This window comes from Corvus hawaiiensis, chromosome 7, assembly GCF_020740725.1.
Source record: "Corvus hawaiiensis isolate bCorHaw1 chromosome 7, bCorHaw1.pri.cur, whole genome shotgun sequence".
Lineage (NCBI taxonomy): Eukaryota > Metazoa > Chordata > Aves > Passeriformes > Corvidae > Corvus > Corvus hawaiiensis.
Window position 1 is genome coordinate 1,217,270 of NC_063219.1, and position 110,926 is coordinate 1,328,195.

Genomic DNA, 110,926 nt, shown 5'->3' on the forward strand with positions numbered 1-110,926 from the left:
AAGGCCCCTTCCAACCCAAACCATTTTGGGATTCTACAAGGTAATGCAGCAGGCACGGTCCTCCAGGGCTGGATGCATTCTCAGAGGTGCCACCCGCATGTCCCACGTGTCCCATCTGCGGCAGAGAAGGGCTGGAGCAGGGAGCTCCAAGCAGAGCTTGGCTGGATGATGCTGGGTGGGAACCCTGTGACTTCCATGTCCCTGCAGCCACACCCTTCCCATTCCCACTGCCTGATGCTCCTTGCCAGCCGAAAGATGCCCAAAAGGGGAAAACAGGGAGGGAAAACCCCACCCGGCACTTTCCCCACAGACCTGAACACACGCAGCCAGGAGCCCCAGTGACCCAGCCGGCACCTGAGCACAAAAGTGCCCTGCAAAGAGCAGCCAAACCCAGCCATTCCCAGCCCATTCCCGGGCACACAACAAAGCCGAGCCTGTGGGAGCCAGCAGGGCATAAAACAAGGCTGACCCCAGCAACCTCGGCCTCACAAGTCGTAAATCTGGGGGGAATTCCTCTCCCTGTGCTCCTGGGCAGCGTTTCCCTCCCGTGGCTCGCGGCTGCCATCGTCTCATGGACTTGGGTGGGAGGGGGCGGGAGTTAATCCTTTTTTCATCACGTTAAATTAAACTATAAACCATACCTCTTAATTCCTTTTAATTAAATTTCTCCCTGGAAAACGGAAATGTTACTTTGCCGTGTTTTTTCACAAAACAGGGCAGGGAGAAGACGGGCCTTGGTGTTGCAGGGAGTTTTCCAGGGAGTTGTGGGGGGTGCCTGGGGCTCTCCAAGAGCTGAAGGGGACTCCGTGGCTGGCAGATCCCAAACCCATCCCTTGTGCTAGACTGGCTCACCTCCACTAGGGTAAATCTGGGAGGAGGGAAGAGCACAAATTTATCTGAGGCAGAGTCCAGCCATTTGAGATAAGTAAAATCTTAGTGCCAACCCATCCCTTTGGATCCTCCTGCTGGAGAAGGACACATTCCCAAAAATCCTTCTAACAACTTCACACAGCCATGGTCCTGCCCTCTCCTTCTGCAACATCAGGCTGGGGTGGTTCCTTCCCCAGAGGATGGATCCAAGGTGCTTTGGGGAAAAAAATATTAAAAAAAAACCTCAAAATCACTGGAATATTTCATATTTCAAGCAAAACTGTTGGAGCAAGGCCAGCGAGAGCAGGCACCAGCTCAAGGGAGTGAGAAACCCAGACTGGACTTGAGGACATCACGGCTGAGTGGGAGATGGGATGTTCTGGGATACACACATCGGAAATTCCTGATTTCAAGGCAAAACCAGCAACACTGGTGAGGATAATGAGATGTGAGCAGAGGTAGAACTCTTTTTCCAGGTCAGCAGACAGCCTGGAGCCACGGCCTGGGCAGACACAAAGCCCTCGGAGTTCACCTCTGAGGCCAAAGCACAAACATTCCACACCATTCCACATCCACACACTTCCCAGTGGGACTGTGTCCCAGCAGGGCCACAACGAGAGTGAGCTCTGCCCTGGGCAAGCTGGGGACACTGCAGGGAAGTGGGAATTTGGGGTAAGGGTATCCAGAGCTGAAAGGACCCACAAGGATCATGGAATCCAACCCCTGGCCCTGCACAGACCCCCCACCAGTCCCAGCCTGGGCATCCCTGGCAGCGCTGCCCAAACGCTCCTGGAGCTCTGGCAGCCTCGGGGCCGTGCCCATTCCCTGGGGAGCCTGGGCAGTGCCCAGCACCCTCTGGGGGAAGAACCTTTCCCTGCTCTCCAGCCTGATCCTGCCCTGGCACAGCTCCAGCCGCTCCCTCAGGTCCTAAAGCTCAAGAAATCAGCTGGATGTGGAAGCAGCTTGGATGACCAGTGTAGCTGGACTCAGGACACCAGGCATTGGTGTCTCTGGTGAGGTCCCAGGTGAGCACAGGGGCCCTCACAACCCCAGCTGGACCCTCTGGTACCTAAATTCCATCCAAATCCCATGTCACACACCTCAGCCCTCCAGGCTTGTCTTCCTTTGTCCTGATGAACACAAAACGAAACCTCTGCCATTCCCACCCTCGGGAACATCCTCCAACTCCCAGAGCACTCTCGGATGTCCAAGCTCCAGTGGAGACCTCCGAGCTCACCCCCCTGTCCCCTTCCTTCCAGCCTCCTCTGTCCCTGAGTCCTCCTGGCCTGGGGAGCTCCTGTCACCCCAGTGTCCCTCACTTCCCCACATCCCACTTTGGCATCCTGCCACCAGCCCCACCTTTGCAGCTGAGAACCATTCCCGGCCCCAAGGCAGCGGGGCTGGCAGCCCCCTCCCGAGCAGCACGGGGAGGAATGTCAGGCACGTGGTGAAACACAAATCCTGCTTCCCAGAACTGCCAGGCCCCATTAGCGCCGCCGGGGCTGACAATGAGAAGGGCTTTCAATCCCAAACCATCGCTCCAGCGGAGTTTCCTTTGCTAATGAACCACCCACGGGCTGAAACCCAACCTCCAGGCCCAAGCTGTGCACACACACACACTCCCTTTCCCCTTCTCCAGGCACAGCTGCTCCATTTGCTTTCTCTGTGCTGCATCCTCAACCTGCCTCAGCTCCGAGGCCTTGTTCCATCCCTGGAAAACAGAACAAATCCAGAGAGAGTTAAGGCCGTGAGATGTTAAAATGTTATTAAACCTTAATACCAAGCAGATCTGGCTTGAAGGGATATTTGGTCAGCAAGCACAAGAAAATGGGCACGTAAAGGTGCAAAAAGTCATCCCTGAGTTCTCCCGGGAACCAAATCGGCCTCCAAGCCCAAGCTTCCCACCCTGAGAAGGGACAAGGACACACGAGGACACATGGACACGTGGGCCACGTCACCAGGCAAAGGCCACTCAGAGCCACCAGCAGCGACAGGACGAGGCGAGGCTGAGGGGAACTTCATGGAGCAGCTGAGGGAAAGGAAAAGTCCTGGATCAAACCCTGTTTAACCCACAAATCCCTGCATGTCTCTGGAGAACACCTGCTGGTGCTCCCAGCCCGCTTTCCTGCCAGTTCTGTGCTCCAGCAGCACCACGCTGGATTTAGTGCATGCAGGGGGGCGTGGGAGGGGACCAAGGGGTGACAAAGGCTGGGGGACAGGTGACAAATCTCTCTGGGCCCTTGTAGCAGTGGGAAGCTCACGGGGACAAACACCAGCTCAGCAGGAGTGTGAGCAATCCCACCAAAGCCCGTACTGTACAATCCAAGAATTTAAAGGGAAAAGTGACCCCACAAGCTTTCACCAACCCTTCTGGGCTCTGGGGGTGCTGCTGGACATCCTGAACCCCTTTTCCTTCGTGTGCTGAGACCCAGGATGCAGTTCAGGTATTGAAAAAAGGCCATGCAAGCACAAAGAGCTCAGAGTCGCAGGCTGTTGTTACAAGAGATCAAAAAATTTCTCCTCTTCCTTCCCAAGCCCCCAAATGTTTCTCCACGCCCCCCCAAAACTCCCCACAGCAAAGCCTACCAGCCTTCCTGACTGTATTTAACACCCTAAATACTCACGTGATGATGATGATCTTTTGGTGGGTTTTTAGGTCCAGACACCAGATAAAGAAACCACGAAGGAAAAAAAGAAAACCCAACCCGAAAAACCCCAGATACACCAATGAAAGAAGGAAAAACAAGGCCACTAACACTTCATCCATGATCCAAACAACATCATAAAGTCCCTGGAAACAGCCTTGCTGGGGGCTGCACCCAGCACAGAGTCCCACAGTTGTGTCTGCACTAATACTCCTTGCAGGTTTAGGAATCACTAAAGCTGGACTCTCATGGGCAGAACACTCCAGAGGTCGTTAGGAGAATGCCACGGACATCTGCAGCTCACTAAACAAAAATCAGCGGGATTATTCCCGTAGCAAAAGCTACGAGGACATGCATTGGGGAGGAAACAGGTACTTAAATTAATCCTTTCCAAATGAACATATGCAATAAAAATGGAATTAACACCTGTGCAGATAAAACACTTCAGCTCCCTTACGTGGTGATGCTCGAACTGCGTTTTCACTTGGTCCTAATCAGATTCTTCATAGCTCTGAACAGGGTTCAGGAACCTTCTGACCTGCAGGAGTTTGGAACATTTAAGGGGGAAAAAGAATTCTTCAATACCCATTTATCAGGACAGTGTGTTCAGAGGGAATTTCAGGGGAGAAAAGGAGAAGGAGATGAAGGGAGAAGTGGCCAGGGAGGGAAAGGGGGCTCTGGAAGTGAGAAATAGCAGCTCACAGTTAAACAAACAAGTTCTTTTAATAGCTCTGCAACCTGAGCATTCATTTTATCCTGCATAATATCAACATCTAAAAATCAATGCAATACTGGGGTTTTTAATAGAATTTTTAGGGTTCTGGTCCCTAAACATTTTACATCTGAACAAGGCATATCTGCTATTTGGGTTTTGGTTTTTTGGTAGCAATGTCAGTGAGTCCCAAGGCTCTTTGAATTCTCTCTTTTCCCTCTTCTTCACCTTCTTGAAGACAAGTTTATGCTCAGAACCATCCTCTGGATTTTTTCTTCGTTCCTTAAAATATTTGCTTTTACAGCACAGATCTTGTCCTGCTGGTCTTTGATCAGCTGCTCCAGCTCAGCCAGGTCAGCTTTCAGCGGTTCCACAGCGCTGTCTGTGATGCTGGAAGAGACACGAGGAGCAGGATGTTGTTGGGAACTTTCTGCTGCTTCAGGTTATTTAATCCTCCAAGGAAGTACATTTCAGTACCTGAAAGGCTGCAAAGTATGCCATGGAATCTCAGAATCCCAGGATGGTTTGGGTTGGAGGGGACTTTAAAGCCCATCCAGCCCCACTCCCTGCCATGGCCAGGGACACTTTCCACTATCCCAGGCTGCTCCAAACCCCATCCAACCTGGCCTTTAAGTTGTTCCCACCCTTCCTGAAAGAAAGTTTGGAATAAGAAGCACAAAGACAAAGCTAATAACATGGATAGAGGGGAATATTGTTCAGGGGAGATCACCCATAATTCGACAGCAAAAATCACATCTTGGCTCATCAGGTTTTTCTGCTACAACTCTGAAGTTGTGGCTGCCCCTGGGTTCCTGGAGTGTCCAAGGCCAGCTTGGATGGGGCTTGGAGCAGCCTGGGACAGTGGAAGGTGTCCCTGCCCATGGCAGGGGGGGAATGGGATGAGCTTCAGGGTCCCTTCCAACCCAAACCCTGCCATGATTCCATGATGTGAAAACAGAGCCATCAGGAGCTGCTGACAAGGACAGGCAATGCCACGCTAACGGGGAATTTCATAAATCCTACCCTAATGAACCACAAGCTGCAACTTAAATGAATGAGGAAATGGTTTTCAAACAGATGTGCCCCCTTCATAATTTTTCAGTAATTTTTCCAATCTTCAGGAACACTGGACAGCCAGGAAACGGCAGCCTGCAGGAGCCTGCTGTCATTCTGAATTATCCAGTCACTCAAGGGCTCACCAGCTAAACTCCACATCTCCAAATCCTTTGGTTTTCCTCTCATTTCCACCACAAAAACCACCAAAGGCATGGCTAGGAATTGCAGGGACATTCCCCCACTGGGATCCTGCAGTTGTCTGTCACAGAAGCAAAGCAAACAAGGCCAAGCTTCCCACTCCCAGGACACATGGGAAGCACTGTCTTCTCCATGGCTGCTGCTCTGTAATCCTGTCCTGAAGGATTGGAAGTGCCTCACTGCTCTGATTTGGGGCTCACGTTTAACACATTGCTGTGTACCAGGAGAGGCCTCAGCTAAGAATCCCCCTTCTGCAGAGATGAAGCACATGGATTCAGGGAGCAGCAAATCTATCTGGGCCAAACATGGCTCCAAAAACATTGATCTCTGCTTCATGTTTAGGATCACACAACTGGAAGGGATGCTCTGTTTTCAAGGAGTGTACAGACACAGAATTGAGAATCTGTCACTCACACCAGAACACGCTGAATCCACGGCACAAAGAGCAGGCTGGCATTTAGGAACCCACTCCTGCTCTGGGTTCAATATTTACGTTGTTTGCAAGTTTTAAGAGCCCCTAAACTCCATCTCAAGAGACGCCCCCAGCTGTAGGTTCTGGGTGTGGGTTCGGCAATCACGTTGGGCGCCAGACTGTAAGGAGCTTGGGGGTTCAGTCTGGACCGGGCGTAGACGGGGACGGTGACGAGATCTCTATAAGCAGATCTTGGAACATGCGGTTTATTGCAAAGGGCGTGGGTATAGGGGCACTGCTTAGAGCTGCAGCTGGCAGCTCTGAGCAGGCCCAAGAGAGCAAGAGAGTAAGCGGGTAAGAGAGAGAGAGAGCGAGTGTAAGAGTGTGCGAAGAGTAAGAGAGGAATGGGCGTGAAGAAGAAGTAGTAAGAGTGTGTAAGAGTGGAATGGAATCGTGAAGTCCTGGTTACAATACAATAAATCATCTTCTGTACTGAATATTCTAATTGTCACTAACCAATCTAATACAAGATACAAATCCTATAGCATTTACATACAGCCTATAAGAGTTCTTATATTACCATAGAGTGTTACATCTTAACTTCTAAAAACTACTCTTTGAACCCCTTCTGCTGAGCTAGTAGGGTCTGCTCTGACCCTTGGACCTGCCTGCAAGCAGAGGGTATTGTTCAATCAAGAGGGGATTACTTCAGTCGGCCATACCATTGTTTTCCAGTTGTTCAGTAACTAAGACTTGGTATTTCGAAAGTGGCTTTCATTTCGATGTTGCCTGTAGTTTTCATATTCCCAAAATCTTTTGTCAGGCAATCATATTTATAAGGCTTTCCTGTTTCATCTTCCCCAACACCCAGCCCCCCTGGCCACGCTCACCTCTGCTCCCTCTGCAGAGCCTCCGCGTGCTCCCTGTTCTCCTGCCGCCACGCATGCAGCTCGTTCCTCATGGCATCCATGTCCTCCTGGACGTAATCCACGATCCTGCCCAGCCTGAAGGCATTCTGGCACACGGTCTGAATGGACACCTGGAACCTCTCGATTTCTTTGGCTACCAAGTCTCTCTCCCTCTTCCTGGAGGCTTCCGAGACAAGTGGCTTCTCCTAGCAGAAGGGACAGATAGGGAAAGCATCAGAATTAGGGGAAACTGTTGCTGCAGGCTGAATGAAGGATGTTTTAGAGACTGGGAACTGGATGGAAAAGTGTTTATGACAATCTGAAATGGATGAGTTGTGGAATCACAGAATGGTTTGGGTTGGGAGGGACCTTAGAGCTCATCCCATTCCATGGGCAGGGACACCTTCTACTATCCCAGGTTGCTCCAAGCCCCGTCCAAGCTGGCCTTGGACACTGCCAGGGATCCAGGGGCAGCCACAGCTTTCTGGGCAAGCTTTGAAAGCAGCAGCAGGTTTTGTAGCTGTGTGGGAGCTCCAGGACACAGCCTCCTCTGAGTTCTCTGCATCAGCCCCTTCGAGACGCTTCTCTCCCTCCACTGTGCATATCTGGATTTCCTAATAACAGCACTTCAGAGCTAAAACAGCCCCTGGTTATTCCCTGCCTTGCACTCCTGTTCACGGCTGTAAAACCATGCAGGCTGCAGGTGTGGCCTCCATAAACTCCACTACTCCAAAGGAATTTGGGCTTGTGCTACTTCCCTCATGTGCAGCCAGCAGAGTCTCTGCGGTGCAGCTCCTGAGGCCTCTCAGCTCACTGCAACTCAAATACGGAGTTTGCTCCAGTGGCAAAGCCAGGAGGAGCAGAAGGATGCTGGAAAAAGAGCAAAGTGATGCCACACTACTAATACACTGGAATAATCTTATTCCAGCAAAGCCATTAAGGAAAAGCCCATGGGGATTTTCTCCCCCATGAAGAAAAAACAACCTCGTTTTTCTTTCCTTCCAGCACTCCTGCAGGTCAAATTCCCAAACCCAGACACACAGAGCTTGATATTTAAAGTCATTTTGGTGGTTTACTATATGCCAGGAAACTAGAAAGGCCTTTCCCTGCCACCCCAAGCAGAGGGTGAGCCAATCCCTAGGCACAATTCCTGGTGCACACAGAGGTGGCAGCGCACTCCTCCATCGTGCTGGGACAGGATGGGACAGGGAATCCATCCCTCTGTCCCCTCCTGCCCTCCTCCCAACTGCCTGGCTTCCTGTGCGAGCCAGGCCTGTTTGCTCAGCTGGCTTTTGGAGGCTGCAGGGCCTCCTGCCAAGCACATTTCAGCAGCCCTGGGCTGGCTGCAGGACGCGGCGACACAGAGGAGATGTGTTTGAGGAGAACACTTCGCTGAAGATCCCGAGGCTGAGCCTCGCTCGGGGCTGCTGCCCGTGCTCCGCCACACACGTGGAGCAGGAGAACACTGGGATTTCTGACCTTACTGGGAGTTTATGTTCCAGTGGTTTCATTAGGAACTGGGCTGAGGTGACAAACGCTGCTGAACCTGTGCCCTTCGCTTCCCAAGTCACTTCAGGAGTGCCGGCTGAGCTGTTAAACACAACGTGGCCCCGAATTCCCTCACGTTCAGCCCTCACAGCAGCAGCTGTTCCAATACCCCACACCACACCAACCACGGCATCCAGAGCTTTTCTGGAGCCATCCATGCCTTTGCTGTCCTTTAGGATGGAAGGGCTGTGTTCTCACAGCGTTTCAAACCCTTCTCTCTCTATCCCGACTCTGCTCTCCTACTCCTTTTCCTACTCTGTGCTCCACCAAAGCCAGAGGGAAGGCTTAATCCACAGCACTGCACTTTCCACACGGGACTGGGAAGTGAAGACACCTCCAGTCCATCAGCAGAGTTGTATCAGATCCAACAGCTTCCCAGGAAGACATCCCATTGCCTTGTTTTTCGTCTCCTAAGTGCTCCAAACCCTCACCACTCTCCTCCCCACCATCCATTATCCATGGCCTCAGCCAAGAAATAAGGAATTTATTTCACATACGGCTCTCTCAGAAGGGAGAAGACTCAGCCAGGCCATTACCTGAGGGTTGGTGTGTGAAAACCTGCTTCATTTCTATTTTCCAAATGCCAAGTTTTGCAATGTTTCCCAAGGCATTCTCCTGGAAACGCTGGCAGCCCATGGCTTGGATAAGTGCAGTTTTTATGGGATAAGAACTGGCTGATGGCCTGGCCCAGAGAGGGGTGGGGAATGGGGCCACATCCTGCTGGGACTGGTCACCAGTGCTGTTCCCCAGGGCTCAGTACTGGGCCCAGTCCTGTTCCATATTTTATCTTTATCAGTGATGTGGGTGAGGGGATCGAGGGCACCCTGGGGAAGCTGCAGGCCCCAAGCTGCTGGGCTGTGGATCTGCTGCAGGGATCTGCACAGCCGGGATCCGTGGGCTCAGCAAGGCCAAGGGCCCGCTCCTGTCCTTGGGGCACAACAACCCCGTGCAACACTCCAGGCTAGGGCAAGAGCAGCTGGAAAAGGCCCTGGGAGTGCTGGGGACAGGGCTGAACACGAGCCCAGGTGGGCGAGAGGCCGATGGCCGCTGGGCTGTGCCAGCCACGGTGTGGCCACAGCCCCAGGGCAGGGCCCGTCCCCTGCCCGGCCCTGCTGAGGCCCCTCGGGGCCGTGTCCAGCTCGGGGCCCTCCGGCCAGAGGGACCCTGAGGGGCTGGAGCGGGGCCAGGGCAGGGAACGGAGCTGGGGAGGGGCTGGAGCCCCAGGAGCGGCTGAGGGAGCTGGAAAGGGGCTCAGCCTGGAGCAAAGGAGGCTCAGGGGGGACCTTGTGGCTCTGCACAAGTCCCTGACAGGAGGGGGCAGCCGGGGGGGAAATCGGGCTCTGCTGCCAGGGAACAGGGACAGGAGGAGAGGGAACGGCCTCAGGCTGGGCCAGGGGAGGCTCCGGGTGGACAGCAGCAGGAATTTCTGCATGGAAAGGGTGCTCAGGCCTTGGAGTGGAGTCCCCATCCCTGGAGGTGTCCCAGGAAGGCCTGGAGCTGGCACTGGGTGCTCTGGGCTGGTGACAAGGTGGGGACCAGGCACAGCTTGGAGTCGATGGCCTGGGAGGTCTTTCCCAACCAAAATTCCATTTCTCACCCTAGTAATGCTGACATGACCTCTTCAATACCTAGACAGACCAAGCAGCCACACTTCCCTCCACAGGGAAGTATAGGATCAAAATTAAAATAGAAATGAAAATGCCACGATTCAGTAAAGGAACAAACCAGAATGATATACTTTACCTACAGAATGTATCTATACACAGATCTATAAATACACAGGTCTATAAACACAGATCCAGCTCACAATTTGAAATATTCCAGGCTAAAATACACAACTGCTTGAAAAGCTCAAGTGAAAACAAAAAAACCCTTGGAATATTTTTGACGGATCAGCCCTGAAAGTGTATTAGTAAATACTGAAAATTAATTCTAGTGTCTCTGTAATTCCAGCATGTTCTTTGTGCAGTTGAATACTTCAAAAGTGAGACTGAAAGGAGAAAATATTATCCCATCCAAAGTCAGTCATGGAATTACAGGATTGTCTGGGTTGGAGAAGCCCTTTAGGATCACCAAGACCAACTGGTATTGCAAGAACTGAAACACACCACCACTAAAAACCTTTTCAACACTATTTGGAAAGAAATCTAGTAAGTACTACACAGACAGGTGCATAAATAGGTTTGCTTAAAAATAAAACCAAAAAAATTTCAACAATTAATAAGTGTCTTTGAAACACTTACTATATGATACTGAAGTGGTGTCAGAATGCCCAAGTTTCCAGAAAAACCCAAGAAACATTTCCTCCCAAGAAAGACTTCCCAGGCTGAAGGCACAGGAGCTCAACTGGCACACTGTGCCCCTCATCCCACAAGGTAGAAAATCACCATCCACTATTTCTTTGTCTCATTAACGCCTGTGCTACCAAGATCCCAGAATCCCAGAGAGGTTTGGCTGGGAAGGAACCTCAGAGATCATCCAGTTCCAAGCCGTGCCACAGGCAAGGACACCTTTCACTATCCCAGGTTGCTCCAAGCCCATCCAAGCTGTCCTTGGACAATCCAGCCATGATTCCACGTCCTGCGGCTCAGGGCTCAGAGTTATCACCACGACACTCTCCAGCTTCGCCAACTAACGCTGATTTGAAATAATTAAGGGGAGAGAAACCCATGAGTGCCTGTTCCCAGCCCAAGAGTCCCAGTTATGGGTTAAAACCTCTGGAATTCCCTGGAGTTATGGCAGATGGTTTCCTGCACGCGGCGACGTGGGCGGTACGAGGCCTGAATGCCACCTCTGCTCACTCTGCACGAACGCGTAACAGGAGATTTCCAGGCGGGAGAAAAAGGCCAGGATCCACATTGTTCCAGGCTTTTTCATTAGGCCCTACACCTCAACCAACTCCCCTTTCACTGCAGCCCCAGAATCAATAAATTATCCCCATAGAAAAGGCTGGATCGCTTCTGTAGGCCCAACACGTTTCCTTGCCTTCGTGTTTTTCATAAGGCACCAAGATAAATGTTTACCTTGGATTCCTGGGAAAAAAGGCTGCTTTTCCCATTACCTCAACGTGAGCAGAACACAATGTGGACTCGGGTGCAGGGAGCTGAGAAATCTGAAAGGAGGGATTTTCGTTTTTAATCAGTAAGGGGGAAATTATCAACAAGGCTCCAGAAACCAGCAGAATTTCGAGAAACAGCATTTGCTTCTTTTTATACACCTTCTTCTTTGGCTTTTTTTTTTTAATTAACAGTTTTTAAAATATGAATCGAATTAGTACAAACATCCATCAAACATTTTAATAGTTTCTACAGCCCCTTTTAACTCTGTTATTATGTCCCACTAGGAAAACAGACCCAAGTAATCACAGTTTTATTGAGCTCCACCGTTTCCCCCCCACCTCTTTCTACAGGACAGGGCAGAAACTTCATTTTGGACAAGGAACTGGGATATATTCAGTGCAAAACCAACAAGGTGGGGCGCTTTTTTTATTGTATAAAATGTATTTTTTGATCATAAAGGCTGTTTTCTTTTCCTGGTTTTTACAGAGTCTGCGTTTTAAGTGGATTGTAACTATCCACCAGGGATCCCTGTAAGAAACTCTTTCACAGAACCAGGGGGGAAACAGTAAATGTTAAAGCATTTCAAATGAACAGGATGCTTTTTCTGCTGATGCCAGCTTTGGGGTTCAGGCACAGGCCAAGGAGTTGGAGACACAATGTTCTTTACCAGAGTCAGTCTGACCTGCTCCTGAGCTGGAAGGCTCCACAAGGAAATAAAAGAATGGCTCTTTCAATAAGGCTGTTAAAACCTCCTTCCTTTTTTTTTTTTGGAGGGTGGTGGTTTTCCCCCCATCTCATATTTGATCCTTCTAAAAAAGAGCTGGACTGAACACCCACCCCAGCCCACACACCCACCCTGCTTTCCTTCACGTTCAGCCTGTCCTGGGAAGAAGTCAGCTCCCAAAATCTCCTGTATTTGGGGCAGTATTCAGCACACAAAGCAAAATCATGGAATCATGGAATGGTCTGGCTTGGAAGGGACCTCAAAGCCCATCCCATTCCACCCCCTGCCATGGGCAGGGACACCTCCCACCATCCCAGGCTGCTCCCAGCCCCAGTGTCCAGCCTGGCCTTGGACATTGCCAGGGATCCAGGGGCAGCCCCAGCTGCTCTGGGCACCCTGTGCCAGGGCCTGCCCACCCTCCCAGCCAGGAATTCCTTCCCAATATTCCATCCATCCCTGCCCTCTGGCACTGGGAAGCCATTCCTTGTGTCCTGTCCCTCCATGCCTTGTCCCCAGTCCCTCTGCAGCTCTCCTGGAGCCCCTTTAGGCCCTGCCAGGGGCTCTGAGCTCTCCCTGGAGCCTTCCCTTCTCCAGGTGAGCACCCCCAGCTCTCCCAGGCTGGCTCCAGAGCAGAGGGACTCCAGCCCTGTGAATCCTGAGCCTGAGGAGACAAGCCAGGAGACGATTCCAGTTGGAATTAGCGACAGCAGATCCCATTAATTCACCCACGACGCCACGACGCCAGTCCTGCCCAGCCTTCCCTTTGTCCTCACACTGCTGAGCTCACACACCCTGTGTCCAGACTCTCTTCCTCTTGAAAAAGCAGCCTTTCCTGGTGAAAAAGAACTGGGAATAAACCTGCTCCTTGTGTTAAACAACTTCTCTCCCTGCAGGCCGTGCCCCAGCTCCTTGAAAGCCGTGACAGGCCCTGTGCTGTGTCCTTTACACACTGCACCCTCTCCTGGGGGCGAACCACAGCTGCCCCACCACTTTTACACACCCTCTGTGTTCACAGATCCATCTGCTGTCTCACCTGGATTTATACCGCACCCACAGGACAGGAATTCCGTGGTTTGGGGCACAAAGGAGCCCTGGCACCAGGATTATCCCAAGAGTGGCCAGAGCCCTGCTCCTGTGTTCACAGCTTGACACAACGACTGCTTGGGGAGCACATTTTTGGTCCCTGAGAGCTGGGAGCACTGTAAGGACCCTGGAGCACACACTGCCTCCATCTGAGCTCCTGTGGTGCTCGGCTGCTGGGTTAAAAATCCTATTTTTGAGGAATTGTGAGAGAGACTTCTCATTGGATTCACGCCACGCCATCATCACCAGAGATGTCACAGAGGTGAAAACCCTTCCACAGGTGATTCCTCCGTTTCCCTGTCAGCATTCCTGAGGACACACCAAGCTGTGGTGGGAATCAGTCAGATAAATAATGGGATTTCTGGCTGCAGCTGGTTAACACAGCACATGAAGTGCACGGCCTGGGAGGGCACACCCAGAGCTGTGCAGCTGAGGGATTAATGCAAAAATCAATGACCTGCAGCACTTCAAACAAACAGAATCAGCACTGATTAGATTTGTCCCAAGCTCTGAAGTGCAGCGTGGATCACACTGGTAATTCAAGTTAATATTGCCCAGGTGCTGAGCTATTCAATACCACTTGTTCCTCCCAGAAGCCTCCAGGCTGCTGCTTTTCTGAAGCCCTTTTGGTAGTGCAAAGATGGGAATTCTGTTATCCCACTTGCTTCAGCTATTTAATAACCTGCCTATGTTTTTCCACACATCAAATAAATGAAGTGGAATACAAAATGGAACATCTGTTTCTTACTCTGGTTAACATTAGAGGCTTAGATTCCAAACAAATACATTTAGGGAGGTTTTTTTTTTTAGGAATTTGTTAGGCTGAACACAGCTAATCAAGGCAGCAAAAATCTTGTGTATTTCCAGAATGACCTCTTTGTTTGACCTCAAAATTGTGTATATTATTGTAAGTTTCTGCACATGCAAAACCTAGACGATGAAAGTCCCAGTTTTCTTTGCTTCTTCCTTCTTTGCCTTTAGTAAAACTCCTCAAAAATCAAATGCATGTTTGGGCAACACAGCACAGAAAGGGCTTTGGAGGAATGTTTTTAACATAAATAAATGTTCCTCAGCCATCAGCAGCTGGAAGGTGTGAAACATCCCTGAGAGGGCACCACTGTTACATTTGGATTAAGTATTAACCCACCAACTTCACCTCGTTTCTAGCTGATTAACCCCCAATAAATCAGGCAGATGCATTGATCATTTTTTGCTGAGTACTGGAGTTGATAATGGATTAACCAAAAGTTCCAGCACTCAGGCTCCTATTTTTTCCCCTCTTCGTTTTCCCAACTGGCAGAAGATCAAGGCTTCAAAGACTAATGAATAGAAGCAGGAAAATATTTCATTTCTTTTGGATGTATTGAATAATTCAATAAAATGAGGGAAGATGAACATTCTAGTGACAGATAGACCATGGTTTCAGCAGATGGCATTTCCCAAAGTTTTCTTTCAAGTATTCCCTGGATTTTTGGATACCTTACTCCAAAAATGCAGCAGTACCCTTCATTTTACTCTGTGATGCACGCCACAGTTTGGGATACAGCTGCATCCTGATGCAGAAGACATTTCTCCTGGAGAGTCTGATGGAAAACAAATTAAATAGACAGGGAAACATTCCCAGAGGCAAGGCCACGTTGGAAATTTGGTTTTTTTTACTTTTACTGCTGTGTCACAGCAACTCCATCCTCTAAAATCAATTCCCCAGATTCAGTCATGTCTTCAGCTCTTGTTTTCTGAACTGGCAAGTGCCTGTCACACACTCCGAGCATTTTTAATCATCTTCTCCATTCAACTCTGCTGTCAGGAAAACTGCACTCCTCTCTGGATCACAAGGATTTCAGGAAAACTACGATCACAATTTCAGGGAAACCACACTCCTCTCTGGATCACAGCTTCAGGATCACAATTTCAGGAGAACCACACTCCTCTCTGGATCACAACTGGAGAACTAGACTCTTTTCTGGATCACACTTTCAGGATCTGGATCACAGCTTCAGGATCACAATTTCAGGAGAACCACACTTCCCTCTGGATCACAATTTCAGGAAAACTACACTCCTGTCTGGATCCCAACCACTTCCACCCCATAATCTGAAAAGCAGTAGCAGCAAGGAAACCTCCTGCAGTAGCAGCCAGCTGCTTGGATAGGCAATCCCATGGAATTCCAGGAGCTTGGGCAAGTTTCCACGTGATGGACTAGGAAGTCAGCAGGTTTTTTTCCAGAATTAGTTGTCTATTCTGGGCACTGCTAACACAGAGCAGGACTTCAAAAGTGCAACAAAAGACAAACAAGCACTGAATGGATGTTTTAGGGGCTGAAAACCAGCAGTGGGACTCAATGGTTATTGTAGAGGGTCACAATTGGCCATTTAAAAATATTTAAGGGGTTAAAAAGGGACTGGTTTAGTTAGAAAGAAAAAAAGCCAACCAGAAAATTTAGCACAGACACCAGAGGAAGCTTCCTGAGCTTGAAATCCATGTGATTGTGTAAATCCTCCCTCTATTATCCTGTTCCATGCTCAGCGCTGGACAGGAGACACCAGCAAACAGGAGAGCCCACGGTGAGGGAGTGCTGAGAGCCAGCACTAATGAATTCCTAATGCTCTTCCCACACCGAGCCTGGGAACCGATGATCCAACAGCACCATCTAGTTATAAACCTGGGAACAGGGACAGCTGCAGGGCCTGGTCTCAGGTGCCAGCTCGGGAATGAGCTTTGGAGCTGCTGCATCAACAGCAGAATCAGCCTGGAGCCCTTCTTTGTCTCCAAACCATTCTCTAAAGGCAGATTTTCTCCAAGCAGGCAAATGTCCCCAGTGGCAGAGGTGTTTCAGTGATCACAGGGACCACAAGAAGCACATTTATAACAACTGGATGTCATACAGCAAGTTGGGTAAAGCTAAAACTGCTCCTCACAGATTCCGGACACCAATCTACAGGTGTTTTCCTCTTTTTAGAAGGATTTGGTTCTTTATTTATAGAATCATCCCAGAGGAATTTGGGCTGGAAGGGACCTCAAAGCCCATCCCATTCCAACCTCTGCCACAGGCAAGGACACCTCCCACTGCCAGGCTGCTCCAAGCCCCAGTGTCCAACCTGGCCTTGGGCACTGCCAGGGATCCAGGGACAGCCCCAGCTGCTCTGGGCACCCTGTGCCAGGGCCTGCCCACCCTCCCAGGGAACAATTCCTGCCCAATATCCCACCTAACCCTACCTGGGCTCGCCAACCACAGCCCTTTGCAATACACGGAAGGAATTCATGGATCTCAGCCAATCCCAAACCCCAGAAAGGAGGATACTCCCCCAAGAGTCAGATCTGCCATCCCAACTTCCTCAACGTGCTGGGAAAGACAGGAGAGCAAAAACAGGCAGACAAGAGGTCCAGGCTTCAAGAGTCACCACTGATTTCATAGAGCTCTGTGAACAGCTGGACTCAAACACTACAGACCATTCCTGAAAAGCATACAGGTAGGAAAACCCTACAGTACTGAATTAAGATGAAAAGAAATGTGATTGGAAGATGTAGGAGTTCATGAAATGCATTCACCTCCCCAAAACATGACACACTTGTCTAATTTAATGAGACTTTTATCCCTGCACTGCCTCAGTGCCTCTCACCAGCATATCCAAATGGATTTAGAAACTTTCCACGGGGTCAAGGGATCAGGAAAGTCCATCCCAATGTTCTGCCTTTTGCTGCCTCTCACACCAGGAGCTTTGCAAAGCCAGAGCTCTCTGTTGTAACAGGAAGACACTTAAATGAGGGGTCCAACCTTTTCCTTCTGGTTTCTGATCACTGCTAGATCCTCCCCACACACTTCAAAAGTGATCAAAACAACAACAACAACAACAAAAACCCTAAAAAAACAGCAAAAACAAAACCTACCTTCCCTTTCTCAACTGTGGAAAAAAATCCCATAAGCAAGACAAGACATGACAGAGAAAAGCTTGATCATAAATGGAATAAAACACATTTGAAGTGAAGAAAAAGGTCACAATTGCAACATTTAATCTCCCAGTTCTTTGAAGGCCATTGCCACCTCACCCTGTCTGTGGTCTGTGATGATTTCTGGGACGCCTCATAATCCTTCTTTGTTTCTAGGATCCTTTTCACCAGCCCACCTGTTGAAAAATCAGGATTTTTCTAAGCACTGATGGCCACAGAACAGTTTTAAACATTCAGAGAATAAAACAAAACCCAACTGCTGTGTTTTTTTAATGCAGACTTAACTAATTTTTAATGCAATTTTTTTTTTCATTTTTAGAGCAACATGAACAGCATTTTATTTGGTATTTTAAACACTGACACCTAAGGTGTTTGTTATTTGACCTTTTTTCTCCCAAGCTTTTCTAGAACTAGTCTTTAAAGCCAACCTCGTATCTCAGAGCTGACAAGCTGTACCTGACACTTGAAGAAACATTAATTTCTGAGCTTTAGGCAGAATTTTAAATCCTGCTGACATTGAGGATGCATAGAAAACGTGTCCTTAACACAGTTGTAAATGCAGCTGCACAGGAAAACAAGCCTGGGTAAATAAGTTGTTTTTCCTGCAAACGCTGCAAACCCCTTCCCTCAGGAGGGATTTTACTGCTTTGTTCAGCATTTTAAGGGCTCAGCACTTGGTTTAAACCCAGTGCTCCATTCTAGATCTGTATAAATGCAGAGAAAAGCAAACGTACCATGCTTCTGGTCCTCAAGCAGCTCCACTTCTGGCTCCTACGCATGCAGGAAGAGAGCTTTAGTTGCAAAAAGCTGGCATTGCTGGAATGTGGAACTATTCAAAAATACTCAGCTGGAGGATACTTCAACAAGCCATGGAATCATGGAATGGTTTGGGTGGGAAGGGACCTTAAGGACCATCCCAATTCCAGCTCCTGCCATGGCCAGGGACACCTTCCACTGTCCCAGGCTGCTCCAAGTCCCGTCCAGCCTGGCCTTGGACATTGCCAGGGATCCAGGGGCAGCCCCAGCTGCTCTGGGAAATCCATTCCAGGCCCTCCCCACCCTCCCAGAGAACAATTCCTTCCCAAGATCCCATCCAGCCCTGCCCTCTGGCACTGGGAAGCCATTCCCTGTGTCCTGTCCCTCCATGCCTTGTCCCCAGTCCCTCTGCAGCTCTCCTGGAGCCCCTTTAGGCCCTGCCAGGGGCTCTGAGCTCTCCCTGGATTGTTCTCTTCTCCAGGCTGGACATTCCAAACAAAACATGGAAAAAGGTTGAGTAAGTTGCAACAGGAGCAGACCTTTGGCATCTCTGGCAGGGGCCCTGCTGCCTCCACCACGAACTGCTCGTCCTCCTCATCAGACACCTGCTGCTCCCTGATCACATGTGGGGCAGTTTTAGCGCTCCCGCTCCTGTCAGGGACACAAGGAAAAATGGGAATGAATGGAGTTACTGAGATCTCTCCAGATCTAAAAGCCATCCAAAGATCACAGAATCTCGAATCACTGAGGCTGGAAAAGCTCTCCAAGTCCAGCCTGTGAGCAATCCCCACCCCGAGCACTGAGTGCCACGTCCAGGTGTTCCTTGGACACTCCAGGGATGGGGACTCCACGTGTCCCCAGCACGAGGTGACCACCCCAAGCTGGTGATGCCCAGAGGAGCTGGGAGGGGTGTGCTCTGAGGAACACCCACTCTGCATCTCCCACATCCCTCACCTTTCTGGGATTAGGAGCTCCGTGCTCTCCTGACGTTTCACTCGAGGAGGAGCCGGCCTCGCGCTGCTGGGACGGGGAATCCGTCTGGAATAACAGTGGGAATAGGGAAAAGTGACTTTAACGAGTGACACAACACCACAAACCTTGGCTGAGCACCCAGAAAATCCAGCTGGGGTTTAAAAAACGAGGTCCCCTTATCCGTAACGCCATCCTTATGGAGTGCACGGAGGAAATGCAATGTTCTCCTCCAACAGCCCTCTTTTTAATAACATGACAGGGAAGCAGTTTATGGATTAAGAAAAGAAAGGATAAAAACACACCTTTGGGCAGGCTGAGGAGGGGGGTCAGGAAGTACTTCCCCATTTTCAGGCTTTTCAGGAGCCACGTTCTCTGTTTCTCCTTCTATTAAACAAAACAACATAAAATCGGGGCTTAGCTGGTGAGGAAAAGCTCATTTTTTTATGACAGTATTCTGAATCTTAGCACTGCACTGAATAGAACAGCTAAATTGCTTTATTTTTATAAGTTTCTTACCGCTGTGAATTTCCCTCCTCTGTGAAAATGACATCATCTCACTCAATTCCTTTGTTTCCCTTAACCTCTTATTTTTCCCTGCTGGGATTCTTGGTTGAGGTGGTGGCTACTCCTTGAGTAAAGTCTACTCAAAGCATCTAAACTCAGCCCAATTATGTTTAAAAATTCTATAATACATCACATAAAGGGCAAAAAAGCATTAGAGAAGGGCTTGATTTATTAAAAAGCACTTTTTTCTGTTAGAAGTTTTTAACTATGTTTGATGCTGGTCTTTCGTCATTGTCTGGCAAATTAATTTGGAAATAACAAATACACTGATTTTTCAGAAAAGTTCTACTTATTCTACAATCTGATTGAGTTAGGCATGAAGCACACAACAGGAATTACATCCAGAACCCGGGAACTTCTCCCAGGGTCAGGAAAATTGGGATACAGAGCCTCAGTGCTCTGCAACGAAATATAAGTGAAGCAGGCAGAAATAATGCTCAAAAAGATTCAGGAAAATCAGTTTATTTCAGCTAATAACCAATGTTTTATAATCCTGGGCTCATGGAATGGCTCGGGTTGGAAGGGACCTTAAAGGTCCTGAACCTAAAAAATGAAGGGTTTACAGTGCCTCGGTGAGCAAAGCTGAAAATCAAGATCAGTCAATAAAATAAAGGTTGAACTCGATGATAAAGGTCGGACTTGAGGATTCTGGAGGTCTTTTCCAACCTTCATTATTCTTCTGATTCGCAATATTTGGTTCTTACACCCCCAGGGGATCCAACCCAAATCAGTACTGAACCTGGGGGTGTTTCTCTTACACCCATCCCAATGACAACATCAATTTCTGTTCCATCCCAGATACATTCCGCAGGACAAGACAGCTCCAGGAGATGAAAGGGAATTAGCATGGAAGTTCTCCCAGCTGGGGAAGGTCACACAAATGTCTTGGCCATCCATCCATCTTTCATCTGGCTGCCACAGCCACGAGGCCCTGGGGGCCAGAGGTGGGCTGGGAACACTTCCCACATCCATGGGATCCATCCTCCCAACCAGCTCAAGCATCTGCAGCTGCAGAGAAGCAAAGTGCAGCTTTTTGCTGCAATTCCAGCTCCTCCTCCTGCATTTTGCTTCCATGGCTCCAGGGATGCTGGAGCTGGATAAAAATCCATGTCTTGGGAGCCATATCCAGCTTGGGGGGCAGAATGGAGAAGTAAGAAGGCAGGGGTGGAACTTTCCTCTGGAATCCTATAAAATGCAAACACTGAGACTCCCAAATAGCTGCACAAAAAGGCAACGTGCAGAGATTCACCTCTTACAGAGAACAAGTCACCAAGGGATTCAGGTGCAGCATTTCCCTTGGGACACTGCCTCTGAGAAAACAGAAGAACAGGAGAAAGAAAACAGAAGGAATTGCTTTATGAGGGGAGGGACATTTTTCAAAGCAGAATACGAATCAGGCGTGATTAAAACACACGGCAGCAGTTGGATTAAGCATAAATCACCCTCCTTACATCATTTAGCTGCATGGATTTGGCCCCAAACACTCCAGTTGGACTTTCCACAGCAGTCACATTTTAACTTTCCCTACCTTTCTGTCTTTCTGCAAGGCCTGGTTCATTTTTCTCCTGCACTTCAGCAGCACCATCCTCTGAAATCCCATCTGCCACACTCCTCGCGTCCACAGCTCCTGTAACAAACCAGTTTATAGGCAAATGAAACCCAAGAGCCAATAAAAATTCAAAATAAAAAGCCAGGCTAAATACCTGCTAGGATTTCTTTCTAGTTTAATAAACCCTCTTCAGTGTCAATAAATCACATTCAAGGTGCACAAAGACTTTTTAAATGAGTGCTGACTGAACTCCTGAAAGCTGAAATACTCAGCATAAATCTCTAATTTATCTGCCCATCGAGAAGAGACATTCCCTCCTGTTGTACACTGATTAATTCCCAATTAATATTAGCTAAAACAGAAAGCTCTCATCATCACCACTGTGCAAAATAGATCAGGATAGCTCCAGAAAGTTTTCCTGCCCTCTGCATTATTCACCTGTGGCAGCTCCATGGTGCCAGAACAAAAAGAGGGGTAATGCCTCAAAATATTCCTGGCTCTGGTAAACTAAAATTTCAGTGCTGCTTCAGGAAAAGAGGAGTATTTCAGTACAGAAACATTTAAATATATAAAAACATATTATCATTTATAATTATTAAATTTATTAATAATTACAATATTTATAATAATAAATATATAAATATTGTAACGATCTAATGGTATATTATTATCATATAACAAGATAATGATGTATTATAAGAGTACCGTAATAAATATATTAATATATAAAAATAAATTTTTAAAATACAAAAATCTATAAATACATTAATATTTTAGAAATATCCACCCTAAAGCCAGAGCATGGGGGAATTCATCCATTGTATTCCATTTATCAGGAAAGCTGGATCCTGGTTTTGAAGGGACATCCCCCTAAATGGGGTGTGTCTGGACAGTGCAGTTTAGTGCCATATAAAACAAATACTGAAATCTTGGGAAATAAAAGAAGTTCTAGGATCAGCTAAGGATCACTAAGCAGTAAAATAAGGCTGCATTTAATGGAATCCAGACAGGGTTTTTCGGCTGCCAAACAATTCCAACTTCACAGCACAGGAGATGTGACATAAAAATTTCAATTTTCTAGCACCGTCTTGAATGAAGCTCCTAAATGAACACACATTCAGATCCCAAGTGCCAGGCTTTTTCCAAGGTATTTAAGGTGCCCAAACAGGGGCTACTCATTATCCTGGAAGCAGGACTGATGTAACTCCAGTATTTTGCCTCAGACACATGGAAACCTAAACCAGGAATCCAAAGAAACCGTGGGTGCTTGGGAAGACACTCAGCACCACATGATCCCTTCACAGAAATTAGTAATAGTGAGATTGGCAAATTAAGTGTATGAAGATCTTCATTAGTCTAAACAGCACCAATTTGTAACCAGAACTGGCTGTTTTTAACAGGTATCAATTGACAGGTGTCACTGAATCTTCTGAACAGAGACATTAAAGTGGTTTATGTACAGTGACTTCTTCTTCAGAATTAAAATAGCAGGGGTACGAAGCACTGAAAGGAAATGAGGATCGATCACTGAACTCAGAGGAGGGGGGAAAGGCACTGAAATACAGCCAGAAATTGCAGTTCCACTGCTGCTGTCTGAGCTCTGGGTACCAGCCACTTTTATTCCTTATCCAGGAATTTCTCCAGCTTCCTCCTCTTCGTTTCCTACACAAAGGGATGGCAGTGCTCAGCTAAGATTCCTTTCTTCCTGATGTCTGGGATATATTTGGGGTATTCTGAAGATAATCTACTTTCCAGTCAGTGTGTAAGTACAATATTTAATAGGTTTAACTACAGAAGTTGGTGACATGATTGCAAGGAAGCACCCTTCTCCACAGAGAAATAATTTCTTTATTTGGAAAGCCTGGCCCAACTGTTTGTTGAACCCAATTAAAACCATTTCAAGGCTCAAACCTTCACTTTGCTCTGCTGTCAACATTTACCAAATGTTAAATGTCAGAAATAGTTGCAGACAAGTCCAAAAGCTCATTTAGAGAGTAATTACACAGAAATTACCAAAAGCAGGCTGAATTTATATCTGCAGCATGCACGGGGAACGAGAGCAAACTGAACTGAATCTCACTTCCTATATCCCAAATCCAGGCAGGAAAATTTCCTTGGATTCACAAATGCAGGCTGGGAGTACAACCCAAACCCTGACAATAACAAACAGGGATATTTCAGTATTTCTGCTATTCCTACTCAATAAGCCTGCAGCATATTTGATAGAAATAATAATATCCTCCTCGTGGTTACCTTCTCCTCCGGGCTTGGAGCGATGCCTTGATCCTTTTGCTGAAGGCTGCCTCGATATCCTTGCAGGACTTTCATTCTGGAAAAAAAAACAAACAAAAAAAAGCCCAGAAATTTATATAACAGTAGATTTAAAAATTATGTCATTATATCTAAAATTTCCTTCCTTGTGTTGCTTTCCTAAGTATGCTACAGGACAAATATTGACCTAAGAATTGATCCACACGTTTATGTTGGGTTTACTTCCCTCCAAGTCTGTGGGGAATTTTTTCCTGGATCTATGCCAGCTATTTTCTTTCTTATTTGATGGAAAAACAACTCCCAACTGGGAACTAAGAGTATCCAACCTTGTGGAAATCATAGAGCACCTGTGCTGGGCTTGGAATATGATGAGTAAGATTCCTACAATCACCTCTGAGCTTCAGCTGCATCAGACACACAGCTCCTCTTCAACCTGCCACAAAATCTTTCTAGATTCCATTCCAAAACAGAAGCAAGGATTTCCAAGTTGTGCTACCAGGCTTGCACAGTCCATTACTCAAATGGCAACTTCCCTGGATAAAAACCCTGGATAATAAGCCTCCTATCCAGCATCCTGAAATATGTTTAGCACCTCCTGGGATTTCCTTATTTCCTTCCTTATGTGCTTTTTTTTTTTTTTCAGTTTTCATCCCAGATTCTTTGTCAGCCCTGGTGGTTGGAAAAGACCTCCAAGATCAGCAAATCCAGCCTCCAATGTCCACCTTGATAACCAGAGAATCACAAATTCTGCCATTTTTATGCCATCAAAGAATGGTCTGAGGAAAAGAGACCTTAAAGCTCATCCCCTTCCACCCCCTGCCCTGGGCAGGGACACCTTCCAGCAGAAGGAAGAGTTCCTCCTCTTCAGGAAACTCTGGCACGTTCTAAGGAAAACCAGACAGAATTCCAATCTTGAAGTGGTTCATCTTAATTTGAATTGTTCATAATTACCTGCACAAGCCCAACACTACGGAAGGAGGGAAAGGAAAGCTCCTACACCAGCAGGAGCACATCTGGCACGCTTCAGCCCCAGCAGCTCTTTGGGTGAGGTCATTATTAGCACAGGTGGGGAGGGAGCTGGGAATAGGTGCTGAGGCTGCTGCAAGAGGGGATTTGGTCATTTATTTATGTGAGGTAGTGGCTACAAACAGTTTTTTGTGGAGCCACATGTGCAGCCTGGCAGCAGGTGCAGGGTGAAAGCTGACGTTTACTCACTATGGCAGCACACACAACCAGAAATCCCTCAATATTTATGATTGGGGGCTTTCCAAAGGGAGATAAAAGAGGCTATTCCCCTTCAAGACTTTGAAAAGCAGCCACTGGAGCCATTAAAGGGAAATCTTGCACTTCATCTCACACCATCCTGGAAAAAACACATTACAGTGGAACCCTTGATGGATGCGTGCACGCTTCCCAGACCTGAGTAATTATGTTTCCACGTGGAGAGGATCCAGAGCCTTCTGCAAACCATCCAGGCTGCAGCTTTGCCCTCATTATTAACCTTCAAACAGGCTGAATTTCACTTCAAGACACAAGAAATCAATGTTCACTGCCGTTTCAGGGCTCATTATAAAATCAGCCACTGTGATTTTCCCCTCTGATTCATCAGCTCTACTGATGGTTCTCTAATAACAAATAAGAATTAAGCCTGTGAAAGCAATTTTAATTCCATCAACTCTCCTCAGTGTTTTTCTTCTGCCTAAATCCACAGTGCCAGGAGGTATCTTTCCACCTTTACAGTATAAAGTGTGCAGGTATAGTTTTATGTCAATAAAACCACATACAAGGAAAGATCTCCACTTGCTAAGGCCAATTTAAGGTTGTGCTGGTAAGACTTATTAGGAAAATATCCATCAATTATCTTTGCCTCGCCTAAAGTCTCACAAAATGATGTTCAATTGGTGTTAGATTCTGCAAACTAAAACTTCTCAAACGCAAAGAGATGAGGAAAATCGCTGTTTTTAAAGCCTAAGTTTAAATGATGGATTTCTGGTGTAGTGACACCAGAGAGAGGGGGACATTCCCACCTCCAGAACAGAAATACTTCAGCCATGTCCTGCAGATTTCCATGGAATGATTCTCTCTGCTGTCTTTTTCCATTTCACAGCTTCATTATATAACCTAAATAAGCTCCAAGGGGAACAGGAGTTCATTAGGCAGGGCTTAGAGGCTGCTCCAAGTGACCAGTTCCAGAGTTTGCAGGGCAAAAATCAAACCCATTCTGCAAGAGGCCAGAAGTGACAGGATATTACAGAAAGCCTCAGCCAAGAGTTCCAGCTGCCACGGGAAACGTGGAAGAGACTTTTCCAAGGTGTTTGGCCTCGGGGGGGAAGTGATTTACCTGTTCTGAAGCCACCTGCAGCACCAGATGCTCTGTGACCTCCCCCACCTCTTGTCAAGTCTAAATAATGACGATCTTCATTATTTAGAAGGTCCAAGAGGCCACTTCAAATCTGATTTTTCCCTGAGATGGACTGAGAGCGAACAGAACACGACTCAACCCTAATCCCAAAGCGTGGGATGCAGGAGCCAGCCTTGAGGCAGCTTCTGATTGCCATGTGGTAGCCAAATGTCTCTTAATTCCTACTTATCCCTGCTTTCTTCTAGCTCCAGAAAATTATGGATACCCATGTGATGACTCCTGCACGCCGGGTAACACACAGAGTTGCTTTAGCAAGAGAAAAATACATTTCAGCTACCAAAAAAAAGGTCAGCCTTAAGTAGATTTGAAAGCCAGCCTCTGATAATTAGCAGCAAGAAAAACTAAGATTTGCATGAATAGAGAAAATCTCATTAAGGCTCCTAAGAGCATTGAGGCAAAGCCAGGGACTAAACTTTAAGTGACAGCTTTGCTGTACATGCAGAATATATTTTTTTAAAGCCTAAATTGATCTGTTTTCTAAAGCAAATGCAGAGAGAAAAGGTAAAGAGGTTAATCCTGAGGGGAAAAAACAGGGGCTGACTTGTTGGGTACTGCCTCAAACTGTTTCACTTCTGTAATAGTGAATATATATAGATATATACATTCTATAACTATCTATAGAAAAAATACATATAAAAAGCAAAAGAGAGATGCTGAAGATTTCTTAGTTCTGCAGCAGAGACCACAAAATGTCACTGAATATCCTTCATGTGCACAGAAAAGTTGCTTGCCTTCTTTTTAAAGCATTTGTTTCCCTGCCACGTGACTTGAGCGGAGCCACGGTGCCTAAATCAGGGTAAATCCCTGGAAATCAAGGCTGGGAAACTCCTGTGAGGACCAGCAGATCAACCCTAGTCCAGGAGATGCAATTTCCAATGATTTCCCTGCTGGAATTTCCTCCAAATCAGGGTAAATCCCTGCAAATCAAGGCTGGGAAACTCCTGTGAGGACCAGCAGATCAACCCTAGTCCAGGAGATGCAATTTCCAACGATTTCCTGCTGGAATTTCCTCCAAATCAGGGTAAATCCCTGCAAATCAAGGCTGGGAAACTCCTGTGAGGACCAGGAGATGCAATTTCCAATGATTTCCCTGCTGGAATTTCCTCCAAATCAGGGTAAATCCCTACAAATCAAGGCTGAGAAACTCCTGTGAGGACCAGGAGATCAACCCTAGTCCAGGAGATGCCATTTCCAATGATTTCCCTGCTGGAATTTCCTCCAAATCAGGGTAAATCCTTGGAAATCAAGGCTGGGAAACTCCTGTGAGGACCAGGAGATGCAATTTCCAATGATTTCCCTGCTGGAATTTCCTCCAAATCAGGGTAAATCCTTGGAAATCAAGGCTGGGAAACTCCTGTGAGGACCAGGAGATGCCATTTCCAACGATTTCCTGCTGGAATTTCCTCCAAATCAGGGTAAATCCCTGCAAATCAAGGCTGGGAAACTCCTGTGAGGACCAGGAGATGCAATTTCCAATGATTTCCCTGCTGGAATTTCCTCCAAATCAGGGTAAATCCCTACAAATCAAGGCTGAGAAACTCCTGTGAGGACCAGGAGATCAACCCTAGTCCAGGAGATGCCATTTCCAATGATTTCCCTGCTGGAATTTCCTCCAAATCAGGGTAAATCCTTGGAAATCAAGGCTGGGAAACTCCTGTGAGGACCAGCAGATCAACCCTAGTCCAGGAGATGCCATTTCCAATGATTTCCCTGCTGGAATTTCCTCCAAATCAGGGTAAATCCTTGGAAATCAAGGCTGGGAAACTCCTGTGAGGACCAGGAGATGCAATTTCCAATGATTTCCCTGCTGGAATTTCCTCCAAATCAGGGTAAATCCCTGCAAATCAAGGCTGGGAAACTCCTGTGAGGACCAGGAGATCAACCCTAGTCCAGGAGATGCCATTTCCAATGATTTCCCTGCTGGAATTTCCTCTAAATCACCTTGTGCAGCTACCTCAGCTCCCAAAATTCCCTGGGCACATTTTCATCTCATCTCTCTCTTCCACAGGTTTAAGATGATGACCCTTGCCACGCTCTGCTCTGAAGTTTGTGTTCTCATCACCTCAAAAACGAGCAGCCTCTGCTGTTACACAAGCAGGCAGAGGCAAGAATGCCATTTGGACTTCAGGTAACAATTCCAAAGCCTTGGAATGCCTCCCAAAAGCACTTAGGACGGGAAATGAAACTTTACTGCCCCGCTGCATTGTCGTGGTGCCCAAGAGCACGACCAGAGTTTGGGATGAGGCTCAGAATTTCCATTAGAGACCCAATTTGCAGGAAGTTTGACTTGGCCATGAATATTTGCTGGAGGCTAAAAAAAAAAAAGCCCTCTTTTATAAGCTCTCCCTCCCAGTGCCAGTAACTTAAAGAGTTGGGTTGGATTTGAGCCAAGGAAGAGCTATAAATTTGTCATCTCCCAGGGAAGACAACGATGATGTCAGTGGGCCCAGAGACTCCTGCTAGACTTGGGACCCTGCCTGGTTTTCCCTCAGCCTGTGCTGCTTTAGGTTCATTTACTGAAGTCTCCCTCTTTAAACATTTGGCCATATGGCTCCATAATTCCCCCAAATTGCCTCAGGCCACGGGGAAGCAGCAGATGGAGGCACAGTGGTATCACAAGCAGCAGCTTCTGTGCAGAGCTGCTCTTCCAGCTGCAAAACGTGGACCCTGAAACATCAGTGGACTCATTTTCCTTCCAAAACAGTAACTTCTGCTAAAATCCAAAAATAAATACAAAGCCCTATCGGCTTTCCAGGAAAGATTCTGAGGAGCAGAGAAAACCCACAGCAGGGGGTTGGAAGAGATGAGCTCTAAGGTTCCTCCCAACCCAAACTAGTCTGTGATCCTAAGAAGTGTCCAAAATATCAACAGACAGAAATAAAATCTAGAAAATTAAATAACTGGAGTAGATTTTTTTCTTTTGGTTCAAACTCAGAGAAATTTTTAATAAATAAATAAAAAACCAAACCCCCAGGGAAGCATCTATTTCATGTATTTTCCAGCCCTAAAACTTGCCATCTACCTACCTTTCAACCCCATGTTGTTTTCAAGCAGATTCCCAAGTGAAAATGCAATACTTTGAATATTCCTACCTTCTCCATCACTCACCTCGGTGTCTGGCTGGCACTTGCTGTCTTTGGTTGGCCTCTGTGGTTTTCTAAGCGTGGATTCTTCAGAATCTGTGGGCTGGAAAGAAATGAAACTGGTTTAGATCCAAGCTCCCTCCTAAGAGAAGCATTTTGGTGCCCATCAATCCTGAATTTCTACCAAGAGAATAGAAAGGTAAATTAGGAAATATTTAGAGGAAGGGAAGATAGAAAAACAACAAAATGAAAGGCAATGGAGAGGTGGCTGTCGAGGTAGTTTAGGACTTTGAATCCTTGAATCCCAGACTGGTTTGGGTTGGAAGGGACCTTAAACATCATCCAGTTCCAACTCTGAAAGGCCCTCCAGCACCTGAAGGGAGCCAACAAGGAAGACAGAGAAGGACTTGGATAAGGGATGGAGGGACAGGACACAGGGAATGGCTTCCCAGTGCCAGAGGGCAGGGCTGGATGGGATCTTGGGCAGGAATTGTTCCCTGGGAGGGTGGGCAGGCCCTGGCACAGGGTGCCCAGAGCAGCTGGGGCTGCCCCTGGATCCCTGGCAGTGCCCAAGGCCAGGCTGGACACTGGGGCTTGGAGCAGCCTGGGACAGTGGGAGGTGTCCCTGCCCGTGACAGGGGTTTGGAACAAGGCCCCTTCCTGCTAAATGAGCAGGAATACAAACATGGAAGGCCACTGGAACAAGCACAGTCCCAACCACGGTGTGGGGAAAGTTCTTCCCCAAAATAACCTTTCAATTACCTTTTTCTCTGCTTTCTCCTTTCCATGGTCCCTTAAAAGCTCCCCATCTTTTGTTTCTCTGTCCCTTTGTCTGTCCCGATCTCTTCCCCTCTCTCTGTCTTTCTCTCCTTCTCTGTCCCTGCCCTTATCTTTGTCTCTTCCTTTCAGTCTGTCCTTTTCTCTTCCTCCTTCATGTCTTTTCTCTCTTTCCTGTCCTTTCTCATGCCCGAGATCATCTCCTCGCTCTGTGTCTCCTTTTCCTTTGGTTTTCTCTGCTTCTCTTCCTTGCTTGGTCACTCTGCTCTTGCTTCTTTCCCTCTCTTGTTTTTCTCCTTCCTTTGAGGTGTCTCTTTCATGTTCTTTGTGCCTCTCTTCATTATTCTTCTGTTTATCCCTCTCCTTTTCTCTTTCTCTGCTCTCTTTCGACTCTCCTTTGGGTTTTCTGTCTCTGCTTGGGCTTCTGTCTTTAATTTCAGTGTCTCTCCTGCTCTAAAAAGAAAGCAAACACTAAAAGTTAATTCCAACACACAGCAACTCAATCACATAGGGACTTTACGAACACAAAAATTCTAAAAAAACCCCAAGCAAATAAACCATGGTACCCCTGTACCCCCCAAAAAATGCAAATTCTACCTCTTTATCCCTATGACTTTTTTGTTCTTCTGCTTTGGGCTCTCTGCTTTCTTTATCTCGAGGTTTGGAGGGTGGAGGCTTCCCTTTAGCATCAGCTTTTTCCCCTGCCAAGACCCTTTTTACAGCAGCATCACTGGACAGCTGCAAGGAACAGAAAGACACCACTGAGAGGAGTAAATTATTTCATTAAATAATTAATGTAGTAATTATTATTTTAAGAATGTAACAATTCAGTGTAAGAACATAATAATTCCATGTAAGAGTGCAATAATTCTGTGTAAGAACAGCCCCTGCAGTTGTTTTCAACCAGTTAGCAGATTTCTCCATTATTGTATTTCCATAGTCAAAAAAAGCACAGTGGAAAAACGACTTTCATTCCACAATTAAGAGATTTGACTGACAGGAGATAAAGGTGAGCAACTGGTTGCATAATTAATGTGTCTGTACCCCAAAATTTTAAAGGTTCTGAAGCTTCATTTTGTGCTTCAAACGTAATAAATGTTGTTAAATGACGAACAAATAAAGTGAACAACAGTGAACATTGAAAGCCTTAATATTCAGAATGCATTTGTGTGGGGAGCTCTGCTAAACATCATCAACTCTCTGTCTGCTGTTATTGTTATTAAGGAGTGACCAAATGTTTCCAATGTGCACTTAATAACAGCAGAGTGGTAATTAAGGCACAGAATCATTTGGGTTGGACAAGATCTCCCAGGCCATCGACTCCAAGCTGTGCCTGGTCCCCACCTTGTCACCAGCCCAGAGCACCCAGTGCCACCTCCAGGCCTTCCTGGGACACCTCCAGGGATGGAGACTCCACTCCAAGGCCTGAGCACCCTTTCCATGCAGAAATTCCTGCTGCTGTCCACCCGGAGCCTCCCCTGGCCCAGCCTGAGGCCGTTCCCTCTCCTCCTGTCCCTGTTCCCTGGCAGCAGAGCCCGATTTCCCCCCCGGCTGCCCCCTCCTGTCAGGGACTCGTGCAGAGCCACAAGGTCCCCCCGGAGCCTCCTTTGCTCCAGGCTGAGCCCCTTTCCAGCTCCCTCAGCCGCTCCTGGGGCTCCAGCCCCTCCCCAGCTCCGTTCCCTGCCCTGGCCCCGCTCCAGCCCCTCAGGGTCCCTCTGGCTGGAGGGCCCCGAGCTGGACACGGCCCCGAGGGGCCTCAGCAGGGCCGGGCAGGGGACGGGCCCTGCCCTGGGGCTGTGGCCACACCGTGGCTGGCACAGCCCAGCGGCCATCGGCCTCTCGCCCACCTGGGCTCGTGTTCAGCCCTGTCCCCAGCACTCCCAGGGCCTTTTCCAGCTGCTCTTGCCCCAGCCTGGAGTGTTGCACGGGGTTGTTGTGCCCCAAGGACAGGAGCGGGCCCTTGGCCTTGCTGAGCCCACGGATCCCGGCTGTGCAGATCCCTGCAGCAGATCCACAGCCCAGCAGCTTGGGGCCTGCAGCTTCCCCAGGGTGCCCTCGATCCCCTCACCCACATCATCACAAATAAGCTCTGGAAATAATTCCCTGTGTGCATAAAATCTATATAGTTCTGTCCTACCTTATTTAAGCAACACTTCCCAATCGCCTGAAGGAATTCATTGGTTTTTTCAGGCTCGTGCCCAGCCACAACTCGTGCTGGTTTCACTGACAGTGGCTCTCCTGTCACCATCACCACAGCATCGATGGCCTTCTGAAGGAAGTTGATTTTGGAATCCTTATCCTGGTAAAAAAAAAAAAAAACAAAACAATTAAGAGATATTTTTCTATCTTCACAATTACCAGACTTCTTTCAGTTTTATAAAGTAAAACCAAGTGAAATCTTACTGGAGGGTTTCTGGCCCAGAGAATGAAATCCTGCTGTGAAGTAGAACACTCAGTGGGAAAAAAACAGGACTTTTTTAATAAAATGTTATAAAATTCAAGGAGTATTAGCCAGCCCAGCACTATTTACCAGCCTGTTAAAAAGGAAAGCCATGTAAGGAAAATTTTGTGTGGCAATGGAGCTTAACAGAGCTGTTCCAGTGGCATCCCAAAATCCAGGGCCACTCTCCCAAAAACAGCTGGGTTCTGCTGCAAGCTCGTGCACAGACAAGTGGGAAGAGCCTCCAGAGTCAGGGCACTTCCCATCTCTGCCCCTTCCAAATGGATTAAAACAAACAACTGCCACGAAGCTGGGATTTTTACTGAGTAGATTTAAAAGAAAAAAAAGGTTATTTCCCTAATTTCAAGTGAAGATGTGATGGATACAAATACAAATGAATATAAAACTTCTCATGTGTGTATACATATATATATATAAAGCTGATATGAAAACTTTTAAGATCAAGCCTGAGATCTAATTTTCCATTTATATGGGAACAAAGTTTAATTAGACTTAACAAGATGAACTCCTCTGATAAACACCCAGACAGTGATGTCCAAAGCAGCTGGTACAGGAGGTGAATTTCTTTCACAGGAAGTCCCCACAGTTAAGGAATCCTCATGATTTCAATCCTCCTTACTGCTCTCTCCTATTGATTACTCAGATAAAAATTATTCTCCTGATCTTCTACAACTCCAAGAGAAATCACAGATAAGCAAGCAGCTGACTCTTCCTCCTGACCAGTGTTTTGGGAAGAGGAACTCAGGGTTGAGACATTTTCTCCCACACTCCAGGATTCTGATCTTCTCTGCCTGAGCTCTCTGGAAAACCCCTTGGACTCATAAGCTGTGAAAGGAATTTGTGAGAGAAATTCTCAAGAGAGGCAGCAGCACGTAGATGCAACAAACACCTGCTCAGGAGCTGCTGGGAAATCTGCTTCTTGGGTCAACAAGGACAGTACCAACAAAAAGCAACAATTCAGATAGAAATAACTTCGTTTTAGTTATCCTGACAGTGGTAGGAGCAGTCACAGAAGTAAATACACACATTAATCAGTGACTAAAACATGCAGGAACTGGCTGGAGGGATGAGAAGTCAGGCTCCCAGAGCTCACTCTTCAGTTGCTACGTTAAACAAACACCAAGGGATGTGGCAACACACAAACACTGCCTTGTTTGCCAGGAATCAGCAACCAAAGCTCCCAAATCAGGCTGGGAGTTGGAGAACTTGGCATCAGCCCAGCCAAAATTCAAGGGAAAGCAGCAAACAGAGAGTAAAGTCATCCTTGGACTTGAGAAAAAGAGTTTTCAGTAATAATAATAACCTCCTCTTTCAGTAATTAGCCAGTTTTACACTGCAATAAAGCTACTGGGGAATGCACATCCTAACAGGTGAGTCCTGGGATATTAACAAGGATATTTAATGTATATATTTATATACCATATGTATATATGTGTGTGTGTATTTCTACAAAAACAAATATATAAAGTAATAAATTTAGGGCCATGGATTCTCTTGAGAGACCATAAGACTCTTTAAAACCTATCTGTGCACAAGTTTATAGGTGTTCACCCCATGAACGCATACCATCACCTACAGGCAGCAACTTTTACAGCCTCTTCACAAAAAGAGCAACAGGTCCTTGATACTGAACACAGGAAAGACCAGAAGAACCTTGTGGCAAAGTTGCAAAGAACACTCAGAGCTCGATAAATAAGGAAGTCTCATGCCCACCTTGACGTTATCTGACTTCAACTCGAAATCTGTGTAAAGTCCTTTCAGAAAACCTGTCACTCTGATCACCTAAAAAACAGAAGGAATGGGATAAATTAAGAACATGTAAAGCCTCTGCTCAATAAATCTCGTGTGGCAGCAGGAAATCTGTTGGCCTTGGTGATGGCACCTTGTTTAGAATTATTTCTACAGCAAGTTCAGAGATCTGAATGTTCTCTGGAATGAGACTCAATCCTTGCTTATAGCTCAGGCCTCCTTCCTGTTTAATTCCATATTTAACCTTGATGCTGGGGAGGGGCTGGAGCCCCAGGAGCAGCTGAGGGAGCTGGGAAAGGGGCTCAGCCTGGAGCAAAGGAGGCTCAGGGGGGACCTTGTGGCTCTGCACAAGTCCCTGACAGGAGGGGGCAGCCGGGGGGGAAATCGGGCTCTGCTGCCAGGGAACAGGGACAGGAGGAGAGGGAACGGCCTCAGGCTGGGCCAGGGGAGGGGCAGGGTGGACAGCAGCAGGAATTTCTGCATGGAAAGGGTGCTCAGGCCTTGGAGTGGAGTCCCCATCCCTGGAGGTGTCCCAGGAAGGCCTGGAGGTGGCACTGGGTGCTCTGGGCTGGTGACAAGGTGGGGACCAGGCACAGGTTGGACTCACAAGTTGGAGGGCTTGTCCAGCCTCAGTGATTCTGGGATTCTGCGATGTTTCACCATCCCAGGCTGCTCCAAGCCCCAATGTCCAGCCTGGCCTTGGACACTGCCAGGGGCAGCCACAGCTTCTCTGGGCACCCTGTGCCAGGGCCTGCCCACCCTCCCAGGGAACAATTCCTTCCCAGAACCCCACCTAACCCCGCCTCTGCCAGCGTGAACCCCTTTTCCTACCACTACACATGCCTTTCGCACCCCCAAGCCCCCCAAATTCACTCAGCGCCCCAAAACCCCCGTGCTTTACCCAGCGCTCCGGGCATCCCCCGCAGCAGCCACCTGCGAGTGCCCCCCAGCCCGGGGAGGTGCCGGGGGAGCGCCGAGGGTCCCGCGGGTGTCCCCCCCTCGCACACCCACGCACCCACCTCGGAGATGAGGTCGTGCAGGTAGCGGAAGGGCGGCTTGTTCAGCAGCGCGTCCGTGAGCGGCGGCTTGCGGATCACCTGCCCCAGGGTCTCCCGCGTCCGCCGCGACACCGCCTCGTTCATGACCGGGCCGGGCGGGGGCTCGAACCGGGATCCCGGCGGGGCCGGGCCGGGCGCGGGCTCGAACCGGGATCGCGGCGGGGCCCGCCCGGCCCCGGCCCGGCGCTCCCGGCGTGCCCCGCGCGGCGCGTGCGCGCGGCCCGTTGCTAAGGGTCACCGCGGCCATAGCAACCGGCCCGCCCCGCTCCGCCGTGAGGGGATTAAAAAAACAAATCCTGGAAACTGCCCCAAAACAGCTCCTCCCGCCGCTCCCAGCGAAGAAAAAGTGCTAGGGAGAAATGCTCTGTCGCGGCGTGGGGAAGCGTGTCGGGAAAAGTTGTTCTTTGTTTTTTTGCTTTATCACGAAACTGTGACTCCGTGGGACCCAACACAAGAAAAACGGGGATCTCTTGGAGCAAATCCAGAGGACAGCAGGGAGATGCTCCAAGGGTGGAGCCAGGCTGGGAGAGCTGGGGGTGCTCACCTGGAGAAGGGAAGGCTCCAGGGAGAGCTCAGAGCCCCTGGCAGGGCCTAAAGGGGCTCCAGGAGAGCTGCAGAGGGACTGGGGACAATGGATGGGGAGACAGGACACAGGGAATGGCTTTAAGCTGAAAGAGGGCAGGGCTGGATGGGATATTGGGAAGGAATTGTTCCCTGGGAGGGTGGGCAGGCCCTGGCACAGGGTGCCCAGAGCAGCTGGGGCTGCCCCTGGATCCCTGGCACTGCCCAAGGCCAGGCTGGACACTGGGGCTTGGAGCAGCCTGGGACAGTGGGAGGTGTCCAGGCCCGTAGCAGGGGGTGGCACTGGATCACCCATTCCTTTCCAGCCCACATCCTTCTGTTAAATAAGAATCAGATTTGAGAATAAAAAGAGACATTACAAAGCAAATCTGTCTGGTCTTAGTACAGGCAAGGCCATCTTTCCAGCAGAAGGGAAGCAGCCACTTCCATGCCCACTGGGTAATTACACCTGGGCTCCTGCCAGCAGGTGCTCGAGGGAAGTGAGTTTTACCTCTCCCCCAGCCCACTGCTGATGAGGTTCCCAGACAGGCTCTGACTCCAGGATCTGGTGATCCTGGGAAGAAGAGGAGGTGTTGACAGCTTCCACATCCGAGGGCATCGGAAGAAGTCTCAGAGGAAGCACAAAGACTGGGAAGAAGCTGCTCTGGGGAAGAGGGATGTTTATTTTGGATTTGTGTGGTTTATCTGGGTTTTTCCACTGACTCTCTACAAAGTATCTGAGATGCCTCAGGAGGAATCTCAGGGGGGACTTTAAATTTGGCCTCTGCTGTGCTCATGGTTCTTGCAGAGGCACCCCGAGGAAGCACAGCTCCATTTAACTGAAGAACCAGAAGCTAGGAGCACATCAAATCTCCATCAATCCCTGTGGATCTGAAGGGAGGCACAGAAACCTGCTTGGAGTATTTCAGCACCACTACAAGCAGGAATAGACATCAGCTGCCTTTTGCTCCAAGCTTTGCTTCCTCCTCAAGGGTGGGATTCAGAACTTTCCAGCCATTAGTTTGATTTAATTCATCAGAAATAAACTGGGCAGCAGCAAGAGCAATTTGGACTTGATGATCCTCGTGAGTCTCTTCCAACTCTGGCTGCTGTGTGATCCTGTTAAAGCCATGGAATAAACCATTCCTGGAGTTTTAGCGTGGATCTATCCCCTCTGCCCCGCCAAAACTGAAAAGGGAACTTTCATGAGGGCTGGATCTCTACAAAGAGCAGCTTATACCCCAGATTTTGCCCTTGCCAGGGCTTCACCACCCTCACAGGGAAGAATTCCTTCCCACTATCCCATCTAATCCCTAAGGAACCTGCATAAAGCCCGGACAGATTGCTTCATAAATCAATGCACCTTCTTTAAACCAAGGTTTAAACACCTGTAGTCCATGAGAACGGGGATAATTCCTAAGGGCTGCTGGCTCTCCACTCCCATCTCCTGGCTGCCCACTTTTATAACATTTAGAGGACTGCAAGTTCCTCTGAAGTTTTTTTTCCAAGGTCTGAGCAAGCTGAGATGAACCAGATGACCAAGGAGAAAAAAAAAAACCCACACCCTAAAAATAATTAATTTCCCAGAAAGTGGCTTAATATTTTCTAGAAGCTAATTGCCAGTTTCACTCAAAATCTGTTGCTCAGAATAACCAGTCAAAATTACTCATTAAAACTGGGATAAAAAAATTCCCAAGACTTTTTATGAGTCTGAGGCTCCAGAGTGGCTTTAATTTGATTAATTTAATTTGATTCTTCCCGATGGGGGAATCTTCCCAGCCATCCTCAGTGGCTCCAGTGCTTTCTCCACAGTGACTGGAAACGTGAGACAAAGCAAAGCTGCTCCTGCACTCAGAGCCCTGAGCCAGGAGCCTCAGGAAAAGACAAGAGCCACAAGGGATGGGGAAACCTCACCCAGAGATGGGAATGTTGGTTCAGGAACACTGGAAAATTAAAGCTAATTAATAATGATGTCAGAAACCAGTTTGTGCCATGCCCAACCAGTGAGACATCCACAGACAAACCAACTAGGCAGATAGAAATGACATTTTATTTTGTGAAGATCACTTGAAAAATAAAGATGAAAGCTTTTCCACGCTTTGCAAATAACCATCAGAACCCATGGAGTCACAACAACTCCATTTTCCAAAGGTGTTTCCTCCCCCCAGCCCCGTTTTCCACGAAGTCTTTCACTGTGGAATGGCCCACACGAGTTTTAAGGAAAAAAAAAAAAAATGCATTTTGAGCCAACATTAGAAATAATCCAAGATTGGTTCAGTGCAGGTGCTGCTACATTACACTTGAACAAAGGCACAAAATTCCCACTTGGAATTTGCATTTCAGTTTCTCCAAACTTGTTGTTCTCAGGGAGAAACCAGAGGGAAGGCTGAGCTCAGTCCGGCTCTCCAGCAAGAACCAGAGGAACTGAAGTGACAGCAAATAAATCCACTGGGTTGGAACCATCCAGTGACACAAACCTTTGGAACCAGCACCTCTGATCCCTGCTGTAAACCCAGGCGACACAAATGGAGAAGGGAAAACATCAGCTGCCCTCCCATGGGGCAGAAAATGTGTCCATGAAACTGGGATTTTTCAGGATTCAAGCGAGTGAGGACATTGAACAGCCCCGTCAGCAGAGAATCAGCTCCAAAAAGCACAGGAGCACCTGCTGAATATTAAAGATACGCACAGAAATAAATAATAATCGTGTGTTTCGTAGTGCTTTTCACCTTCTTGCTGATGGCTGAGTGTCAGTTTTGATCTTTCTGTTGTCTGAAACACCAGAATATTGTTAACCTACAAAAGGTACACGAAAAATCTCACCTTTGCCGAAATCTGAGGAATCTGCTGAAGTGGCAGCTCCTACTACAAAATCTACACCAAATAGGTCAAATATTTCCTGCAGCCCCCAAAAGCAGCTTGTGTTTTGTCCTCTCATTATGACAGATTTAATTAAGGATAATCAGGCTCACTTAGGAGTTAATACTTCAGAACCTTTGAGCTGCTCACACCCCCTGCTCCCACAGAGGCTGGAGATCAGCTCAGGACACCAAGAGAAACCTGTTCTCCAATGTAACAGTATCAGAACAGCTGGAAGGAGGAGAAATGAGGGAAATTCCTCTGAAGAGGAGCACTGACAATAAATACAGGCCTTCTTCCTGAGTACAGTAAAACCCACTGAAGATCAAACATCAGATCTGTCCATTTTTCCAACCGTTTTTGTCTGTTAATGAAGTTTAGGGCCAACAAAAACGCCCTAGAAACTGCAAAATGAAGTTTATGGGAACAAAACAAGCCCTGGAAACTTCAAAAATGTAAGATTCAAAACTGTTGTTCCGTATCACAAAAGGTTTCCAGGTTCTACATCTTGACAGATCCTGGATTTGCTCTTTTTTGAGCCAATTTCCTTCACTTTGTTCAGAGATTTCCACATTTCCCTCATTCTCAGGTCTCACCAGCTCCGACAGACTTAGGTTTGGAGGTGAAGAGAGAAAAGCAATTTCTGGTATCAGCAGTAACTTCAGGGATCAGAGCTGGGAGAAAACTCTAAAAAGAGATGACTATGACTGCATTAAATCTCAGTAGTGGTGGTGCAAGGGGTCAGACCTGACCCAACAAAGCATTTAGGGTGATGACAAAGGAGTCACCGAGGGGTTATACAATGTATTAATCCTTTTCCTCCTACATAAAGTGCATTTACTCAGCCTGAGAGTAAGTACCACACTGAGAAAGGGACCTTAAAGCACTTCCCCAAGAGAGAGCAGAAGAAAATCAGAGTTATCCCAAATCCTACACCCAGTTTTTCCTCAGGGATTCTTGAAGACACTTTGGGAAAGCCCCTCTTGCTGCTGGAGCTGAGGTCCTGCAGGCCAGGTTAGTACAGGGTGGTGTGGGCACAGCAGCTCCTGGTGCTATCTGAACACACCCACATTGATGGAAAGAGCCACTTCTGGTTTCCGGGGCTTCGTGGGGAGCCTCTCCTCGGGGAAAAAGGGATCCTGGACCCGCTCCTGGCGGCTGGAAAACAGAAATGACGGGGTTAATGTTTAGTGCTGAGCCTCAGCAGGGTGAGCCTGGCCTGAGCCCTGAGTTCCAGGGAGCTGTAAAACAACCTGTGCCAAGGAGCTCATTTTCATCTCCATGGTGTGCTCCAGGAGAAAAAGCCACGAGACTCAGCGTAAGAACACTGAGAGCCAGGAGTTTGAATTATCCAAGTGCTCCCTTCAGGATTACTGAAGTTGTGTGCTCTGACAGCACCCAGCCACCGCTGACCTCAAAAATTATCCCATTAGTCTGAGCCATGGAATGGTTTGGGTGGGAAGGGACCTTAAGGACCATCCCATTCCACTCCCCACCATGGGCAGGGACACCTTCCACTGTCCCAGGCTGCTCCAAGCCCCAATGTCCAGCCTGGCCTTGGACACTGCCAGGGATCCAGGGGCAGCCCCAGCTGCTCTGAAAAGCAGCAAACACTTTGCATGTTTCTAAAGTGTAGGAACCCAGAGTGCCGAGAATATTTCTCTGTCTGTTTTTAAGGGTTCTTACCCCCCTGGAACAACACTGTTTTAGCTTCAAACCTTGGAAAAAATTGCCAACAGTCAGACAAGAACTAGAAAATACAGTGGTGTGAATTAGGTGATAGACTACGATGTAAGATTGTCACAGGGTGAAAAATTTAGAGGTTTTGGGCTTCTCTTTGTAGTAAATAGATAAGAGTAAAAAAGATCAAAATGGAGGATTGTTGCTGTTCTCTAAACCTTCTTCTCCTTCTTCTACTACTCCACATTCTGCAGTAAAAGTAGTTTGGATTGATTGGATAGAGAACTCCGCAGTTCCTGCCCGTGTTACTGAACAATTGGTAGGAAAGTGAAAATAATGCACGTTTTTAGTAACTATTGGTTAAAATATCTTTAAAAGGCTGTGTAAATCTTGATAGAGAGGCTTCACTCCTGCTTTCTGTGCTCTGTGCTGTACCTGGGTCACGCTAGTGGCTCTGTTCATCTGATAAGACTTAATAAACAACTATCTGGAAGCACTGAAACTCCAGGAAAAGTCTCTGTTTATTCTTTGGAACTCCTTGCAAGGACTTTTAGAAAATTCTCTCCCATCCGGAGGGACTTGATTTGTGGCACGGTTCAGTGTCACTAAAGAAAATGAACTAAACACTCACTACCTTTTCTTCTTCTCCAGTGCCAGCTGCCTTTGTTTCTCTTTCCCAATGTCGTCCCTCACGGTGCTGAAGTCCTTGGTGTCATCAAGGAGAAGGTTCTGTTGTGAAAAAGGATTTGAGAGATCAAAGTCAGAAGGTCAAACTATTTCCTAGCTGTTCCTCAACGGACACAATAAATTTTCAGATTGTTTCTTTTGACTAGTTTTGCACCAATTAATTTCAAGTTAATTAGAATTGCAATGGTTTGAGTTGGAAGGGATATTAAAGATGATCCAGTGCCACCCCTGCCATGGGCAGGGAACCCTTCCACTATCCCAGCTTTCTCCAAGCCCCGTCCAGCCTGGCCTTGGACACTTCCAGGGATGAATTTTTTCCCTAAGCAGCAGGACAGGACATCACATTTTTCTCCTACTGCTCTAAAACCCAGCCAGAATATTCTTTCCTTCTAACTAAGCCTTACTGCTAGCTCAGAGCTGGGTGATTCCTTTTTACAGCATAAACCAGAACTGTCATAGTTCAGTAATCCATCATATGTAACAGGTTTGTATCTATAATGGGATTTTTAAAGGGCATTTCCTTGGGTTTTACTCAGAACTTCAAAGAAAAAACAACAACAAAAAAAGTCAACAAAATGAGGGCAAGAAAAAAGATCCAGGAGAAAAACAAAAAGCAGCAACAGCAGCAAGAAACGTCCTATCAACACAATGCAATGTCCAAAGCCACATCCCAGTACCCTCAGAAACGCAGCAGCATGAGAGAAAACCAGGAAGAAATGAAGATACTGCAAGGGGGACAGTGTCTGAACCTAATCCTCGTGAACAATTAAATCCAAGGTAATTTACCTTCACCCCAATGATGTCTCCATCCTTGAGGTGATAAGGTGCTGACTGCAAACTCTCCTGCTTTTTCCTCCTTTTCCTCTTGGAGATTTGCTGTGTCTGAATAAAACCAAAGCAGAAGAGTTTGGAATTCTCCTTCAATACAATCCCTAAGGAACTGCAGCCCAAACCAACATGTGCTCCTCTCCAACAACTGTTGGGTTCTGTCATTCCAGATCTTACCCAGCTAGATATTGGCAGCCACTCAAATCTCTCAGGGAAGTATTTGGCTATTTCAATTTTATCTACAGGGAGACAATAGTGAGAAGCCACTCTTTGCCTCAGAGCCCAGGTCGTGCATTCCTTGGAGATATCCCACACCAAATCCCGGGAGTCGGAGTAGTCCCTCTCTCCTGGTATTCCCATCTGGACTCGCAGCAGCAGCTCGTGGGGGCTGGCAGCAGGATGAGAGAACAGACATTTTTTGAGCCATGCTTTCAGAATTCCCAGCTTTCACTCCCTCCTGCCCTCCCCTCACTTTGTTTGTGGAAAACAATAAACAACTTCCAAGGTTTTCCCACATCCTGAGAGCCCTGAAGTTCAAAGCTGCTCAGTCAAGGCTCCCCTCAAACACAGAGCTGTAAGAAATAAGAGAAACAAGGATCTTGAGCTCTTACCCCAAATTCTCTTCTTCTTGCAAGGGTTCTATGCAGATTTCCACTCTGGCACCCAGCCTGTAGTCACTGCCAACAGAACAGAGATTGTCTGTGTGGCTCTGGAGCCAGGCTGGGAGAGCTGGGGATGCTCACCTGGAGAAGGGAAGGCTCCAGGGAGAGCTCAGAGCCCCTGGCAGGGCCTAAAGGGGCTCCAGGAGAGCTGCAGAGGGACTGGGGACAAGGCATGGAGGGACAGGACACGGGGAATGGCTTTAAGCTGAAAGAGGGTAGGTTTAGATGGGATATTGGGCAGGAATTGTTCCCTGGGAGGGTGGGCAGGCCCTGGCACAGGGTGCCCAGAGCAGCTGGGGCTGCCCCTGGATCCCTGGCAGTGCCCAAGGCCAGGTTGTGCACTGGGGCTTGGAGCAGCCTGGGACAGTGGGAGGTGTCCCTGCCATGGCAGGGGGTGGAATGGGATGGGCTTTGAGGTCCCTTCCAACCCAAACTGAGCTGATGAATCTCCCCACAATAGATCCCACATCCAGCCTGCTGCACATTCCCCAGGAATCCCACCTGAGTCTCTGCTTGTTGTCCCGGAGGAGCTTCCCGGGGCGTCTGCTGTCCACTGTCCAAGCTCTGAGGAATGAGGGCAGGGGCACAACCTGCTCCTGGCAGCAGGGCAAGGTCAGAGCCTGAAAACCAGAAATACTTTGTCAATGATTTTAGCAGCCAAGTCTCCTTGGGAAAACAGAAAACCACTGGACTAACTCTCAAAAAAGAGGGCAAGGTATTGAGATTTATTCCACACCAGCTGTTGCTTGTGGCTATGACCAAAATACTCACTTTTCAACCTCCGAGGGAGTTGGATTTCCCTCCCTCTCAACAATTCTCAACACAACTTCCATTTCCAAAGGACCAAATTTCTTTTTTTTAACCAAACTTTGAACAACTGGGAGGGAATGAGGCTGTTGGAATCGTTGCCCCAGTCTCTGGCCAAGTGCTGAGCTCCTCTAAGCCCTTCCCAAGGACACAACACTTCCCATGCTCAGCCAGTTCTCCTTGCTCAAGCTGCAAACAGTTTTCCACAGCAGTAGCCTGGCAGAGCGCCCAAAACCGAAGTCCCACCCAAAAAATGAGTGTTGGTATGGAGCAGAACCAGGTGAGAGATCCTTCCCCATGCAGTTCGAGTAGAACAATCAACTGGTTATACCACACAGAGCCCTTTGACAGGACTGGGTTATGTATTTTTGTGTGTTTGGGGCGGTTTTGGGGTTTAGTTCTTTCATTTGGGGTGTTTTACTGGGTTTTTTTGTTTGTTTGTTTGTTTTGGTTTGGTTTTCAGTGTATTAAAACCATACAAAGATATTTTTGTTTCTGGCCAAAGAAACTTGAGCCAGACCTTCCTGGCTGACAAACCTGTGCACCCCAAAGCAATTTTTTATTCATCAGGTTCCACATACAGAAATAAAAATTAAAAAAAAAAAAAAGATGCAGAAAACTGATACAAGAACAATGTGGAAATGGCAAAGTGGCTTTTGAGGAGGTGCTTGTTATGTGTGTGCTTCCCATGGACAGCTTTGACACTGTGAAAGAAAGAGAAAGGCTGCAAGGCAGAGTTTCAGCTGAGTGCAACGAGGCTCCCGCAGGCCAGGCCACAGGACAGGGAGGATGGGGACTGCAGGGACACTAAGGAAGTGTCTGAGCTACATGCTCCAGCTGCTCTTGGTACTTACCAGTGGCCATGGCATAAGTGCCATGGCACAACAGACTGGAGACAAGGGAAAAGGAAATAAAGAATAGCTGTTAATAGAGCTCAAGTGATCACAGCGCTGCTGCACAGTCCAACACAGGAGAGCATCTAACCTGCATCTTCAGATCTTCCAGAGAGGCTTCTCCTGCTATCTCTATCCTGCCAGCATAACAAAGATCCAGGCCTGTGTGGGTGGGTTCTGGTGGAGCTTTGAAGGGGGGGGAGAGGGAGGAGGAAGAAACAAATAACAGAAGAATCAACACGATTTGTATAGTCCTGAGAGGTAACAGTCACTTCATGCTCACATTTCACTTAGGGAAGGGGCCTGACCTCCAACTTTTTGGAATCCACTTAAAAAACCACAATATCAAGGAATCCCACACTGGTTTGGGTCGTAAAGGACCTTAAAGGTCACCTCATTCCAACCTCCTGCCGTGGGCATATACAGCAGGTGAAACACACCCTGACAGTTTCCAAACAGTTCCTATACAGATCCTATACTGCAAATTTCAGAGCTAGGAGCAGTTATTCCCGTTGATAAATCCTGTTAGTTATCAGTTAAAACTGCTGCAAGCAAAGTTAAACTGCTCTTAGCTCCACTACTGAAATCATCAGGGGAGAAAGTGAAACTCAGAAAAGCTTTGAGACAGAAGGAGAAAAATGCAAAGAAAACTTCTGCAAGGAGAGGGGTCCTGCCCTGCAGCACAACTCAGCACCAAAGGAATATTACTTTTAATACAAAATGAAAAATCAATTTGTTCTCCATTTTCCAATTCTGTTATTTCCACTTCATTTTCTTCTCCCTTCTCAACCCTCACTTGATTTTCCTGCCCTGCCTGGTTTTTGATCTGCATTTGACCTTTAGGAGAGCAAACAGTTAAAACACTGCATTTAAGGTCTTTTATTCTATGCAGGCTTTACCCATCCCTCCTTTTACAGCTTCCCAAAAAGCAGCACAGCCTGAAGGGAATTAAATGTGCTCTCGGCAGTCTGGCACTTGAAGCCAATCACCTCTGTGCTCATGAAGGAGATGCTTTCCAGTGCTGCCACTGCCTTCAGTACAGAGACTGAAAAATAAAAAACCCCTGCTACCAAATTTAGTGGGGTTTTGAGCAAATCCAGCTGAGGAACACCCCTACATCAGGATTATCCAGCATTTATGTCCAAAACTGCATCTGGCTCCTTTCACCATAACCTTGATGCAACTCATGCAGCTCCTCCTAGGTTTCAGAAGGATCTGAAGGCTTTGGATTAAAATGTGGGTTTGACTCCAAGAGCAAGCACAGATGATTCCTTTCAAAGCCTGGCCAAGCTCACCTGCTGCAGCAGACACCTGCAAAGCATCCATCTTCCAGGTCACCCCATTCACCTGGTCCTGTGCATTCTCTCCATGCTTCTTATGGCTTGAAGGCTTCAGCCACCAGATGGGGATCTTCAGGAAACCCTGCAACAGAAAATACCAGGTGGCTCAAGTGTTCTGCGCAGACAAGGAGGAGTTGCACCTTCAGCACAGGAAGAGAGGAAAGATTTGTTTAAACCTAAGCTCTGGGAACAGGCTGCCTGTTTTAGAAATGCCCAGGGAAGTGGAGGAGTCACCATCCCTGGAAGTGTCCAAAGAATGTGTGGATGTGGCACCTGGGGATGGGATTTAGTGGGGAGCACGGTGGTGGTGCAAAAATAACGATGCTACAATTCTGCAAGGGAGAAGCTGTCCCAGGCCAGGCTGGACATTGGGGCTTGGAGCAGCCTGGGACAGTGGGAGGTGTCCCTGCCCATGGCAGGGGTGGCACAGGATGGGCTTTGAGGTCTCTCCCAACCAAACTGATCTGGGATTCCAAGCATCCAGCCACTGCCCGCTCTCCTTTTACCTTTTCTGGAAGCTTTCCTTCAGTTACAACCAAAGTGTCTCCTCTGCAAACGTTGAGTTCCTTCAGGGTGGCATTCTGCAGGAAGACAAAGCACAGGGCCCGTGTCAGTCCACACCTGCCTTTCTCCTCAGGGAAAGTCTCCACGGGACATGGAGCAAAGAACCTATGGACTGAAACAGGATCCTCTTACTTCCTGACTTAATGCTTCCCCTGCTTCGTAGCACCAGTCAAGCCTTCTCAAATGCCAATTGTCACCTACCAAAACCCAAAAAGACACACACAGAAAATTAATTAGTCACTAATGCCAGTTTGGGAAAATATTACAGAACTCTTATGAAGTGTTAAGGGTCCTTTTCCTTTTTTTTTTTTTAATCTGCTTTTTAAACACAGCTCTGACTAAATGAATTATCACTTTCACCTCTTTCCCCAGATCTTTTGCTATATGAAAATAATCTTTTATTTGCATCGATTTTTCTTCCTCACCTACCTAATTCTTTTGCCTGGTTTCAGAGGAAAAAGAAGCAATTCCCATGTGTCAAATTATCATTCGAATTTACAACAAGCTCTTTAAAATAAAAACCGTATTATAAAGATCTCATGTTTAGAATTTTTTCCCCTCCTCACATTACAACAACACACAGACCATTGAAAAAATTACAAAGGTCTAGAGGTAGGAAGAGCTGTCCTAAAAATGATAAAATTTCCTTTTAAAAATATGTAAATAACAACACAACCAACCTGATAATCCAGATTTCTCCAGCATTAAATTGAGACACTGAAAAAATAAACATGGAGGAGAGTTGTGTCAGCGCTGAGGCTGGGAAATAAACCTTTTAGCAAATCTATGTTAGAATTTTCTGACATAAAGAGCGATGGTCAATTCTTAAAACAATACAATGAGATAGACAAGATGTATTTGGGCCATATATTAAACCCTTCATGGAAGAGATGGTTTTCAGGCAAGAAATTCACCACATCAGCTGAGGCAGCTTTCCCAAACTGGTAAAAAATTAAACCTGTGCTGTCAAGTTTGTTCCTTTACCTGAACAAATTCTGCCCCAGAGTTTGCAGATGCACCTTTAAAAAAAAAACCAAAGCTGCAAATTCAACATTTTCCAGCTATTATTGGCCAACACTGCTGGGCTGGCTGCAGCCAGAGCTTCCTTCACTCCGTGCATGGCTCTTCCCAACTCCTCTGCCTCCAGTTCTGTGCAAGGCAAAGGGTGTAAGGAATGTTGTCCAGGTGCTTGGGAGCAGCCAGCCTTACCTCTCTGACAGAGGCAGTCTCCTCCACAACTATCTCCATCTCAGGGCTGCAGTTTTGGTCACTCCCAACCATGAAGTACAGGAAGAGCTGAAAATCCAAATGCAAACTGTCAGAATAAATATGGGAGTGTAGAAGTACAGTGCAAAAACAATTCCTGTGGCAAGAATGTCATTAAGCAGCATTAAAATGGCACAAAAAGCCAAGAGAGTTGAGTTATGGCCATCAGCAGATCCTCATTAGCCACCCCTGGTCTCTAGAAATGCACAACTACTCCTTCTCCTGCACATCAAGGCCAGGCTGGACGGGGCTGGGAGCAGCCTGGGATAGTGGAAGGCGTCCCTGCCCGTGGCAGGGGTGGGATGAATGAGCTTTAAGGTCCCTTTCCACCCAAACCATTCTGGGATTCTGGGGTATTTACAACTTGCACATTCCACGAGCAATATCCCCCTTTTTCCCCTTATTCTCTTTAGGAAAGCCCCTGCACCAGGCTCCTCCCATCCCACACTGCTGTACCTGAGTGGAAGCTGGAGCTTTCCCACGGCACAGCCCGAGCAAGCTTCCCATCTTCAGCTCTGCCTCCTTGACTGTGTAATCCTCAGGCACTTCGGGGAGGACAAAACCAGGGAGAACATCAGCAGCTGCTGCTTATAAAAACATCCATTTTATCATCTTTAGAACAAGCTGAAACCCTTCGGTGGCCTTTGGAGAGCTTCACTTGCACAACTCTGAGAGCAGATCAGTGAGTGTCCCATGAGGAGAGCAAAGGCATGGACATCTCTCCAGGGCTCCCTGTCCATGGTTTCACCATTCCCACCGTGAATCCCCTTCCCCACCACAAGACCAGCTGGAATTTCCCTCGCTGGAACTCATGTCTGATCCCTTCCTCTGGGAAGGATCTGTCCCTGCCTTCTCTACGATTCCATGCTAAGGAGTTCAAGACTGCAATCACCCCTCCTCCCTCCAAGCCTTTTCCTCTTCAGGAAGCTGGAAGAACCCAGCTTCCCTCCTCTTTCACACATTCCAGCTCCCAAACTATCCTGGGTGCTCTCCTCTGGAGAGGCCTTAATTTATAAGGAACAAAGCTGGGGGTCCTTTCCCAGTGAGCTCTGCCCATCAGGAGCACAGGTGGATTAGGGATGTAAGGAATAAAACCAAGCTCAACATTTAAGTTTAATCTCTACCTTTGTATTGGCACTGTTAATTAACCTTAAAACTGGAAAAACCCCACACACAACTGGTTCAGTTAAGACTAGAAATCAGCAGAGTTAAGTGTGGGTACTTCTCTCCCAGGAAAGGACAAACAGAGGCTTAAAATCTCCCCAGTGAATTTCTTACAGAACAGTGATGAGACAAATCAATTTACCTGGAGACAGAAGTTTCCCATTGCCATTAACAGGTCTAAGACAGCTCTCGTTTGCTGCAGCAAAAAGGGCAGGAAAGACAGAAGTATTAAGAAATTCAAATAGGAAAAAATTTGGCTCAGAATTTCAAGAGGTAAAACCTTTCAGATTAATTACAGCAGGTTTATCTCAGAGGCCACTGTGACATCCCCTGGAGCCTCCATCAACAGTCTCAGCGTTTATTCTTTCGCTGAAAGGAAAACTCTACCACTAAACCCACTAAAAAGCCAGTACATTGTAGCATTACCAGAGTGATAAAGCAGCTGAACACTTACCCAGCTCCTCCTCCAGCTGAAGCTCCCGGATCGCTTTCATTTTGATATCTGACATCACCTAAAGACAGGGACATTAAAAGGGACATTAACACCTCCAGCCAGGAATGCCACCAACACCCCTGCCTGTCCAAGTGCCAGTGCACAAAGAGCACCAAATCATCCTTCCCTCCTCTTTTAGCTTTGGTTAGTGACACCACCTCAAACTTCCACTCACAGGGTGGTCCAAAGATCATTCCGTGTTTTAGTGTTTGACACTAGAACACTACCCTGGTTCAAGCTACCTGCACACAGCCCAGGGACTGTAGCTCTGAGCTCAGCACTATTTTCAGCAGGGAAAAACTTAATCCCTGGGCCAAGCTGTCCAGGAAAGCAGAGTCCTTACTGTTTCAATAGTGGCAGTGATTTTAACGAGTTTCTCCTCCTCTTCCACCCCACAGAAGTTTTTCACTTGGAGCCAGCTGATGTCATAGGTGAAGGCAGTCAAATTCCCACTTGCCACGTTGACAAAGCTGTGGGAATCAGCGGTGCAAGGACAGTCAGAGACAGGGAAACTGCACACTGGCAGGGCTGCACCACTCACCAGCACAGCTCCCACCTAAGTGGATGGTGTTAAAGTTGATGGCATCACACAGAGCAGAGGCCTCAGGGAGCACAGAGTGTCATGAGACCACAAATTTGCCCCTGGCAGCTTTGGATTCACTGAGTGTGAGTTGCTGTCACGGTGTTTTTCCCCTCTACAAGTGTAAATCAAAGAATGTGACTGTTGCTGCACTTTGAGGGCAAGAAAAATCTACTAGCTGATAAATACCTGGTCTCCAAATCTTAAGATGAAAACACTCGTATTTGTAAGCTCCAAGGGATAATTAGTTACAAGGATCTATCCTGTTAGCATGATTTGAACTAAAAGGTTTTGTCAAAATTGCTTTTTTTGTTTAATTACAATCGGAAAAGGTTACCTCTGGTCATGGCTGTCTAAGATCAGCACTGAGCACCCATCCCTGAGGCCAACACTTCGGACTGTTTCCTTCATGTCTTCCTCACGGAAAACTTCCCAGTTCTTGGCTTCTCCCTCTGCTCCCGAGCCATTCTTGAGGATGATGCCTCCGGCTGGAGCCAAGGCTGAGTGCAGCTGGCCCAGGCTGGTGCTGCAGGAGAACACGTGCTGGGCCTCGCTGAAGTGCTGCCCCTTCCCGCCCTCGTTGTGCTCGGCCAAGCGAAGGACGTTGAGCACCACGGGCTCGTGGTCAGGGCCCGTCAGCACCTTTGTGCCTCCAACCTGAGGGAGGGAAGGAAAGAAGGAAGGAAGGAATGCCAGCTTTGTGTGGGGCTGGCCCATAAAATACAGGGGAGACTGGGCAGCGAGAAAACTGGGGCAAGAAATGGACGCTCTCCCCTCACAAACAAACAACCTCTGACCAAAGCCTTACTGAACAACCAACCAGAGTAACCCACAGGCGCTGGGAAGAGAAAGCACAAAGCTATCCAGAGAAGCTGGGGCTGCCCCTGGATCCCTGGAAGTGTCCAAGGCCAGGCTTGGACAGGGCTTGGAGCAACCTGGGATAGTGGAAGGGGTCCCTGCCCATGGAAGGGGGTGAAATGAGATCCTTAAGTCCCTTCCCAAACCACTCCATGGTGACAGCAGCTGGAAAACCAGTGGACACTTGGCAAAATCAAAACCACAAGAATTTAGCCCCTCAGGACATTGAAGAATTACCCAAATGTGACTGAACATGGTGACTTTACATTTTAAAACTTGGTCTTTCTGATATTCAACCTAAGCAATAAATACAGTTCCTTGCTGAAGGAAATTTAATGACACCAAAGCTGGAATAGAAAAAACTGTATCAAAAACCAAACAAAGACAAAAACAACTGTTACTACATGTTTGGCTGGTTTTGTTTGGTTTGGGGTCTTTTTGTTTTTGAGAAAGCTGAAACAAAAGGGATATTTTTACAGTAAAAAATGTTTAAATGTAGCATTTTATTCCATTACAGAGACAGAATAAAATGCTGTTTCATAACCACTTCCAGGGTAAGCAAAAGCCTTAATATTAAAAGGAAGACGGGAAACTACAAGAGGAGCACAGAATTTCAAGAGCACGCACAGTCCTTTCTCTTCAGAGCTGACAAGGAAGGAGTTGTTTGGTTCCTTTACCTCTTTGCCATTCCACACGAAGATGTCTGCTCCATCAGCCAGCCCAATGCCATCCAGGGTCAGCTCATCTCCTAAAGAACAGGAGCAAATCCTCAAGTTCTTGCTCCCCACAAAACACACAGACAGGGTCAGCAAGTTTTCAAAAGTCACTACACTTAAAGAACTGCACAAGCATGGGGAGAAATGTCTGGAGCAGCTCTGAGTGTCTCTATATTTTGATGTCAGCTTCATGGAGAGTTGGGTTATGTTCTGGTTCAACACTCATTTTCTGAAGCTGACCACAGAGAACATAAAATTTTAAAGTTACTGAATAGGTTTTTAAAGACTGACACTTAGAATTGCCTAACAAAGCAAAGCTGGAGACAAAAATGATTATTTAAAAATCTGATGTACCCTTAATAAATTAATGAACTCTCTATGCAAGCATTTCCCTTTACAAAATTCCTACTTCACTGAAGTCTAACCTACATTTTCCTTTGATGTCACCCTGGCTCCTCTCTTCTATCCTCTCCTCCAATCCTATGAAAGCAAACATCCACAAGCCAATCAAGGGCAAATTACAGACTGAAACGTTCTTGTCAGCAAATGTGCTTAACTTGCTTAAGATCTGCAGTCTTACTGCATTTCACACCAAAGACTTCACAGCAAAGTCTCAAAATCATTCATTTCCACTAATAAGAGTGAAATCAATAATTTAAATAACTCAACATGAGTCTGATCTAGAAGAGTGTTCAGTACTACGCATCTCCAAGATGGTTTACAGATGAGATCTTTGATGTCTGCAGGAATTAAAATACAGCAATAGCATGGAAGCCTTGCATGCAGTGCTCTTACCATCAAGCACCTGGTACAGATGTAATCCTGCTGGTAAAGGCTTGGCCATACTGAGAACCATGTCCCCTTCCCAAGATTCCAACATCTAGTTGGGAAAAGTAACCAGAAAGATTATATAAAATAACAGTGAGCAGTAATTCAGCATTCCAAATGACAATCTGCTGAAAGCTGTCACAGCCTGCCTCCCAAGCTCACTTGGTGACAACTTAAATTGGTGACTCCTTGAAAAGACAAAGACAAATCTGCCACAAAATGAAATATCAAGAGTAAGCCTGGAGTTCTGCAAAGTGTCAATCCATGGCCATGCACACGCTGCCCAAATTAATTCATTAGCTCGTGTGAATTTTGAAGTCTCCGTAGTCAAAATTCCGGCAATTTCATGGCTTCAAAACCAGACCCCACACCACTCTTTCCTCCTGGGTAAGCCCATATTAAATATTTAGCTTCCTAAACCCCATTTACTGTTGAAAATACCTCCTTGACACAAAGACTGCAGCATAAACACACTTGTAAATGTTGCAATGGCTCAATTAAAATGAAGCCTGAGTTTACGTAGTGCAGGTACCTGGAACACTGCCCGTCGAAGGTCTCCCAGTGTTCTCCTCCTGTCAATAGTCAAATCCACCACGCTCTCTTTCCAAGAAAGTGAAGGATGCAAAGCCCCGTTGTGGAATTTATAGCAGGAGCTCAGGTGGAGATGTAGATCAATGCCATTGCTTGCTGAGTCACATTCAGCTCTTCGGGAGAACAACACAACAAACTGGTGAACTTAACACCAAACAGATGTCTCTGTGTAGCTGTCCTGGAGCTGATCCCCCCAGGGCTAAATTCCCTGTCACATTCCCTCCCCTCCTTTATACCATACCTGGTTCTACCAGCTCAGTGTAGCAGCAAACATTTAAAAAAACAAAGCAGTGGAATTCACTCAGACAGAACCCCCAGATGGTTTGGGTTGGAAGGGCTTGAAAGCTCATCCAGTTCCCCCCTGCCATGGGCAGGGACACCTTCCACTATCCCAGGTTGCTCCAAGCCCTGTGCAGCCTGGCCTGGGACACTGCCAGGGATGGGACAGCTACAGTCTCGTGTGAAACACTCCATAAAACCTGTCACTCTTGTGTCTGTAGTTTGGTATCTTAACTGTGATTCAGGAGTTATCAGCACTTGTGTCCCTCAGCACAAGGGACAGTTTTGTCCAACCTGAATACCACAAGCTCTTCCCTCCACTTTTCTGGCAAAGAACAAAATTTATCTGTTCATTCACAGTAAACCAAGTCCTTCCCCCTTCTCCCAGTGGAGAACTCCCTCTATAAACACAAGTAAGATAATGCATTCCACTCTCTCCCCAGAACTGCAGTGATTTGCACCAGAAAATGGTACAATTTGAAACTGTAAGTATGTTTCCCTTGAAATTCTGTGGGATGCTTGCTAACAGGGAAACCAGCAGAAGGTGGATATAGAAATTCTGTTCTTCAATTAACCCCTATGACTCTGCTCAATGAGTTTCTTTCCTTTTGAATCCCTTGGGAGTCCTGCAGATAAAAGCTGCTTCAGATGGGTACAGTGACACCAAAATACCTCTTTTTTTGCAGCTCTGTATTAGCAGCATTCATTTCATTCAGCAGGTGCTCAGGAATTTGGTACCTTGGATTTCCTCGCGCTGCAACAAAAAAAATACAGGCTCAAAATGTGGTTTGGCAAACAAGAAAAGTGATCAAGATGAGACATTACAGTACAATAATCACTGGAAACCCAGAGAAATTATGTTCATAATAGAGAAAACTCAACTGCAAGGTGGTATAAAGAACAAACAAATGCTTTTACTCCTTCCAATCAATCTTTCTTTAAGGGAAATTAACACATAAATGCCATTACCAGCAACTTGTATTTGTTTCAGCTGATGCTCTGCTGTTATTTCTGGAGCATACTAAAATAAATTAGTCAACTGAAGCCAATTAACAGGTCACCACCTCCTTGTATCTTCATTTAAATCTTTTTTCAAATGATCATTACAAGGAAAACTGGTGGAAAAAAGCTTGGAAAGGACAAAAAAGCCCAAGAGCCCCCCCCAGAATGTCCAGATGAGCTTTGTGTACCTTCAGGAGGCCTTTTCAGCTGAGCTTTTCTGTAGAACAGCATGTAGGCACTCTCTTTACCCTGGAATTGTTTCTCAAGATCCTTCTCCTTGATGGGCTGGACTTTGGAATCATTCAGGTCAAACCAGTGGCACCCAGCAGAAGTGGCCCTTGGCCTTGGGGGGGTTTTCTCACAGTTCCACTGGACATCATTCTTCTGGGGAGGGCTCTGGAGATCTCGTCCACGAGAATCCAGCTTGAACAGGAGCTTGTGGGTTTCCTTCAGGCCTACCCTATTTCCATCAGGGCTCAGCTGGAATATCTGAGGATGATTCTGCAAATACTGAAAAGAAATAAAGGACAGGATGAAGAAGATGCCAAGTTTTAAATGCAGCAGCCTGCATTAGGCTGCTTCACCTGATTCTCCTCAAAGTGAAACACACACCCCATTATTACTTCAACCCTCATTTTATGGTGCTTCCTCGTGTATTTTCTCAGTTTATCTCTGCAAAAGCCTCACATCCACACTTCACACCTACATTTAAATAGTTGTTGTGGAAACTGCAGGTAGCTCCCTTCAAAAAACAGGCAAACATCAGTTTTCCACCTACCTACAACACAAATGCCGAAGTATTTTTCTTAAAACATCATAAAATACGGTTGGAAAAACAAGGATTTACTGGAGTATTAATTTCATGGACATACTCTAACCAACCAAAAAGTGGGATACATTTTCAAATCCTCATTTCTGTAGCTCAGATTAATTTTTTTATAGGCAAATCATGGAGTTGGAAAAAAAAATACACAAACTCTCAGGCAGACAATTCCTTGGGAATCTTGTGTTTCCCAGCCTGCTAGTTCACCTCACAAACCTCTCCCTGCACATGCTAATCCAAGGACCCGTATTCTCAATTGTCATCCTACTGACTATTCAACAGGAATAGAAACGATTATAAAAGTTACCTAAAACCAAAACCAACAAACCTGTGATTACCTTTCGTAATGCTCCGTATTGTTTTCTGTATTTCTTATTCCAGGACACCCCTTTCTTCTCCAGTAATTTCTGCCCTAACTGATCCACGGGGATTTGTTTAGCTTCTTCCTACAGAGAAATGAAAAACTGAGGTAGCAAAGGCTACAGAAGTCAAGGGATCAACACAAAGAAGCCAGTTTTAAAGTGCTTTAATCATTCCTGGTTTTTAATAAGCTGCTGTAGCATCATCTGGAGCTGTGTCAGGGCAGGGTTAGGTTGGATATCAGGGAAAGACTCTTCTTCCAGAGGGTGCTGGGCACTGCCCAGGCTCCCCAGGGAATGGGCACGGCCCCGAGGCTGCCAGAGCTCCAGGAATTCCGGGACAACATTCTCAGGGATGCACAGGGTGGGATTGTTGGGGTGTCTGTGCAGGGCCAGGGGTTGGATCAGTGATCCTTGTGGGTCCCTTCCTGCTCAGGATATTCTGGGATTCCTTTTGCAACAGCTTTGGTGAGCAACTTTAGAAATATTCCAAAAGGAGCTTTTTCTCCATGAAGAGCCACTATTAAAGTCAAGTTTTAAATGCTTCACAGCAGGTTCAGAAGAGCTCTGGACACTTAAACCTGCCCACTCTCACCAACAGCAACCCCTCGAAGGTTCCCTAGTTCCACAGCCAAAGCAATGAACTCCTTACATACCATACCTCTGATAAAATCCCTTTTAAGACTGCCAATGGATTTTCTGTTTCTTTGCCGTTCTCAGTGTCTCTTAAAGCCTTATCTTCAATCAGCCCATCCTCTTCTTCCTGGGGAAGAAAGACACTCACAAATATTGTTGTTTCACACACAATTAGAGGGTTGGATTATTCCGTGCTGACATCATCATGCACAACTGAGGAGTGTGAAGGACATTCTGATAAACTGCCCTTCTCCATGAGGCAGGACACACAAAGCCTCATTAAAATATTAGTTAAGTTTGGATGCACATTCATCCACTAGCTCTTAACATTTTTCTGCAAAATACGACCTCTAAAGCAAGGAAGAAAATCCTTCAGGACTTACTTGGAGTTGCCAGTTTCCTAACTGATCCACATCTCTGATATAAACATGATAGTGTCCTCCATAGCAGCCACCTTTGTGTATAATAACAGAGAAGAGCTCATACATGCACTCTGAATCATCCATTTCAGTCTTTAAAAAGAAAAACAATAATTGTCACAATAGCAGAGGTCAGTCTCTCACTCAAGGACAGCTTTACACCTTCAGCATCACTTCAGACATTTCTCAGTGTGTGTTTTGCATGTGCAGAGATTGATGAGGCTTCTCAGGGCTGGGGACGCAAGGAAGGACTGACACAAGCCATGGAGCAAGGCACAGGCTGACAAATCATAAAATCAAGGAATGGTTTGGGTTGGAAGGGACCTTAAAACGCATCTGGTTCCCTGCCCTGGGCAAGGACAACTTCCACTGGACCAGGGTGCTCCAAGCCCCGTCCAAGCTGGCCTTGGACACTTTCAGGGATGAGGCAGCCACAGCTGCTCTGGGCAGCCTGTGTTATTAAACAAGCAGGATGCTGAACAACACTGGAAATCCAAAATATTTTCAATTTCAATGTTTGTTCACAACCAGGCTTGTTTTGCTTAAAAGAGAAGAGCAAAAAGAAGCAACACTTAGAAACACGAAAACTGAGGGGGGAAAAAAAGCTTCCTCAAATGCAAACACTGAGAAATTTCCAAGCTTGCATTGCAACACTTCAAGAAGAAAAATGTCTGTTCCATAACAGTGCCTCTGTTATGTTGTTTATGGGCCAAAATTTGTCATCAAGCAATGGCACAGCTCAGTTTATAACCAGAATCATATTTAGGAATGCAAACAGAGATTCCTGAGAAAAATGGAATAACCACAGGCACATAAAGCACATATAGCTCAATTTATACAGGATGTTATCAGAGAATAACAACACAAAAATACATTTCAATTTCCATTTCCAGATAATAATCTTCCTGTCAAGAAAAGGTTTGATAACTTCTGGGTTTTTATTATACCCTCCCCCCCTGTAGCTATAAGGTACTTCCCACTCAGCTCAAAAGTGGAGGAGGACACCACGAAGTTCCACAAACACCTTGCCCTGACAAAATGCAAAATAAAAGACAACCTCTCCTTGAGATGTGGGCTCTCTGCTGAGCATACAGCAACTTTTAACCAATGTAAACAGTACCCACCTGCTCACAGAAAGGCCTCAGGTTGATCTGGATGGGGAATGTGTAGCAGCTCGTTTCCTTGTACCTCTCACACTTCTCAAAGTCAAAGTTGAACCTCAGCAGGGAAATGGTGAGGAAGGGAGGCAGCTTGCGTAGCTTAGCAGACTGGGAAGGGATTTAAAAGACATTTGAAGCACAGGGTTAGAACAGAACTGTGCTTCCACGCTGCTGTGGACAAATCCTTTTCCAAAAAGCTTTGTAATCACCAGGCAGACAAGATCAGTGCCCTCATCTTTAAAATGTCTTCATTAATTTTCAATTTCTCTTCCAACCACACAACCTAAAAGCAATCCAGATCTTTCCCCCTGCTAAGCCCCACATCCTCCTTGACTGGTGATCACCAGCCCCATACTTGGTCCTGCCACAGCAAATAAAGGACATTGGTGACATTCTAGTCAGTTATGACATTTCCATAGCCCACATTTCTACACAGGCAGTCACAGAACAACCAGGAACTGAAGTCTCCCTCATTGGTACAGGGGAGCACCTTCGAGGCAGGAGAGCCAGGATAATCCATTTCAGTGAGGAAGGGTATCAATCCAGATCCAACCACTTGATGTGTGAGCACAGAGAGAACCCCTGGGAGAAGTAAAACCAGCCATGCTGTAGCACCTCTGACTGCAGGTGTGGATTCCACGGCCACGTTTCTGAGCCTTTCCAATGTCTCCACCCTCTCCTTCACCAGCAGAGCCTTAACAGGGAGGCCCCAGGAACACACACAGCGTTTAAAGAAACCTCCTGAACCAGAGATTCCATCTGCACCCACAGCCTGGCAACCCCCAGCTACGTGATTTCCTATCAGAATTCAGAGTTCCCACTCTCCTCCTGCATGGATGAACACTTCTGATACACAACTTACCCTGGCCTGTCCTTGGCTTCCCTTTGGACTACTCCCTCCACACCCTTAGGGCTGCAGGGTTTGGCCTTCACTCCTCCTGCAGGAGGCCAAGGAGCTCTGCTGCTGGGACGAGGGCAGAGTGCACCAACAGCCTGAGTCTGCTTCCCTCCCCAAAAACAGAGCAACAGCTGCTCATTGTTTTTTCTCTCTCATTTGGGTTCTCCAGAAGTCAGTTCCCATGATTTTTCTCTCATTGCATGGATCTGTTTGTTTTTATTTTATGCTCTAACTTATCTTTTAGCCAATCCTCCACAATGCCCAGAGCCAGGGTGCAGCAGACATAAAAACCTGCAGCAATAGCTGGAAAATAAGCCACAGGAGCCTTTCCTGACATCTCTGCTGAGGTTTCACAGAATCCCAACATGGTTTGGGGTGGAAGGGACCTTAAAGCCCATCCCATTCCACCTCCTGCCATGGGCAGGGACACCTTCCACTATCCCAGGTTGCTCCAACCCGGCTTTGGACACTGCCAGGGATCCAGGGGCAGCCACAGCTGCTCTGGGCACCCTGTGCCAGGGCCTGCCCACCCTCCCAGGGAGGAATTTTTTCCTAATATCCCATCTAACCCTGCATCATCACACCCCAAGGTGTTACCTTTGAAGCTTCAACAAGTTTATCACAGGCTCCACATCGATACAAGTTGTCCTTCTCAAAGTATTCTTCTTCCACGTACATGTTCCACAGGGCCTCCTCCAAGCCAGCCACACCTTTCACTGCCACGGTGAGGTCTAAGAAATCTTCCTGTGCAGAAAGGACAACAAGAAATGAGGTTCTGAGGGCTGTAAGTTTGTGGTGATTAGAAAGATACTCATCCTATTCATCACAGCTGATGGGGGAAAACCCCTCATACATTCACAGAAGAGAAATTGATTTTAAAAACTGGGGGGTTTTTAACTACAAAGAGCATTAAAGAGCAAAGATATGTTTTGCTGTTGTTACCTCAGCTCTCTGCTAACTACAACCACCAAAGGCACTGCTTGTGAACTCAGAAGATGCAAAGCATTTGGGTTTTTACCCCAGATGGAGATGGTTTAGAAAATGCAGACAAAACTTAAAAGTCCAACACTCACTACCGAGATCCAACAAAGATGACATTATTTCTGGACTTTAAAAACAAGAACATTTGAAGTCAACAGACTGAAGAGAAGCCACCATGGAAGATCCCTGGCTCTACCTGTCTCTCACTGACATTCTTGCACTCCTTACAGACAATCTGGTTGACAACAATGCCATGGTACAGGCGGTTGATGAGGTCGTGGCCCGACGTCCCCACGAGGGAAGTCTCCAGAGCACTGAACAGGATCCTGTTCAGCTCCTGCACATCGTGCTGCCTCATCTCCTGCAGGAGGAAAACCCAACAGGAAGGAATCAAACAGGGCTGCGCTTGGCTTAGGGCTGAAAACCAACATATACGGAGTGTCACAGAGTCTCACTGACTACTCATACATTTCCTCCTTGAGTAATCAACTACTGCCTTTATTATTGTTATTTTTAATCTGGTTATGCTACAACCCACCTAAGACACTTTCACTTGGGTACAACCACAGAATTCCAGAGTGGTTAGGTTGGAAAGGACTTTAAAGTTCATTTTGCTTTCATCCCCTGCCATGGGCAGGGACACCTTCCACTGTCCCAGGCTGCTCCAAGCCCCAATGTCCAACCTGGCCTTGGACACTGCCAGGGATCCAGGGGCAGCCACAGCTGCTTTGGGCACCCTGTGCCACAGCCTGCCCACCCTCACAGGGAGGAATTCCTTCAAAAAATTCCATTTAAACTGACTTGCTCTCCATTTGAAGCCATTCCCTAGATTTAGATTAATCTCTGACTAACACAGTTCAACTTGGGTAAGAATCTAAGTATCTAAGGACAAGAAGCCTGTTGGAAAAACACTCCTGCAAAAACAAAGGAAAAGCAACTGGGATTGTATCTAAGAGAACAATCATCTTCTGCTCCTTCCTGTGAACAACTGCCACGGACTCCATGTGGAGATCCAACAGGATACAGCAAGAGCTGACCCAATCCAAGTCATCTCCACAGCTTGAAGGATTTTAAGGTATTTCCTAAACGCCAGACTTCCAAAACCCATCTCCATTTAGGGAGAAGCGTGTTGGGACAGAGATTGGCACCTCATGGCTGCTCCAGCCGAAGCTCTCGGTGAGGTCTGTGGTGGATGCAGCCTGCTGGTCCAGGAGCAGGAGCTGAGCAAACAAGCGCTGCAGCTGCAGCGGGATTATCCGAACCTGGAAACAGCAAGGAGAGGACACAGCCAGCACATCAGACACAGCCTTCCAACCAGGCATTTCAACAAAACCAGAAGCAATTTACTACAAAGCTGGTGATAAACTACCCCTGTCTATCACTTGCAGACCTCAGGCTACTCAATTCACACCAAGTCAGACTTTGCTCCCAAAAACCTGCAGTGCCACACCTTACACAGCCAAGCAGAATCTTGGAATGGTTTGGGTTGGGAGGGACCATAAAGCTCATCCCATTCCACCCCTGCCACGGGCAGGGACACCTCCCACTGCCCCAGGCTGCTCCAAGCCCCAATGTCCAGCCTGGCCTGGGACACTGCCAGGGATCCAGGGGCAGCCCCAGCTGCTCTGGGCACCCTGTGCCAGGGCCTGCCCACCCTCCCAGGGAACAACTCCTTCCCAATATCCCATCTAAAACTACCCTCTTTCAGCTTAAAGCCATTCCCTGTGTCCTGTCCCTCCAGCCCCTGTCCCAAGTCCCTCTCCAGCTCTCCTGAAGGGCTTGGTGGTGGGGTGGAATGAGACAGGAAGGAGAACATCTCAGCAGCAACAGATTCAATATCTGATTGCTGAAGCAAAACCTCATGGCAATGAAAGCTTAGAACTGTGTGAAAATCCAGTATCAGCCAGCCCAAACTGCCTCTCAGTATCAAATTCAGGTTTTCACCCATTTTCATAACTTTCACACCAATTGGAACCATATTCCTCCACATCAACATCGGACAGTGGCAGACAAGGAAATTCCCAACACCTTTGCATCCGGTTTCCTGCTGTCATCCAGAGTCCCGAGTTCTTCAGGTCCCAGGGAGAACAGAGCCTCTGCAATTGGGAAAAAAAAAAATCATTATTTAAAAAGAAAACATCCCCTCTTTAAAAATTAAATGTATTTCAACGTGAGGCATTATGATGTTTTTCTGCAATAATTTATTTGAAGTGAAATGTACCCCAAAATTACCTGAGTTCATTATGTTTCTTTAACAAATCACCAGAAATGCGACTCTCACTAAAATATCAACCCCAACGTTATCTTAAGAAGGTTTTGAGCCCCTCACCTCGAAATTCAGGTGTGAAAAGCAGAGTCTGCAGAAGGGAATTGAGGTAGCAGGTCCCACCCTGGTTTTTGATGCCACTGAGGTTGGTGGAATCCCTGGGAGCTGGAGGCTCAGACTCTCTGGGCTTTGATTTCTTCCCTTTCCCACAATGATTGTTCGAAATAAAGGAAAAATCCTCTTCAAATAAGTCCCCAAACATCGTGAAGGCAGAAGAGTCCTTTAAAAAGATAAAACAAGCATTTACCACCAAAAAAATGCAGCTGAACCTGCCCACCTCAAATCCTCCAAGGTGAACCTGGGAGCCCTGACTGAAGAAATTGTTTATTTTTTTTCCCCCCTCTTTTCCTGGTTATTTTAAAAATTAGTGCCAGCTCCACGTAGAAGTGTAAATTAATGTAATAAAAAAAGGTTGATTCAAAAGCATTTCTGTTACCACAGGTCTGAACAAACCAGAACCAAACCCACCACAGTTCCATTTTGCACAAAGTTCTTATTTATTCCTACACATGAACTGGCCCCTTCCTTGGATTATCCTTATCCACCTCCTCCAAACCCCTGGAACTTCTTCACCTGAGACATTAAAGCAGAAAGACTTTAAAGTTTCGCTTTCCCAGTGAACATGAATAGGAAATAAATCACTTTGCATTGGCTTTTCCTCCTCTGAATGCAGCTCTTACCCCTCGACTGCCTTAAAAACTCTGTACAGGCCCCTCCTCCCAAGCTGCTGGATGTCATTCCTGGCCTTGGCACTCATTCCAAGCTGTCTCCCAGCCTTCATTCCTGGTTCCAGTCAGGCCTGTTGCACTTCAGCATTCAGATTATTCTCCTCCCTGAATGCCCAGCAGCTCCTGAGTGGATTGTTTATCCCAAAAAAGGGCCATATATCCAGGAGACACCACCCACCCACCGCTCCAGAGAGGCACTTGAGTGCCAAATCCTCCCTCGCTCCTTATTTCTGGATCCTCCGAGCGCTGCTTCCCTTAAAAACCACACAGGAATGTCGCCTGCAAGGAATTCTGGATGGCCCAGTGCTTTCACAGAGCAGGGACATCTCAGAGCACAGGGCCTCAGCCTGCCAAGGCTGGAATAAATCCACGGCAGGAGATCCCCAAATCTTTCCAATAAACCCACAGCCAGAGATCCCAACCCCCCCCTCTAACAAAGCCATGGCAGGAGAAACCAAAACCCTCTACTAAACACATGGCAAGACATCCCAAATCCCGCAGCAAATCCACGGCAAGAGATGCAAAATCCTGTAGTAAATCCATGACAGCAGACCCCAAAACCCACCCAATAAATGCAGGCAGAAATCTCCAAACCCCTCTAATAAACCCACGGAAGAGGTCCCAAAGTGGTCTAGTAAAGCCAGAAGATTCCCAAACCCCTCTAGTAAATCCATGGCAAGAGATCCCCAAATCCCTCTAATAAACCCATGACAGGAGACCCAAAAATCCTCTAATAAATAAATCCATGGCAGGAGACCCAAAAATCCTCTAATAAATCCGTGACAGGAGACCCAAAAATCCTCTAATAAATCCATGGCAGGAGATCCCCATACCCCTCTAAGTTATCAATGACAAACGATCCCAAAAGCCCTCTAATAAACCCATGACAGGAGACCCAAAACCCCCCTAATAAACCCATGGCAGGAGACCCAAAACCCCCCTAATAAACCCATGGCAGGAGACCCAAAACCCCCCTAATAAACCCATGGCAGGAGATCTCCAAACCCCTCTAAGAAATACATGCCAAGAGACCCCAGAACCCGCTAATAAATCCAGGCAGAGACCTCCAAACCTCTCTTAACAAACCCATGACAGGAGACTCCCAAGCCCCTCTAACAAACCTATGCCAGGAGCCCCCCAAGCCCGGCAGTCTCCCCCGGGCCGGCGATCCCCAGCCCCTCCGAGCCCCTCACTCACCGGGCCCGGCCCGGCCCTACGGCCACGGCCCCGCGGCCGCCGCCATGTTTGTTGTGTGGCGCCACGCAAAGCACGCCGGGACCGGCGGCCCGCGGGGAGGGCGGGAAGCGCGGGGCATGCTGGGAGTTGTAGTTTCCCCTGCTTGAGGGCAGGGGGCGTCCTGGAAAGCTGTGGGCCCTCCAGCCCTGGAAGTGCTCCAGGACACGCTGGATGAGGGCTTGGAGCGATCTGGGATAGTGGAAAGTGTCCCTGCCTATGGCATGGGGTGGAACAGCATGAGCTTTAGGGTCCCTTCCAGCCCAAATCATCCTGGGATTCTATAAAGAGCAGCTCCTTCTTTCAAACAAACAGTTGTTTTGTGGCGTGGATTTATTACAGTCATTTGGGATCTCCTCTCATAAATTTATTACAGGGGTTTTGGGACGTCCTGCCATGGTTTATTAAAGCATTTCGGGATCTCCTCTTGTGGATTCATTGGAGGGTCTTGGGGATCACCTTTCATGGATTTATTAGAGGAGCTTGGGGATTCTATTGTCATAGATTTATTAGAGGGATTTGGGGATCTCCTGCCATGGATTTATTAGAGGGATTTGAGGCTCTCTTTTCATGGATTTATTAGAGGTGTTTGGGACCTCCCGCCATGGGTTTATTAGAGAGGTTTGGGATCTCCTGCCATGGATTTATTAGAGGGATTTGGGGATCTCCTGCCATGGGTTTATTAGAGGGATTTGAGGCTCTCTTTTCATGGATTTATTAGAGGTGTTTGGGACCTCCCGCCATGGGTTTATTAGAGAGGTTTGGGATCTCCTGCCATGGATTTATTAGAGAGGTTTGGGATCTCCTGCCATGGGTTTATTAGAGGGATTTGGGGATCTCCTGCCATGGATTTATTAGAGGGATTTGGGGATCTCCTGCCATGGATTTATTAAAGAGGTTTGGGATCTCCTGCCATGGATTTATTAGAGGGATTTGGGGATCTCCTGCCATGGGTTTATTAGAGGGATTTGGGGATCTCCTGCCATGGATTTATTAGAGAGGTTTAGGATCTCCTGCCATGGATTTATTAGAGGGACTTGGGGATCTCCTGCCATGGGTTTATTAGAGGGGTTTGAGGCTTTCTTTTCATGGATTTATTAGACGGGTTTGGGACCTCCCACCATGGGTTTATTAGAGGGGTTTGGGATCTCCTGCCATGGATTTATTAGAGGGATTTGGGGATCTCCTGCCATGGATTTATTAGAGGGATTTGGGGATCTCCTGCCATGGATTTATTAGAGAGGTTTGGGATCTCCCGCCATGGGTTTATTAGAGGGATTTGGGGATCTCCTGCCATGGATTTATTAGAGAAGTTTGAGGCTTTCTTTTCATGGATTTATTAGACGGGTTTGGGACCTCCTGCCATGGATTTATTCCAGCCTTGGCAAGTGTGTTGTAGCTACCCTAACAACTCCCTCCTGAGCCTGGAATGGCCCACCCTGCACCTGACAGGATCATCAAGCTTGGAAAAGACCTCCAGGATCACCCAGTCCCTCCCTCACCCCAGCACTGCCATCATCACCCCCAAACCACGTCCCCAAGTGCCACATCCAGGCTCCTCATGGACACTTCCAGAGACGGCGACTCCGCCACCACCCTGAGCAAATTCTTCCAGTGCTTAACCACTCTTCCAGGGAATTCTTTTTTCTAATACCCACTCCAGTGCACCTTGAAACCATTTCCTCTCGTCTTTTCCCTTGGGACATGGCAGAAGAGCCCAATCCCAACCTGCCTCCTGTCAAGAGAATTGTAGAGAGCGACAAGGTCCCCCCTGAGCCTCCTTTTCTCCATGAACACCCCCAGTTCCCTCAGCTCAGGAGATTTTTTAGCCCCTTCCCCAGCTCTGTTGCCCCTCCCGGGACAGGGCTGCCCCCAAATTTGTGACTTTTGCCCCAAATCCAGCGTTCCCACTGTCCCCTTGCTCACATGTAAGCAGGGAGTGACTTTTACCTCGCCCTGCCTTGAACCCAGCAAAGTCCAGCTCATCCAGAATTCCTGGCTGAGATAACCTGGGATAATCAGGCCCACTGAGGGAGCCTTTGGCAAGTTCACAAACAAACTGAGGTACTGATTAACTTCACCCATCCCAGGATTGCCTTTGCACCCACTCCTCAGGCTGAAGCTTTGGATGGAAAATTCATCCTGCATCAGGAGAGAGGGGAGGGCGGGACATTTCCCCGCCAGCCCTCTCCTCACCCCACTTCAGCAAACAGCTGGGGTACCATCACAGAACACATAAATTAACCTTTTTCTGTGAGAAAATGCTGCTTGCTAAACCGGGCTGCTCCCCAACAACCAGCTCTAAGTGTGCTTTATAAAAATCTCAATATATTTAGTAGCTATCATTATTATTATTATTATTATTATGCTTTTTCTTTACAGTTTATAATGAAAGGTTCAGAGAGAATTTTAGTCACTTTTACCTCAGAGCTTCTCCCCCCTACTCTAAAGCGCAAATATTTTATTTTCTGAAAGAAAGCTGCTCTCTGCCACTTTTCCAGTAGTTTCTCCACATGAAGAAATAATTAAAGACATTGGTAAAATGAGAAAAAGAAATAAGGCTGATATGAGGAAAACAATGCAGTTCATTTTGGTGCACAGACTGTGGCACGAAGGGAGATAAGTCGTGTGCCTGAGGGATGGAAGCTGCATGGCTCTGAATATCCTGGGGTGCATTATTTTTAGTTTTGGCATCAATGGCAATGCTGTGAGGCAGATGGATCTTGGGAAATCTCATCTGTGCTGAACCTGCTCCTTTGCTGAGTCAGATCTCAAACCTGAGGCTCCTCTGGTTGCTAAAACACATTTAGTGCTTGTCTTAGTTCTGTGGGGAGGAGTTTTCAGCTACCTGAGGGCCACCTCCCAGGCTGGGAAACAGCTCTGTAAAGGGAGAACCTGGGCTTCAGCTGCCAGGCCAGCCTCTCTCAGCACCTCTTCGTGGTGTCCCTGGCACCGAGGAGATTCCTGCCGGCTCACAAGAGCCTTAAGGGTCTCCTGCTCCATCCCTCCTCCCATTCCCTGGAGGAATCATCTGAGGATCTGTGTCTCCAGCACAGAGAGGCTGTATTCATTTGCTACTGCTGTGCTGAGAGTTGTTCACACCCAGTTTGCCTCCCTGGGTCCTGGCCAAGGTGAAACACGAGACACAACAAAGACAAGGAGTCCTGAGGGATCCAAGTAGCAGGTGGAGGAGCTCATCGAACACCAGTGACTCAGCACTGAGAGGGTCACCCAATCTGGCTTTCCAAGGAAGGAGGGAGAAGGCAAAACAGCAAACCACCCACAATTCAAAGCAGTGAATCATTAACTACAGGATTATCACAGAGCACAACTCAAAGAATCCACCCATCAGTTGCTTTCCAAAGTATCTTCAGGCTACAACCTGCAGGACTCTCTTCCACAGCCCCTACTGTGGCCACAGCAGCATGGCTTTGAGGCTTTGCTGTGCCTGGATTTCCATCCTCCTCCTCCTGCCCGGCCTCTCGGACGGAGGGAAGCTCCTGGTGGTGCCCATGGTGGGAAGCCACTGGCTGAGCATGCAGGAAGTGGTGGAGAAGCTGAGTGAGAGAGGACACGAGGTGGTGGTGGTGGTTCCCGAGGTGAGCTGGCAGATAGAGACGACGCAGGCCTACAAGGTGGTCACGTTCCCGGTGACACAGACCCTGGAAGAGCTGGATAACTCCTTTCAGGATTACGTCGCCACGCACCTGACAGAGAAGCCTTTCCCCCTGAACGCCCTGGCCATGTACAAGGCCTCGGTGCACGTTTTCAGCACCTTCTTTGGGCAGTGCAAGGACATGTTCCGCAGCCAGGAGACCCTGAGGTTCCTCAACCAAAGCAGCTTTGACGCCATCCTGACAGACCCGGCCTTCATGTGCGGGCCCATCTTGGCCCATCATCTCTCCCTGCCCTTTGTGTTCTTCATGAGGGGATTCCCGTGCAACCTGCACTTTGCAGCCCCGCAGTGCCCGAGCCCTCTGTCCTACGTCCCGAGACTGTTCACCTTCAACTCGGACCGCATGACTTTTTTCCAGAGGGTGGAAAACGCCCTGATTTCCCTCCTAGAGCTTGACTACTGCAATGGTTTCTATGGAGAAGCACTCAAGCTTTCCTCAGAAGTTCTTCAGAGGGACATGTCCCTCATGGACATCGTGAACTCCGCTGCCATTTGGCTCCTGAGGTTTGACTTTGTGTTCGATTACGTCAGGCCAGTGATGCCCAACATGGTCTTTGTTGGGGGGATCAACTGTGCCAAGAAGAAGCCACTGCCTCAGGTAATGTTCCTTCTCCTCCAAACTGTACATTTTCCAGTGAAAAGCCACTGTGTTGTTTCAGGAAGTTTATCGCTATTGATTTATTTTTTAAATTTCTGGTAATGATTTAATTCAGCCAGGTTTGGGTAGTTGTTTTCCACAGGCTGAAATCAAAGTACCTCGATAGAGATTTATTTGACTTAATGAGGGTTTTCTAACAAAACCAACAAAAAGGGATTTCATCTACCAGATGGAAATTACTGTCCTCAGTGAGTGTGTGTTATCCACCAACCAGATCCAGTTTTGATTTCATTTTAATGGAACCTGACATCTATTTCTTTCATCTGACCAAAAACCCAAGAGTCATCTTTTGTTTTTAACTCCAGGCTCATCAGCGTCAGTTTATTCACTTTAGTTGTATTTTCATGACAGATTCTTTCCAAACAGGCTGTCTGTGCTAAGTTACTCCTGTTTGTGGGGGCGAAACATAAATGTCATGCTGAAATCGCAACAAATAACCTTACAGTCGTGGATTTGGTGAAAGACACTTGAATGCAGAACTCAGATAAATTTTCATATCTATTCCTTGACATTTGCTTTTACCAGAATTCTTTTGCAGGGTTTTTAAAGCTAATCTAGAAATCTCAATCTATTTGGATAGTCACCATGTAATCTCTAAAATGATAACACCGGGCATTTCTCTCCAGGCACAAAGCAGGACACAAATCTCTTTCCTAGGAAATTGCTCCCTTGCTTCTGAATTGTGGCCACACAATATCTCTGCACTATATCTTTGAGCTGAAGGGGTGGGCTTTTTCTTTCTTGTTTCAGATTTCTTTTATGCTCTTTGACAGCCTTATGAAGAGCCCTCTGAACCTGATAAATAAGGCAAAGAATAATATTATAAAGTAGAATATTAGAATGATATTATATCTAAGGCATCCTCTCATGTCAGGCTCTTGAGAGTGGCACTCGTTTGAGATTTAAGATGCAAATTCCTGCTGGTTGCACAATGTAGCTCTTTGCTTTTATATCCTGAAGATCTCAAAGCTGCAAAGAGTTTGTAACTTCACCACAAGGGCAGAGACATCTTGCCCTTGTTTTATCCCTGCTGGCTCCTGTCTTCACACTCCCATTAGATGAAAATCACATGTTCCACACCTGGAAAAATCTTCTGCATTTCTCCTTTCTTCGGTCTCCTTTCCTAGCTACGCTTTCTACAGACAGCAGGAGAATTTCTCCTATTTTACTTTGAATAGTGCCCAGCAGCAGAGTGCAAACAAGAGTAAAGTGAGTCAAAGGGAGAAATGAAATCTGCCTATTCACACACACTGGTAAAGCCCTGGGTTGCTCATTACTGTTCAGAAACATAATCCTGGGAGAACAAATAGTTCCCCAAAGCCTATTGAACCCGTTGCTCAACTGGTAAGAAAAGAAAAAGGATTACTGGGAGAGGGAGAGAGAAGAAGAGATTCAAAATGCAGATTCTTTATCAGACAAGGAATCCACACTCCTTTCTGTTACACCACTTCCAGAGTTTTCCACAGGCAGGGGAATGGAGCACTGTGGTCTCATTCCAGGTAAGAGCTCCTCTCCACTGTATCAGTGTGCTCCTGTGGAGGAGCTGCTCTGAGCTGAAGGAGCTCAGGCTTGTGCAGAAGTGGCCCTACGTGTCTTATCCAGCTGGGAATTCAATCCTAAATTCTGTAAGGATCATTGCAGAGGTTGTGGGGGAACAGGAGACCACAGGGCTGGGCCTGGGGGAACACAAACTGCATTTACACCTTGGCTAAGCTGCCTCAGGCTGATTTCCTCCTGTCCTGCACTTTGCATGGGCATCTGTCTTGGCAGCAATTACACCTTCGTTAACAGGGAGAGAAATCCCAAGTTGCCAACTCTTCAAGTGAACCAAGTTTAACACAAGGTTGGCAGGAATCAGAGCCAATATCTTGACTCCAGAAGTACCTGAAGGCTGGTGGTGACATTGCAAATAAACTCAAACTGTGAGCCCTGAGACACGCTGGTGACAATCTCATCTTTAGCCAGGGTCAATGCAAAGTTGCTTTCTTGGCCAGCTCAGCAAAGCAAAGTTAGCATGATTCGATCAAAGCAAAGTTCAGTTCCGGAATTTAAGCTGCAGCCACCTTCCAAAGTTCTCCCTGGTTCTTTCTAACCCAAACCTCCCAATACTTACTGAAACAACTGCTGAACTGAAAACATTGAACTAACCCCAGGTTTAAGTAGGTAGCTCCTCAAGTAATGAAAAGTGCTACTGAATAAACAACTTTTTCTCTCCAGCACAAGGGTTAAGAGTACAGGTCCTGTTTTAAAATCCTCCAGCCAGAGCCAGCGGCACCTGGGAAGCTCTGATAAGGAGACATTTCTACCTGGTCTTTCCAAAGATGCAATTAAACTGAATCAGCCTGAAAGTGCTGCTCTATCCAAGCAGTTCGTCCCACTGTCGCCTCCAGTTTGCTCTCGTTCCCTGCATCTCCCATGTTTTACAGAAGAGATATTGAAGGAAGCTGTAAAACACAGTTCTTTCAACAAAAATCCCCTCCTATCAGAGGGAGCTGCTGCCTCAGTTTCCCTTTCTGCAAGAACTCTCTCTTCTGGTTGAATTAGAACACCTCCTCCAAGGTGTGTACAATATTTGAGAGAGGTCTGTGCACAAAAACCTAGAAAGGTTGTCAGAGTATCAGATTTACAAATATCAAATAAATTGGTATTTTCCCTACAGAAGTCAGGGCTAGGAAATGCTCCAATGAAAGTTACCTGAGCAGCCTTCAGCGTCACCCTTCCGTGAGGATACAGCCATTAATTTCAGGATCACATCCTCTCTTTTTCACAAGGTTTCTATTTATGGCTTAGGAAACAGCTGCCCTGGAAATGATCTGTGTTCTGTGATTTGCTTATTGCTCTCACAAAAATTTCGATTCCTTTCCAACTCCTATAATTGCTTTTACAGTTTGCTTTTGCCCTGAAGTTAGTGCATCTCCACACTGCAAAAAACCTGAGGGGGGATCAGGCAGGTTCCCGTCAGCAGCCACCGACCTGCATTTGCCACACACTGCTTAGCACCAAGAAAAGGGTCTGGGGTCAATTACACGAGGATTCCTCCATGGATAAGCCTGGAGAGGCTACTCCATCCCTCCCTGCGAGCTCCAAGAGGCTCCCTGGAATAACCCTCACAAGCTTTATCACTTCTGAGAGGAAAGCAAACCTGCAGTGCCGGCCCACCCAAGCCTTGGTGTCCTTTAGTATCCAGTGGGGAAAGCTTTCCTCCATGCAGACACCTGGCCTTCACCTTCAGAGTCCTCAGTTCCTCAGCTCCTTGTTTACACATAAACCGGGAGCTGTTAACGAGCACCACACCCTTCCGAGCTGAGAGGGGTCCAGGTGCCCTTTGCTACTCATAATGAAAAGCAAACACGTATAAACTTATCTGTTGCCTTGAAAAAAATGAGCCTGGCTGTTAATTTTCTCAATAATAATTACCCAGCTTAGATCTGACCTCAGCTGATCCTGAGCTAATAGAAGAACTTCCTCCTTTCTTTATCTGTCCTCCCTTCATCTCTAATTTCTCTTGCCCTTTCTTTTGCTGCCTCACTTTTCCAACGGTTTTTGCTCTGATGGTCTGGTACAAAAAGTAGGGAGTCTGTGGAGTCCGTAAGAAAGTGTGGCCATCCTATCACGAGACTGTTTCTGTTATAGTCAAGGGGAATTAACTTGTTTCGGCTGTTTTCAGCCAACTGGTTTTGCTACCGAAAATCAGATTGAGTCCAGAGTAAAAAATGCACCAAGCAGCAGCTTCCAAGTTCATTTGGTCAGCTCTTGTCACAGCAGTTGCAATAAACCCTTTGCATCCAGATTTCCTGCATTTATTGAGGAAATTTTTGTAAATCTTTTCAGTCTCCTGCTTTCATTCTGTGCCCTCTCCCACCTCTCCTGTGTTGGGCCTCTCCAGAAATTGGTTTTCCCTGTCCAGTGTGACAGAGTGGAGCTACTCAGGGCAGTCCCAGCACCCTCTGGGTGTCATGAGAAAAATCCCTTTGCCTAAGGCTGTAAGGATTTGTTTCTCCAGACTGAGGATGCTGGGAATTCCACCACCACTTACAAAAAGAACAGGAAAAACTTTGTGCTGATGATAGTTTTTCACCACAAGGACTTCTTCCTTGGCACCACCCAAAAGACTTCGCTCTGGCATTGCTTTTACTCGCTCAAAGACAAAATATTCCTGCAGCAAAGCCCTGAGGGCCTCGGTTCACTGCAGGGTTCCAGGGAATTGCAGCGAATGGCAGCAAGCAAGGGGTCACACCACCCTAATCAAACCCAAGCAGGGCTGTTAGCACCTAATTTTATTCTTAACACCTCAGCAATCAGTTCCTCCCTCAGGAAATGTGAACTTCAGGGACTGTTTGTGCCTCCTTGTGAGTGGATTCAAACCCACAGGTCCAACAGACTTGCTGGCTAATTTAATCTGGAAAGGATCTCTCCTCATCAAAGTTGGGCTGCTCGGAAGGAAATGTGGGAGAGGGAAGGAGCTCCTGGCTGAAGAGGTCCCGGAGGCACCTGGATGTGGTTGTTTGCTTCACCTGTGTCTGCGAGAGGAGGAGAGCTCAGCAGCCTGGTTTGCGTGTGGGGGATTTCCGTGTGTGTGTGTGCTACCAGTGGGATTAGTATAAAGTATCACACCTCCTCCTGGATTTTGTCTTGCTCACAATACATGAAAAGGGTTTTCAAAAGACCAAGACTCCTTCTTTGTGTCCATGTGCCGGCCTCCTTTCCCTTTGTTCGCCCTGAATCCGTCAATTAGTTCATTGTTTTGGTGTGGTACCAGGAGGAAGAAAGCCAATCAGGAATGTTCTCCTCGGATTTAGGATTGCGTGGTGCATCCTGGTGGCTGTGACATATTCGTAAGAGGTGCAGGTTTGGCTGCTTCCAGTGAGTGGGAATTTAACATCAGCCTCGTGTCCTCAGGAATGGAGTTGCAGCCATTCTGCTGGGTGTGTTTTTATTATTTTCTCGCCCACTATTTACCAGGTCAATGGTTTTAACCACAATTATTTTTACAACATGACACCCCTGCTCTTAGTGTCATGTACTGACAGACTTCCAAGCTTACACACTAACAGAAAGTACAAATGTTTTACTAAGGACGTGGCTTCCTTTCCCTTCCACAAACATCTGCAATGTCACAGGCTAACCACAACTGTACTGGGAAGTTAAATATTAATTTCTGTGGCAAATAAATTCCCTGCTTAGTTGCATGGACTGTCATATAAAGGACTGCGTGGATCCGTCTGGAGCAGAGCTCTCTGATTCACTGCCACCGAAATGGCTCTTTGTTACCGTGGTACATGGATATTTCTCCTCCTGACATCGTCTTTAATCCTGGCTGAAGGTGGAAAGATCCTGGTGGTACCTCAGGATGGGAGTCACTGGCTCAGCATGCACCCAGTAGTGGAGAAACTGCAGCAAAAGGGGCACGAAGTGGTTGTGCTTGTACCCTCAACCAGTCTGTACATGAAGTCAAAGGAGCCTCAGAACTACACAGTGAAAGTGTATCCAATACCTTACACAGACGAGTACTTGGGTGAAGTGCTCAAGACCTATGTTAATGCTCATTTTATTGAACAATCTGTTCTGAATGTTGTTCTCACCTCGTATCAAAGCACAATAGAAATCTCCTCGGTCTTTTTCACCAACTGTAAGAGCCTTCTGCAGAACGAGGAGCTGATGCAGTACTTGAAAGAGGGCAAATTTGACGTGATTTTCACGGATCCCATCCTGATGTGTGGGCCCTTGGTGGCTGAGTATCTTTCCATTCCTTCCATCTACTTCCTGCGGGGCTTTCCCTGTGGGATGGATTCTGCTGCTACCCAGTGTCCAAGCCCTCCTTCCTATGTCCCCAGATTATTCCTGGATAATTCAGACAGCATGACGTTTTCCCAAAGGGTGAAGAACATGCTGGTCCATCTGCTGGAGCTCTTTTACTGTAAGCCTCTCTATGTTAACTTTGAAGAACTTGCATATGAGGTTTTCAAAAAGAAAGTGACAGCGACGGAACTCCTGAGCCGTGGATCTTTCTGGCTGATGAGATACGATTTTGTGTTTGAGTTCCCGAGACCAGTGATGCCAAACATGGCATTTATCGGAGGGATTAACTGTGCTCAGAAGAAAAAACTGTCTCAGGTACAAACTTTAATTCCGTTTTTATACTGAAAGGGCAAAAATGTAAATGTATCATAGAATGGCAGAATGGTTTGGGTTGGAAGGGACCTTCAGGATTATCTCATTCTAACCCCCTGCCATCCTGGGCAGGGGATGTCACTCACATCCTTACATCAAATCCTGACTGACAACAGCTTGGTGCTTAAAGAGAGAAATCCTGCATGATGCAGAAATGTTATTTCCTAGTATCCAGCATTCAGATTATATCACATCCTGGCAAACCTAAAGCCTTATCAGGCTTAATTAGGACAATTTAGGTGACGTGTAGCTTTTATGGAAATGATAAGATCCTTTGTTGAACCGAAGAATTTTGGTGTCCTCCTTTCCCAGCTGTCTCATGGACTGTCTGTCCATACTTCCATATATCTCTTCTCCTTTCATCCACAGTGGAGGTTATAGGACTGAAGATTTTACCCATTTCCTATCACAGCCATCAACCAGATCGATTCCTTTCCATCTGCCTTTATCGTCAAGGTGTCAGTATCTAATCCCAAAAAGAAATTATCTTCAGTTCTATCCTCCCCTACTTTTGTAGGCTATTGAATTGGGTTTTAAGCTTTTTAGGGTATGGATATCTTCTCTAAATTTCTCTTTGGGTTTTTGTGTACCAACATTCCAGTGTTCATTTGGCAGCCTTGTCTGAGGTCGTGACCGATCTTCTGTGCATCTCCTTCCTCTGAGCTGCTTGAAAATTCCCATTAAGTTAATCCATGTTGGGATCAGTGTGGGTGATGGAGCTGCTGTTCCTTTTGGAGGGCAGCCTCTCAGCAAAGTCCAAGGTTTCCCACTAGGCTTGGGAAGGAACATGCAGAAACTGCATGGGAAAGAAAGCTCCAGCAAGGATGAAGAGCCTGGAATACCCTGGAGAAGGAAATTGTTTCCCATATTGACCTGCTTATAAACTTTTATGAGTGGTAATCACCAGCATTAAACCCCCAGCAATTTATAACCAAGAAGGATCTGGACACACAGGGTTGGGATCATGAACTGACCTCAGCACTGGTCATGAACTGACCCTTCATTGGCCATGAACGACTCATGCCTTTGTGGAAGGTGGTGTTGGTTTTTGTTATCTGGGGTACAAGGGTGAACTGCTCTTTTGCAACTTCATTTTATACCTGATAGGATAAGGGGTTAGGTGAAAGGTATATCGGGAGATGAGGAAAGATTTTCTGTTGGCTGCTTATCTTCGAAAAAATGCAAGTTTGCATAAAGAAAAACTAATTTCTCTCAAGGGTGCCAACTGGTTTTGGCTACTGAAAAAAAACCCAAACAAAACCAAAATCCAGGTATTGCAACACTGATTTCTCATATTTATCTTTACTATAAGTTATGCTTCACTGTACAACTTTCATCAATTTCATTAGAAAAGAAAATGCTTTCAAAAATGCTAAATTACCTCAGTCTGTGACAACTCTGTCAGCCTTCAGTGGCACTGATGGAAAAGGGTAATTTCAGGGCTCTCTTTATAGGCTCAATCCTCCCATGTGTGGTCAGCAGTGTTTCTGCCCACCCACTCCGTGGGTGCATTTTTTTCCATGGATTTTCCCTGCATTTTGTTGTCAGACCTTGGGGGTGATGGGCTGGTGGTGATGCCTTGAGAGAAACAGAGACTGGACAGGAGTAAGGGAATAAAAGAGGTATTTATTTCAAAGGCCTTCAAAGGTACCCCCTGGGGAGCCAGAGGCTACTGCCAAGAGGGACCCCAAGATGGACAACAGGTCACAAGCTTTTCACACTTTTTAAGTTTGGTTCATTTGCATAGCAGGGTTAATTCTCCAATTAAAGCTTCAGTTTAATAATTTAATCTTCCCTCCGCTTGCCCCCCTTAGAAGCTTTTGGTTTATACTTTTGGGTCTAGGACAGTCTGAGTGTCCTTGGAGAGGCTTTGTTATGTCTGCCTGGCATGAGAGAGCAGAAGTCAACAGGCTATGAGAAACTTCAGAGTCACACACCAGGCAGTGCAGGATGTGAAAAATGGAAAAGTTAAAACCTAAGGCATCAGTGGCAAGAAGTGCCACAAACCTTCTTCCCTTCCTGCTGAGGGAAGAAGGTGGCATTGACCCAATAACCTTAGCCTGGCGTGTGTGAAGGTGACACACCTTTCCTGGCTCACACAAAGCCACCTTTGAAGTCCAAACGTGCTCTGAACCTTTCATAATCATTTATTACTTGCCGCGACCTTGTTGCGTGCAAAGGTGTGCGGACCTGAAATGGGAGGTGAGTCAAAAGGGCAGAGGTGGAGGACGGCTACAAAAGCCGGCAAAGCACCCCGGCCTCTCCTGTGCCAGGGTTCCTCTCTGCACAGTCCACACCATGCTGGTGGCACTGCTTCTCCCCTTCCTGTGCCTCCTGAGCCCAGCCGGCGCCGGGAAGCTGCTGGTGATCCCCATGGAGGGCAGCCACTGGCTCAGCATGAGGAAAGTGCTGGTCGAGCTGAGCAAGAGAGGGCATGAAATCGTGGTTGTGGCACCGGACAGCACGCTCCTGATTGATTCCTCGGATTTCTACAAGACGAAAACCTACCCTGTGCCGTTCAAGAAGGAGGATATGGAAGAACACATACACGCCAGTGCTGCAAGATGTTTCAGCCAAGAGCCTTTCCTGGTGAGATTCTGGAAGGTTTTGGGAGATTACCGGAAGAGCGGGGCCATGTTTCAAGCTTCCTGCAAGTCCTTGCTGTACAACCAGGAGCTGATGAAGTACATTGGAGACAGTCACTTCGATGTCATATTCACGGATCCCGTGTCACCTTGTGGGCAGATCATTGCCCTGCACTTCTCCATCCCCAGTGTTTTCTTCCTGCGGATGGTTCCGTGTGCCATAGACGTTCATGCGGCTCAGAGCCCGGACCCGCCCTCCTACATCCCACGCATGTTCTCGGTCTACACGGACCGCATGACGTTCTCCGAGAGGGTGAAGAACTTCCTGATTGCCCTTTCCGAGTCCTTCAGCTGCAGTATTGCCTATGCTCCGTTCGAAGAGCTGGCCTCGGAGTTCCTCCAAAAGCCGGTGACAATGACGGAGCTTTTAAGTCATGGATCCGTCTGGCTGAAGAGAATCGACTTTGTCTTTGAGTATCCCATGCCTGTCATGCCCAACATGGTTTTCATTGGAGGCATCCACTGTGGACAGAAGAAGCCCTTATCTCAGGTCAGTGGCTGGCTGGGAAGGGTTGTGGCAGTCACACACCTGCACGATCCAATGAGGTATTTGATAGGGATGTATCTCACCTCTCTCTTGGAGAGAGACTATTTATAAGAGCCTGGAGTGATGGGACAAGGGGAATAGATTCCCACTGCCAGAGGACAGGATTGGATGGGATATTGGGAAAAAATTCTTCCCTGTGAGGGCGGCGAGGCCCTGGCACAGGGTGCCCAGAGCAGCTGTGGCTGCCCCTGGATCCCTGGCAGTGTCCAAGGCCAGGCTGGACATTGGGGCTTGGAGCAGCCTGGGATAGTGGGAGGTGTCCCTGCCCATGGCAGGGGGTAGAAAGGGATGGTTTTTAAGGTCTCTTCCAACCCAAACCATTCTGAGATTCTACCTAAGGACATAATTTAGCTTAAGACTTTCTGTACAGCCAGTCCACATAAAAACCAGGCCAGGAGCACAAGATGTCATTCCACCTCCTTACTCTGGGTTTGCTCAACATGGGGATTTTGTTTGGTGAGGCCATCATGTGCTGTGTTGTGTTTAATTCCAGCTGAAATCAGGCACACAAATCCTCAGGCAAGAAAAAAGTGAGTTATAACAGCTCTTCCAATAATTCTTTGCCTCACGTAAAAGGCAGGAGAATATTTCTTCAAGACCATTAGCTGCTTATCTAGTCAGAAAAGTAACTCACTGGGTGATGTGCAAGAGCATCACATTCTCTTTTATGCACCAGCAGCTTTGGAGTCAAAGGCTCATATTTCGTGTGAAGGTTTTGGTGTAACAGCTTTCCATGACAAAGAGCTGAAGTCTCAGCTGCAATTTTAGGAGGCATCCAGTTTGGATGGGGAAACGTTGATGGGTGGTTGCTGGGGAATCCGTGGTATAAAAAGCCCCTGAGTAGCTCAGTGGTGCTCAAGATGTACATTAGCTGCGTGCAACGTGTATTTGTGCTTGCTTGTGCTGTCAGCCAGGGATTAGGTGGAAGAGGAGATAAAGGAGTAGGGAACTCTCCTCAGCAATGATGGATCTGTAGTTAGTGTCATATTTAGTTAGTGTCAAATATTGCTGATTTATTGTCTCAGCAATAAATCACTTGGTTTCCTAAAAAGGATGAAGTTTTATCTTTGTGAACATTACTTGAAAATCAACAAACTCTCCTCTCATCTTCCCTCGAACTTTTTTCACTTGCCAGCCTTCCCAGAGCCCTCGGGAATGGATTCCTCCTGCTATCACCACTCTTCTCTTACTCTTCCCTCAGATTCTTAGGCTTTTGTGAACATGAAGGAGAGAAGCTTCACAAGAAAAGAGATTTGCTTTCTCCACCCTCCCCAGAGCCAACCTGCCCTACCCTCGGGCTTTGCTTCACTCCTGCACGTCCCTGATGCCAGCACTGAGTTGTTTGTTTCTGTTGCTCTGCTTTCTCACAGAAGTCTCTTGCAAGTTGTTCCCGAGCCCCTCTTATCAGGGCAGTGCTTTTCCCAGTCTGTTCTGTCCATCAGAGCGGCTTAACAGCTCCTCAGGGACAATGTCAGGCAGATCCTCTGGGAAAGCAGCAGGACGTCCTGCCTGTGGGCAAAGCCACGGAGCAGCTCCAGCTTGGAACCAAACTCTTCTCCACAGGCAAGGCTCTCTCTCTCTTTTTTTTTTTTTTTTCCCCCCAGGGGGTAAAGATCATAGTCCAGCAGCAATATTTATTGCGAAAATACTGATTGTTCACCCCTGATTTCTTCCTATTGCTCCTGGAAGGAGAAAATGATGGAGAGAGATAGGTCAGGGTGAGAACAAGGAGTGTTGTGCGTGACAGCATCAGCTCAGTGGTTTTCCTTCACTGATGCAAACCCGTCTGCTCCTCCAGTGGATTCAGTTCGTACCTGGTGGTGTTCCTGGCTCCAGTGCTGAGCCGTGTGTAAATCCCAGAGCCTCCTCCTGAGGGTTTACACAGATACTGTGCTGTAGAGTGGCACAATTGTATAATTTTAAACATAAACTCGCCAAGCATTTCAGAGCAGCTGTAAAATGCTTCTCAAAAAGAAGGAAAGAAATAAACCATTTTATACCTGCTTTCAGCAAGCCTGGTTACTTTCAAGTGCCAGCACTATTCTTGGGGTTTTATTTTGGCAAAGCCAAAATTTTATTTTACTTTCAATCTAACATCAATCAGCACAGGTTGAAGCGGAAGGAAGCCTCACATACCCAGCCCAGTTCTGCCCAACCCAAATTCATTTATCACTTCAATGGTTCATCAATGCCTTGAATGGTTACCAGTGAATGGTTCTGCTGGAGCAGCCGGGTCGTTAAGGGGGAATGTGGGAATCTGGCAGGGAGCTGTGGCTGTATTTAAAAGCTGCTAGGTCGGGGCGGATGCAGTTTGGATTTCTAGGCACATGGCTCCTGTGGGTAAATACAGCTCCTCAGCCTCCGTTCTGCTTTTCCTGTCCCTGCTGTGCTCGGCCGGCGGTGGGAGGCTGCTGGTGGTGCCCATGGATGAGAGTCACTGGCTCAGCCTGCGCTCGCTGCTGGTGGCCCTCAGCCAGAAAGGCCACCAAATTGTCACCGTGGCACCAGAAGTGAACTCAAGCGTGGAGGCATCCGAATATCACACCCTCAAAAGGTACCCAGTGCCCTTAGGCAGGGAAGAGATGAGAGCACGCGTGCACTCCCGCGGGAATGATCTGTTTGAGAGAAAACCTTTTTGTGAAAGAATTACTGCTCTCCTTGAGAAAGTCCCGCTCATCTCCAATGTCTACACCTCCTCCTGCGGCAGTTTGCTGCACAACAGGGATCTGATGCAGTATCTCCAAAGCAGTGAATTCGACGCTGTTCTCACGGATCCTCTTGTACCATGCGGACAAATCCTGGCTCTGCATCTCTCTGTCCCGTCTGTTTTCTCTCTGCAGGGATTTCCGTGCAGTTCAGATTTGCAGGTTGCTCAGTGCCCAGACCTGCCTTCCTACGTCCCAAGAACGTTTACGGACAGCTCAGACCACATGACGTTTGTCCAGCATGTGGAAAACTCAGTTCTCAAGTCCATAGATTCCTTTCTTTGCAGTTTTGCCTATTTGCCATTTGAACTTCTGGCCTCTAGTGTTCTTCACAAACAAGTAACACTGAAGGAGGTCTTATGCCATGGATCCATTTGGCTTGGAAGAATGGATTTTGTGTTTGAGTATCCCGTGCCATTGATGCCCAGCGTAGTTTTTACTGAAGGTCTAAACTGCGGAGAGAAAAAGCCATTATCTCAGGTCAGTGATTGCCGTGGTAAACTACATGAATGTTTAATGCTTTGTGCGTCTGTAATTCTGTACATGAATTGGTTTTGCTTTCACAATTGATTTTTAAAAGCAGGGAATCTCTTTGCTTAATAGACCCACCCGTTCATAATTTAGAAATGAAGCACCATAATGCACCAAGTGGTAGATAATGCTCTGGTTGCTCTGGCAGCAGCTGCATCTGCAACAGCTTTATGCTGCCTTCCCAAATGTTTCCCTACAAAGGGTGTGCCTAGAGCTGCAGTAGTTTGATAAATGTCCTTAAAAATATTCTGGTGTAGGCTATTGATCTCCGTACTAAATGATTCTATTGTCAAAATTGCTTCTGTGCAATAATTTCCATTATTAGGGCTTGTCTGCAAATCCTGCCTGTTCATTAAAGTTGTTTGCTTTCATGGCTCAGGGGCAAACTCTTCCCAGACTCATCTCAAATGGTATTTCTGAGTTGCTAATTCAGTTTTAGCGACAGCTGGCCAAAGCCATGCCCGTGTCCTTCCTCCTTCCAGCCCCTACTTCATCCTTCCAAAAAGAGGCCTTACAGGGAAATGAACTTTAATAGCCAATTTTTCATTTTCCTCAGTGTCATGATATAAAACAGATGAAGAATCCAGACTGTTTCCCATGTGAAGCTTTATTATTTTTTCTAATCTTTTGCAAATAGAAAATTATATGGACTGGCAGGAGGGGAGGGATTATTTTATACTGAAAATTCTTGTTTGGAAAATTAATGATCTGTTAATTAGCTCTTTTGAGCAGACAATTTGTTGAAGGATCCCTCATTTCCTTAGAAGCTTCTAGGAGGGTCTGTTCCATGATCTTCCCAGGCAAAAAGTTGAGGCTGACCGGTTGGTAGTTCCCAGGGGATTCCTTTCTGACCTTTTTAAAGGTGGGTGCAATGTTTCCCTTTTCCCAGTTACCCAGGACTTCACCTGACTGCCAGGACTTCTCAAATACCATGGAGAGTGCCTTGCAATTCCATCAACCCATTCCCTCAGGACTCTGGGATGCATCTCATGGGGTCCCATGTGTTTGGGTCATCAGGTGCCCTTATGTTTGGGTTCCTCAAGTGGTCACCAATGTGATCTTCTCTTACAGTGAGGGGAATTTTGCTCCCCCAGCCCCATCTTGCTGTCTGTCCACTTGAGAGGTGTGGGAAGAGAGGTTGCCAGTGAAAATAGAGGGAAGAAAGTTCTTGAGTCCCTCTGCCTTCACCTTGTCCATTGTTACCAGTTTCCCAGTCTTGCTTTTCAGGGGGGATACACTTCTTTTGACCTTCCTGTTCTGGCTGACAGACCCGTAGCAGCCCTTCTTGTTGTTGTTTTCACCCCTTGCAATGTTCAGCTCCAGCTGCACCTTGGACTTCCTGACCTCCTCCCGATGTAACCAGGCAGTGTTCCTCCTAACCTGGTGTTCCTCCAATACAAAGAGGAGGGTGTTTCCCAGGGCAGATCCTGCCCTGATTTGTGTCTGAACTTTAAAAGATTTTCTGCCATCTTTGCCGTGTCCGTGATTATACATTTACCAAATGCAAATAAGTCTAAAGATCATCCATAAAAACCAGCGACCAGATCGCTTAAAATCACTAAGCTGGGGATCTTCCTCTGTGGTGGCACTCGCCCGATCCCTGCAGGAATGGCCCCGGGGCTCAGAGCTTCTCCACGAGCTGTGGTCCTGCTCCTGTCCCTGCTGGGTCTGGCTGCTGCTGGGAAGCTCCTGGTGGTGCCAGTGGATGGGAGCCACTGGCTCAGCATGAGGGAAGTGCTGGACATTCTCGGGCAGAAGGGACACGAGGTGGTGGTGGTGGCACCTGAAGTCACTATGCGCATCAAACCATCGGAGAACTTTCTGATGAAAAGGTACTCGGTCCCCTACACACAGGAAGACTTGAAGCAAGAATTCCAGGCTTTTTTTCATTTTTCATTTGAAGAAGGATCTTTTCTGGAAAGATTTGTTAAAGCGTACAAAGGTATTAAAAGAATCACTAACTTTGGGGTCACCAGCTGTCAACATCTTCTGCAAAACAAGGAGCTCATCAGGTACCTTGAGGAGAGCAAGTTCGATGCCCTCCTTACAGACCCTGTCGTACTCTGTGGGGCAATCCTGGCGCAGCATCTTTCACTTCCTGCCGTGTATTTCCTCCGAGGAGTCCCGTGTGGTTTGGATTTTGAAGCCACTCAGTGTCCCAGACCCCCTTCCTATGTCCCCAGGGGATTTACGCAACTTACAGACCACATGAGCTTTCTCCAGCGGGCGAAGAATCTGCTCCATGACATCCCAGATCTTTTTCTCTGTGATTTTGCCTTTGAACCCTACTCAAAACTGGCTTCGGAGTTCCTGCAGCGGGAGGTGACTGTGCTGGATCTCTTACGCCAGGCTTCAGTTTGGCTCCTGAGGTCAGAATTTGTCTTAGAGTATCCAAGGCCTTTGATGCCCAACATCATTCCAATTGGAGGACTAAACTGTGCTCACAAGGAGCTGCCTCAGGTGGGTGTGTTTTTCATTTGTGCCTTGATCGGTTTCTGTGTTCAGGAGGGTGGAATTTTTTGATGCGATAGGAAGTGAGTTCCCATTTTAGATGAGTGAGGTGAATCCTCATGAAAGGAACAGTTTTTCTCTCACTTGCTTCCTGACTTTCCACCTCCTTTGTAGGCAGCTGTTCCTTCTGGCCTTTAAAGGGCGCTCAGTTGAAGGGAATCACCAGGGTCAACTGGTGAAAGTCTGTGGCAGGACGTTGATTCCACCAGCAATGTGACCAGCTCCTGCCTGGAGCAGGACTGATTTGACACATTCAGCACAGCCTGACTGGCACTGAGGGTTTGGGTGCAGCCTTGGTGATGATGCTGAGCTTTGGGTCCCACTGATGCTGAAACAGCCATTTGCACAGTTCCTCCTGGAGAGCCTCCTCTGCTGCTCCAGTGGTGATCCTGGAGAGCTGTGTGAGTTCTTTTGCTGCCCTGGCTTTCTCTTCACTCCTGTTCCTTAGGATTGGTGTGCTGCAGGCTGGGATCACAAGGCTGCTGTGTCAATTCCACCAATCCCCGAGTGCAGAGGCAGCTGTGACATCTGACAGACATCCTCCTGTACACTCTGGCACTGGCCACCTGAGCATTCCCACAACTCCAGCACTGCTGGACACCACTGGCGCTTCGTCAGTGACAAAAACAAAGCCAGAATTAGGCCCTGAATTGTTGTGTGGAAAGTCCCCCTCAAAGAGTGCTCATAAACCTCTGCTCAGAAACCTGGCGTCATCCTCCAATCTCTTCTGTCTTCCCAGTCTAGAAACCCTCTTAAAGAGCTGTCCCACAGCTGCCGTGGGGTCTGGGTCTCCTGGACTGGAGTTTTCCAAGGGACAGGGAGAGGGGACAGGCCTTGCCTGGCGTGATGGAGAAGTCTCTGCTGGGCTGAATGGTGATGTCCATGTGTCATCTCCTGCGTGTGACACGTGCAGAAGGTCCAGCCAGGGGGAAGGAATCCGAAGTGCAGTCCCAGAGCCACCTCTGTCTCCTTTTTAGGGCTCTCTGGACTGATCCCCTGATAGAGACAGATGAGAGTTACCTGGTGATTCTGTGGACTTGGCAGGAGTTCCATGTTTGTTCTGCAGCCTTTTATCATATCAGGGATTAAACATTTACCACCCAGCACATTAAATAAGGATCCACAGCTGGGCTGTGGCACAGATTGCTTGAAAGTGCCGAGTGGGCAGAGGTGCTTTGGTCCTGCTGGGGTTTCCTTCCTTGGAGGCCCTCACCTGATCCCTGCAGGAATGGCCCCGGGGCTCAGAGCATCTCCTCGAGCTGTGGTTCTGCTCCTGTCCCTGCTGGGTCTGGCTGCTGCTGGGAAGCTCCTGGTGGTGCCAGTGGATGGGAGCCACTGGCTCAGCATGTGGGAAGTGCTGGACCTCCTGAGGCAGAAAGGACATGAAGTGGTGGTGGTGGCACCTGAAGTCACTATGCACATCAAACCATCGGAGAACTTTGTGATGAAAAGGTACTCGGTCCCCTATACACAGGAAGAGATGGAGAAAGATTTCAAGGTGTTTTTACAGACTTCATTTGAAGAAGGATCTTTTCTGGAAAGATTTCTTAAAGTGTACGAACATATGAAAAGGCTCAGTAATATGGCAGCTGCCAGCTGTCAACATCTCCTGCAAAACAAGGAGCTCATGAGGTACCTTGAGGAGAGCAAGTTCGATGCCCTCCTTACAGACCCTGTAATACCTTGTGGGTTGATCCTGGCAGAGCATCTTTCACTTCCCTCCGTGTATTTCCTCCGAGGAGTCCCGTGTGGTTTGGATTTTGAAGCCACTCAGTGTCCCAATCCGCCGTCCTATGTGCCCAGGGCATTTTCACAACTTACAGACCACATGAGCTTTCTCCAGCGGGTGAAGAATCTGCTCTTTGACACCCAAAACCTTTTTCTCTGTGATTTTGCCTTTGAACCATTCTCGAAATTGGCTTCGGAGTTCCTCAAGAGAGATGTGACTGTGCTGGATCTCTTACGGAAGGGCTCTGTTTGGCTCCTGAGGTTGGATTTGTGTTAGACTATCCTAGACCCTTGATGCCCAACATCATTCCAATTGGAGGAGTAAACTGTGCTCACAAGGAGCTGCCTCAGGTGGGTGTGTTTTTAATATGTGCCTTGATTGGTTTCTGTGTTCAGGAGGCTCGAATTTTGTCTTGCAATAGGAATTGGGTTCCTGTTTTGGGTGCGTGAGGTGAATCCTCATGAAAGGAACTGTTGTTCACTCTCTTTCTTCCTGACTTTCCCCTTCCTGTGTAGGCAGCTGTTCCTTCTGGCTTTTAAAGGGTGTTCAGTTGGAGGGAAACACCAGGGTTGTCTGTGATGGGACATTGATTCCACCAGGAAAAGGGATCGTCTGAATTTGTGGACAGTAGGACAAAGTTTTGGATTGATGTAATGAGCAGTTCCAATGGGATGTCCCTGAAAAACATTTTGCTGGCCCCAAAGCCCAGCCCTGATGCCTGGAGCAGGTCTGGTATGGTACATCCAGCTCTGCTCGTCTGGCACTGAGGGTTTGAGTGCAGCCTTGGTGATGATGCTGAGCTTTGGGTCCCACTGATGCTGAAACAGCCATTTGCACAGTTCCTCCTGGAGAGCCTCCTCTGCTGCTCCAGTGGTGATCCTGGAGAGCTGTGTGAGTTCTTTTGCTGCCCTGGCTTTCTCTTCACTCCTGTTCCTTAGGATTGGTGTGCTGCAGGCTGGGATCACAAGGCTGCTGTGTCAATTCCACCAATCCCCGAGTGCAGAGGCAGCTGTGACATCTGACAGACATCCTCCTGTACACTCTGGCACTGGCCACCTGAGCATTCCCACAACTCCAGCACTGCTGGACACCACTGGCGCTTCGTCAGTGACAAAAACAAAGCCAGAATTAGGCCCTGAATTGTTGTGTGGAAAGTCCCCCTCAAAGAGTGCTCATAAACCTCCGCTCAGAAACCTGGCGTCATCCTCCAATCTCTTCTGTCTTCCCAGTCTAGAAACCCTCTTAAAGAGCTGTCCCACAGCTGCCGTGGGGTCTGGGTCTCCTGGACTGGAGTTTTCCAAGGGACAGGGAGAGGGGACAGGCCTTGCCTGGCGTGATGGAGAAGTCTCTGCTGGGCTGAATGGTGATGTCCATGTGTCATCTCCTGCGTGTGACACGTGCAGAAGGTCCAGCCAGGGGGAAGGAATCCGAAGTGCAGTCCCAGAGCCACCTCTGTCTCCTTTTTAGGGCTCTCTGGACTGATCCCCTGATAGAGACAGATGAGAGTTACCTGGTGATTCTGTGGACTTGGCAGGAGTTCCATGTTTGTTCTGCAGCCTTTTATCATATCAGGGATTAAACATTTACCACCCAGCACATTAAATAAGGATCCACAGCTGGGCTGTGGCACAGATTGCTTGAAAGTGCCGAGTGGGCAGAGGTGCTTTGGTCCTGCTGGGGTTTCCTTCCTTGGAGGCCCTCACCTGATCCCTGCAGGAATGGCCCCGGGGCTCAGAGCATCTCCTCGAGCTGTGGTTCTGCTCCTGTCCCTGCTGGGTCTGGCTGCTGCTGGGAAGCTCCTGGTGGTGCCAGTGGATGGGAGCCACTGGCTCAGCATGCGGGAAGTGCTGGACCTCCTGAGGCAGAAAGGACATGAAGTGGTGGTGGTGGCACCTGAAGTCACTATGCACATCAAACCATCGGAGAACTTTGTGATGAAAATGTACTCGGTCCCCTATACACAGGAAGAGATGGAGAAAGATTTCAAGGTGTTTTTACAGACTTCATTTGAAGAAGGATCTTTTCTGGAAAGATTTCTTAAAGTGTACGAACATATGAAAAGGCTCAGTAATATGGCAGCTGCCAGCTGTCAACATCTCCTGCAAAACAAGGAGCTCATGAGGTACCTTGAGGAGAGCAAGTTCGATGCCCTCCTTACAGACCCTGTAATACCTTGTGGGTTGATCCTGGCAGAGCATCTTTCACTTCCCTCCGTGTATTTCCTCCGAGGAGTCCCGTGTGGTTTGGATTTTGAAGCCACTCAGTGTCCCAATCCGCCGTCCTATGTGCCCAGGGCATTTTCACAACTTACAGACCACATGAGCTTTCTCCAGCGGGTGAAGAATCTGCTCTTTGACACCCAAAACCTTTTTCTCTGTGATTTTGCCTTTGAACCATTCTCGAAATTGGCTTCGGAGTTCCTCAAGAGAGATGTGACTGTGCTGGATCTCTTACGGAAGGGCTCTGTTTGGCTCCTGAGGTTGGAATTTGTGTTAGACTATCCTAGACCCTTGATGCCCAACATCATTCCAATTGGAGGAGTAAACTGTGCTCACAAGGAGCTGCCTCAGGTGGGTGTGTTTTTAATATGTGCCTTGATCGGTTTCTGTGTTCAGGAGGCTCGAATTTTGTCTTGCAATAGGAATTGGGTTCCTGTTTTGGGTGCGTGAGGTGAATCCTCATGAAAGGAACTGTTGTTCACTCCCTTTCTTCCTGACTTTCCCCTTCCTGTGTAGGCAGCTGTTCCTTCTGGCTTTTAAAGGGTGTTCAGTTGGAGGGAAACACCAGGGTTGTCTGTGATGGGACATTGATTCCACCAGGAAAAGGGATCGTCTGAATTTGTGGACAGTAGGACAAAGTTTTGGATTGATGTAATGAGCAGTTCCAATGGGATGTCCCTGAAAAACATTTTGCTGGCCCCAAAGCCCAGCCCTGATGCCTGGAGCAGGTCTGGTATGGTACATCCAGCTCTGCTCGTCTGGCACTGAGGGTTTGAGTGCAGCCTTGGTGATGATGCTGAGCTTTGGGTCCCACTGATGCTGAAACAGCCATTTGCACAGTTCCTCCTGGAGAGCCTCCTCTGCTGCTCCAGTGGTGATCCTGGAGAGCTGTGTGAGTTCTTTTGCTGCCCTGGCTTTCTCTTCACTCCTGTTCCTTAGGATTGGTGTGCTGCAGGCTGGGATCACAAGGCTGCTGTGTCAATTCCACCAATCCCCGAGTGCAGAGGCAGCTGTGACATCTGACAGACATCCTCCTGTACACTCTGGCACTGGCCACCTGAGCATTCCCACAACTCCAGCACTGCTGGACACCACTGGCGCTTCGTCAGTGACAAAAACAAAGCCAGAATTAGGCCCTGAATTGTTGTGTGGAAAGTCCCCCTCAAAGAGTGCTCATAAACCTCCGCTCAGAAACCTGGCGTCATCCTCCAATCTCTTCTGTCTTCCCAGTCTAGAAACCCTCTTAAAGAGCTGTCCCACAGCTGCCGTGGGGTCTGGGTCTCCTGGACTGGAGTTTTCCAAGGGACAGGGAGAGGGGACAGGCCTTGCCTGGCGTGATGGAGAAGTCTCTGCTGGGCTGAATGGTGATGTCCATGTGTCATCTCCTGCATGTGACACGTGCAGAAGGTCCAGCCAGGGAGAAGGAACCTGAAGTGCAGTCCCAGAGCCACCTCTGCCTCCTTCTTAGGGCCCTCTGGACTGATCCCCTGATAGAGACAGATGAGAGTTACCTGGTGATTCTGTGGACTTGGCAGGAGTTCCATGTTTGTTCTGCAGCCTTTTATCATATCAGGGATTAAACATTTACCACCCAGCACATTAAATAAGGATCCACAGCTGGGCTGTGGCACAGATTGCTTGAAAGTGCCGAGTGGGCAGAGGTGCTTTGGTCCTGCTGGGGTTTCCTTCCTTGGAGGCCCTCACCTGATCCCTGCAGGAATGGCCCCGGGGCTCAGAGCATCTCCTCGAGCTGTGGTTCTGCTCCTGTCCCTGCTGGGTCTGGCTGCTGCTGGGAAGCTCCTGGTGGTGCCAGTGGATGGGAGCCCCTGGCTCAGCATGCGGGAAGTGCTGGAAATGCTCCAGCAGAAGGGACACGAGGTGGTGGTGGTGGCACCTGAAGTCACTATGCACATCAAACCATCGGAGAACTTTGTGATGAAAATGTACTCGGTCCCCTACACACAGGAAGAGATGGAGAAAGATTTCAAGGTGTTTTTACAGACTTCATTTGAAGAAGGATCTTTTCTGGAACGATTTCTTAAAGTGTATGAAAGTATGAAAAGGGTCAGTAATATGGCAGCTGCCAGCTGTCAACATCTCCTGCAAAACAAGGAGCTCATGAGGTACCTTGAGGAGAGCAAGTTTGATGCCCTCCTTACAGACCCTGTAATACCTTGTGGGTTGATCCTGGCAGAGCATCTTTCACTTCCCTCCGTGTATTTCCTCCGAGGAGTCCCGTGTGGTTTGGATTTTGAAGCCACTCAGTGTCCCAATCCGCCGTCCTATGTGCCCAGGGCATTTTCACAACTTACAGACCGCATGAGCTTTCTCCAGCGGGTGAAGAATCTGCTCTTTGACACCCAAAACCTTTTTCTCTGTGATTTTGCCATTGAACCATTCTCGAAATTGGCTTCGGAGTTCCTCAAGAGAGATGTGACTGTGCTGGATCTCTTACGGAAGGGCTCTGTTTGGCTCCTGAGGTTGGAATTTGTGTTAGACTATCCTAGACCCTTGATGCCCAACATCATTCCAGTTGGAGGAGTAAACTGTGCTCACAAGGAGCTGCCTCAGGTTGGGTCTGTTTTTAATATGTGCCTTGATCGGTTTCTGTGTTCAGGAGGCTCGCATTTTGTCTTGCAATAGGAATTGGGCTCCTGTTTTGGGTGGGTTGAGTGAATGCTCATGAATTTTTCTCTCCCTTTCTATTTACAGGCAGCTGTGCTGCACCTCTTCACCTCTAAAGAGGGCTCTGTTTATGCCACTTTCACTACACGTGTAAAGAGCCATTTTGTGTAAGTTTGTCTAGCTTGGTACTCTCTTAGGGAGTGACGAACGAGTCTGTGGGGCTGTCAAAGCCTTGCAGTCAGGTGTAATCCCTAATTAGCGAATTGTTGTAGTCAGCTCTGGTGTTTACTGAGAAATGCACCTCAGGCTTCCGTCCTTGTTGCCTCGCCACTTCTTTCTTTGCCGGTGACTGTTTCCACTTCCTCACACGGGTATTTCCAAAGCTGGAATCCTGAGGAATGTGGCAGGTTGGGGGCTCTCAGGCTGAGAAGCAGTGTCTCCGTTTGCAGGCAAGTCTAGGAAATTTTGGCTGGGTGATGGCTGAGTGAGGACTAACAGCAAATTCCAGGAGTCTCAAGGGGCTAAGTTGGCTTGACAAGTCCTGCCCAAAGGTGACAGAAGTGCCAAAGGCTTTATTAGAGAAACACTGGGCGTATCTGGTGCAACCCCCACATTTATCAGCTACCTGAACTCTGCTGCTTGTTCTGCAGCCTTTTATCATACCAGTGATTACACATTCACCACACAGCAAATAAAACAAGGATCAGAAGTTAATCGGTAGCAGAGATTCCTTAAAAGCGCGGAGCAGTCTCGGGTGCTCCAGTGCTGCCGCAGATTTCCTTCCTTGGAGGCACTCGCCCATTCCCTGCAGGAATGGCCCCGGGGCTCAGAGCTTCTCCTCGAGCTGTGGTTCTGCTCCTGTCCCTGCTGGGTCTGGCTGCTGCTGGGAAGCTCCTGGTGGTGCCGGTGGATGGGAGCCACTGGCTCAGCATGCGGGAAGTGCTGGAAATGCTCCAGCAGAAGGGACACGAGGTGGTGGTGGTGGCACCTGAAGTCACTATGCACATCAAGCCATCGAAGAACTTTGTGATGAAAACGTACCCAGTGCCCTTCACACAGGAAGAGTTGGATGAAGCTCCCCACGGATTAATAAAGGAGGTATTTGAAGGAGGATCTTTTCTGGAAAGAGTTGTTAGACTTTATCAACAGGCAAAAAAAAACTCTGTTCTGTTCCTGGCCACGTGCTCGCACTTACTCCACAACAAGGAGCTCATCAGATACCTTGAGGAGAGCAAGTTTGATGCTGTCTTCACAGATCCCTTTCTCCCCTGTGGGCAGATAGTGGCGGAGCACCTTTCCCTGCCATCCGTGTATTTCCTGCATCAAATTCCATGTGGTTTGGAATATCCAGCCACCCAGTGCCCCAACCCCCCTTCCTATATCCCCAGAGTATTTACAGGCCTTACAGACCGCATGACCTTCCTCCAGCGCGTGAAGAATCTGCTCTACGACATCCCAAACCTTTTCCTCTGCGATGTTGTCTTCCAACCTTACGCAGAACTGGCTTCAGAATTCCTCAAGCGGGAGGTGACCGTGCCGGATCTCCTCCGCCAGGCTTCAGTTTGGCTCCTGAAGCTGGACTTTGTCTTGCACTTCCCAAAACCCTTGATGCCCAACATGGTTTTGATTAGCGGAGTAAATTGTGCTTACAAGAAGCTGAATCAGGTGGGTCACGCTCTGTTTTTTCCTGTTGTTCTTGCAGGCTTTGAAATCCTCTGGGAAGTTGAAACACGGATTTTGTGAGGAAGGTGGATTTCAAACTTCTCTTGCTTTGCACAGAGGGGCTGGTTCTGGTATCCATGAAGGATTATCAGAGTCTAAAGGTGGAGAAAGTGTTGTATATGGAATTAGCTCTGGGAGATTCCCCATTGGTCCTGTGCCTCTGCTCCAAGCCAGTTTTGGATTGGAGTAGGCTGTCGGTGACACACTTTGATTTGAGGAGGTCTTCCTTTACCCTCTGGCTGATTTCCTCTACCATTCTGTCTTTGTTTTTTTTTCCTTAAAGAAGGATTCTCTGTGCTTTAGACTTGTCATAGACTGATCACACATTGTCATCTGGAAGGTCATTAGAGGTCTGTCTGAGAACCTCCCGTCAGAACATGTCCAGGTCAGGTTGTTCCTTTCTCTGTCTTGTCAAATTTTAAGTATCTCCCATAGTGAACATACCTTATTATATCCAAAAATTCCTGCATTCAGTCCAAATTTTCCATGTTGCAGCTTGTGTTTGTTGTCTCTTGTCCTGCCACTGTCAATCTCATATTTTTGTTCCAACTTTTCATCATCTCCTGCAGTCCAGCTGTAGTGCAGCCTGTCCTGTGGCATGGGATTATCCCACTCCAGAGGCAGAACTTTGCCTTTGCTGGCCTTCATGATGCTGCCATTGGCTCATTTTTCCAGCTTGTATATCCCAGGCTAGTGATGCTCCTGAGTTAAAGTTTCATCCAGCACTGAAAAACAAAGTGCAAGTTACTTTATTCTTCTAAAATGAATGCTGGATTCATGTCAGCCTTTTTTTAATGTGTTTTCAAATAGATTTTTGCAGAGTATCATCATAGATTCTACTTTTAATAATAACTATTCCTGTTGGGTTTTTCAGCTATTTGCTTTGCAAAATGGTGAGATAAGGCTGATTTCTCAGAAAAAGCCCAATCTCACACAGTAAAAACAGAGCGTTTTTAAGAGGATTCAAACTTGGCACTCAGGCTAGAAAAGCAGAGATGGAATAAAATGCAGCTAAACCTATGAAAAGAATTATGACAGAGGTCTATAAAATCTGGAAAATCAGAGCTAAAGGTGCAAGGGGAACTGATATTTTCTCCCAGTATTCGTCCTGTGACTAACACTGAAATGCAGCAAGCTTACAGCAAACAAAGGGGAGTATTTTTTCACACCGTGCCCAAAAAAACCCCAAATCAGCCTCTCAAGAGCCGCAGATTTTCTTTTTTGTAGACAAACCCTTGGAATTCAGAAGGGATATAGGGGGTCAATAAGAGGTACAGGCTGCCTGCCAGGATTTGTAGGCTTAGAGGAGAGATAATCATGGATTCCCTTAGCTCGGATATTTGCTGTACCGTTTCCAGCTTACAACCTTGGCACTCAGCTCTGTACTTTAGCTTGACTTTCTCCTGCAATCTCACCTTTGGAATGGGCTGGACTTGTGGACTTCAGTCTCTGCCCTCATAAACACATGCAAAGGGTGTTCGTGTGCTGCTCAAAATCCAGTGTCACAACTTTTATGAACTTCTGCTGAACTTTCCTGAACCTTTTTTTTTTTTTTTTTTAAACTCTTCTGAACTTGGCCTCGAGAGTTTGGCTTGAGGGGTTTTTTTACCTCTTTAGTGTCGTTTTATAAGGTTTTGCCGTAGTGTCTCACACATGATACACGTTTGGCTGAAATGTTAGCAGAACTTAGTGATTATGTATCAAATAGGAGATTTGAGAGGCCTTTATGCAGGCTAAGAGTGTGTTTGCAACTCTGACTTTACTACCTGAGTGTGTACTGCCACCTTATGGCTTGTTTAATGCTGCTTCACCTTCCCTCTCACTACCTGAGATCTTTTTACCACACGAATGTGGAAATGGAGTCCTGGCAGGTAAGAATCCCTTCCCTCCACGTCCTGTAGTTTTTGGTCTTTCAGTGCTACCCCACTGCCAGCTACAGGCAGAGTTTTGCTTCACCAGCTGCAGAATGGGACTGCATCAAATCATGGAATTGTTAAGGCTGGAAAAGCCCTCTAAGATCAGTGTCCAACCATTCCCCCAGCACTGACAGGTCCACCACTAAACCGTGTCCCCAAGTGCCACATCCACACATTTTATGAACGCTTCCAGGGATGGTGACTCCAGCACTACGCTGGACAGCCCCTTCCAGTGCTTGACAACCCTTTCCATGAAGAAATTTTTCCTAATATCCAATCTAAACCTCCCCACTGATGTCTGAAATTCCTTCCTATTTAGTGCATTTTCTGTAAACATTACAGTCCTTCTTGCTGGCTTATAAGAATCCCTTTTCTTTGATAGGCCCCGTGGAGAACCTCCTCTCCATTTTAGGACACATTTAGTCTTAATCTTGGAATAACACTTAGGATTAGCCTTGGAGTATCCTTACCACACTCAGGTGCCTTGGGCAAAGGTAGCCATTTCATGGATCAGCTCTCCCATCATTCCTACCTGCTCCAAGAGAAGTCTTCCAAGCCTGGAGAAACTGCTCAGAGTTCACTCTGTTAAGGCATGCTTGCTTGGGGGGTCTAAAAGAATCTCTCTTCTCCAGCCAGCTCCTGTTCAGGTACCGTTCTTGTGTCTTGTATTGCTTTTGTAAACTTGCAAACATTTGGCATCCGGTTTTTCCATATCCATGTGGAATATGCCTTCATATCAGGTGAGATCTGCTTGGCCAGGCCCTTCTCTTAGGTACAAATTACAGATATCAGCTTTTCTGGGTTTATCTTGAAAGTTGTCCCATGCCTTTGCCCGTGCTCCCTATCCCAGAACTTCGCGCTGTTACAGGGACCCTTTGTCTAAACCTTGGGTTCCCATTGCATCCCTTGCTGCAGCTTCAACCCAGGCTCTCAGGAATAACTGGGCACTTAAATGCCATTCCAATCAACCTGATTTGGATATCTAAAGAAGTCCTTGGAGTGGGACTGTCTTCCACATCAGATCGACCGTGTCAGACAGGCAAACCTGCAAAACTTCAGGGGTAAAAGGCTTTTTCCAAATTTTCAGTCCAGGTCTCTCAAACTGCTGTTTGTTGCCCTGATTTATTTAGTGCTACCCAGAAGAGCTTGGCTCAGTCATCGGGAGGAATTTCCTCACAGGGTTGTGAGGCCTTGGAACGGGCTGCCCAGGGCAGTTTGGAGTCCCCATCCCTGGAGATGTCCAAAGGACGTGGACGCGGCACTCAGTGCTCTGGGCTGGGTGATAAGGTGGGGTTGGTCCCAAGTTGGACTTGATGGTCTTGGAGGGCTTTTCCAGCCTCAATGTTCTGTGGTTCTGTGATCAAGATCAGGACTCTAATGTGGGTTTGGTGGGTTTTTGGCTTAAAAATCTCATAGCACTGGCAGAAGCACCTCAGGAACTGTTCTCCCCTTCTTCTGGTGAGCACAGGAGATGAGCTTGGACTTTCCTTGGCTCATACCACAGCCAAACCTTCCGAACTTTGGGAAAGGGACTGTAATTAAGAACTTTGAAACCCATTTCAGTCCTGTAGCCTCTCACCCCTGAACTCCCATGGCCCCTCTTGAACAAGAACCACATCCTCTGCTGCATCATTGCTTTTCAGAAAGATGTTTGGCCTCGAGCCACTCACCTATGAAGTCTGGTGGCCCCTCTTGAGCACAAACTGTTTTCTGCTATATCACTGTTTTGCTAAAAAAGGTGAAAGGTGGTTGGTTAATGTGTTACCCGAACTTTGGTGACTCCGCTGCTCCACATGCCAGCTCCTGCTTGCTGTGGAGAGCATTCTCTGTGAACCTTCCTGAGCAAAGGTTGGAGGTTTAGGTCTTCCATGTCAACAGTGCAACACAATTCTTGTAGCATAAGCTCTGTGGAGAAGTTCAGTGGCCATAAATTTTGATTCCTGACTTCAATCTTGCCTGGGACAATCAAGTGCACAGCGAGCCACTTGAAGCAACCCTGACACAGCAAAACCTCTCCACAAACAGCTGCTACCTCTGCTAATCAATGGCCCTGCTGGTTGTTCTGAATCATTCAAGATAACATAAATGCATGGAAAAGCTTCTTTAGGTGGCTTGGTAGCACTTTAATCAAGTCTTTTATCAGCAACGTGGTTTTCGAACTCCAATAACCTGTCTCAGTAAACATTTTGTAGAGATAAACATTAAAGTCCAGCACGATATAAGTGAGGTGCAAGGAGACTTTGCTTCATCTGCTGCTGAATAAAGCAAGGAGGAACAGCTCCTTTCTCTTCCTGCCCCACGACAGTTATGTGGAGGCACCAGGTGCATGCTGGGCTTGTGCTCTTCCTTGCTTTCTGGAGTCTGGCAGACGGTGGGAAGGTCTTGGTGGTGCCTCAGGATGGAAGTCACTGGCTGAGCATGCGCATGGTCCTGGAGAAACTGTGGGAGAAGGGGCACGAAATCGTGGCCGTGGTTCCTGACGCTGCCTTGCTCTTGAAAAGCCCCCAATCCTTCACCATCAAAACATACTCGGTGCCTTACACCCAGGAGTTTGTGGATCAACAGTACCAGGAGCTGGGAACAAAGAGCTTTGAGTTAACGCTCTCAGTTTTACTCAGCAACATCTCAAAGATGACCGACATGTTCTCTTCCGCTTGTCGGCATCTCTTGTACAACAAAGAACTCATGAGGTACCTCCAGGACAGCAAATTTGATGCCATCATGATGGACCCCGTGCTGCCCTGTGGGCCAATTCTGGCCGAGTATCTCTCTCTCCCCTCCGTGTACTTCATGCGTGGCCTTCCGTGTACCTTAGACTACAAAGCCACGCAGTGTCCCAGCCCTGTATCCTACGTGCCCAGGACTTTCTCATCCAGTTCTGACCACATGACATTCCCGGAGCGCGTGAAGAACTTCCTGATCGGGCTCTCAGAGCCTTTGCTTTGCCACCTGTTTTATCTGAACTACGAGAGCCTGGCCTCCGAGTTCCTGCAGAGGGAGGTAACAATGCAGGAGCTGTTCAGCCGAGCATCGGTTTGGCTGATGAGATACGACTTTGTTTTTGAGTATCCGCGCCCCATCATGCCCAACATGGTCTATATTGGAGGCATCAACTGTCTGCAAAAGAAGCCCCTCTCAAAGGTTTGTTGTTGCTTACCCCGAGGGTGGTGTTGGTGCTTGTCTGAGATGGGCTTTTCTTAAGTGTTTCCTGCAGTGATATTTGTGCTTGAGTGCGATCGAATCCCAGGATGGTACGAGAGTGGGAATCTTAGGCTTTGAGAGATGAGCACAAGGATTGCTGAAGGGTTTCTCTCCAGGACAGCTTAGGTCGAGTTGTCCCCATCATGTTAGACACACATGGCATGCTCTGTGTCCAGGTAAATGACAAAATACTTCTAGGTCACAGGATTTAATATTCCTAAGGGATGTGGAATGCCAGTTAATCGCAGGAGACTTGACTGGGCAAAAATTGGAAATGTGGAATTAACTCTGTGAATATACCCGGGCACTTCTGCTGTGCCACAGAACATGAAGCTGGGGGAAGCACAGAACATCAGGGCAGGGTTAGGCTGGATATCAGGGAAAGGTTCTTCCCCCAGAGGGTGCTGGGCACTGCCCAGGCTCCCCAGGGAATGGGCACGGCCCCGAGGCTGCCAGAGCTCCAGGAGCTGCCAGGGATGCCCAGGGTGGGATTGGTGGGGTGGCTGTGCAGGGCCAGGGGTTGGATGGGATGATCCTTGAGGGCCAGGATATTCCAAGTGAGGATATTCCATGATTCCATGTGCGCCAACAGCCCTAAACTAGGGGCGTGCAAAGACGGCAGAGGGAGCTCTGTTGCCTCTGGATTTGCACAAGCAGCAGTGCAAGATAGCAGATAAGAGGATGGTTGGGAAAGGAAGCCTTCAGGACTGTAACTACTCTGCCTCCTTCAGATCTGCCTCGTGCTGTGCAAACAATGCAGATGTTCCTGGTTCATTCTGCTTTCAAACCGTTGTGGTGTGGAACAGCAGGAGTTATTGCTGAGTTTACAGCATATTTCCTACTGTAAACTCAGGGCTTTCACTGGGATAACTGCCGTGATAGAGCAACAAGTCTGGAGATAAACTTTTCCAACCCAGTCTATATCAAACTTCTGTCAATCTTTGCTTCTTGGTCACAATCCAGGGGCACAGAGCAATCCAAAGGTCCGATTTGTGCCGAGGTCCGTGTCCAATCAGTGCAGTGGACTCAAGGCAGGGGGTTGAACATTAACTAGATGTCAATGATGTAGTGATTGCTGGCTCAGTCCCATTCATGGCTCTCATTCAGCCTCTCAGCCCCAGAGGCTGTTGGTCACTCTTCCCTCCTGGCTCAGTCCAAATGTTCAACTTCACCTCGCAGCACCCACTCACTGAGAGCCTTCCCTGTGCACAGATGATAAACCCGGTATTTACCCACAGTTAAAAATTACCCCAATTTCTGCCTGTTAAAAATTAAACCCCCACCTTAGTTAAAATTCAAGTGGGAAGCTCCCTGCAATCCATTCCTCATGCCCGGCTGCGGTTTCACCGCCGTTTAAACCTTCGCTGGTGGCACCAGGGAAATGGTTTCTCCAAAGCCAGCGTTTCTTTCTCCTGCCCCTTGGGCTGTGGTTTTCCTGCTGCTGTGGGCCTCTTGTGACGGTGGGAAGCTCTTGGTCATACCCATCGATGGCAGCCACTGGCTCAGCATGCGCCCGGTCGTGGAGAAGCTCAGGGACAAGGGACACGAAATCGTGGTGGTTGCGCCGGAGATAAATTTGCGGATCCAGTCATCCCCTCTTTACACCTTGAAAACCTACCCCGTGTCCTACACCAGGGAGTTTGTGGAGGCAGAGTTTAAGCAGATGGGCCACAGGAGTTTCACACCTCAGCCCTTCTTGGAAAAACTCTCCAAAATAGCCAATTTTACAAGCATGTTCTTGGATTCCTGCAAACGCCTCCTGTCCGACAAAGAGCTGATCCGGTACCTCGAGGGAAGCGAATTTGATGCCGTCTTCATGGATCCCTTCTTCCCCTGTGGGCAGATACTGGCGGAACATCTGTCCCTGCCCTCCGTGTACTTCCTGCGGGGGCTGCCGTGCAGCCTGGAATTCCAGGCCACTCTGTGTCCCAGCCCTCCTTCCTACGTCCCGCGGTTCTTCACGCGCTCCACGGACCGCATGTCCTTCCTGCGGCGCCTGGCCAACCTCCTGGCCACCCTGGGCAGCTCCCTGGCCTGCTCTGTCCTTTATTCCCCCTACGATCCCTTGATCCGGGAATTCCTGCAGCGGGAGGCGACCGTGCCCGAGCTGTTCGGCCACGCCGCTGTTTGGCTCATGAAATACGACTTTGTCTTTGAGTACCCCAGGCCCCTCATGCCCAACATGGTCTTGGTCGGAGGCATAGGCTGCACTCGGGAAAACCGATTATCCCAGGTTAGTTCCCGTTTTTTTCCCCCGGCCCGAGTTTAGCTGTGGGTGCGCTGTGAGCTCTGTCCAGGAGATGGAGCTCCCAGGCTGGAATAAATAATGCCGCGTGAAAGTGGCTGGGAATGCGTTTTGCTCCTCTGCATCCCTTGAGCAATGAGGAAAAGTTACTTTGTGCTACACCTCTGCATTCCCAGACAAACCTGCGCCAAAAAAAAAAAAAAAAAAAAAAAAAAAGGGGCTTTTTCTCTTCCATTCTTTCCTGTCTGTTTCCATTCCCTTTTCCTTTTTCCTGTCTACAGCTTCCTTAAGAGGGAGAGTGGAGGGACAGCTCCGATCTCTGCTCTCTGCAACAGGGACAGGACCCAGGGAACGGCTGGAGCTCTGTCAGAGCAGGGTTAGGTTGGATCTCAGGGAAGGGTTCTTCCCCCAGAGGGTGCTGGGCACTGCCCAGGCTCCCCAGGGAATGGGCACGGCCCCGAGGCTGCCAGAGCTCCAGGAGCGTTTGGACAGCGCTGCCAGGGATGCCCAGGCTGGGGTTCTTAGGGGGTCTGTGCAGGGCCAGGGGTTGGACTCCATGATCCTTGTGGGTCCCTCCCAGCTCAGGAGATTCCATGGACTTCAGAGAGTTCAGGCAGGCCCGAATGAAATCCCCACCACCAGCAGAGCAGCACTTCTACTTTTGTGGAAAATACTGTGCACTGCAACTGTATTTTGCTTCAGCTGTGCCAGACTTCCTCATATTAAGGGATGTCTCCCTCTTTCCATTAAGAAATCCTCCTAATTCTCTTTTCATGAGTGGCCACTGCAGATATTTCCTAAAGGTATGAGCAGGTGCTGATTAAAACCACTGCTAAAATAACCTGCATATCCCCAAAGCAGGGCTGCAGAAAGTTCCCTCATAGGAGGAGTGCTTCTGAGCAGAAAGTCAGACCTTGGAACTCAAAAACATCTTAAAAAACAAAGTAAAACTGCTGTGACTGGTCCCACAGAATATAAATAGGGCTAAATATGCCTCTAGACAGCCACAAAAATATGGAAAAGAGCATACACCGACAGAGTCAGTCTCTGTTGTCCCTGCCCATGGCAGGGGGTTGGAATGAGAGGATCGTTAAAGTCCCTTCCAACCCAAAGCATTCCATGGTTCTCTGGTTATCCCCTCAGATCCCAGAGATAACACGGCAATTGCCAGACTTACAGGGACATTTAGTTCATTGTATTGCACTTATTTAACTCTGACGCCTGCAACAGTTTCCTCCAGTTTTGCCTTTCCTTCCTTGGCTTGACCAAACATTTTTCTATTTCAAAGAATTTTTGTTCCAGCCTTGGGCTGTTTTTTCTGCTTCATCGGAATCCTTTTGTTCCTGGCTTCCAGTGCTACATCTCCTCCTATTATTTAAATCACTCAAACAAAATAGAGACAAAACTGGCAGCAGTTCAGTGTTATCACACCCAAAGCAGATACAATCAATCCAGATATTAGAAATGCGAGTTACCTGCCGTCAGAAGCCTTCTCCAGGATTTTAATTCTCTCTTGTGGCTGTGTGGCCTGAAAAGAAGAACATCAAGGAAAAAAAAAAAAAAAGAAAACAAGCTCTAAATCCAGACTTGGGTTAAATGTGCCCATTTTTATTTCCCCAGGACTTACTCTTCTGTAGGATCATAGAATGGGTTAGGTTGGAAAGGATCTTAAAGCCCGTCCAGTTCCACCCCATGCCATGGGTAGGGACACCTTCCACTGTCCCAGGATGCTCCAACCTGGCCTTGGGCACTGCCAGGGATCCAGGGGCAGCCACAGCTGCTCTGGGCACCCTGTGCCAGGGCCTGCCCACCCTCCCAGGGAACAATTCCTTCCCAATATCTAACGCTAATTTCCCCACTTTTAGTTTGAACCCATTACTCCCTGTCCCATCACTGCTGTTCCTCGTGAAGAGTCCTTCTCCAACTTCCTTCTGGGCCTCTTCAGGCACTGGAAAGGGGCTCTGAGGTCTCCACACAACCTTCTCTGCTCCAGGCTGAACAGCCCCAATGTCCCCGCCTGTCCCCGCAGGGGAGGTGCTCCTATCTCCTTGTGGACTCCATGGTTCTCCTCTGGACTTGCTCCAACAGTTCCATGTCCTTCCCACGTTGACAACCTCGGAGCTGGATGCAGGATTGCAGGTGTGGTCTCACGAGAGGGGGAGAATCCCCTCCCTGGACCTGCTGGCTGTGCTGCTTTGGATGCAGATCTGTCACTAACAACTCATTTTCCTGATCCTCATTTTGTTGTGCTCACTGCTTCTTTTGTTGCCTTTCCAGAGAGTTTTGCGGGAGCATGGCAGCAATTCCAGTCTCTGACAAGAGAAGGGACTTTGACTAAAGGCTTGCTTTCCCTTGGCAGGAATTTGAAGCCATGGTGAACGCCTCTGGAGAACACGGCGTCGTCGTCTTCTCGCTGGGCTCCATGGTCTCCGAGATTCCCATGAAGAAAGCCATGGAAATCGCCGAGGCCTTGGGAACAGTCCCTCAGACGGTACCATCTCCCTCCTCCCCTTCCAGCAGAGCAGCTCCCCGCTGTTCTCAGGTCTGCCCTCCCTTCTCCTGCTGGCGTCTGACGCGGGCTTTGCTCCCCTTGCCAGGTCCTGTGGCGGTACACGGGCAAGGCTCCCCCCAACCTGCCCAAGAACGTGAAGCTCGTCAAGTGGCTGCCTCAGAACGACCTCCTGGGTAGGTCTGGCACACCTGGGCTGACTCCAGCGTGGTGCTGGTACTCCAGGGCTGCTGCTGTGAGGCCCCAAGGGCATCGTCTGTGGGTCAGGTGTGAGTTACCACCCCCCGACCCATCACTGTGGGTCACAAACCTTCCTTGCAGCCTTTGCTGTTGGGGCCAGGGCTTGTCCTTTAGGAGCTGAGCTGGAAAGTGCTGAATTATGAGACAGCTCTGTTTGGAAAGGTTTTCCAACACTTGAGTACCAGTCAGAAATGGGAGTCTTAATGTCTGACTAAGCAGTCTCAACACCTGGCTGTGTTTTTGTCCTGTCTTCTGGCCTGAAAAGGAAATTTATGGTCCTCAAGTGAGCACTTCCAGACAGGTCTTTGGGCTTTTAAAGTGGTGGAATTGCTGCCAGGAGAGCACTTGTTGGTTAGAGACCAGGCTGGGCTGTGAGAGAGATTCACAGCCGTGGAAGAGATGGTAAAAAAGTAATCGATGGTAACGTCCTTTTTAGCCTCTCCTGGCTCTGGTTTAATCCTAAAGTCAGAGAAGCCTTGGAGGATTACCCAAAACCAAGACAGAGGTCTACAACCTTCCAATCCCTACATCTGGCCACACTCACAACAGCCCCAAATCCTTGACTTACCCCAACCACGGCCCTCTTTTGTGCAGGTTTTTCCCCCAGGGATGTGTTGCTGGGAGCCACTAATTCCAGGGGCTAAGCAAGCCTGCGTTTCTCTCCACAGCCCACCCCAAGACCCGTGCCTTTATCACCCACGGAGGCTCCCACGGGGTCTATGAGGGCATTTGCAACGCGGTGCCCATGGTGCTGATGCCTCTGTTCGGGGACCAGATGGACAACGCCAAGCGAGTGGAGTCCCGCGGCGCAGGGCTGACCCTCAACATCCTGGAGATGACTTCCAACGACATTTCCACCGCCCTGAAAGCTGTGATCAACGATAAAAAGTCAGTACCAGAGGCACAGCCTTCCTCCCTCTTGCTGTGTGGCCCCAGCACGTTCACTACCAGCTTACCACGAGGTTTCTCTGTCCCTAAATGGCTTCTTTTATCAAAATTAGGGATTTGATAGCAGCTTCTTCCGTGGAGGAGCTGATGCTCGCCCTGGGTTAACTTCAGGCTGTCCCCTTTAGGAGACAAGGAGTGGCTGAGAGGGGAGGATGCAGGGATCAGGGGGAGATGGGCTACGAATGCAATGAAAGAAATCAGTTTGCCAAAAAACTGTGCCACCTTCTTGAAGCCAAGGCAGTGACACACAGGGCTTTGACACAAGTGGCAAACAGCTTTTGTTCCCAAACCTGTGCTGGCACAGGTCAGTGGGGAGCCTGAAAAGGGTTTATCTAAGGTATTTATCACTCATTCATCTCACAGGTGAGTTTTCGTAGACATTCCTCCCCCCAGTGCTCATAAGGAGTTCTGTGAGCACAGGGAGCTGCTGCCTGGCTCAGCAAGGCTGGACAATCCCAGCACAGAGCAGGAGGAACGTGCAGGGATAAACTGAGGAGGAATTTCAGGGAACATCACAGCGCTGCAGTCAGCACACCCAAGGGGTTTGAAGGCAGCACAGAGATTTCCTTCAGACATAAGGAAATGCTCCCTTTCCAGGATGCCAAGGACTAAGAAACTCCATCACATTCCTGAGAAACAGCAGCTTATTGACATTGTTTCCTAAGCAGTTTTTATGGCAATAATAGCACTAATAGCAGTAATACTACTACAATTACTACTAACAGCAGTAATAATAATGCAGCTGGAAAAGCTGGCCAGCCTTTCTACCCCCAGTCTCCCATTTCAGCCAGAGACCTTCACCCCAGAGGTTTTGCTGAGAGCTCAAACTAAGCTTTCCCTCTTTTTTTTTCTGTCACTGGAAACAGCACTTCCTGGGCCCGTAACTTTGTCATTGTCCTTCCCAAGGGACTCAGTAGCACAAGAGCCCAGAGAAGCTGCTGGAAGTGTCCTGCACAGGGTTTGGAACAACCTGGTCAGGTGGAAGGTGTCCCTGCCCATGAGGGATGAGCTTTAGGGTCCTTCCACCCCATCCCACCCCGTGATTCTGTGTTTGACCCCACCCCCTTCTCTCGGCAGGTACAAAGAGAACATCCAGCGCCTCTCCGACCTGCACCTGGACAGGCCCATCCACCCCCTGGACCTGGCTGTGCACTGGGTGGAGTTTGTGATGAGGCACAAGGGGGCCCCTCACCTGCGCCCCGCTGCCCACGACCTCAACTGGGTGCAGTACCACTCGCTGGACGTCATCGCCTTCCTGGCGGCCGTGGTGCTCCTCGCCCTCTTCATCTCCTTCAAGTGCTGCCTCTGCTGCTGCCGCAGGTGCTTCTGCAAGAAGGGCAGGACGAGGAAGGCGGCCAAAGCCAAGTCCCACTAACACCTGGAAGCAGCAGTAGGTGCCAAAGCTCCTGCTCCAGAGCAGCAGCGGGGTCAGAGAACAGCTCAAATTTCACTGCGATAAATGAAACACTGCGATTGTCAGGCGAGGAACGATAGGGATCCTTTGAAACAGCACCATGAGAAGGGTTGTTCCACTGATCTAATTTTGGCCTTTTAATTAAGAATGGGTTGTTAAAAATGCCTTGGCTAGGAGTGCTGCAGTCACTGGGGAAGGTCTGAGTGTGAAATCCAAGGCTCCTGGCTTCCACCTCTCAGTGTGCAGAGGACTCTCAGTGACTTTTCCTTTTGACCTTGACATGCAGCAGAGATACAGAAGGATTCTGGATGACTTTAGGAGAACCATCTGGTGAGATTTCTGTTTGAAATCTCTGTGTGGCTGCTGTTGTAGGAGAGGCAAACATTGCACACTCACAGTTGCTGTCAGGCAAACCAAGCTCGATGCACTTCTTCGTGTGCGTTTACAAGACCCTGAACAAAACCAAGGTTTCTGGCAGGGAAGCTGCCAGGGAAGCACTGATGTTTCCCCCAAATTCCCCATCAGGCAGATGTGCCGTACCTGGAGCTCACCTGCTGGTGAGGAGACCTTTGCAGGCATTGCTTATAAACCCCAACTAATTTGCTCTTTGGAAGTGATTCTCAGGGAAAGGCCCCAAACCCCAGCCCTACAAATAAACCCCAAACGCTGAAAGTAAAGGCTCCTGTGTTGTCTGTCTTGAGAGGAATGGGGAAAATGCTTGTTTGTTCATGGAAAAAGAGCTGGAGAAGAGACAGGTTCAATCCCCCATGGTGTGAAAGCCGCCTTGAGACCCAAAACCCCTTCCCAGCGTTCCTGCCCCGCTGCCTGGTGACTTGGTCCATGCTGAGAGGTGGCATCCTGAGGCTGCCAGAGCTCCCAGTGAATATTCCGGGCTCAGAACTGGGGTATCCCAGTAGCTCAGAGCAGCACAGGTGTCCTGCTGAGTCCCTGCTGCTGCTGCTCTTTTCTCTGGCTGTTTGGAAAAGCAGAAATTTCAGAGGAAGCTGTGAAGTTCGAGGCGGTCTCCGTCCTCAGCCTGTCCCCAAATCTCCTGGACACCCACCCCACTCAGCACTGTGGCTTTGCTGCCCCTGCCCCTGCCCACCACAAACAGAAGGAGACCTTTCTTTGGGGTGTGCAGACCCCCCATGGTGTGTGAGGGCTGCCCTGCTTTGAAAACGCAGCTCCTGCAGCTCCACGCGTTCCTGAGGTGACAGCTCTGGCTGTCCCCGTGGTTCTGGTGACAGCATGGAAAGGAGACCCTGCCAGACCTCTCAGTGCTGTCACAGCACAGTCACGGTGCCTTCAGTCCCCTCTGAGCATCCCTGGCTCCCAGCAGCATCCAGTGCCAAAACAAAAACCACTTTAAAATGCTCTTGAGGAGAAGTTCTCCAAGTGCCCTGCTGCAAACTGGCTCTGCATCAACCCAGTGAGTTTCTCTGCGTGGGCAAGGGGAAAACTCTCTGATTTCAGACCAGAGCAGCACAAATAAGAAAACAAAAATCCATTAAAATACCCTAATTGCAGCTCCAACCCCCTTGTGCAGGGCAAGTAAAACTAAAAGGAAGCAAGTAGCAAAATGCCCATCCCACGACTTACTTTGTTTTTTAACACAGCCGAAGGAAATCAAGCAGAAACCAGGCGTCCTCCTCTCCCTCCCTTCGCTCTCCTCACCCTCGCTGCTTTATCCTGCTCTTTATTTTCCCTGGGAGAAAGGACGTGTGGGGCCGGGGCTGGAGAAGCACCCCTGTGCCCAGCAGAGGACACTCTGGGATCATCCACAGGCAGGAGCAGGGAAAAGGCCACACTTCCCTCCAAGCCAGCCCGGGAGGGTGGCTGGAACTCCCCAGGAACTCGTTTATCCCCCTGTGCTCCCGGAATATGGACACTGCTGCCAGTAGAGCATTTCCAGAGCCAATTGGGAGCCGAAGCACTTGAGACAAGTGGCTCTGGTGGAGAGGAAGGAGCTGGATCATCAGCACAGCTCGGTGCCCCCATTCCCAGGGGAAGGGTTAATCAGGGGATGATGTCCCCTCTTATTGCCCCTTAACTGGGGCCATACAGAGCCAAAAACCAGGGCAAGAGCCTCCAGCCCAGCTTCCCTTGCTGGGAGTTGGAGAATTCCAACATCCACAGCCCGTCTGAGACTGGGGCACCTCCCTGAAAGGGGAAACTGAGGCAGGGCCAACCATTGCTCCTCTCCCCGAGCTTCCCAGAGCCCCAGGCACTGCAGGCTGAGCTTTTCCAGCAAATCCTTCTAATCTCTGGGAAAAGGCAGCAGCAGCCAAAGTGCCCTCGCTGCCCTTGGAAAACAGGGGTACAAACACCTCCCACCTCAGCACCACCGAGCTCTCAGGTAAACCCTCCCCGGAGCTTGGTGATTTCTGCTCCCACCCAGGCACCTTTTGAGTGTTTTTCTTATTTTTCCCTGGATTTTAACATCCTGTAAGTCTGGGAAAGAGACAGTGCTGCTTCCCAGCTCTTCTGGACTGCTCAGACCCACCCCAGCTGCAAAACACAGCCACGAGGCTCTTTGGGTTTGGGATGGGGCACAGCAGCCCTGGCTCCAGCGGGAGGAATGCAGCCGGCATCTCTCCCTGCTTCCCACCAGCCACACCATGGGAAATGACAGGAATTGCTGGCATTTTTCTGCAGCCACAGGGTTCCTCAGCCTCACCCCAGCCCTCAAGGGCCACAGTGAGGTTTTTCCACTGCCATGGGAGCTCCGGGCGGATCTTGGGCTCCTCCAACTCACCAGTGTGGGGGTCCATGGAGACCCCTGCCCCCTAGGGACACACCAGGGTCTCCAAGCCCCAATGTCCAGCCTGGCCTTGGGCACTGCCAGGGATCCAGGGGCAGCCCCAGCTGCTCTGGGCACCCTGTGCCAGGGCCTGCCCACCCTCCCAGGGAACAATTCCTTCCCAATATCCCATCTAAACCCATTCTCTGTCAGCTGAAAGCCATTCCCTTTTAGAAATACATCCTTATAAATATCCTGGTTATCCACAGGCACAGGAACACTCCATCTTCCTTACCTGTGCAGGGCTCCACCCACAGGTGGAGCCCTGGACACTCTCACTTGTATGCTGAAATTAATTATTTATTTCTTTTATCATCTGCCTTTCAGGTGGCTTTGTAGAAAGTAAATACTCACTGCTGCTGGTACCCAGCCACGACTCCTGGTTGGGGAGGTTTGCCAGGAACTCATTTCCCACTCTGGAAATCATGGAAGCACGGCAGGGGAAGATGTGGAGTGCATCCCACTTCCCTGAGGAAGGAGTGTGGGTGAGGGAAGCCAACCTGCCAGGAGCAGCACCAGCCTCATTGAACAGAAACCACCCAAACTCACCCCAAACCCACAAAAAAAGTGGCTTTGGGATGGCAGCTGTGCTGGTCCAGCCTGGGGAGCAGTGCAGGACTGATGCTGTGGGAACAACCATGGGAAGTGGTCCAGAACGTGCCTTGGCCCCTGCATCATCCCCCAGAGTTATCCCTGCAGCATTCCAGAGGGTTTGGCACTGGAGATGTCCCATCCCACGGCAGCCTGGGGCCCTGGCACTGCCTGAGGGGCACAGGGAGCTGGCAGCAGCAAGCCCAGGCACTTTTAGCTGGAGCAGCCACCGAGCCCTTGCATTAATTCTCACCTGCAGAGGTGTTTCTAGGAGTTATTTATAGGAGAGTGGGATGAAACCTGGGGAAAAGGGATTGCCAAAACGTCTGACATGAAAGGCAGGACAGACTCTCCCTGCACGGGAGGAACGTGCTCGGCTGAACCCGGAGAGGAGCGAAGTGCCCCAGCTGCAGGAGTGCAGCTCCGTGAGCCAGGGAATGCTTCACCTTGGAAAAGAGCTCCAAGGGCATCGAGTCCAACCCTTAACCCAGCTAAACCACGTGTGTCCCCACAGCCACATCCCCGTGTTCCTTCAACACCTCCAGGGATGGGGACTCCACACCACCCTGAGCAGTTCCAAGGCCTGAGCGCCCTTTCCATGCAGAAATTCCTGCTGCTGTCCACCCTGCCCTCCCCTGGCCCAGCCTGAGGCCGTTCCCTCTCCTCCTGTCCCTGTTCCCTGGCAGCAGAGCCCGATTTCCCCCCCGGCTGCCCCCTCCTGTCAGGGACTTGTGCAGAGCCAGGAGGTCACAGCTCACACACAAAGCCACTGTCACACAACTCTGCTGTGACAGGAACCACCGAGGGCTCCCAGCACCAATTCCCTTTCTTTTAAGGAAGGGTGAAAGGTCTCACATCTGATTGCTTAGGATGATAAAAGCGAGTCATCAAGCAAATCCCAAATCCCCCCAGCCAGCTCCTGCCTGGATTACTTAATATCCTCAAAAACCAGCCTGAATAAAAGGAGCAGATTTCTTCCCAGGAATGCCACCAGCCTGGATTATCTCAGGGGAGGGGGAGGCATGGTCCCTGCTTCCCTGGGGCAGATCCAAGCGTCCCTCTATGGTTCATTGTCCCGGTGAGGGACTGAGGAGCATCCCAGTGACTCGATTTGTGCTGAAGGGGGCCTGGGTTGATCCCAACCCCTTTGGAGATGATTTCAGCAGAGCAGGAGGGAGGCAGCCGGGTGATTCGGGGAGGGGCAGGGGGAAGAAGGGGAAACCACAACCAGCGTGTCACTCCCAACATCCCAACACCGAGGGAGGCTGTGAAACGGGGAAAAAAAAAAAAATCACACCTTCCTCCCCCCAGCCAGAGAGAGCCCTGTTCCTTTCCACTCGGACATCAGGGTCCTTCCGCCCCAAGTCCAGCAAGCAGCCACCCCTTGGGAAAAACACACCTTTACATCCTTCTTTCCCCCCCCCCCCATTATAACAAAACTAAAAAGCCCAGAGGTGCCATTTGTTGCTCAGAAGCCCCTGGACTCCTGCAGCGGATGAAACCTGCTGAGCTGTGAAGAGGGGAGCCCCAGGGGATGCTTGAACTCAGAATGGGAGCTGTGTTTCCTGGGATGATCATCATCTCCCTTCGTTTCCAGCCTTGCTCTGGGAGGGGTCAGGCCGGATGAAGTCACCCCGGGCTATTAAGGTAAAAAAAAAACGAAGGATCCAGCAAACAAGGAAACCCAAACCTGCAACAGGACTGCTGAACTTGGGAGTACCAGCAAATCCCAGGGCAGGATTCCAAGGGATCCATTGTGATCCTGGAGGTGCTCCTACCACGGTTTTTCCACAAAACCATCCATCAAGCCTCCAGCTGGCACGGGGAAATGGCCCTCAGAGGAGGTTGGGTGCAGGGGACAGCCCTGGGAAAGGGGGGATTTGGTGGCCAAAGAAACCTGAGGAAGAGTTGGGAGCAACCCTTGGAACAACCCTGCTCTTCCAAGCACTCACAAGCAGCTCCTCACGTGGTGTCCTGATAATCCACCAGAGGCTTCCCCCAAAGAGCTGGGAAGGCAGCAAATCCATTGATTTGCAGCAGGGATTTCCAGGGATGAAAATGAACACCCGGAGACCGCCAGGGTCCTTCATCCCAGGCTCCAGATCTCCCTGCAAGCCACGCTTTGTGTGGAGACCCCGATAACCCAGGGGTCACTTTCCTCTCCCTTCCCCTCCTGACACCTCTCCCTGACCCTTTTGGCGCTGGATGAGCCCACAGAAGATGATCCCTCACTTCTGAGGGCTGAAGCAGAGGAGAAAATGCTGTGAGGATGCACTTGCAGGGTGACCTGTGCTGAAGCACTTGGCTCCCTGAGAAATAAAAAGCCAAATCCTTTCCTTGAAATATTCCAGGGAGCCAGGCAAGGGGGAACTCCCCAAATTATCTGGCTGGTGTCCCTATTTCCCAGAGCAGGGAAAGGAGGCACAAGGCAGGGTAGGGTGTCCATGGTGGGGCATCACCTGTGTCCATCCCACAGAGCTGGGGCTGGCCAGGGCTGAGAACCCCAGGGAAAACCAGACTTCTGTGCAAATAATTCAGGAATAATTCAGAGAAATCTCCAGGGAGCCTCATCTGGGATCACAGATCCATCCTGTCACTCCTCCACCCTTGAGAGCCCTGAAGCCACAGCCAGACACCTGAATATTTCCTTTTCCTGGCTTGGCATCTGACCTCCACTGGGACTGGGAGCACCACAACAGCCTTGGCTAAATGCAGGGATGTTTTCTCCGGCCAGAAAACAACCAGGGAAACTCCCCCGTGCGAAAACAAACCCTGCAACCCCACCTTCAGGAAGTCCCTTAGCTGCAGCTTGAGCCTAAACAGCAGTCTGGGCAACGAGACTGTTCCCAGCCACTTCTCCCTGGACAAAGTGGGATGGGGAGGCTGAGGGGAGGAAATGGGATTGAGGACCACTGGCTCCGGGTGCTGGCACAGTGGAAACCCCACTAAATGAATCCCACTCATCCAAGGTGCTTTGGGGATGAAGAGACAACACAGATGAGATCTAACCGGGAGCACTGGAGAGTAACAGCTTTACTTGGATTTTTTGGGGTTTTCCCCCGAAAAACTCCTTTTTCTTTAAAAAAAGGCCCATTCCCAATAAGAACAAAACCCAGTTCCTGCACAAGGGTGGCAACACAGAGGCCCAGACAGATTTTTAGGAGAAGGCCTTGACATTTAGTCCAGAAGGCATCTGGGGGACACATTCCCAGTCCCAGCACGGGAGGAAGGACTGGATTTGGGACCAAATTACCACAGCCTCACCCCGCGTGGTGCTGGCTGTGGTCCCAGGGGGCTGGGGAGGGCACAGGGTGCTGAGGAGCCGAGCCCAGGGGGTCTGAGGCAGCTGCTGGAATGCCAGGGCGGGTATTCAGAGTACCTGAGGGAGACAGAAAAACCAAGGAGGAGCAGGGGGGGTTAAAAAAAAAAGCTGGGATTATTCATGGCTCACGGGAGGCTCCGACTCCTGCCCTCACTGCTGCTGCCACTCTCCCAGCACAGCCTTCTGCAGAGCTCTGGAGCCTGCCAGGCAAAGGGGGAGAGCCCAGGTTCAGGTAAAAGCCCAGGGAAAAGGCATCCTGCTGCCTGCACGTGGAGGTCACCCTCACTGCAGCAGGGATTTCAGCTCCTGCATGGAAAAATGGGCTCCTGGGGTGCCTCAGGGAGAGGGAAAGGGGCTGGGTGCTCACAGACCCTCTGTGCTATGGGGAGTTGCACAGGAAAGCCCTGAGGAGAAATTGAAGGTGCTGTTGTGGGGTCCATGGAGAGCGATCACTTCTGGGGATGGGAATTTGGGAAGAGGGAAATACACCATTCCCTCCACAGGATGCCTTTCCTACTCTTTTTCTTCCATTTTTTTCCCCTTCCATTGTTTTTTTAATTAACCTGAAAAAAAAACCAAACCCATCCCTTAACAACCCTTACACATTCTCACTACAAAGAGCCTCTGCACTTAAAATAACCTTTCTGTGCAAAAATATTCCCCTCCCAGGTGAAATACCTGAACGCCAGGGAGCCGAAGGAGGAAACGAAGTCGTTCCAAAAACTCGGATTTAAGAGGAACAGGGGGGAAAAACATACGGGCACAGGGTGCCAGAAATATTGAGGCTGTTGGCAGCAGGTTTATAGCAAAGATTATTGACAGGTTAAACTGGATTTGGGGAGCCCTGAAGAATTAGAAATCAATGGCAAAGAGCACCTGGACCATCCCCAATGAGCTCGGATTTCAAACTAGGAGGAAGATTCTCTCTTTTCCCTCTTCTTCCTTTTTTTTTTTT

The 110,926-nt window shown here is 48.2% G+C and overlaps 5 protein-coding genes across 17 annotated transcripts; 3 read left to right on the forward strand and 2 right to left on the reverse strand.

Moving 5' to 3' along the window:
* Positions 1-4,219: 4,219 nt before the first annotated feature.
* TRAF3IP1 (TRAF3 interacting protein 1) lies at positions 4,220-34,987 on the reverse strand. Of its 2 annotated transcripts, XM_048309571.1 has the most exons (15): positions 34,787-34,987; positions 33,732-33,800; positions 31,695-31,856; positions 30,155-30,295; positions 29,543-30,010; positions 28,806-28,883; positions 23,258-23,333; positions 20,984-21,082; positions 19,194-19,275; positions 18,874-18,957; positions 18,459-18,570; positions 17,898-17,934; positions 17,263-17,339; positions 6,784-7,007; positions 4,220-4,617 (listed from the first exon to the last, which is right to left on the reverse strand). In XM_048309571.1, the coding sequence occupies exons 1-15, from the start codon at positions 34,907-34,909 to the stop codon at positions 4,452-4,454; spliced, it is 1,998 nt and encodes a 665-aa protein (XP_048165528.1). In that variant the 5' UTR covers positions 34,910-34,987; the 3' UTR covers positions 4,220-4,451. The 2 variants fall into 2 exon arrangements, with proteins under 2 accessions (XP_048165528.1, XP_048165529.1); XM_048309572.1 differs by lacking the exon at positions 6,784-7,007 and having other exon boundaries at positions 4,488-4,617.
* A 2,427-nt stretch (positions 34,988-37,414) lies between these two features.
* Positions 37,415-63,085, reverse strand: USP40 (ubiquitin specific peptidase 40). Of its 6 annotated transcripts, none has more exons than XM_048309660.1 (32): positions 63,011-63,085; positions 61,089-61,305; positions 60,788-60,855; positions 59,908-60,021; positions 58,956-59,120; positions 58,376-58,522; positions 56,845-56,988; positions 55,685-55,813; positions 55,327-55,428; positions 54,645-54,752; positions 53,672-53,993; positions 53,154-53,235; positions 52,144-52,315; positions 51,579-51,663; positions 50,745-50,815; positions 49,547-49,866; positions 48,973-49,099; positions 48,591-48,648; positions 48,279-48,332; positions 47,429-47,517; positions 46,916-47,002; positions 46,387-46,423; positions 45,839-45,903; positions 45,649-45,723; positions 45,098-45,224; positions 43,894-43,988; positions 42,604-42,722; positions 42,052-42,117; positions 41,618-41,828; positions 41,399-41,494; positions 40,560-40,654; positions 37,415-39,403 (listed from the first exon to the last, which is right to left on the reverse strand). In XM_048309660.1, exons 2-32 carry the CDS (start codon positions 61,285-61,287, stop codon positions 39,298-39,300), a joined length of 3,735 nt encoding a protein of 1,244 aa, XP_048165617.1. In that variant the 5' UTR covers positions 61,288-61,305; positions 63,011-63,085; the 3' UTR covers positions 37,415-39,297. The 6 variants fall into 6 exon arrangements, with proteins under 6 accessions (XP_048165617.1, XP_048165616.1, XP_048165615.1 ...); XM_048309659.1 differs by having other exon boundaries at positions 47,429-47,556; XM_048309658.1 differs by having other exon boundaries at positions 41,399-41,828.
* Positions 63,086-75,502: 12,417 nt separating this feature from the next.
* On the forward strand, positions 75,503-76,794 carry LOC125328544 (UDP-glucuronosyltransferase 1A1-like). The gene has a single exon (XM_048309419.1). The coding sequence runs from the start codon at positions 75,850-75,852 to the stop codon at positions 76,792-76,794; it is 945 nt and encodes a 314-aa protein (XP_048165376.1). The 5' UTR covers positions 75,503-75,849.
* Positions 76,795-81,167: 4,373 nt separating this feature from the next.
* LOC125328546 (UDP-glucuronosyltransferase 1A1-like) lies at positions 81,168-84,495 on the forward strand. The gene is made up of 2 exons (XM_048309422.1): positions 81,168-81,963; positions 84,095-84,495. The coding sequence occupies exons 1-2, from the start codon at positions 81,588-81,590 to the stop codon at positions 84,493-84,495; spliced, it is 777 nt and encodes a 258-aa protein (XP_048165379.1). The 5' UTR covers positions 81,168-81,587.
* A 1,248-nt stretch (positions 84,496-85,743) lies between these two features.
* Positions 85,744-103,930, forward strand: LOC125328680 (UDP-glucuronosyltransferase 1A1-like). 7 transcript variants are annotated; one of them, XM_048309716.1, is made up of 6 exons: positions 89,815-90,590; positions 95,702-95,842; positions 100,507-100,638; positions 100,745-100,832; positions 101,565-101,784; positions 102,922-103,930. In XM_048309716.1, the coding sequence occupies exons 1-6, from the start codon at positions 89,877-89,879 to the stop codon at positions 103,217-103,219; spliced, it is 1,593 nt and encodes a 530-aa protein (XP_048165673.1). In that variant the 5' UTR covers positions 89,815-89,876; the 3' UTR covers positions 103,220-103,930. The 7 variants fall into 7 exon arrangements, with proteins under 7 accessions (XP_048165668.1, XP_048165667.1, XP_048165673.1 ...); XM_048309717.1 differs by having other exon boundaries at positions 89,815-90,326; positions 95,438-95,842; XM_048309711.1 differs by lacking the exons at positions 89,815-90,590; positions 95,702-95,842 and adding an exon at positions 85,744-86,789.
* The last annotated feature ends 6,996 nt before the right edge of the window (positions 103,931-110,926 follow it).

What these genes read in the sequence shown, in the direction of transcription:
- TRAF3IP1 (XM_048309571.1), bottom strand. Translation starts at nt 34,909, where the DNA reads ATGAACGAGGCGGTGTCGCGGCGGACGCGGGAGACCCTGGGGCAGGTG. An exon ending in CCTCCTCAGCCTGCCCAAAG is followed by an intron (nt 18,958 to 19,193) that starts GTGTGTTTTTAT and finishes CTGTTATTCCAG; the next exon opens with ACGGATTCCCCGTCCCAGCA. An exon ending in GCTCTGCAGAGGGAGCAGAG is followed by an intron (nt 4,618 to 6,783) that starts GTGAGCGTGGCC and finishes TGTCTCTTCCAG; the next exon opens with CATCACAGACAGCGCTGTGG.
- USP40 (XM_048309657.1), bottom strand. Translation starts at nt 61,287, where the DNA reads ATGTTTGGGGACTTATTTGAAGAGGATTTTTCCTTTATTTCGAACAAT. An exon ending in GCAGGAAACCGGATGCAAAG is followed by an intron (nt 60,022 to 60,787) that starts GTGTTGGGAATT and finishes TGCTGTTTCCAG; the next exon opens with GTTCGGATAATCCCGCTGCA. An exon ending in TCACTGCCACTATTGAAACA is followed by an intron (nt 48,649 to 48,972) that starts GTAAGGACTCTG and finishes CCCTGTCTTTAG; the next exon opens with GTGATGTCAGATATCAAAAT.
- LOC125328544 (XM_048309419.1), top strand. Translation starts at nt 75,850, where the DNA reads ATGCTGGTGGCACTGCTTCTCCCCTTCCTGTGCCTCCTGAGCCCAGCC.
- LOC125328546 (XM_048309422.1), top strand. Translation starts at nt 81,588, where the DNA reads ATGGCCCCGGGGCTCAGAGCTTCTCCACGAGCTGTGGTCCTGCTCCTG. An exon ending in TGGGGTCACCAGCTGTCAAC is followed by an intron (nt 81,964 to 84,094) that starts ATCTTCTGCAAA and finishes CCAGCTGTCAAC; the next exon opens with ATCTCCTGCAAAACAAGGAG.
- LOC125328680 (XM_048309711.1), top strand. Translation starts at nt 85,761, where the DNA reads ATGTTTGTTCTGCAGCCTTTTATCATATCAGGGATTAAACATTTACCA. An exon ending in CTCACAAGGAGCTGCCTCAG is followed by an intron (nt 86,790 to 100,506) that starts GTGGGTGTGTTT and finishes TTCCCTTGGCAG; the next exon opens with GAATTTGAAGCCATGGTGAA. An exon ending in GCTGTGATCAACGATAAAAA is followed by an intron (nt 101,785 to 102,921) that starts GTCAGTACCAGA and finishes TTCTCTCGGCAG; the next exon opens with GTACAAAGAGAACATCCAGC.